Here is a 144,179-nt window from a genome sequence, read left to right as displayed (position 1 = left end):
GCATGAAAGGACCAAAGTGTGAAGGGCAGGGGTTGGGAGTCATCATTAAGTGAGGACAAGATACAAGGTGGGTATCCACCAGCACATTCCTGCAACAGGGGCTAGAGACTTAGATCCCCCTCACAGGTGGGGCCGAGTCTGATCCTTCCTTGAGGCCCAACCTCTGTTGTGACTGCCTGTGAAACATTGGGGAGCTGGCTCGTGGCTGCATGGCAGGGCTCCTGCCCTCTTTAGATCAGCGCTGCCCACTACAGACGCCATGCAAGCTTCCTACGTGATTTTAAATTTTCTCGGAGCCACATTAAAAACTAAAAAGAAGCAGGTGAAATTAATTTTATAGCTCTATTTACCCCAATCTATCCAAAATACAGTCCAATATGTAATCTATATAAAAGTTATTAGTAAAATGTTTGCATTTGTTTTCCGGCCGAGTCTTCGTGTGTTTACATGCAGCACATCTCAATTCAGAGAAGGCATATTTCAAGTGCTTGAGAGGCACACGGGGCCCTATATTGGCCAGGGAAGCTTCAGGGGATCTGATTTGGTGGCCTGTCTTGCAGATGGGAAAGAGACCAATGTCTTTGCCTCTTCCATGCCAGAGTGGAAACAGCTGGAATGGTGTCCCCTTCTGTCTTCAGTGCCCCTCCATGTCTCTCCTGAACTTACACACTTGACAAAGACGCCCTTGCAGACAGAGAATGGGGCCAAATGTGGTGTGTTCCCCTCCAGACTGCCCGAACCTGCCCTTGACACCCATCTGTGGGGGAGGACGAGGCAGGTCCTCAGACTTGCGTGGTATTAAAAAAAGGAAAGCCTTCTTGCAAAGACTGCCCAAGGGGATGTATTAGTCAGCTCCAGCTGCCGTAACAGAGCACCACAGGCTGGGTGACTCATACGACAGAAATTTGTTTTCTCACTAATCTGGAGGCTGGAAGCCCAAGACGAGGGGTCGGCAGGATTGCTTCCTTCTGTGGCCTCTCTCCTTGGCTTGTAGATGGCTGTCCTCACCCTGGGTCTTTACATAGTCTTCCCTCGGTGCCTGTCTGTGTCCTAATCTCCTCTTTCCATAAGGACACCAGTCATATGGGGTTAGGCACCACCCTCCTTACCTCATTTTAACGTAATCACTTCTTTAAAGACCCCACCTATCTTCAAATACAGTCACATTCCGAGGTATTGGGAACTGGGGCTTCAATACATGAATCTGGGAGAAAGCAATTCAACTCATAACAGTGGGGAAACAGAAGACACTGAGATTAAACGCTGACCCTAAATTTCCAACATCCTTGAGACCTCAATGGGAGAGTCAGATGCTAGCAGTGGGAAGAAGCCTACCCTTTCAAAGCTTCAAGCAGGTCTATCTGGAGAAGATAGCCTTTTATTTTAGGACAAATTCACTCCATGTGTCTCATGTTTTGAGGATGTAAAGCAAATGCTGCATGGATATGGAGACAGTCGGGACAGCTGTGGCCCCCAGGAGCCAGATGAGTCTGTGGGATGCCCTGGAAAGCAGAGAAGTACCCTGCACACTGCGACACTCATAGGAGGTGAGAAACTGAGGTAGGCCCGATCTCCACTGAGAGCTGGAGAAGAGACGACAGAAAGGACCCGGCTGGCCTGCTAACACCCCCCTCATTATGCCATTCGAGACTGACGCTGCCTGTCTGAGGCTGGATCACTGGCTAGTGAGGTACAGTCGTGTGCTGCTCTCTGTGCAGAAACGCTCTTCCCCTACAAGGAGTGGACGTCCCCACTGTCAGTCATCCTGCAGTATAAAGACTCGGGGCTGCGGACACTCACCTAAAAGGGAAAGAAACTCATCCCCATAAATCTGCCCGCATATAGGACAGACCAGCTGAGCCAAGGATCCCCAGGCTCCGTGACATGTCCACTGAGCCTGGGATGGCAGGATGACTGGGGTGGTGACAACCAGGACAGAACAGCTGAACACAGAAGCACCCCCCACACAGAGAGCTGAGAAAAGTCAAGAGGAGAGAGAAGATGAGGCTTAAGTGACAATAACATGGAGAGTAAATGACAAACTATTGCAGCAGCTACTGCTTGAGGCTTGGACCTGTTTGCTCACTTCTACCGGGCTGTGAGTTCCTAAGGCCTAACCTCTTACACATCCTTGTTTCTCCAGAATGATCCTGGCACAGAGAAGGGCCTCAAAAATCATGGAATGCAGGGCATGGGAAGCCAAGTCCAATCCTCCAGAGAGGAAAGCTGAGGCGCCTGGGTGTCCAGTCATCACAAGTCCAACAGGAATCCTGGGGAATCTTGGATGATGGTTTCTCTTGGACTTCGTAACAGAAAGAGGTGGACTGCCTCCCATCATCAATGATGCTCTCAATAGAATCTGCCTCCCAGAGAAACAATGCTGAAAAGCCAGCAGAAAAATTTAGCAGAAAAGAAAGGAGAATGATTAGTAGTAAGCTTGGGTCCAGGCAAATATATTGTGATGAAGAAGAAAAATAATCAAGAGCAAACCCCTGGACAGGGCCAAACCACCAGGGTCTTCCTTTGCTGGCAGTGACCAGTCGCTGAAATGATTTCTCTCCCAGGGACCCTAACAGTAAGAAGGAGCTAGTGCAACCCAGACCCCTCCCTGCCTGGACTGAAGTCAAGGAGAGACAAGGGAGGAGCTGGGGGCTGACGCACTCACCGGAAGGGAGCCCAAGAGCAAGGCTGCTTTCCCAACAGCATCCGGGCAAGCAAAACAATCAGGGCAACCTCAGTCTCACCACTCTCTGCAGGCTTTCTGATGAAAAGGACTTGGTTCTAGTGCCCAGCTGGAAAGAAAGAGAGAGGAAGGAAGGAAGGAAGGCAGGCAGGCAGGCAGGCGAGAGGGAAGGAGGAAGGGAGGAAGGAAGAAGGAGAAAGAAAGAAAAGAAAGAAAAAGGAAAGAGAGAAAGAAAGAAAGACAAAGGAAAAGAAAAGAAAAAAAAGAAAAGATTGATTTATTCAACAATTCAAAAGTAGACTTGAGATGAAGCATCCAGAAGTAACACCCCAGATCATGGCCTGATAAGGAAGGTATCACTGGTACGACCCAATCGCTGTCACTGCTACAGCCAGTGCTGTTTCATTCCTGCATCAGGAACCTGACCTTGCTACTTCTGGGAACGGCCGCCGCGCCACCACCCAAAGCTAGACGCCTCTGCTGCCACTCCCGCCCGCAAACATGGCAGCTTCCCCCGCAGCCTGCTGCTTCCGGCGGCTCCCCTCTGAGTGCAGGTCTGTGCTATGCATCTGATTGATGGAGCCTGGTCACAGGCCTGTGTCCCAGTCCCAAGACAGGCGGGAACGTGAGTTCTGACTTCCTCATCTGGAAGACCGAAGAGGCCCTTCTCCAGACACAGAAAGACGATTCGAAAAGACGATGCGCGTTGCCAGATGAAGAAAGTTCTGTGGACGGATGGCGGTGCCGGCTGCTCCGCGATGTGAATGTACTCAATGCTGCGGAGCCATGGTTACAAAGGGTGAAGAGGGTAAATTTTATGTTATGGGTGTGTTACCGCAGTTTAAAAAAAAAAAAATTATGTTAACCAAAAAAAAAAAAAAGTTGAGAATTAAAAAAATTAATTAAGACACCAGGCAGCTGCGAATAGGTCAAACGGCCACCGCTGATGTCCTGAATGTTGGGTGAATAAGTAAATAATGAATTAGGCGGGATGCTGGGCTCCCAGACACAGTTGTAGTTGTAACCAGTCACTCTAACACTTCTCAGTCTGCCGGGCGTGGTTAGCATACTCTGTACTTCCTGCTAGCATAGCTCGTGCTACACAGGGTGACTGTTCACCTCGTTAGAGCTCATGTGCAGCGGTATATGCTTCCACTCGTTATCTCAGTTACCCTCACAGTGGCCTGTGGGCGGGGTGTTGGGGACGTATCACTCAGAGGGAGTACTTCATTGTACTGGAGGGGGAGGGTATCAGGATAAGTCACCAGAGACAGGGTAAGTACCCAGAGAATTCAGGGTAAGGGAACGATCCAGAAGAAGTGGTGGAAAAAACAGAGGAAATGAGAGGAATTTCTGTATGTTTCCGCTTTTGTGACCATGACGGGGAGAAGCCTAGAAAAGTCTGGAACACAGGGGAAATTTAACTAAATAGGGTCAGGTGAGTCAACACGAAAACAGCATATGCCCTACATCCAGCATCCCTGGCAACAGCCCCCCCCCACCATACGGTATGAAATTATCATGAGGAGAGAGTCACATGCAAATAAACAATTGCTCCTGAGGAAGCCACAGAAAGTCCAGCTGGCTCCACCGCTGGGAAGGTTCTGGGGGAGGAGCTGAGAGGATTAGTCAAGGTCGTGGGAGAGATCATCTGATTAATTAAGGGTTAATTTGAACCTGAACACTCAAGGGAACAGGTGGGTTCAGTCCCTACCTGTTGCTCCTGCCACTGAGGCTGATCGAAGTCTACGCGCCTAGTCCAGTGCACGCTCGCTCATGAAATGGTCTCAAGAGCTCTCCTCCCTGGCATCTCTGCCTGCAGGAAGCCCCAAACCGGAAAATGGTCAAAGTTCTCCCCCAGTTTGGGAGTGGGCAGCCGCCACGGCCTGCTGCTTACACTGCTCCCCCAACCCCTACTTCTGCCCCACCAGAGTCTGCCTGTAAGAGGTTTAGGGAGTAAAACAGAGAATTCTTCGGGTTATCATTGAAATTGAAGACTGGAGAGGGTAAATACCATGCCCAAGTTGCCTAGCTAGCAAGAGGTGGCCCGGGGATTTGAACCTAGTCTATTTTCAAAGTCCAGCCCCTTAATCACCAAGAGCAGAGGCAGAACCCTGTTCAGACAGAAACTCACCTATGTGATCCTAGCAAGTGAGTTCAGTTCAGTGAGTATATTTTCCCATCAGCAAAAAGTTAACAAAAAGATCTACCTAGCAGGGCTGATGAGAGGATTGGAAGTGAGTCCTCACTTGGCACAAGGCTCCCAACCAAGGAAGATCAATGAACAAGAGTAGTAGTCCCATTTTCAGACGGAGAATAGCATCACTGGAGTTACGGAACACGGCCAGGCTTATGCGTCCGTTTGCTATCAGAACAGATCTCAGGGGTGCCTGGGTGGCGCAGTCGGTTGAACATCTGACTCTTGGTTTTGGCTCAGGTCATGAGCTCATGGTCATGAGTTCAAGCCCTGCATCGGGTTTGGTGCTCAGCTGGAGTCTGCTTGGGACTCTTTCTCTCTCTCCCTCTGCCCCTCCCCAAGGCTCACTCGCTCTCTCTCAAAAATATTAAAAACAAAACAAAACAAAACCAACAGATCTTGATCCTGGGATTTTCATTCCAAATTCCGTGCATCTGGCTCACTTGAGCATTAGATGAGAATGTGGGGAGACTAAAAATCTAAGGGCCCATCCTAAGAAATTCCATTTTATTTCGCTGAGGACAAGACTATTCATCTATTCCATGTAACGGACTATGGGGGGCACTGCAGAATAGGACACAGTGCGGATGACCCAGCTCTGTCCTCAAGGGCAGCAATGTGGCTGGTGAAATGGACCTGGTGCAAAATTTGTACCAAGAGCACCTTTCCTTTCTCCTTCCATCAGGGAAATGGGTTTAGCTAAGCCAGTGATCCTCAGCCTTGGCTGCCCATTGTCATCCCCTGGGAAGCTTTGGAAAAGTTGCTCCCTGGTCCCACCCCTGGGGGTGCTACAGCCTCGATATTAGTGAACCGGCAGCCAGGTTGGGAACCCCCGAGGTGGCAAAGAGGAAGTTCTAGGGCCAGCTGGAGTGCGGGGGGAGGGGGAGGGAGCATGAGTGGGGAAGTGGGGGATTTTGCATGGTGGAAGTGAATGACCAACAAGGCGATTACTCAGGACTGTGGTCTTTATGGTCCTAGATGCAAGACCTGGGCACTCATGACAGGGTCGGGACGGAGTCCCTGCCTCCCCACAGGCAGCCGCAGAAGCCCCAGGCAAGACCTCAGACATGCAGTCAGGAGGGACTGCATCCATCAGCCTGAGACATCGACTTCATGGCAAGAGCTGCCCACTAGGCTGCATGGAAGGGAAGGTCTGACAACAGCCGAGAACTGGCCTTCCTGACCGTGGGAGGTGAGACACATGGCCGCCTGGAAACAGTCTGTTGCATTTCCAAACGCGAAGTCAGATAAATAAAATGCGTTATTGTTTTATTAGTGCCCCTTAAAAGCTCCTGCAGTGCTGTGAGTTACAGCAGACACACCTAGATTCATATATTTATTTTATGTGTTTAGCACTTAATTCACTGTAGCTTGCCTTGCGAGACACCCTGCCGTAACACATTTTTACTGTTATGTCCCTCCACATTAATCAGCCTTCGTTGCTTACGCACAACCAGTACTTTTAGAGAGCAGGCGTCTCATTTCCAATGATTCACCTCTGTGTTCGGTGTTATCTGTCCAGCGTTGCTGCTGTGGGGTTTGGCTTCCACATTGCATTCTGAGCTGTCTCCAGTCTTGCGTTCGTTTTTCTTCTATGGCTTCTCAGAGTTCTTATAAGCTATCCTACCATTTTGTACTTTTTAAAATGTTAAGACAGAAGGTTATTTGTTTTGGGAAAATACTCAGAAAACACAATTCTTTTTTTAAGATTTTATGTATTTATTTGAGAGAGAGAGCAAGCACTCGAGGGCGGGGGAGGAGCAGAGGGAGAGGTAGAGGGAGAGCGAGAAGCAGACTCCCCACTGAGCAGGGAGCCTGATACGGAACTCTATCCCAGGAGCCCAGGATCTTGCCCTGAGCTGAAGGCAGACGCTTAACCGACTGAGCCACCCAGGTGCCCCCAAAAATGCAATTCTTATACTTTAATGTTCTGTACTAGCTCCGAGATTTGGTGGGATGTTGAACCTTTCTCGCTAGAGAAATTCTAAGCTTAGCTTTTCAAGGACTAAATAAAGGCTGAGAAACATGCACAGAGATTCCCCTCAATGGTCACCACCTGCACTGGTCTGGGTCCTCCAGGAAGGAGTGAGGGGTGATAGACTGTGGGAGAGAAATAGCTATGGAGGGGGAGGAGGTGGGACTGGGCAGGAAAAGCCTTCAGAGTGCCATGCAGACCCGATCTTGTGAAAGGAAAGAGAGGAGAGAGAAAAAGAGGACAAGGAGAATCTCAGGCCACTGTGCAGATCATGGGAAGTCTTGGCAATTGGTGAGCAGGGGAGCAAAACTGCCCATTAGAGGACTCTCCTGCTGGGGAATAGTGGGTGTTGCTGCCTCTGCCCTGCTGTCATTGGCTTGGGAGCGGCCTCAAAGGCTGCTGCTGGAGGCTATCTGCTAATCCTATTCTTCTTGGCAAATTTTTTCTTGATTCGGGGGATGGGATCAATGATCCTCCATGGCTGCCATGCCCCCTCCCAGCTCCTGATGATGTATAACCTTTTTTTTTTTAAGATTTTATTTATGTATTTATTTATTTTTAGAGGGAGAGAGAATCCCAAGCAGTCTCCACGTCCAGGGAGCAGCTCGACGCAGGGCTCCATCTCACAACCCCGAGATCGTGACCTGAGCTGAAATCAAGAGTCAGACGCTTAACCGACTGAGCCACCCAGGGGCCCCTAAAGATTTTATTTTTAAGTAATCTTTACACCCAACATGGGGCCAGAACTCACAACCCCGAGATCAAGAGTCGCAAGACTGAGCCAGCCAGGTGCCCCCGATGTAAACCTTTCTAAATGAAAAAGATACAGCCTCTTTAAGAGACTGCTAGTCTCTTCTTGGCCCAGGGTGATCAAGTGAACACCATGCCCAGCTGAACCGTAGGGGAATTGCAATTAAACACGTAATAGGGAGACACAATTTATTGACAATCAGTGGTAGAGCCATAGACAAGCTTTTTCTTTCTGTTTTTCTCTACATTCCAACTATTAGTGATAATTGATTGTGTTTTTGATTGGAAAATGTTTATAATAAATATTTTTAAATCAATTTCATGATGACACCTTTTTGATCCAAAATGCTATTCCCCAATTTGGTAACCCAACAATAGCTTCAAAGTCAGAGAATGTGATAAGAGACCAAGTTCAGGCTTTGAGTTCAGACAGATCTGAGTCTGACCCCTGGCCCTGTGACTACTACTCTTCACCCTGGGCAGGCCCTGGTCCCCTCTCTGTTCCAGCTTTGTGATCCAGAAAGGAAGACATGCGTCCTTACTTCTCAGCATCGCTTTATTAGATGATGTAACATAGGTAAGCCCTCTAGCACCGTGCCTACATAGACCAAGAAACCAATCGATTCTGATGCCTCCCCAAAACTGCTGGAAGTTTCTAAAAATCCACAAAGGACAAAGATTGGCTACAGCTGAGGAAATTCCAAATCATGTCCTAGGAAAGTCCCAAAAATGAGTTCTGAAAACCTCCTTGACAGCAAGTAAGTCCACTTCTCGGCGTATACCCAAGAGGAGTGAAAGTAGAGACTCAAACAGTTATCTCACATCGATGCTCAGAACAGCACTATTCACAGTACCCAAAAGTGGACATGCCCACATGTCCCTCAACAGATGAATGAATAAACAAAATGTGGTACATACCTAGATGGAATATTACTCAGCATTAAAAAGGAAGGAAATTCCAACACACCACACCACAGAAGAACCTTGAGGACATTAAGCTAACTGAAATAAACCAGACACAAAAGGACACATGTTGTATGATTCCACTTATATGAAGTACCTAGAGTAGTCAAATCCATAGAGACAGAACATAGAACAAAGGTTACCAAGGGCAGGGGGAGGAAGGGAAGGGGACTTAGTGTTTAATGGGTATAGAACTTCCATTTGGGATAATAAATTCCTGAAGGTGGATGGTGAGGATAATTGCACAACAACGTGAACACTCTAAGTGCCACCAAAATGTATACTTAAAAATGTTAAAATGGTAAATTTTATATTTCGTATATTTCACCACAATAAAAAAAAATTAAATGATGGTTAAAAGCCTCCTTGGCACAAATGTATTACTACTTTGCTGGAAGCAAGGCTGAGCTACTGGCAGGTTATTTCTCAAATAGAGACGAAACATACAGCTTGTGCAATTCATTGCATTTTTTAATCACTTTTAATTATAGAAATAAGAAAACCACATTACAAATTTTGAAAATTAAAAAAAAAAATCTCGGGGACGGCTGGATGGCTCAGTCGGTGAAGCATCTGCCTTCGGCTCAGGTCATGATCCCAGGGTCCTGGGATCAAGTTTGGCATCGGGCTCCCAGCTCATCAGGGAGCCTGCTTCCTCCTCTCCTTCTGCCTACCACTGCCCCTGCTTGCGCCCTCTCTCTCTCTCTGTGTCAAATTAAAAAAAAAAAAAATTTAAAGCAAATAAAAAATCTCATACTTCCATTTCTCCTTTTTTACAGCATTTTTTAAAAACTTAATTGTAACCATAGTATTTGGACACCATGGGCTCTGAAGACAGGTCCCAAAAATGACTTGCAGAAACCCCCTTGGTAATACACAGGCTCAAGATGGACACTGTGAATTTTCTTGGGACACCCAGCCTTGCTTCCTCCAGGGTGGGAAGCATCCATACTTCTGATGTATGGGAAAGGTGGGGCCACGGGATGGTTGGTAGAGGGGAAGGGGAGCAGGAAGAAAGAAGACTCATGGCTGTGAATGTCTCATTTATGCCAGTACGGTCACTGGCACACACATGGGCACACAGGTCCTCCCCATGCTGAGTTCTCTCACTGATGGCTCTGTTTCAGGCCAAAGTCTGAAGGAAAAAAAAAAAAAAAGAGGAACTTGTTGTTGAGGCAGCCCAGGCCATGGACGTGAGAACAATCTGGCTGATGGTTGAGACCCATTGCAGGGAATCAGGACCAGTACTCTGGGGAAAATGAGTGGAACTAGGGCCTCCTATTCAGCTGGACTCCCGCCAGGACAGCAGAGTGCAAGTCTGGGGCTGGACACACCCAGAGCGGAGCCTTCATGCCGCCTTAAGCAAGTGACTGCCTTCCTCTGAGCTTCAATTCCCTTAGCTTTCAAATGGGAATGATATTCCCGACCTCGTGATGGTGTTTTGCGGACTGAGAAAGAATCCATGTAAAGTGGCTGGCGCACTAAACGGCAGCCGTATCAGACCCGCCCTCCTGATGCCCCACAAGCAACTCCACTGATCTGCCCCACGAGCAAATACTGCAAACCCTTCCGCTGGCGGACCTGGTTGTGCACTCTGGCAAAAAACTCACCAAATTACCTCACCGTTAGGAAGAAACACTTGAAAGACTGCATAAAAAGGTTGACGTAAGTATTTTCCCAAGCCAGATTATCTGTCGTTCCTTAACAAATAAACGGACCTAGTGAAAAGAACAGATTCTGGAAATAGCTTCGGATGGCCTCTTCACACAAAAAAAATTGTTGAAGAGAAGTCTCCTATGTCATTCCGATAACAAGTTCCTTTTTAGTCTCCAACCAATTCCAAAGAAGGCAGGTGTATCCTATGAGTGAGGGGAACACCACTTACGTTACATATGAACTTCAGAATGTCAGTGGCTAAACAGGATAGAAAGTTATTTCTCACTACAGTTCACTGCAATGTTCTAGTGGACAGGCAGCGTCTTCTCCATGTGGTGACTCAGGGACCCAAGCTTCTTCCACCTTGTGGCTCTACCGTCCCCTGCGGTCTCTTTACAGCCAACAGAAAGATAACGGAAAACGAGAGAAGTTCCGCTGCTTCTTAAAAGTTGACCCACGAGCAGCACACATCATTTCCACTCACATGGCATTGATGAGAACTAGTCACATCGCCACAATGGCAGCAAGGCTGGCAGAAAATATTTGCAAAAAAAATGTATTTGAGGGGCGCCTGGGTGGCACAGCGGTTAAGCGTCTGCCTTCGGCTCAGGGCGTGATCCCGGCGTTCTGGGATCGAGCCCCACATCAGGCTCCTCCGCTATGAGCCTGCTTCTTCCTCTCCCACTCCCCCTGCTCATGTTCCCTCTCTCGCTGGCTGTCTCTATCTCTGTCGAATAAATAAATAAAATCTTTAAAAAAAAATGTATTTGAGGGGCACCTGGCTGGCTCAGTCAGTGGAGTGTTTGACTCTTGATCTCAGGGTTATGGGTTCGGGCCCCAGTTGGGTGTGGAGATTACTTAAAAATAAAATCTTTTTTAAAAAAAATTTTTTAATAAAAAAAATATATATATATTTGACAAAGTTTGACAAAGTTCTTGTGTCCAGAATATATAAGTAATGTACATATAAGAATATATTATATGCAGAATATTATCTACAGCTTATATACAGAATATATAAAGAACTCTTAAACTCAATAATAAGGACACAAAAAATTCAGTTGGAAGATTGGCAAAAGATTTGAAGATACCTCACGACAGAAAATATATAGATGGCAAATGAATACACCAAAAGATACTAAACATCATTGGTCATTAGGGAAGTTCAAATTACAACCACAATTAGATGCCACTACACAGCCCTAGAATGGCTAAGATTAAAGTGTCCCAAGTGTTAACAGTGATGTGGGGTAACTGAGACTCGCACACAATGGAGGTGAGAATGTAAAATGGTAACCTCCTTAGAAAACAGTTTGGAAATCTTTTATATAAGATGTTTATGGGGTTTTTTTTAAGATTTTATTTATTTATTTATTTATTTCAGAGAGAGAGAGAGCACAAGCAGGGGGCAGGGAGCAGCAGAGGGAGAGGGAGAAGCAGACTCCCCACTGAGCAGGGAGCCTGACCCGGGGCTCAATCCCAGGACCCCAAGATCATGACCTGAGCCGAAGGCAGACACTTAACTGACTAAGCCACCCAAGTGTCCTATAGACCACTTTTTCTGGTCACAATACGATTAAATTTGAAGTCAATTACAAATAGAAAACTAGGGGGGAAATGTGTTTGGAAATAAATCACATTCTTTAAAGTCATAGGTTAAATAATAAATCAGTGGACATTTTATAATGTTTATTATATTTTTAAATAACAACGGTCCTATATGTTAAAACATATGAGTTTACCTAAATCATTACTGTGCTAGTGGGAAATGTATACTTTTATATGCTTTTATTACATATTAAGGAAAAAACACACTAGAAAAACTAATAGAACAAACCCAAAGAAAATTGTAAAGAAGAAAATAATAAAAATAAGAGCACAAAATAATGAAATAGAAAAGAAATGCACATACATGAAACCAATATTTGATTCTTTTAACACATTAATAATACTAACAAACCTTTGGCAATATTGACCAAGAAAAAAATAACAGAAGGCATAATATAGATTGAAAAAATAGAGAATATTATAAACCACTTTATGTTAATAAATTTGAAAACTTAGAAAACAAGGATAAATTCCTAGAAAAATAAGCTGGCTCAGGAAGAAATTAAAAACTGAGTAGTCCTATAATCATTAAAGAAATTGAACAGTTAAAAATTTTGCCACAAGGAAAACACCAGTTTACTAGTAACTTCTACCAATCATTCAAGGAACAAATAACTCCAATATCACACAGATCCTTTCAAATTATAGCAAAGGAAGAAACACTCCCCAATTCATGTTATGAGGTTAGCATAAAATTAATACCAAAACTGACAAGGACAGAGCACAAAAGAAAAATTATGAGACAATTTCACTGATGAACATAGATCCAAAACACTTTTTTAAAAATTAGCAGGACCCACAACTCTATGGTCAACTAATCTTCAACAGAGTGGGAAAGAATAGCCAATGGAAAAAAGACATTCTCTTCAATAAACAATGTTGGGAAAACTGGACAGCAACGTGCAAAAGAATGAAACTGGACCACTTTCTTACACCATACACAAAAATAAATTCAAAATGTATGAAAGACCTAAACGTGAGACAGGAAATCAAAATCCTAGAAGAGAACACAGGCAGTAACCTCTTTGACATCGTCCATGGCAACTTCTTACTAGATATGTCTCCTGGGGCAAGGGAAACAAAGCCAAAAACAAACTATTGGGACTATATCAAGACAAAAAGCCTCTGCACAGCAAAAGCAACAATCAACAAAACTAAAAGGCAACCTTCGGAATGGGAAAAGATATTTGCAGATGACATATCTGATAAAGGGTTAGTATCCAAAATACATAAAGAACTTATAAAACAACACCCAGGGGTACCTAGATGGCTCAGTCAGTTAAGCGTCCAACTCTTGATTTTGGCTCAGGTCATGCTCTCAGGGTCCTGAGGTCAAGCTCCACATCAGGCTCCACGCTGAGTGGGGAGTCTGCTTGAGATTGTTTCTCTCCCTCTCCTTCTGCCCCTTCCCCTCTTCATGCACTCTTCCTCTCCCTAAATAAATCAATAAAATTCTTAAAATAAAAACTCAATGCCCAAAAACCAAATAATCCAGTTAAAAAATGGACAGAAGACATGAATAGACATATTTCCGAAAAAGACATCCAGATGGCCAACAGACACGTGAAAAGATGCTCAACATCACCCATCATCAGGGAAATGCAAATCAAAACTACAATGAGATACCAGCTCACACCTGTCAGAATGGCTAAAATTAACAACACAGGAGACAACAGGTGTTGGTGAGGGTGCAGAGAAAGGGGAACCCTTGTGCACTGTTGGTGGAAATGCAAACTTGTGTAGCCACCGAGGAAAACAGTATGGAAGTTCCTCAAAAAGTTAAAAATAGAACTATTCTACAAGCCAGCAATCGCACTCTAGGTATTTACCCAGAGGATACAAAAATACAGATTCAAAGGGATACGTGCACCCTGATGTTTATAGCAGTGTTATCAACAATAGCCAAATTATGAAAAGAGCCCAAATGTCCACAGATCGATGAATGGATAAAGATGTGGTTTATATAACCAATATTACTCAGCCAAAAGAAAGAATGAAATCTTGCCATTGGTAAGGACGTGGATGGAGCTAGAGTGTATCATGTTAAGCGAAATAAGTCAGAAAAAGACAAATACCATATGATTTCACTCATACATGAAATTTAAGAAACAAAACAGATGAACTTGGGGGGAGGGAAGGGACAAACCATGAAACAGACTCTTAACTCTAGAGAACAAACTGGGGGTTGCTGCAGGGGAGGTGGGTGGGGGATGGGCTAGCGGGGTGATGGGGATTATGAGGGCACTTGTTGTGATAAGCACCGGGCGCGACATGTAAGCCATAAATCACTAAATCCTACAACTGAAACTAATATTACACTGTATGTCAACTAACTAGAATTTAAATAAAAGCTTGAAAGAAAAAGTAAATAAATAATAAACATAAAAATTAGCAAACTAATTCCAGCAATGCATAAAACAATGGTGACCAAGTTGTACTTGTTGCAGGAATACAAAATTGTTTTAATCTTAGAAAACCAAATTCTTGGGGAGCCTGGGTGGCTCAGGCGTTAAGCATCTGCCTTCTGCTCAGGTCATGATCCCAGGGTCCTGGGATCGAGCCCCGCATCAGGCTCCTTGCTCAGCGGGGAGCCTGCTTCTCCCTCTCCCACTTCCCCTGCTTGTGCTCCCTCTCTCACTGTGTCTTTCTCTGTCAAATAAATAAATAAAATCTTTAAAAAGAAAAGAAAATTCCTATAATTCACACAGATTAAAGTAGAAAAATCACATGATCATCTCAGTAAATTAAGACACCTTTGATAAATTTAAATATCCATTCGTGACAAAATAAATGTAAAAATAAATCCTTACAAAGCTAGAAGCAGAATTTCCTTAGCCTCCTACCATGTATCTACAGAAAACTGACAGCAAAAATTCCATGTAAGTGAAACATTGAATGTTTTCCCTTTGAGACCAAAAATAGAGTAACTGCTTATATTTTCATTCAACATTGTATTGGAGGACGAGAAGAGAAATAAAGGCATAAGAGTATAAAAAAGAAATAAAACATTATTTGTATATATTATCTGCTACGTAGAAAACACAAAATCTATCGAGAAATTACTAGCTTCAGTAAGAGAGTTTAGCAAGGTTGCTGAATTAAAAAATCAATATAGATGGGGCGCCTGGGTAGCGCAGTCGTTAAAGCGTCTGCCTTCGGCTCAGGGCGTGATCCTGGCGATCCGGGATCGAGTCCCACATCAGGCTCCTCCGCTGGGAGCCTGCTTCTTCCTCTCCCACTCCCCCTGCTGTGTTCCCTCTCTCGCTGGCTGTCTCTCTGTCACATAAATAAATAAAATCTTTAAAAAAAAAAAAAAAAAATCAATATAGAAAGTCAATGAGTTTCTACAATCAGCAACAAATAAAAAAAGTAATTTTTGAAAAGACAATCATGCCAAAAATATAAACTGAAATGAATAAATCTAACAAAAACTATGTAAGTGCTTTATGAAGAAAATTATAAACGCTTTTAAAACACATTAAAGAAAATCTTAAAAATGGGGAGTTTCATGAATATCTTTTTTTTAAAGATTTATTTATTTTAGAGAGAGAGTGCGCATACAGTGTGGGGAGGGACAGAGGGTGAGAGAGATAGAATCTCAAGCAGACTCCCTGCTGAGCGCACAGCTTGACATGGGGCCAACCCCAGGACCCTGAGATCACGACCTGAGCCGAAAACCAAGAGTTGGAGGCTTAACTGACTGCACCACCCAAGCGCCCCATGGATATCTTTTAATTTTAATATATTTTTCCTCTAAAATGTTCAAAATTGACTCTTTGAAAACATACATAATAACAATTTTCATGTTTCATGTTTTTATTATATTCATTCAAACATTGCTGGCCCATCTACAGAGCACCCAGACAGAAACAATTATGGTTAAATTCGGTCACAGTCACTGTTATACCACTTTCAGTAATGGAATGACATAGTTGTACACATATTTTTACACATATTTACACATATTTTTTAATCTTATCATTGTAAGGGTACATTTGTCAAGGTAGGAGGATGGAACACATTTAACACTTTGTTCATTTGATGCATAACTTCTAAATATTCGGACGGATTACCATCTGTGGGCCCCCTTCCGTGTCCTCATCGTGAGCCCCTCGGACATTAGGGGCAGGCCTGATCAGAGGCGCTGCAGGGGTCCTGGCTGTGGGCAGGGAACCCATCTCGGGCTCCTGCAAACTCTCATGGAGGGCACCAGCCCAGGTGAGTCGGGGTGTCCTACTTGGAAAGGTCAGTCAAACCCCATGAAGCTGGTTCCTGAGAAGAAGCTGGGGGGCCTTGAAGGCAAACCAACTCAAGCTGCCAGGAGAGGATCCTTAGCATTTGGGGCTTCTTGCTCTGCTGAGTCAGGGCTGGATGATGGGCACATTTGCCAGGAGGTTCTAGAGAGGAGGTCAGGGATCGCGAGAAAGAGAAGAGATGGCTCCTCTCTGTCTGTGCAAGAGCCAAGTCTGAAATTCATTCAACAAACATTTCCAGAGTGCTAATCAGCATTAGCATGAAAACCAGTAAGATTTATTAAGCATTGCTGTCCTGGGTCCCTGGGAAGTAACTTTTTTCTTTTTAAAGATTTTATTTATTTGATGGAGAGAGACAGATAGAGAGGGCACACAAGCAGGGGGAGTGGGAGAGGGAGAAGCAGGCTTCCCGCTGAGCAGGGAGCCCGATGAGGGGCTCGATCCCAGGACCCTGGGATCATGACCCGAGCTGAAGGCAGATGCTTAACGACTGAGCCACCCAGGTGCCCCTGGGAGGTAACTTTTATATATAACCACACACAATGCATGTTATACATAATAGCTGTATGAATTAGGTGCTGTTATGCTCCCAGTTTTAAAGATGAGGAAACTGATGCTTGATTTTAAGTGATTTGTCCAGGGTCATACAGTTTGTACATGACAGAGCGAGGATTTGAGTCTGGGCGGTGTGCCAGCACCTAAATTATAGAAATGAGTCAGTCATAGTCCTTACCTGCAAGTATGTCATGGTCTAGTGGGAAAGTCAAATATGCAGGTAGATATGTTTTGATAAACCAACCTGAATAGAGCTAGACAAACAAGGACAGCTAGATAAAACAGAGTGAATGAGCCAGGAACGACAGGATATGTTGGACCGACAGTCAGGGGACTATCTGACTCTAGAAAAGGTTCATACAGAAACAGAGAGGGTGAGCGGTAACCAAGTTAGGTTAATATTAGATGGTACAAGACTTCTAATGGCTAGCGAAAGAGTTTGGGCTTTATCATCCAGTTAACGTTAAGGTAGAGGAGGGACGTGAAACACATAGCGTGAAGATTCGTTTGTGTCCTCTGTGTTGGGTGGGTGCAGTGGGCACAATGAAGGACAGAATGAGCCCTGGACCAGTGAGGAAGCCCCTGGTACCAATGATCCACCCTTAAGGCAGGGTATTGGCCATCAGGGAGAAAGCAATGGAGACAAGGAGCTTGATAAAGGAAGAAGAGACAGGGCTTGCCGTTGGCTGGCTAGCCAAGGAAAACTAGTTAAGATAAAGACGAGGAACAGGGTACCACCAGGAATGCAATGTAGCCTTCAAAAACGACGGTCATGAACACTGCACAGCAATACCAGAAAATGCTTATGATATTATGATAAGTGAAAAGAACAGAATTTTTTTAAAGATTTATTTATTTATTTGAGAGAAAGAGAGAATGCAGGCAGGGGGAGGGGCAGAGGGAGAGAGAGTGCTCAGGCGGGCTCCCTACTGAGCACAGAGCCTGATGCGGGCTCCATCCCAGGACCCTGAGATCATGACCTGAGCTGAAATCAATTGTCGGCCACTTCACCAACTGAGCCATCCAGGTGCCCCAAGAACAGAATTTTTAAAATCACATGTACCTGTGATTACAAATATCTTTTCAAAGCACAAGAAAGAATAAACCAAATGAATCACTCATCCTGCTCCAAAAACTTATTTCTACTTTGTTAGTGCCTTGCACTGAGTTGCGCCCCCCTCAAATTCATATGTTGAAGCCCCAACCCCCAGGGTAACTGTATTTGGAGACAGGAGCTTTACGGAGGTCAAGTTAACAAGGGTGGGGTCCTGATCTGATAGGACTGGTGCCCTTCTGAGAAGAAGAAGAGGCACCAGGGCTCTCTTTCCCTTTCTCCACATATGTCCAAAGAAAAGGTCAAGGGAGCACATAGCAAGAAGGCGCCATCTTCAAGCTGAGGAGAGAGGCCTCACCAGGAGCCACCACAGCTGGCTCCTTGAGCTTGGACTTCCGCCATTGGGTTTCTGTTGTGTAAGCAGCCCCGTCTGTGGTATTTTGTTACGGCAGCCCAAGCTGACTAATACAGGCTGCCAATCAGTCACCCAGTCCTGCGGATTCTTTCTTTGCAATTCTCCTTACCATCTCAGCTTCCTTCCTCGTCATTCCCACTGCAGACATGGCTCAAGGTCGTCTTGTGCCCAGATGAATGCAACCGACTCTTTCACCTTTCTGGCTTTGTACTTCCTGACTTGCTTCTCAGACTCCTGGCCACCCATTCTTACCTTGCCCCCTCCCGACTATCATCTCACACAGCTGAGATGTTTGAATCTGACAACTGATATCTTCCTCGAGTACCAACCCTCGGCTCCCTCTTCTAGAACTCTCTGCTCACCTCTCCGATGCAGGTTCTCTGGCCTCTGCAGGTGAACTGCAGTTTTTCCACGGTGTGTGGGGAATGAAATCCAGTTCAGACATGCACTCAAATAGCAGGTGTGAGGACGGTCTCTTTCCGCCCCTCGCCCTCACCTCTGCGTGTCTTTCCTTAGCTCTGTACTCCCAGGCTTCGGCCGCAGACGGCATTTTCCACATGGAGGGGAAGAGGACCATCAGCAGCAGCCTTAAGCCTAAAGCGTCCCAGATTACCAAACTTCATGGGAAAACAAAGTTTCTTTCTCCTCGCATCCATTCGTGTCAAAATCCCAGAGGGGCTGTGACTGGTCCTTCTTGGGTCCAGGGCAAGAGGAAGGGGGATTCTAACAGGCCAGGGCCAGTTTGCAAGAGTGAGAGAAGCCCCTGTTACCAAAAGAGGGAAAAGATGTTGAGCAGATGAGAGCAAACGTCTATTCTTCCCAGCGACACCTGCTTTGATGCAGCCCAGCACACAGGACACCTGGCCCCGGGTCACCCTCACTGGCTCTGCCACACCCAGCAAGAGGGGGAATCAAACAGCACCTCCCTGGGCAGAGCCCGACGGCCTGCGCCGCCCCCACGCCTCCTGGGCCATAGGCAATCTATTCCAATTGGTAAGCCAGTACAGAAGCATTTGAGCACGTCTTGGAACAATGGCAATGTTTTTCTTCCACAGTGATTCATACGAGCCTGGCCGTGGGGTTTCACATTAAGGAAAATAGACACTGACATCTCTGATGCAGAACTCTGAGTTCTTCCAGAACAAAGCTGGGCCCCGGTTTGACAAGGAAGGATTTGGTTTGTGATACAAAGGGGGAAAAAGCCTCCTGGCTTTAAAGTTAGGCTAACACTGGGTTAGAGCACAAAATACGTCTTCAGAAGCTGTGTCCTGAGAGATCCTTTAAATATGGTAAGCCAATGCTGCCGATGGGAAAGTGAGTTGGCACACGTGTCCACTGTTTGGGGGGGGGGGGGTGCAAACTAGCAAGAGCCTTTCCAGGAGCAATGTCTTTAAATGCCAATACCCTTTGACCCACAAATTTCATTTCCAGGAATTCATCCTAAGAAAACAATACAGAATGCTAAAGAAACTTCATGCAAGAAAAGCTGTTCACCATGGTATTATTTATAACTGAAAATTTAGGAACATGAAGGAATGGTTAGATGCATGACAATGAATCCTCTCCATGGGATATTTTTCAGCAACTAAAAACGGTGTCTAGTCAGTTCAGAAAACAAAAGATAAGCAGCTTCGAAAGGTGATTCAGCCTTTCTTATAAGAAAAAATGTATATTAAAGTAAAATTGGCATACTGTTTATGACTTTCAGTTTGTCGAAGATCAAAGGCATTGTTAATACTGGGTTGGCGCCGGTATGGGGAAACACGTACTTTTATATGTTATTGGGTGGAATTTAAATCAGTACAACTCCTATGAGAGGTAACCTGATGGTATCTATCAAAAATTAAAGTGTATGGGGCGCCTGGGTGGCTCAGTCATTAAGCATCTGCCTTCGGCTCAGGGTGCAATCCCAGGGTCCTGGGATGGAGCCCCGCATCGGGCTCCCTGCTCCACTGGGAGCCTGCTTCTTCTTCTCCCACTCCCCCTGCTTGTGTTCCCTCTCTCGCTGGCTGTCTCTCTCTCTCTGTCAAATAAATAAATAAAATCTTTAAAAAAATTAAAGAGTACATTTTATTTTTTTTTAAGACTTTATCTTTCCGTAATCTCTACACCCAACATGGGGCTTGAACTCACAACCCCGACATCAAGAGTGGCATGCTCCGGGGTGCCTGAGTGGCTCAGTTGGTTCAGCGACTGCTTTTGGCTCAGGTCATGATCCTGAAGTCCCAGGATCGAGTCCCACATCAGGCTCCCTGCTGAGCAGGGAGTCTGCTTCTCCTTCTAACCCTCCCCCATCTCGTGCTCTCTCTCTCTCATTCTTTCTCTCTCAAATAAATAAAATCTTTAAAAAAAAATGAGTGGCGTGCTCCAACCAACTAAGACAGCCAAGAGCCCCTAAATTATACATTTTAAGACAAATCCGCTGACCTAGCAAAATTTCACTGCCAGGAATTCACCCTACAGATATTACTGACACACGTGCATGAAGAGTAAGTCTGTTGCTTGAAACATTGTCTATAAGAACAAAAGAAAGGACTAATTCTCAGTGGGAGACTGGATAATACATTATGGTACATCCACACACTCTGTACCAGTAGCTGTTAAGCAGAAAGACCATGTCAAAACCATGTGTTTTTGTGGGATGATTGCCAAGATTCGGTGGAAAAAATCAAGAAAGCAAGCTGCAAAACAATATGTCTGGTATTCTACTATTTGTGTAGGAAAAAAAGCTCATTTTTTTGAATATGCATAGACTTTCTCAGGATACACAAGCAAGCAAAGACAATGATTACTCTGGGAAGGGTGACTGAGGTCAAGGTGGCAAAGGGACTTTTCATTGTACACCTGGCACCGTGCAAATTTTTAAAAACGTGAGTATGTATTTCCTTTAAAAAAAAAAAAAAAAGACAAGGGGCACCTGGGCGGTCCAGTCAGGTAAGCTTCTGACTCTTGGTTACGGTGGTGAGATCGAGTCCCACGTGAGGCTCCATGCTCTGCACGAAGTCTGCTGGAAACTGGCTCCCTCTCCCTTTCCCTCTGCTACTTCCTCTGCTCATGCTCTCTCTCTCTCTCCCTCTCTCTCTCTCAAATAAATAAAATCTTTTAAAAAATAAAAATAATTAAAAATAAAGACAAAAATAGGGGCGCCTGGGTGGCACAGCGGTTAAGCATCTGCCTTCGGCTCAGGGCGCGATCCTGGCGTTATGGGATCGAGCCCCACATCAGGCTCCTCTGCTATGAGCCTGCTTCTTCCTCTCCCACTCCCCCTGCTTGTGTTCCCTCTCTCGCTGGCTGTCTCTATCTCTGTCAAATAAATACATAAAATCTTTTAAAAAAAATAAAAATAAAAATAAAATAAAGACAAAAATAAAATACATGAGCTAAAAAAGGATGTCTATATATGTTTATAGTTACATAGATAAATACCATATTATACTGTTAAGTGAGAACGGTAAGTTTAAAAATTGTACATATAGTATATTCAGTTATGTAAAAGGAAAAAAAATGGAGAAAAAAGACTGGAAGAAAATGTTAACCTTGGGACTAAGAATGATTTATCTTTCAACTTTTCCTGTAGTCCCTGAAGTGTCTTTAATAATCATGTTTTACTCCGGGTGCCTGGGTGGCTCAGCTGGTTAAGCATCCAGCTCTTGATTTCAGCTCGGGTCTTGATCTCAGGGTCGTGAGATCGAGCCCCGTGTCGGGCTCCACACTTAGTGCGGAGTCTGCTTGAGATTCTCTCCCTCTCCCTCTGCCCCTCCTGCTCATGCTCTTGCTCTCTCTCTCTCTAATAAATTTTTTTTAAAATCACATTTTACTCTTACAATAGAAAAAATAAACTTTAAAAAAGTGTTAAGTTAAAATATGTTATCCATCTATCTCTGTAGTCTAAATGCAGAGGGTAAAATCAGAGAGACAAGAAGTTAATATACCACTCAAGCTCTTTTTGACTCCATGATTCTGCATTAATGAAGTCTGCTGTGATTTCTTAAGTCCTTTTTACTTTCTCCAGCTTGGCAACTGCTGCCAATAAGGACAAGACATAGTTCATAAATCAGCCAAAAGAAAACTGGGTTTATAATGCCCAATACCAGTGACTCTGAAGTTGGATGAGCTCTACCAGACATGACTGCACTGCAAATTGATACCACCTTTTTGGAAAGCAATTTGGCGATATGAGTCTGAAGCCATAAAAGGTGACCCAGGGATTTTGACTTCTGGAGTCCTTAGGAAAAAACCTGAAACACCGGAGAAGTTTATGCTAAAAGATCTTAAGAGTGGCATGCAACCATAAAAAAAAATTATGATTACGAATAGCATGTAGCAACACGGGAAAATGTTTATGATACAGTATTTGCACGTGAAAGGAAAAAGGAGATACAGACGTGCATACATGTGACAATTACAACCACTTCAATGCACAGGAAAAAGCCCTGGAAAGAAGGACACCACATGCTCACAATACTCACGTTCAAGTAGTGGGATCTTGGGGGCGTTCTTGGGGGGGGGGGGTTTCTCCTTCTCTCTCTTCCAAAATGTTTATATTCTTTTTTCAATAATATATTTATAAATATTTAAGAATCTGACGTCTGGGGCACTGCACAGGAAATGATAATCTCTGTGTCACTGAGTCTCTAGGTCCCGTTAGTGAAAACAAAGGGCCTCCATCTCAGGTAATGACGCCACTGATAGTTACTAAGCCATTGCCTTCTGCCAAGTGGTGGTTACATATTTTAGTTCAATTAATCCAATGAAGTAGAAATTCTTATTACCATTTTGCAGATGGGGAAAACTGAGGCTCAGACAGGCTAAATGATACAACACAGAGGTGACAGCATCAGGACCGAACCCAGGTCCTTCTAGCTTCAAACCCAGTTCTTCCCACCATGTCACAATAACTACCCAAAACAGCTCTTAGGGTCCAGAGTGTGCCAGGGAGAATACTGATGCTTAATGTACTCTTTCTCATTTAATGACCCTGTAGACACGGATGGTGTTCTCAGTTTAGAAACGAGGAAAGAGCAGCTAAGGGAGGTTAAGTCACCAGCACACGATACCACAGCTGGTAAGAGGTAGAACCAGGATCCTAACCCAAGTTGGCCTATGTCGGTAACCATGAGGCACCTGTTGTGCCTTTCCCACGACAAGGAACTCTCAGGCACTCTGAGCCTGGCACAGCCACTGTCAAAAAGAAGAATCTGGTGGGAAGGTGAATGCCGCGGGAGGCGGCCCTCGGGGCTGTGCGGGCCGGGCGGGGCCAGCTCTGTGCACACTCACCCACCTTAGGCCCAAGGCTGGAGGAGCTGGTGCAGGGCACGGAGACATCCGTGTGGCCAGGCCTGGGGCCAGCACAGACGTCACTTCCTCCTCCCAGTGCTGATACTGCTCTCGCTCCCGTGCCAAAAAGGCCTCCAGAAAAGCCGTTAGAGCTCTCTTTCAAGATTCTTGGTTCCCGGGTGTGTGGAGGGACAACACTGGTGGAAAATTCCAGTGCCACCTGGCTTGGCAAGAGAAAGTCAGGTCTCACCTCCTTGACCCCCCCACCCCGGCCAGGAGCCATAGGGCTCTGCTGGGACCCAGAATCCAGGGGCTCTGTGCCTGGACCCAGAGGCCGAACAAACAAAATGTGAAAGGACTCGAACTCTTAGGGGAAACAGGAAGTCCAGGTCAGCCTTGGGGTGACCAAACCAGAGGGAGGCCTGACTATGGTCAAAGGGCATCTGAGTTGGGGGCATAGCTGAGGAGACAGACCAGCAGCAAAGAGAACTCCGAGGATATAGGATACGGGGAACCGTCATACGCTGCTGGTAGGAGGGACGATGGACCCAAGCCTTTGGAAGACAGTTTGCCGTGATCTGGTACATATTTATGACACAGTAACTCCGCTCATCATAATATACCTAGAGAAACTCTCCCACCACATGGGCCCCAGAATGTTCATAGCAGCACTGTTCATAAAAACAAAAACTGCCGGGGGCGCCTGGGTAGCGCAGTCGTTAAAGCGTCTGCCTTCGGCTCAGGGCGTGATCCTGGCGATCTGGGATCGAGTCCCACATCGGGCTCCTCCGCTGGGAGCCTGCTTCTTCCTCTCCCACTCCCCCTGCTGTGTTCCCTCTCTCACTGGCTGTCTCTCTGTCACATAAATAAATTTAAAAAAAATCTTTAAAAAAAAAACAAAAACAAAAACTGCCGGGGCGCCTGGGTGGCACAGCGGTAAAGCGTCTGCCTTCGGCTCAGGGCGTGATCCCGGCGCTATGGGATTGAGCCCCACATCAGGCTCTTCCGCTATGAGCCTGCTTCTTCCTCTCCCACTCCCCCTGCTTGTGTTCCCTCTTTCACTGGCTGTCTCTATCTCTGTCGAATAAATAAATAAAATCTTTAAAAAACAAACAAACAAACAAAAACTGCCAAGGGCCCAAACCCCCACGGACATGAGAATATATTAAAAATATATATACTCTATTAGTATACTGAAATAGTACACAGCCATGAAAATGCATAAGCCACAACTTCGTGATTGCCATAAACACAATGTTAAACATCACACTGTAAACACATCGGGGGTTTTTTAAGATTCATTTATCTATTGAGAGAGAGAGAATTCGTGTGCACACACCCCCGGGGGAGGGGCAGAGGGAGAAGGAAAGAGAGAATCTCAAGCAGACCCCCTGTGGGGGTGGAGTCGGATGTGGGGTTCCATCCCATGCCCCCCAAGACCATGACCCAAGCCAAAATCAAGAGTCAGTCGCCCAACCTGAGTCGGCCAAGACTGAGCTGTCCAGGCACCCCATACATAATTTTAAAAAAACACTGTACAATAAAGCAAATATAATATAATATATCCAGTGTGATTTCATTTAATACAAGTCCAAAAACTCTCCAAACTAAACAACATATTGATTAGGGACACAGGCTCATGTGGCAAAGTCAGACAAGTGAGAGAGTGACAAACACAAAATTCAGGGTGGTGATCACCTGCCAGGGGTACTGAGTAGAAAGGGTGGAATTTGGAGCACACAGGGCATTTAGAAAGTACTGGAACTACTTTGCTAAGTTAGGTGCTGGGCACCTGGGTATTTATTTTTTATTATTTTCCTTTAAACTGACCCCATGTGTTATATACACTCATGTGTTTATAAAGTATTTCAAATTTAAAAAGAAATCTCCAGAAAAATCTCATTGGTGAGCTGCTGTTGGTTAAGTGGAGGTGCCCCCCCCACACACCTGGCAGCCTGCCCAGCTCTGAACCGCCCTGTCCCCCCTGTCCCGCTGCTTGTGAATGCCCCAAGAAGGAGGGAGGGGCGCAGGCACTGGCCGGCCTAGGGAAAGCGAGTGTGGGGGAGGAAGTGCAGCTCTGAAGTCAGAAGGATGAGTTCAAATGCCATCCTGGCCATTGATGGACTGCGCGACTCTGACAAGTAAGTAAAATTCTCTGAGAGTCGGTGTCACTTGTAAAAGGAGCATAAGCTAAGACCCGAGGCTTTTGTCTCTGAATCTTTGGTACAATAGCATCTTGTGTGACATAGAGTGATAAACATGCTTCAAACACCCAGACTCATCATGAGAAAATCATCCGACCAATCCCAAGAGTGGGCCATCCTGAAAAATACCTGACCAGTTCTCCGTGAAAACCGTCAAGGTCAACAAAAACAGGAAGTCGCAGGACAAGTGCTGTAGGCTGCTGCTTATGTGAGGTACTTAGAATAGTCAGATTCATAGAGAAAATAGTGCAGGGGGTGCCTGGCTGGCTGAGCTGGAAGACCCTGTGTTGCTTGAACTTGGGGTCGTGAGTTCAAGCCCCACGTCAGGTGTAAAGATTACTGGAAAAATAAATAAGTAAACTTCTTTAAAATAGAAGGACAGAAAGTAGTATAGAGGTTACCAAGGGCTGGGAGGAGGGGAAAGGGGCAGTTGTTTAATGGGTACGGAGTTTCATCAGCGGCGATGACAAAGTTCTGAAGCTGGACAGTCATCCAGCTTGATGACTGTTCGACAGTGCGAATGGACTTAAGCTGTATGCTGAAAAAGGGTTAAATTGTATGTTTTGTGTGTTTCGCCGTAATTTAAAAAAAAAATAAGTAGACCAAATAAAAAAATGAGACACTGCCACGACAGCGGCCAGGCTGAGCCTAAAAAGACCTGACAAGTAAATGTAATGTGGTTTCCCAGATCGATCCTGGAACAGAAGACGACATTAGGCAAAAACTAGGAAAACCTAATATAAATACTGAATATAAAACCTAAATAAACTATAGACTTTAGTTAATCACAATGCGTCGACATCGCTTCATTCATTGTAACAAAGATATCACATTAACATAAGATGTTAGTGAAGGGGGAAACCAGGCGTGGGGTATAGGGGAACTCTGAACTGTCTTCTCAGTTTTTCCGAAAATCTAAAAATAAAGTCTATTAATTGAAGTTATATGTAAATAAGGGTATTTATGTAAATCCATATAATTACATATAAAATTACAAAATATAAAATTTTATAGATATACACATATATTTAAGACAAAGGATAAGAGGGACTCCGGGATTGAGGGAAGGAAGTTTCCTGTATCGGAAGGGAAGGGGGAAGGAGGGGATGTGGGCCAGGTCCTAAGCGTCTGTTTTCAGGACCTTCCTGTCAGTGGGGGGCCAAGTTACCAGCACAACGGCAGATCCTCACCCACTGACTTCCTGAGTCCATACGCTTGCCGCCCCTGTCCCGCCCACCTGCCCAGAGATGGTGGCCCTATCAGCTGATCTCCCCCTGCTCTCCCAAATCCTCCTCCCCTGATCTGTGAGGAATTGATTATCACTCTTCGTTTCATGTTTCTTACCACCAACACTCTACGTTCATCATCTCTTCTTCGAAACCAGACCCAGGGCCTGGCGGACCACTGAGAGGACACAGAGAGGCTAGCTGATCCCTCAGTCATGCACTCCCTCAAAACAGAGACAGTCTCTCGGTGTCCCAGAGTCAGAGAATCTAGAAGGCCACCCACCCCTCAACCCTTATGTTTCTGAGGAAGGAGCTGAGGCCCAGAGGGTCCATGTGACTTGTCTAAAATCACAGCCAGTTGAAGGCGGGGGTGGGGCTGGGCTCGGGACCAAGGATTCCCAAACCCTGGTCTTTTCCCCTAGAACGTGCTGCCTTCCTGAATCTGACATTTAATGCACTTCTGGTTCTGGCAACAGCGCAGACTAGACTCTCTGAACTACTTCCTGCAGAAACATTAAAAGTGCTGGGTGAAACGTTTCTCTCCTTTAAAGGCACCAAGTGAGCTGGCAAAAAGGGTCAGAGGCCAAAAAAAGAAGGGAAGGCAGGAACCCGGACAGGATGTGGAAACTGGCTTTCTCCCCAAGGAAACATGCTAAAGCCAAGCAACCTTGAGCTTCGCTTTTCAAGGCCCCGGGAAAGCGGGAGAGCGCAGGAAAGGGGAGACAGAGCCTCGCGCCCAGTCAAGGTGGAGAATCTGACCGAGAGCCTCCTGTCAAGCTGGGCCACATCTCCAGGACAGGAGTCGGCTCGTGAAATAAAACTCCCCACAGAGCAGCAAGGAAAACCGCCCATGTTAAATAAACATTGGAAGTGGCTGGAAAGAAAAAGAAAAAAAAAAAAAAAAACTTTTACCCGGAGAATTCTCGAACCACAAGCCAGCCCTCATATTTAAATTCACATAGTGGGCAAAAGTCCTCGAGTCAAGTGAGCAAAGCTTTAAGGGGGCAGGAGAGTCGGTCGTAGGAATATCTAGGGGGCAGAGCGTTCCGGGCAGGCAGAGGCAGTCCCCAACTCAAAGGTCCTAAGGCAGGCCCATGCCCGGCTTGTTCCAGGAACGCCAGTAGGCCTCAGGGCCTGGCGTGGAGAGAGCCAAGGAGAGCGAGATGAAGGCACAGAAGAAACAGGAGACCAGGATGGCCAAGGCCTGGGGGCCACTGTAAAACTGTCCAACCGTGGACTTTCTCTGCCGTGCGGAGCCCCGGAACAGCTGGAGCAGAGGAGTAAGGTGATCTAACTTACAGAATAAAAGGATCGCCGTGCGGTGGTGGCCATGCAGCATTGCAAGTGTATTTAATCCCACTGCACCACGTGCGTTTCAAATGGTAAATTTTTTTTTTAAAGATTTTATTTATTTATTTGACAGAGACAGCCAGCGAGAGAGGGAACACAAGCAGGGGGAGTGGGAGAGGAAGAAGCAGGCTCATAGCGGAGGAGCCTGATGTGGGGCTTGATCCCAGAATGCTGGGATCACGCCCTGAGCCAAAGGCAGCCGCTTAACAACTGCGCCACCCAGGCGCCCCTCAAATGGTAAATTTTATGCTCTGTGTAGTTTACCACGATTTTGAAAAATAATGATCACCCTGGCTGCTGTGCTCAGAATATGTGGCACAGAAGCCTGGAGACCCACATGGAAAGGTATTCCCAGTAATCTAGATGAAAAATGGTGGTGGCTCCACCAGGGCCGATAGCAAGATGGGAGATAAGGTCATAGTTCAAATGTGTCTGGAAGCCAAAATAGGTCCCTGACATTGGACGTAAGGTATCAAAAATAGGAAAGATCACAATGACTCCAAGCTTTCCAGAAGGACAACATTGCCGTCAGCTGATTAGACGGCAGGTTTATAGGACACAATAAAAAGTTACATTTGGGACTTGCTGGATTTGACATAGCCACCAAAAATTCAAGTGGAAATATCAAGTGTTGGTGAAAATGTCAGAGCAAGTGCAACTTTCAAACACTCCTAGGGAAGGGGAGGAACACCTGGGTGGCTCAGTCGATGAAGCGTCTGTCTTGGGCTCAGGTCATGATCGCAGGGTCCTGGGATCGAGCCCCGCATCGGGCTCCCCGCTCAGCAGGGAGTCTGCTTCTCCCTCTGCCTCTGCCCCTCCCCCTGCTTGTGCTCTCTCTCTCTCTCTCTCTCTCTCCCTCTCTCAAATAAATAAAATCTTTGAAAAATAAAAAAATAATTTAAGAAATTGGAGCCACCCTGGAAAACCCTTTGTCAGGTATCTACCGGAGCTCACACATGCGCTGTGACGCAGCCCCTCCATCCCTGCGCACGTCTGACAGCAACCGGCACACGACCGAGAACGCTCACAGCCACAGTCCTCAGAACAACCCCAAACTGGACAAAATCCATCAGCGGTAGCTTCGATAAACAGAGGACAGATATCTTCACATAATGATATATTACCCAGGAATACAAATAAGCAAGCCACTGCTTTGCAAAAATGTGGATGAATCTCGGGTCACAGAACACCATCTTTGCAGAGTACAAAGTCAGAAAGCGAAGATAAAGCATGTGGCCAATTTATTCAACAACAGAGAAACGTGTTCACACAAAAACTTGCACACGAATGCTCGTGGCGGCACTACTCGTGATGGCCGACAGGTAGAAATGACCCAAAGGGCCATCCACTGATGAGTGGATGAAGAAATGTGGTACAGTGATATCACAGAATAATATTTAGCCGTAATAAAGGATTACATTCTGGCACCTGCTACTAGCTGGATTAACCCTGACAACATCATGCTAAGTAAATAAGCCAGATACAGAAGGCCATATACATATGATCCCAGCTATATGAAATGTCCACAACAGCCAAGTCCACAGAGACAGGAAGCAGATTCGTGGTTGCCAGGGGCTGAGGAAAACGGAGAATGGGGGATGGGGAGTGACGACTGATGGCTGTGGGGTTTCCTTCTGAAGTGATAAAGATGTTCTGGACCTAGGTAATGGGGATGGTTGTACCACACTGTGAGTGTACCGAATGCCACTGAATTGTATGCTTTAAAATGGTTAAAATGGGGAGGGAGGGCACCTGGCTGGCTGGCTCGGTCAGAAGATCTTGATCTTGATCTTGATCTCAGGGTCATGAGTTCAAGCCCCATGTGGGGCATATAGAGATGACTTTTTTTTTTTAATGGTTAAAATGGTAAATTGTATATGTACTTTACCACAAAAAACTAAAAAAGATAAAAGTAATCTATGGGGTTATAAATCCAGATAGTGGTTTCCTTAGAGTGTAGAGAGGGCTGAGTAACTGGGAGGAGGACAGGGGGCTTGGGGTGCTGGTAATATTCCTTTTCTTTAAACTTTATGGTAGTTACATGAGTGTATCCATCTTGCAAAGATTCCTTGAGCAAAAGAGACAAGTATAGACAAGTCTCCCAAGGAGTTTTGCTGCCAAGCGGGGCTGACAAAGTGGGCAGGAGCTCGAGGGGAAGTGGGATGGAGGGACGGTTGTTTTCAGATGGGAGAGACAATCAGGGTTTTTGTGCACGCAGGAATAATCTAGGAAGGAAGGGGGAAACAGACAACGAGGGAAGGTGGAAGAGAACCGTGTAGGTGGCCCCTGAGCGAAGCAGAGGAGCTGAGGTCTCACGCGTGCATGGGGGGTCTGCAGTCAGGCCACCTGCGGGAACAAGCAGGAAGCTGATGGCACGTGTGTCAGAGCTGGAGAGCTGTAAAACAGCGGTTAGTGCCCCAGCTTACCAGTGAGCAATCTGAGACTCGGGGAGAAAAGCAGCGTGCTCACACACACACCGCTGGAGCCGGGAGTGGAAGCCAGGCCTGCCTGACTGCAGGGGCACTGCACCAGGCTGCCAGAGGGCCTCAAGTTCACCTCCTTCCGTGAAAAGGAGCACTTTCTCTCGTCTGCCCTGAAACAGCTTCTCAAACTGTTAGGAGTGACGCCCTTGGCTGCTAAGGATTCTGGGACGTAATGAACAAGTCTGTTCCACCTTGTCCATGAGCCTTACCATCTAGAGGACTGGGATTACGCCTCCCCCTCAGCCTCCATCTTCCCAGGCTGAAGAATTCTAACCGTGCAGCATGCAATGATGGGAAAAGCCCTTCGTCACTCCATTGTCTGGCCCCTTTCCAGTTCTAGTACGTCCTCCTTGGAATGCAGAAGCCGTAACAACAGAAACCACAGTGGCTTCCATTTTGAAGGGCCTTTTCCAGGGACAAGGGCCCCATTGATATATTCAAACCAGGGGTCCGTGGGGCTGCAGCTTGCCTGAGGTCACACAGAGTCAATGATAGAGCCCGGCAGAAAATTCCAATCACTGTGATGTCTCCCTCACAACTGTCCAACTGCCCATACGCGGGACACCAGGGGGGCCCATTCAGCAACAAGTGACGGGGGACAAGGTCCATCGGATTGGCTTAGAGCAGTAAGGAGGTTTTATTGAATAACATAACCACAGGTCCTTAAGTAGGCAGGCTGCTGGGCTGCTTGATAGGGGCCCGAAGACGTCATCATGGTCCCAATTTCATTCTGTCTTGCCATCCACAGAGGCTGAATTGGCTTGAATGGCAGCCCCCCAAAAAAGATATTTCCTCTCTTCTAACCCCTGGAACCTGTGAATGTGACCCTATTTGGAAAAAGGGTCTTTGTAGTTGCAATGAAGCGAAGGATCTTACGAGGAGGTCATCCTGGACTAGCGGGTGGGCCCTAAATCCAACGACAAATATCCTTCTACGAGACAGAAGAGGAGACAGACCTGGAGAGGACGGCCACGTGAAGACGAGGCCATAACTGCAGTGAGCAGCCACAAGCCAAGGAACTCGGGCAGCCACCAAAAGCTGAGTCAAACAACATCATCTACCCTAGAGCCTCTACAGGGAGCACAGCCCTGTTGATAACTTGATGCTGAACCTCTGGACTCCGTAACTCTGAGAAAATAAATCTCTTTTGCCTTAAGCCACCAGGTTCATGGTAATTTGTTCGGCAGCCTAGGAAACGAATACAGAGGATGAGAGATTCAATTATGTGGGTTAACTTGGGCCTGAACCCCGTGCCCCGCTCCCACATCCAGGGGTGGGGTTTGCTTTCCCCAAGGTCCACGGGCTGCACGAGAAAGAGGTGGTCTTCCAGAGGAGAGGAATGGATGCAGGAGAGGCAACCACAATGTCCACCCCAGTACCATCTCCTGAGCATCTGAGGGATGCTCTCTGAGAGAGAGAAAAGCATAGGAAAGACGGAGGGTACCCTAAGGCATGACCGTCCCACGTTCAAGGTGCAGGGCTGCACAGCCCAGAGGCATTCTCCAAGCCCTGGGAACAAAGGTGAACACCTGGAACACAGGGCACCTTCCTCCAAAAACACTGGCTGGGAAAGTCCTCATGAACTGCCAAGATCATTCACGCGGAAGAGCCCACCGCATCCACCTGGTTGCCTAAGCCAGGACCCCAGGGTCCTTCCAGACTCCTTCCCGTCCCCTGCCCTACCCTCACTCTGTCCCCACTCCTGCCAGCTCTACCTTCCCTAACTAGTTCCAATCTGTTAGTGTTCCTCCAGCTCCACGGCCATCACTTTACCTGAGGTCACCAACCTCTCTTACCAGCTTATGGCCCCCAGACACCTCCCTGCCGTCCATCTTGGTCCCTACCGCCATGCTCTCCACCAGGAACTAGAGGGATCTTATGAAAATGAAGGTTTGCCCGTGTCTCATCCCTGCTGAAAACCTCTTAAGCCCCCTGGCCTAGGTTTCAGGGCCCATGGCTCATCCACCGTCACCCTCACCATGTCCCTCATCAGTTCCCCAAATACACAAGTCCTCTCCCAGCTGGGGCCTGTGCACACACAGCGTCTCTGCCTGGACGACCCCCGCCACCACTTGCCTGGCCAAGTCCTCAAGGACTCAGCCCTAGGGCCCTCTCCTCGGAGGGCTCACCTGGAATGCCCTGCCCTTCTACTGGGTTCCCATGGCATGCTGGGCTGGCGCAGTCCTCCTGGGCTGCCATAATGGGATATTCGTGTGCCGCCACCCTCCCCCAGGCTCTGAGCCCCCTGAGAGCAGGAACCGGGTCCCCCACCCCTCCGGCCTCAGCACACAGCATACAGCAGGTTCAGAAATAAACTGATGAGTAAAATCAAACCTGCGTTGCATTCCCTTGCTTCTTCTGAAACAAAATTTGTCCTAGACATTTGCTAAACCTCAGTGTTTCCCACCTTGGGAGAGCAAGCACGGAAGCCCAGATGAGGGGTCAGATCCTATCTTTGTGACCTCTGGCCAATTATTCCACTTCCCTGAGCTTCAACTTCTCCTTCTGTAAAATGAGATTTATAAGCCTGACTTCATAAGGAAAACCACCTAATGTATCATCTGGCAGAGGGAGGATGCATTTTACTTTCCTTCACACATATGCACACTTTGGCTGCAGTTAGCAAGCATATACTAAGCACTTACCATGAGCCAGCCTCTGGGGTAGGTGTTAGGGGGCAGATAACAGTGACCCTTACCCTAGATTTCACAGTAACCTTTTCTGAGAAACGTCACATCTAAAATCAAGAGTAAATCCTGCCCCTGGATTCACAGGTAAGTTTGCCAACCCTCGGGAGCACCCCCCCCCAACAGGAAGGTAACCCTGAGCCAGCTCGTCACCCAGCAGGTCTCGCGGAAGACAGCGCGTCAATGGGTCTTTACTGCCACCTGCTGGAGAAATGAAATAGGGCCACAGGCTGCAGTCGGGAGAAATTCCGGCGTTACCAAACACAAACAGTATCTGCCACATTTGTTGAACAGCTAAGAAGGGGTCAGAGGAAATTGCTCTTGAAATCAAAATTATCTCACCAGAAATTTAAAAAAAAAAAAAAAAAAAAAAAGGAAAGCCAACCGCACCTTGCAATGGTCAGAAATGGAAGTGTTCCTCCTGGGGAAATTTCTCTGACTCAAAGTGGAGGACCAGAAAATCCTGTAAGGTGGAGACAAACAGCTTCTTCAGAAAACATGCCTATGTTTGACTTCACAGGCCACTATCAAGTACAAATCCTGGTGGAATTCTGCAAACCCTGGTGCCCTGGAACCCAAGGAACGGTCCTCTTGCCCATAAACACCTGCAAGATCTAGCTCAGGCCTGGAACCAGCTCAGTAGAAACTGCCAGAAGCAGGGAGGCCTTTCTTTCCAAAGACCTTCGCTTTGCAGCCAGACTCACTAAGTCAACAAAGTGGGAGCCAGCCCGGCCGCTCGCCTTCCTGTTACACCCTCCAACTTCTCCCTGGCCTGCCACGCTCACACACACGTGTACGCGCACACAGACACAGTCCTCCAGATCCCGCGTTCTTAGTTATTTGGGAGGTGAGTCTGCATGGGGAGAACTGGGAGGCAGAATCCAGATAGGCTATTGCCAGCGTTTAGGGGTTTTTTCTCTTTCTCCGTATTCCAACCAGCTTATGAAAAGTTGGGTCCAAGAATGCAAACTCTGGAAAACCAAGGGTAGTGCAGCGCCAAGGTATTTACTTAGCTTATGAGAGTGTTTCCGTCTCCCTGGAAGGCAGTCTCAGATTTCCTCAGGGCAGGGGAGCTTTGCTAAGTCCCGCCAGTTACTTTTCTATATAGAGTGGTCGCCGGCAGCTTCTACAGTCAACCTACCCAGCCACTCAGGCATTTAAGAGCAAAGCTTGGGGGCGCCTGGCTGGCTCAGTCGGTGGAGCGTGCAACTCTTGATCTCGGGGTTGTGAGTTCGAGCCCCATGCTGGGTGTAGAGATTACTTAAAGATAAAATCTTTAAAAAAGGGGGAAAAAAAAAAGGCAAAGCTGGGGGAAGCTCCACACACCATCATACCCTCCAGGGGTCTCTGGATGACCAAACTGTCCCCACCTGAAACCAAACTAATTTACGGGTGGAGTGAAAGGGTACATTCCCCCCAGAATTTCCCAAAGGGAAGAAAGTCGTAACAGAAATACACTGGAGTCATCAAAAACACACAAATTTGCTTACACAAATTGTGAACGGCATGGCTCTGTTTGTTCTGCTACAGTACAAAAACTGAAAGGTTTTCATCCAGGTAGAAAAATAAAAACAAAGAGGGGTGCCTGGGTGGCTCAGTCGGTCAAGCATCTGCGTTCGGCTCAGGTCATGATCCCAGCATCCTAGGATTGAGCCCCGCGTCCGGCTTCCCCCCTTAGTGGGGAGTCTGCTTCTCCCTGTGCCCTTCCCCCCACTCACGCTCATGCGTGTGCTCTCTAATAAATAAATAAAATCTTTAAAAGAAAAAACAAAGAAAGAATTATCAGCACTCTGGTATTAATCAACCCATAATGATACTTTAAATACACCATCTCTGCCTAGCTGATGACCTGTCCCCCAGCCCAAGCAGTAACTTTTTCTCATCTGTTACGTTTCTGTTAATTTTGCATCTCTTGCATTTGGGGGTTCAAGAAGCAAAACTGCCATTCTGACCATCTTACTTTCCGACCCTGCGCTTCCTTCCAAGGCCTCTGCGGTCCTCCTTACTTCCTCATGCAGTGCCAAGGCAAATGAGGGCGGTGGGCATCAGGTCATCCCATGTCCATCTTCAACGGTTCTCCCAGTCCCGTGGCTCCTCTGGGGTCCATTGGTTTCTCTGCCTGTTCAAGGCCTGGGCATCCTTTGCAAGATGGTCCTGACTGCCTACAAGCACCAACGTCGGGGCGCCTGGGTGGCTCAGTTGGTTAAGCATCTGCCTTCGGCTCAGGTCATGACCCCAGGCTCCTGGGATTGAGCCCCACATCAGGCTCCCTGCTTAGCGGGGAGTCTTCTCCCTCTCCCTCTGCCACTGGCCCATTGTGCTCTCACTCTCTGTCAAATAAATAAATAAAATCTTAAAAAATAAAAAAAACAGGGGCGCCTGGGTGGCACAGTGGTTAAGCGTCTGCCTTCGGCTCAGGGCATGATCCCGGCATTATGGGATCGAGCCCCACATCAGGCTCTTCCGCTAGGAGCCTGCTTCTTCCTCTCCCACTCCCCCTGCTTGTGTTCCCTCTCTCGCTGGCTGTCTCTATCTCTGTCGAATGAATAAAATCTTTAATAATAATAATAATAATAATAATAAATAAATAAATAAACAAACAAACAAACAAACAGAAGCACCAACATCTATCACTGAGGACCTAACTCCCAGGGACACACCAGGAAGCAGGGCTCCTGCTCCATCTGCTCTTAGCATCCCCAGATCTCTGTGTCTTCTCCCATCTTTCTTCCTACAACCCAGGGGATTTGGGGGAGGAAGGCTGAAGTTTATTCTTTCCCTCCAAATTTCTTCGAGACACATAGTCTTTTGGTCCAAAATCCCCTTGCCTCTTTACAAGGAAAAAAAGAAAAAAGAAAGGAAAGGAAAGAAAAGAAAAAAAAAGAAACATTTAAAAAGAAAATAAGCGCCTTTTTGTAAAAGACAGAAAAATGTCTCGGTTGTCTTCGACCCTGTCACATGCCTCCAGAAAGGCAATGAACAGCAGGCCTGCGTGGAGAGAAGGCGGGAGAGAAACAAAGGCATATCACAAAGGTCATCTGGTCACTTGAAAAACATGTATTTACTCTCCTTTCCCTCACTTAAAACTTTTGCTGCGGTCAGTTGTGATTCTTTCTTGGCAAATGATACTGCTTGAAAGAACTGCGGAATAAAAGCTTCTCTTTTGTTCCTAACAGTCCTTTAGCACCTACATTTCTCCAGCGGCCCCTGCGCACTTCTGTGGACCCTTCCCACGCTGGCTCACACATCCTGAGAGAAGCTGACGGAGGGCGCTGCTGCCCAACCCCCAACCCACCCCCCAGTCAAAAAAAACCAAGACTGCCAAAAGCAGAAGCTCAAGCGGCCCCGTGCATCTTCCAAAATGTTTAAGCCTGAAATGCCCAAGCCCCACCCCCCGCACCTGCCCCAAGTCAGTACATTACATGAACACTTTCTAATTCCCACAACCCAAAGTGCCCTTTTGAGCCTTCATCTTCCTTGGTCTCTCTAGATAAAAGATGACCTGCCCCCCTCCTTACAACTCTCTTCTTCTTAAATTTGGCTCATGTGGCGCCTATGCTCCCCTGGTTTCCCTCCTCCTCCTCCCTGGCTATAGCCTGGCTCGTGGATCTGACCTTTCCATCTATCCTTTCCTTGCTAATGTGCCATGAGGTCCTGTCCTCGGTCCTCTCCTTACTACATGACTTCACAGAACGATCTCAACTTCTGTCAGTGCTATACCACCTACCAAAACCTCGAACATCCCCACCACATTCCCTCCCATTCCTCCCTCCCTCTTCCTCTCCCTTTCTGACTCCAGACACGTATATGCAATTGTTGTTGACTATTTAGCTAGAAAACAAAAAGCCAGAGAGAGGGAGGATAAGATTGCTAATTTCCTATATTTGAAAGACAGGACCACAGAGCAGACCAGAACCAAATGGGTAGATTTCAACTCAAAAGCAAAAGAGAATTTTCTAACAGAGCACTAGCCAGCAGTGGACAGGCCCCTTCTGAGGTAATGAGCTCCCACGACTAGAAGTGGGCAGAGAGGATTCCTTCGCATAGTACAAGGCCAAACTAAGCAACATCCAAGTTCACATCTGCCCGTGAGATTGACACTTCTCTGCTCAGCGTTCAGAGATTTGAAAAGAAGTTTTGTTGGTGTTTTTTGTTTTTCATTCTTCATTATAGGACACTGGCTAGAAATCATTGCAGTATTTCCCTTTATTCAATTATTTTTTAAATAGCCGCAATTTTGTCTATCCAATAACGTATCCTACGAACTTATTTGTCATACACACTCTGGTTTTGAGAGAACAAAATTTACTTGGTCATTGATTGAAGGCTTCCAGATTAAAGCACAGTTGGAGGGGCGCCTGGGTGGCTCAGTTGTTAAGCATCTGCCTTCGGCTCAGGGCGTGATCCCGGCGTTATGGGATCGAGCCCTGCATCGGGCTCCTCCGCGATGAGCCTGCTTCTTCCTCTCCCACTCCCCCTGCTTGTGTTCCCTCTCTTGCTGTCTCTCTCTCTGTTAAATAAATAAATAAAATCTTAAAAAAAAAAAAAAGTTTCTCTTTTTAAAAGTTCTCCAAGGGGCGCCTGGGTGGTGCAGTCGGTTACGCATCTGACTCTGGGTTTCGGCTCAGGTGGTGATCTCAGGGTTGTGAGACTGAGCCCCACACAGGGCCCTGCGCTCAGCATGGAGTCTACCTGAGACTCTCCCTTTCCTTCTGCTCCTTCCCGCCACTCTCTCCCCGTCTCTTCCTGAAATAAAATGCTCTAAAAAAAAAAAAAAAATTTCGAAAGCAAACTGCCTGTAACTCCGTCACATGATCATTGTTTCCATTGGCTCGTGTTAACCCTTATCACTTGCGTATGCAACTTCATCTTTATAGTATTATCAGAGCAGTTTTTTTTTTTTTAAAGATTTTATTTATTTATTTGACAGAGACAGCCAGCGAGAGAGGGAACACAGCAGGGGGAGTGGGAGAGGAAGAAGCAGGCTCCCAGTGGAGGAGCCCGATGTGGGACTCGATCCCAGAACGCCAGGATCACGCCCTGAGCCGAAGGCAGACGCTTAACCGCTGTGCCACCCAGGCGCCCCTATCAGAGCAGTTTTATAGTATGTATTTTCACGGACTATGTCATTAGTATTTTATCATTTCATCACTTTTTCCTTCCACCTCATCCCCTCAAGATAACCGATGTTCACGGCCTGGAGGGTTACCTTCTACATCCTTCCCGGTCCTTGGATCATTCAACAGGCCTTGGATCATTCAACGGGGGGGGGGGCACCAGAGCCTTATTTAAATCAGAACAATTGACTCAACTCCCTCTTCCTCTTGTTCTCCCGACATACCCAACTTTCTACATCCTTCCTCCAGTAGACCCTATTGCCCTCCTACCCAATTTGCTGGAAACAACCAGGAGGAGGAGCCACAAAGATTAACTCCTAAAACACAAGAGTGTCCTGATTCTCAGCTGCTCCTCGGATCGCAGCAGCAGCACCTGGTGAATTTCCTTTGCTCCGCCTCTAACGCACATGGGCTTTTCATACGTGTTTTCTTCCCTCCCTCCAACATCCGTACACTCGCCCACCTCACGGCTTGTGCTTTCATTCGCTTTTATTCAGTTTCACTGCTCCAGCTTACACACGGGCCAACACAACCTGTCAACAGGACAGCCTTGCCGTTCTGCCATTCTCCTCAAGCCCCCGACGTTGCCTGGCTCAGTTTCCCAAGTTCACCTTTTCACACCAGAAATGCTCATTTTCACACTGGTCTAATCAGATCCGGCACCGGGAGGAAGAGGAAAGACAGAGCAGTGTGGTGAGATGGTCTACGACTGTCTCTTTAGCAAAGATAGTGGAGGGGACATTTTTTTCTCCCTAGGATAGTTTTGGTCATGAGGCCCCTCACAGCAAAAGCCACCGCTTTCCCTCATAAGGTTCTGCCCTGCTCACACACTTTGTGGGGCTTCTGAAAAATCATTTAAATGGTTAAATGTTCACTTGACGGCTATGGAGTTGACTCCGATTTCAGACCTGAAACTTGTTCTTGATTCAGCTTCAAGAGGGAGGCAGGGAGGTAAGAAGACTCCCTGAGCCGGCCAGAGAGGCAAAGGCGACTTAGTCTGGCACCTCACAGACCTGCCAAGGCATGGCCCCCAGAACCCACCTCTAGGCTTGTACCCACAAGGGGGTGGGCAGCCAAGGAAAGCAGACCGCAGAGTCACACGTGGGGTTCGGGCATGGCTCTGCCATTTCCTGGCCCTGGGATCTTACAGAAGTCAAAACATTTTGAGTCTTTTTTCCCTTATCTTGAAAATGACACAACTTAAGGGTGTCTGGCTGGCTCAGTCAGGGGGAGCATGCAACTCTTGATCTCGGGGTTGTGAGTTCAAGCTCCACATTGGGTATAGAGATTACTTACAAATAAAATCTTTTAAAAATAAAATAAGGCAATTAAAAAAATAGTGACTTCATATCATTGTAAAGAGTAAATGATTAAATGGAAAATAAAGGTTTAAAATCCTTTCATACCAACAGAGGGCTATATAATTGCTGGTTTAACTCATTTGCCATTTCGTGTTCCTTCTTACCAAAAGCCCTTGTTAACCAAGTAAATGGTGACTTGTTCATCAACAGGAATAGAAATCAGCCACACGGGGCGCCTGGGTGGCACAGCGGTTAAGCGTCTGCCTTCGGCTCGGGGCGTGATCCCGGCGTTGTGGGATCGAGCCCCACATCAGGCTCCTCCGCTATGAGCCTGCTTCTTCCTCTCCCACTCCCCCTGCTTGTGTTCCCTCTCTCGCTGGCTGTCTCTATCTCTGTCGAATAAATAAATAAAATCTTTAAAAAAAAAAAAAAAAGAAATCAGCCACAAAGTCGCCAACATTTCTTGGATTCTAATCTCTGCCCAAAACATTATTTTCTTTCCTAGAGTAGTTTTAAGCATCCGAGTACCTCCAATCCTTAAAATGTAAGCCAGGGACTTGCACTGAAGGAGTAAAGCTTTGCTGGTAAGTATCCAATTAAGGGGGGGGGGGGGGAGTAAACAAAAGCATATCAAATTTTTTCTACCTTTATTTATAAAGAACACAACTCCTCCTGACACAGACACAAACACTCACATGTCCCAAGGAGGAGCTCATTAAAAACAACAACAACGACAACAACAACAACAGAACTGGAGGACATCGGGACCTCTGTTAACACCAGTCTGTGTGCCCAACTCGGGGATCGCTGGGAATGTGTCCTCAAACGTGACCGCTCACCTCAATGAAAGGAAGAGAGACCTCCATCTGGAGGGTACGCCCACCCACCAGGCAAAAAGCTGCAGACTCAATCTTCAGCATCATCAAACTGTCCTGTTTCGAAGACCATCTTGGAATAATGGGGTATCAGCGGAGGTGGATGGTGCCAACTGGGGTCATAGATCATGTCTCCTTGCGGGGCACAGCACACCCAAGGTTTGACCTCTTGAGAAATGCAACCCTGGATGTCATCGGCATCTGCAAGCAGTTTAAAAAACAAACAACAACAACAAAAAAATTAAAGGTAGGAGGGGAGGAGAGACAGATAGCCAAAAAGTGTCTAGGGGACAGGCACCTGCAGCTCAAAAGCACACACACAGAGCCCTCCTTGGCTTTTGAACGCGTGCGTTCTGAGGCACCCCCCAAGCGGTGCTTCTCGGAGGAGGGCCCTTAGCAGTGCAGAGGCTGCAACAGCACTTTTGCCTGCAGCTGCCAGAGTCACACAGATATTTTAAGAGAGTCAACTACAAAATTTGCATTTTTTCCAATATGAAAGAGAAGCTGTCACAGGCACTTCAGCCCTGTAACAGGTATCAGGCTAAGCTCACGGACTGGGTCCGTCTTCCAGAATGTCTGCCTTTGGGGTAATCCGGGAGGAGGGCCTCCGAACCTTGGTCTAGGACCAGAGAAATGCCACACCTACCATATGGATTCCCTTGATCTGCCTTCAACTCCAAGTCCCAGTCCTCGTTAAAAAGATCAGCAGCCTGTTCCTTGGGTGGACAGTCGGACACCCCTTCTGACAGCTCCCAGGTATTCAGGTCCCCATCAGAATCCTCATCATCCACAACAAAGCCTTCCTCTTCCGAGTGGGTACCCTCGCCATGGGTAGGACTACCATTAGGGACACTCTGTGCTCCACTGGCTGAGAAATCAACAGAAGGAAGAAGGTCTTAAAACCACTAGCAACGACACAGGACCTACTCCTGTGCGTGGAAAATGTCTGGCAACCTTACTGAGAGGGCAAGAGTAAAACAAGGGTACAGAGTTCTTTAGCCACCTGCGCACTTAAAAAAAAAAAATGTTGTTCTGTTTACCTTTTTCGAAGAAGGTTGATCATTTTTTTCAATAAAACGTTTGCCTTAAATGAGGCCATTAATTGCGAGGTCTTGTAATTCACACAGGGAATCAAGCAAATCAAGCAGAGTTTATATGTTTAGGTAGTTTACAGGTAACTAAGGCAAAAGGCATCTGGAAAATGACAAGCTTTCACAATACACACTTGAATTGAATTTTTACTCTTCTATTCCTCTCTTCATCCTCAAGGAGCACAGGACAAGGGGTGGCGGGAGGAAAGCAGGCAGAAGAGCAGAACCCATCCAATCACAACAGACAGCCACCACGTCTCCTCCTCCCAATACCGGGGAGGGCTGGAAGGTATATCTTCAAAAGGTCTCAAAATAATGGAGGAAAGTCTGGGGGAGGATAATGGACCTCCCAGCACATCGTGCTATGGTGATGCCAGGTCGGAGCTGGGGAAAGAATCAGCCTCAACACAGCCATGCTACTAACACTGTATAATAAAGGCAGTTATAAGCGAAAAAGCCATAGTTGAGGGCACGGGCTCTGGAGCTGGACAATCCCAGTCCGTATGCCAGTTGTGCCAATTAGTCACTGCGTGACTGAGCGGAAATGGACTCGACCAAGTCCTCAAGAACTTAAACACAGAGCTAGCACGCAGCCCAGCAATTCCCCTCCGAAACAGATAGCCCAAAGAATTGAAAACAGGTATTTAAGCGAGACGTGTACAATAATGTTCGTGACAGCACTGTTCACAATCACCAGAAGGTGGAAACAAACATTCACGGGATGAATAAGCAAGCAAGATGCAGCGTATCCAGATGATGGAAGGGTTCAGCCATAAAAAGGAATGGACTGATTCATGCTACATGAACGAAACTTGGACATACTATGCTGAGTGGAAGAAGCCAGACATAAAAGGCCACATGGGCTATCATTCCACTGACGCGCAACTCACATTTGCCTGTCCAGTACTGGGAAATCCACGGAGACAGAAAGCTGATCAGTGGTCACCAGGGGCTCGAGGAAGGGGGCAGGGGGTGTGGCTACTTATCGGGTACAGGGTGGTGGGGTGCTAAAAATGCTCGGGAACTAAACAGCCACAGTGGTTACACGGCGCTGTGACTCTACTAAATGCCACTGAACTGGATGCTTTGAAACTGGTAAATGGCACACTTTAGGTGCCTGACCATATTTTTAAAAAATTTTTACTCTGTGCCTCAGTTTTCTCATCTGTAAAGAGGAAGATAGGATTGTTGTGAGAGCTGTTTGTTTGTTTGTTTGAAGAAGGCGGGAATGGGAAAAGAAACACTTGGAACTGTACCTGGCCCTTACTCAGCACGTGTCAGCTGTTGTAACTACGTCTACGTGCGGGCACAGTGCTTCCTCCAGACCAGCACTATCCAACACAAGTTTCTGTGATGATGGTAATACTCTCTCATCTGCGCTCCAACAGGCTGGCTGGCAGGAGCCACATGTGACAGCCGAGCACTTGAAATGCGGCTAATGTGAACAGGGAACTGAGGTTTTCATTGTATTTAACTATAATTCGCTTAGATTAAAGAGCCCTAGTAGCTGCTGGCTAGTACAGCTGGAGATCCTCCCACCCGAGCCTCAGAACTGCCCTGTGACGTAAGCATCATTATCCCCATTTTAAAGAGGAAGAAAGGGTAAGTGACTTATCTAAGGCCACAAAACCCGAGCCCACGCGAGAGCTGAAGGTGGATGGCTCCAAAGCCCATACTCTTGCCACTGCCTGAAGCTGTCTTTCTCTGGAGAAGGGTAAGGTTTGAACACAAGGCCAGGAGTACCACACGAGGGCACCGTGGAAACACCGGGAAGAAAACGCAACTCAGCAGCCAAGAGAACTGGCTGGAAAGAGGAGACCAACAAGACGTAGGGACGGTCCCTCTCCTCGCTCCCTTGGTCCCTCCCCACATCCACCCCCCATCTCCACCGTCTACTTGCCTAGCCGATCCATGGCCTTCTCGGTCTCTCTCTCTTGCCCGGAGGGGTCAGTGGGGGCAAAGCTGGCCTGCAGGAAGAAGAGACGGTTACCCAGCACCTGGATGTGTGGGGTATCCCCGGTATTAAGCTACCAGCTCACAGCCCCAAACCCACCCTTCCATCCTCACCTTCGTGAGAGTGGGTCCGGGGCTTTGCAACCCCCATTTCTGTTTTGCCCTATGAGATGCAGCAAGGCCTGAGGGAGAAGGGCCTCGCTCCGTCCTATTCCTGCAGACACCGCCCCAGCGACACTTCGCCCCCAGCGGCAGCAGCGCCCCCCTACAGCAGCCTCGCAATCCAGTTTACGGTTTGCCAACACTGGTGGAGCCAACCTCCTCGCTGGGCCCTCTCGTCAGGGGTCTGAGTCCCAGGCCCTCAGGCCCCCCTCCTCCAAGCTCGGAGACCCCAGCAGTAGCTGTGGGCAGCGCCTCGTCCTCAGAAGTTGGAATTTCAGCTCTGCAAAGCCTCTCCTCTGAGCCTGTAAATTTTAATCATTCCAGCCTCATTCCTTCCTCCCCTCAGCCCTAGGGTTGGTAGCTGTTTCCTGCAGTTGCTACCGCCATGTTCATTTTTACCTTTTCAGTGACTTCACTTTCTAGCAAATTCTGTCTCCTGATATTTATGGGGGCAACAAAGCTGTAGTCCCTAAGTGATGATGAAGGGAAGTCTTCTTCCCCTACCGCCAACCATATGCTTCTCTGCTCCCATCACTCAAAAGTTCCTGAAATCCTATCACCTCCAAGACTGCTTTGTAAATGGAACAAGAAATGTCCACAGCCTGCATAAGAAAGACCTGGTTTCAATCTCAGCTCTGCCATTCATTCAGAGTGTGACCTTGGATAGATCACTTCAACCACCATGCCTGGGATTCCTTCTCTGGAAATTGGAGATGACTGCTCTGACCTTACAGGGGGCTTATGATGAGATAACATTATGAAAACACCTGGCACGTAGCAGGTATGTAATATTTGTTGATTTAAATCCGCCTTCTTTTCTCCTACACCTAAAGTGCACTTGGCACCTGCCCCAATCAGCTCATGACCTAGTCCTCCCTAAATTTAATGAATAAACACCACCTCCTGTAGTCAGTGACAACCCTCGGTCACCACTGCAGGTCAGCTAGTGGCATCTCTTAGATGGATCACTGCCATAGTTCCCGCCCCTCCCACTCACCCACCCTGTCCAAACTTAACAGTATCAATCACCACTTTGCTCAAAAATCTTCAACAGCCCTCCATATGGGAGCATAAAATTGGCCATGGCATTCACACCACCCATCACGGCCCCTCAACCTGTTGAGCAGAGCTCTCTCCCTTGGCCCTGAGGCTCTGCCACCCAAGCTCCCAGCCATGTGCCCTGTCCTTCCTCACCTCCACGCCTCTGCAGGCACCACCACCCTGTCACCTTGGAGAGGAAGCGCACATCCCTTCCTGCTACGTCCTGACACAATTAGTCTCATCCCATCTGCATTCCAAGGCAATTCTAAGTCTATCACTTCATTTTTCCTGTCTTACTCGGGTTTAGTACCATCTTTGATGCTTAAACAAGCTTTCCATTCCTCCCTTCCGTTAAGAGCCGTGCCTACAGCGGCAGGCACGAGGCCAGGCGCCGGGTTAACAGCTCTCAACAGAGGTTCCTACCCTCTCCGAGCTCACCATCCAGAACTTACTAACTGTAAACAAGGGCAGGTGATGACTGTAATAACGGTCTTTGAAAAACCAGGAGCTGTCTGGCGCGCAAATGAAAACAAGTTTCTGGAAACCCTGCGTCAAGCCGGGCCTTTGGTTTCAGTAAACAGAAAGGGAGAGAGCGCATCAGACATCATGTGGTGCTCAGGGTGAGCCGTGCATCCCCCACCCGTGGTCACAGGTCCCTCGGGGACAGCGCGCTCCTCGCCGCCCTCACCTGGCCCCGGCCCAGGCCCCCGGCAGTGTCCCCCAACTCTCGGTCGTCAGCATCGCCTCCCATTCGGCAAGTACGCAGAGGCGCCCCCGACGAGGCCAGCCCGCCTTCCCGCCCCGCTCGCACCCCCACGCCCTCGGCCGCCGCGGCCCGGCGGTTTCCAGCGCGAGCGCGCGCCCAACCGGCGCTCCCCCGGCCCCGCGGCCCCCGCCCCGCCCCGCCTCGCCTCGCCCCGCCCGGCCCGCGAGCCCCGCAACTTCCCGCCCCGGGCCGCTGCGGGCGGCCGCGCTCACCTCCGGGCTGAGGGGCGCCTCCCGCGCGCTCGGCAGCAGCGGCCCCCGAGGCGGCTCGGCGGCCCCCAGCGCCCGGGCTCCGGCGGCCTGACGGTCCATGCCTGGTGGCCCGCGGCTCGGCGCCCTGGACGCTGCTCGGCCACGTGACGCACCCGCCTGGCGGCCAGCCGGAGGATACGCCGCGGAGGGGCCAATCAGCCGGGGGTGCTCCCGGCCGAGGGGGGCGGGACACGGGTCACGAGGAAGCCAGGGGCGGGGCGGCGCGGCGCGAGAGGGGCGGGGCGCGCGCGGTTGCCCAAGCCCCCTACCTACGGGTCCCTGGATCGGATTTTTGTCGCTCCTGCCCGTGCCCATCCCAGCGCGACAACTAGCTCGGTCTGCAGTGCCAACCGTTATCCCTGCCCCACCACGCTGGTTGTGCTTCGGCCCCCAAGCCTCGAATTCCTGCTAGAATATTCAATTACCCGACTCTACCTGACAAAGCTCAGCTCTCAAAAGTTTGAATGCAATGGAGCTCCAACCACATTTCACGCTCTCCTCACGGGTGTTCGTAGAACGCAGGCTGGAATGGGACTATAACCCACCCACAAATGGACATAGCCAGTGATTCTCCACCCTAAGTTAATGATGGTTCTTAAAGTTAATGGGTTAGAAACCAGGACAGATGATGATAACAATGTGCAGACACCATGACACAGTAACCCTAAACATTCTGTGCTGTCGCAGTAGTCTGGCCTGGGCTATTTTTTTAATGCTCAGAGTCTGGCCCTCTACAGCCTGAGGGCAGCAGCAGGCAGGGCCTGAGTTGGGGATAAACCCAACTCTAAAGTCACCCTTCCCTGCCTTTCCCCACGCTGCCCAAACTCTTCCTAACAGACCTGCTCGGGGTGTGATAATCATTTTAACAATGAAGTAGCAGAAAAGCTAGAAACTGGGATTCCTGCTCACGAGGCCACCTTATGACAGTCTTTGGGACACTGGAGAGCTTATTCCTTCATCTCCCTCAAAAATGCAAACCAAAAGACATTTGAAAAAAATTAGTGTAAGGGGGGATGGACAAAACAGGTGAAGGGGAGTGGGAGACACAGGCTTCCAGTCATAGAATGAGTAAGTCACGGGGATAAAAGGTACAGTATAGGAAATACAGTCAATGATATTGTAGTGGACTTGTTCAGTGACAGATGGGAGCTACACTTGTGGGGAGCACAGCATAACATATGGAGTTGTTGAATCGGCTATGTTGTACACCTGAAACTGATGTTTATATTGTGTCAACTACACTCAAATTTAAAATTTCACATAAAAGGGGCGCCTGGGTGGCGCAGTCCTTAAGCGTCTGCCTTCGGCTCAGGGCGTGATCCCGGCGTTCCGGGATCGAGCCCCACATCAGGCTCCTCCGCTGGGAGCCTGCTTCTTCCTCTCCCACTCCCCCTGCGTTCCCTCTCTCGCTGGCTGTCTCTCTCTGTCAAAAATAAATAAATAAAAATAAAAAATAAAATTTCACATAAAAACTTTTCCTACTATTAAAAAATTTGAGCCTAACCGTTGATACACAGTACCTTTTCTTTCCTCTATGTAGACTTTCCTGCAGAGAAAAGAATGTGACCAATTAATGCCTGCTCTGTTCTGACCCATGAGTCGTTTCCCAAATCTGGACCGAGGTCAACACTCCACTAGAACTTTTAACGGTGGAAATAAAAGCTCTATTAACTGTAATGTCCAGTATGATAGACTTGTGGCTGTTGAGAACTTGAAATGTGGTCGTTTAAATGAGAAAATATTTAATTTCAAAAGATTTAAATTGACACACATGGCCAGAAGCTACCACATCTAACAGTGAAGCTGTAGGTGCACCAGCTATAAATGTATCTTCACAGCCTGCAATGGTGAGCCCAGATACAGGGTTGTGACGACGCCAGGGTGAGCCACCTTCACAGCCTTGCTTTAAGGAGCCAACCACCAGGGGGCGCCCGGGTGGCTCACTCAGTTAAGCGCCAGACTGATTTCGGCTCAGATCTCAGGGTGAGGACTTGGGAGCCCCCACAATGGGCTCTCCGCTCAGCGGGTAATCTACTTGAAATCCGCCTCCCTCTGCCCCCCCCCCCACTTTTCTCTCTCTCTTTCTCTCTAATAAATAAATCTTAAAAAAAAAGAGAGAGCACCAACCATGACCCTCTTTGCTCTCATCTCTTATAATCATGTATCTATCTCCTTCCTAAAACAAAAATGCCATATTCAGGATTTAGTATGTTAAACTTCCTTCATGGAAACGAGAAAGAGGAAATTTTTCTTATTTTAAAACAAGTGACAAGCAAACAACATTTGGAGTACAAAAGCTCAAAGTAAAAATGTCCTAAAACAGATTCTAATATCATAGGAACTTAGTATGTAATAAAAGTAGTACCACAGGGGCACCAGGGGTGGCACAGTCAGTAAGCATCTGACTCAACTTCAGCTTGACTTCCGCTCAGGTCATGATCTCGGGTTGTGAGACTGAGCCCCGAGTCGGGCTCCCCACTCAGCAGGGAGTCTGCTTGAGATTCTCTCTCCTCTCCCTCTGCCCCTCCCACTCATGCTCTCCCTAAAAATAAATCAATCTTTTTTTAAGAAGAGGGGGAGCCTTGGGGTGCCTGGGTGGCGCAGTCGTTGGGCATCTGCCTTTGGCTCAGGGCGTGATCCTGGCGTTATGGGATCAAGCCCCACATCAGGCTCCTCCGCTATGAGCCTGCTTCTTCCTCTCCCACTCCCCCTGCTTGTGTTCCCTCTCTCGCTATCTCTGTCAAATAAATAAATAAAATCTTAAAAAAAAAAAAAAAAAAGAAGAGGAGGGGGAGCCTTGGTGGCTCAGTCAGTTGGGCATCTGCCTTCGGCTCAGGTCATGATCCCACGGTCCAGGGATGGAGCCCCCCAACAGTCTCCCCACTTGGTAGGCAGTCTGTTTCTCTCTCTCCCTCTGCCGCTCTCCTTGCTCATGTGCACTCGCTCTCTCTCTCAAATAAATAAAATCTTTAAAAAAAAAAAAAAAGTACCACAAATAAATAGAGAGAAAAATGACTTGGCACAGTGTTATAGAAAATTTAGTTAACTGCTTGGGGGGGGAAATGAGTTGTCTTCAGCCACAGGAAGAGTTTTCAACAACAAAAATCATACACATACCAAAATATCCTCTAGGAATCAAAACACACACACACACACACACACACACACACACACACACACAAAAGCTACAGGCAAATTATTTGCAATAAAGGGGAGAGAAACTAAAAATTACTATTTAAAAATTCTTTCAAATTAGTAAGAAAAAAGTTTAAAAAACAGTCAACATGAAAAAACAAGAGAACCAGGAAAAGCACATTACCTTCATTAATAAAAAAATGCACATTAAAACAATGACATACCACTTCTCACCTATTCAAATGGCAAAAAATTTTAAATATAATACCCACTGCAGGTAAAGGTGTTGACTTTCCTACACTGCTTCAAAATATTCTCATACATTGCAAACTGGCAATTCTTTAAAATAGTTATATCCTTTAATTCAGTAATTCTACCATCAAATGTCAATCTCCTAAAGAAATAACCAGGAATGTTAAAAAGATTTATAAGAATCTTCATCAACAGCATTTATAAGAAAAAAATTAGAAATGACAAGGTCCAACCACAAGAGATTAGTAAAATAAGTCATGGCTCATCTGTACAATGGAATGTTAAAAATTCATTAAATGTTTTTTAAGGCTTTTTAATGACATGGAAAAATAACAGAAGTGAAACAATATTAAGTAAAACTACACTGAATGCTTCTTCCAGTGACATCAATGTTAAAGGATGTAAAATTCGAACAGTTCCCTCCCCTGCTCCCCGAATGCCCTCTCTGCTCCCAGCCATCCTCCACCCTTGCCTCTGAAGGCCTTCTCTGCAGCTTTGACTCCCTACCCATTGCCCTCCTTTTGTTGCTGGACCTCCCCACTGTAGACACTTCTCTAAAGATCAGTCCCAGAGATAGAAGACACTTTTATAATGTCTTTATCCTCTTAAAGGTCAGCTTTTGCCCCCAATACCCAGAATCCTCTTCTGTGGTGTCAACAAGCTCTCTCAGGATGTCCAGCTCTGTTCCTCCAACCCTACCTCCAGCCCAAAAAGCTTCTCTTCTTTCCGGCTAATAATGAACACTAAATCAATGAATGAATGAATGAGTAAATGATCTAACAGTATATATCCAATTCTCATAAAGGAAATAAAGTTTAACTCCAGCAGATGAGGTTATGGGATGCTTTTATTTTCTTCTCCACATTATTCTGTTCCCTCTGTATTTCCTACAGCAGATGCACACCATGTATACTTTTTTAGTAAGGAGAAAATAAAAATGCAATTTTACTTTCTCCTCCACTTTCACTGACTGGCCCCTAGGTCCAGATGAGAGATACCCATTCTTGACCAGGGGTAACAAAAGAAACTCAAATTTATGATTTCTATTTATTTTGGAAAACATTTAGGACCTACAGTTAAGTCCAGTCTTAACAAGTAGCCTCTGGCCACTAAACAGCAATTCTCTCTTCTGGAATGAAAGAGTCACGTGTTAACAAAACTAAAGCCATGTCCCAAAAATCACACAGCCACCTTGTCTGTCATCTCTCAGCAAACTGCAGATGAGCTCACAACAGCTATCTGGCCAGAGCGCTTACAGTACTATTTCACAAAGGTGGCTGGGTTCCTCCTCTTCTCACGAATGGCTGCTGGCTTGGTGCAGGGCATGTTTAGCTACGAAAACCTCTGCCGACTCTCCCTGTAACATTTTCATGGCTCGCCAGTAGATCTGTCCGCAGTTCTCAGGTCTACCATGGGGGTGGCCCAATTCTTCTTTGATGTAATCCATCCAAAGATCTTTAAAGGGAATGAAAAATTACTGTAGACATACAATCAGATCACTGACAAGGCTTTATTATGTAAACTTAACTATTTCATATTGACTCGATGTAAGATTTCTAAGAAACTTAACTTGCTGCTATTTCCCTAGAGCCCTGTGTGAAATAACACCTCTCTCAGCTTCTTTACACTAAGGCGTAGCAAACTTTTTTTAAGTGGAAAACTTCACTTTAAATCATGACAATCTACGTACATATTTCATAAACAGAAACTACTAAATATTTTAGAGCGAGGATTTTGCGGAGTCTCTTTCAAGGTGAAGCTGAGTTTCAGTGAGTTCACCGTAACTTTGTTACCATGCCTAATAAAACTTGCTTGGGTTATTAAAAATGCCATTTTTATTCATTTCACCAGAAGGTCTGCTAAAACCTTGTAAAAGCTAATGTTTTTTTTTGGGTTTTTTTTGTTTTTTTTTTTAAGATTTTATTTATTTAACAGAGATAGAGACAGCCAGCGAGAGAGGGAACACAAGCAGGGGAAGTGGGAGAGGAAGAAGCAGGCTCATAGTGGAACAGCCTGATGTGGGGCTCGATCCCACAACGCTGGGATCATGCCCTGAGCCGAAGGCAGACGCTTAACCGCTGCACCACCCAGGCACCCCAGCTAATGTATTTTTTTTAATCTAAGTTTAACTACTAAACATTTTTTTTGAGTTAACAAGTAAACAGATTTTATATGATACCTATACCAAGAAATATGTTTCACAAATCCTATAAAAATGAGGACAGTGTGGCAACAATGACAACTAGTGTCAATTAGCATCCTACTACCCCATCACTCCCACTTTTACTCTGACCTACATTAACCTTTCCCTTAACAAGTATCACTTTTTAAAGACCAAACTAAGCAAACTGTGCTCTATTCCAGAGTTCTTAATAGAAGACCTATGAACTCTTGACCTTGTGAACTTGAAATTATAAGCCAAATCATGTCTGCAAGTATTTATGCACAAAGTAAGGGAGGAGGCAGGGAAAGGAGGCAAGTTTTATTCTCAAAGAGGGCCATGACCTAGAAGAGTTAAGGACTGTTCCAACCATACTGCTGGGTTATAGACCACACCTGCAAACAGATGTATCTATTAACTCAAGTTTACTTACCAGCATCTACAGATCCAAACTCTCTCAAAGCCCTCTCATAATATTCTCTTAAGTTCGCCATCTTGCAGGATTCCTAATAAAAATAATCAGACAATCTTGCCTCAAAAGCCTAATCCATGTCACAAATTCCTTTCAACCATATTGCTCAAACAGCTACCACCTATTAGGTATCTGAAGGGGAGAAGGCTCAGGGTTTAGGACAAACACAGCCTGGCTCTCACCTTATCCAGAGAAAAGTCAAATGCAGCAGTCCCCAGAGTGAAGTCAAAGTCAAACAGTGATAAAAGCACTCTGCTCTGGTAGCATGGAAAAAAGCCTAATTGATTCTCAGCTGGGGGGGGGGGGGGGCATGGGCAGCTTCACAGGAAAATACATTTGAAAGCCCTGAGGGAAAACTAGGATTTAAATAAATAAATGGGGAAGGTTTGTTCCCTGTGGCTAAGGATTTCTTTCTCTTGTGTGTCTGGGCTCTGGCACATATTAGCTATGTCCATCTTGAAACTTTTTATATGAAGGCAAAGCATATATAAATACTAATTATATAACCTTCCCCAAGTGTTTTAAACCCTCTGACCTTAAAAGTTTCCTCACCCATAAAACAAGGATAATGATACCTCTTACAGCAACTACAAGGATTCAATTAAAATGCTAATTATGCACCTAGCAGAGTGGCTGGTACTAACTTTACAATCAATAAATGTTCATTCTTTACCTCTATTTCCTTTTTTTTTTAAAGATTTTATTTATTTATTTATTTATTTATTTATTTATTTGAGAGAGAGAGAGAGCATGTGCACAGAGGTAGAGTGGGAGGGAAAAGCAGACTCCCTGCTGAGCAGACAGTCTGATGTGGGACTCAATCCCAGGACCCCAAGATCATGACCTGAGCTAAAGGCAGACGTTAAACCGACTGAGCCACCCAGGCACCCCTTTACCTCTACTTCCATTTAAATGTATTCTCCTTTGTTTCATTTTCAAAGGAGAGTAATACCTACGGTTTAAACATACTCTTGTATAGTCAAGTAACTATTTCCTCATTCAAATTTCTCTTCCCTAAGACTGTATTATTTTATAGAAAGTCAATTTCACCCCATATCATACACATGCATGAGGAACAGAATCACGGTTTGCTAAGGGCTCATAACGTGCACAGGACTATGCACAGTACCCCCTCCTGCCTTGTAACCTGCACACCCCTGAAACAGGTAGTATGACCTCCTGGATGGAGGAGGATGTCAAGGCTGAGAACTGCCCAAGACACATTATGTCAGTAATCCAAAGCCTGGTTGTTATTATGCTGAACTACCTCTTGTACTACAAGGATAAGAACAGATAAATGACCCACTCAATGATTAAAACTGTAAGAATTTAACCTCACTAGTAATTTTTCAAAAATTCAAGTAAAAATAATAAACACCAATCAAAATACCAAAATAAAGGAGAAAAAGCAAAACTGCAGATTTAGAGAGGGTGAGAGGAAATATACCTGCTGATTATCGCTACAAAGAAGTACACTTCTTCTGGAAGACCATCTTACAATATATAAAGAACCATAGAAAGAACTGTTCTCTCCAGTCCCAGAATTTTATCCCGAGGGAAGAACTCCAAAGAAGAAAAAAATGCTGTATAAACAAAATGCTTATGGCACTCTTGTTTTCGGTATCAAAAATCTGGAAACAAGCTGTATGTAATGGACTAGTTAAGAAAACTGTGGGTTTAAGAATAACACCACAACCGTTCAAGATGCCAACCGTGGAAAAACACAAGAGTATGTTCACAAATTAACATTAAGTAAAAAAAAAGTAAGAGAGAACCTCCACATGGCACATAAGCCAGAAATAGAACTTGCGTGTATACATGTAAACAAAAACTTAAAGTAAACAATGAAAATTGAAATAAATATGGTTGGCTGCATTAATGCGATGGGATTACAGACACCTTCAGATTTTCATGTATTATATTTTATACTATCTTTTTCTTTTTTGTCTTGAGAGGGAGAGAGTGGTGGGGAGACACAGAGAGGGAGAGAAGGAATCTTAAGCAGGCTCCACACCCAGCACGGAGCTCAATCTCACAACTCTGAGACAATAACCTGAGCTGAAATCAACAGTCGGACACTCAAAACGACTGAGCCACTCAAGTGCCCCTTGTGTATTATTTTTTAAACAGAGACCTTCTTGTATTTTCCCTCAATCATTAGTTCAGTTAAAAACACCAGAAACATGGGTCACCTGGGTGGCTCAGTTGGTTGAGTGTCCGACTCTTGGTTTCGGCTCAGGTCATGATCTCATGGGTCATGAGATCAAGCCCTGCATCAGGCTCTATGATCAGCGGGGAGTCTGCTTGGGGGTTCTCTCCCTCTGTCCCTCCCTCAACTCGTGCACACATGCTCACTCGCTTTCTCTCCCTAAAATAAATAAATAAATCTTACAAAAAAAAACAAAACACCACAAACAGTTACCGCCTACTCTCTACCTCATAACCCAATACAAAAGACAAAAGACAAAGAGGGTGCTCCAGAGGCAGAGAAGCAGCACCTCGCCCAACCTGGCAGGCAGGGTTTCCACTATGAGGGGAGATCTGAGCTTTCTATTTTCCAGACATGGACTTTCTCTTCTTTGCTTGATTACCATTTCTTAACCATCTCTATGAAAAAATGGTGAGATGAAGGGACCGGAAATGTATACTATATATATGAAGAGCTTTTTAAATGACAAAAGTGCTGCCATATAGGAGAATAACCACTCATTTATTTTCCCCGACAAGAAATGCACAGACAGAACACTTACTTGCTCCTTTTCAAACTGGATTATTTTCCTGAAAAAGTCAACTGAAAACGGACGGCTTTCCTGTAAACTAGAGAAAAGGAGAAAACAGTTATCTTCCACAGAGACAGAAAGCCTCTTACATTGCATGGATCTAAACTCCTATGCCAGCGCCTCCACAACGCATGGCTTACTAAAGACCTGGCCACAACGCTGTGCAAGCACTGGACTTGGCCACCCGTCCCTCTCAATGCTGTCAGCGTCCAGTGACTTACTCTTCACCCCCACCAAACTCCTTCCTATCCAGTCTTCTCCCTGTTCTCTTCTTCCTCCCTTTTACAGTTTAAAGTTCCCTCTACTACCTCTCAAGGTCTTTCTGAAAGAGACCAATAATTTCACTTCAAAGAATATATTCTAAGGAAGTAATTTCCAATATGGACAACTACTATTTGTGCAGAAATGTTCACCAAGGCAGTATTACTATGAGCATCTAAATTATGGCACATCCCCAGAGCTGTGTACCACACAGCTATTTCTAATAGCTATTTCTAATAGTTCATGAAGAACGGATACTGACACGGAAAAGGCCAGTGCAATATTCACCCACATAAGCAGTATACAAAATGTGATTACAGTATAAGCTCAAATATTCAAAAACAAAGTTTTTAAATGATACATTAAGCATGTTTTTTTCTCCTGATTACAGTGAGTTAATAGTTATCACCCTCTTTTTTAAAATGTTCCACCAATGGGTATGAACTGCTTTTACTCTTGGATTACTTCCTCGGATACCATTTGCCATACACATGACCTGGGTATGAGGGGCTGAGTCTGAGGCGGGGAGACGAGTACCAGTGATGAAAGTCTGCGAGCACCTTTTAAACACAGCTCTGGCCTTTTTGTAGCCACCACTTCGGTAAGCCCAGTCCAAGTACTTATCCTTCAGAGTGACGGAGTCGGCACCTTTGACAGCCAAGAGAGCTTTCTACAATTTAAAAAAAAAAGACACAAGCTACATGAGGAAATTTATAAATACCAAAACAAATTTTTCCAGAACCATCCCAGGGTGCTCAATTAACAGTGCTTTAGGAACATTTGCTATAAAAATAACCCTAAAACTAGCCAACTAGTGAACCTATTTGCTCACTCCCCACCCACCACAAGACTCGGAACATGGGGCCTACACCTTAAAAATGGTTTCCGTGTCTTCTTGGCTTTTGGCACCTTCACTCCACTCTGCCCAAGAAATCCACAATGGCAGACAGACCTGGTGACGGTGAGAAAGAAAAAAATAAAATAAAAAAAAGTTAGAAAATAACAGCTTAGCTCTATGCTCTGAAAACTAGTCACTATAAAGACAGGCTCCTACTAAGATACTCAATATGTAAAATACGGATTCACTCCCAGTCTGTCCTCACCATGACCAAATTCTCAGTGCCCAGTAGGGATGGCATGTCAGGGCACAGACAGACTTGTGACCAAGACCCCCAAAGCAGCACTCTCCTGTCAAAACTAGCTCCCTTCTGTTGGGAGTACTGCCTACAGTTATTACCATCAGGTATCTGTGAATTAAGCAATGAAGGGTCCATAGCTGGTCAGACCCACAGCTACCCAGGTCACATCTCTGCTGTCTAGGACCCACCACACAAGTACTACCTAATCCAAACTCAACTATCTGATCTTCACTCATGCCCCAGAGGTACATACAAATGAGAATAATTAAGATTTTTTTTCCCACTTTAACTTCCAGAATACTTTTTTCCTACTAATATAAAAGGGGGTGCCTGGCTGGCTCAGTCGGTGGAGCATGTGACTTAATCTTGGGGTTGAGTTGAAGCCCCACGTTGTGTGTAAAGGTTATTTAAAAATAAAATCTTTAAACAAAACAAAAAAAAAGATTCTGGAAGGCATCTGGATGGCTCAGTCAGTTTTGTGACCACTCTTGATTTTGGCTCAGGTCATAAGCTGAGGGCAGTGGGACCAAGCCCCAAGTCAGGCCTGCACTGAGGAAGGAGTCTGCTGGAGATTCTCTCCGCCCCGCCCCGCTCTCTAAATGAAATGAATGAATGAACGAATGAGTATCTTTTTTAAAAAAAGATTCGCTGCAAAGCTTTAAGATTTAGAAATATATGTGTGTTTAAAACTCGGGCTTAAGAGGGGCCTGGGTGACTCAGTCAGTTAAGTGTCTGACTCTTGCTTTCAGCTCAGGTCATGATCTCAGGGTTGTGAGATCAAGCCCTGCATTGGGCTCTGTGCTCAGCACGGAGTCTGGTAGTCCCTTCCCCTCTGCTCCTTCCCCTGCGCACGCGCTCTCTGTCTCAAACAAACAAACAAAATCTTTTAAAAATAAAATATATAACTCAGGCTTAAGTACAGCTTTGGAAGCAAGGGAGAATAATACTCTTAATATTTCTCACTTACAAGATATCAAAATAAAATAGAGAATTTCACTTAAATTTAGTCATTTTTCAAATAACAAATTAGAAATCGGCTATTAAATGGAAGGAAATTCTTCCACTCCTGACCCTTGACCTATAGGCACAAATGCAGTCTGGGGCCAGCCCTCATCAGACAAGCACACTTCAAACGAGTTTTGGCTCAGTCTCAAAAGATTTCCCAAACAGAATGAAATACAAAAGACTCAACTCACAGACCTGGGCTTTCAGGTGCACAAAAGCTTCTTCAAAAAGCCCGGCTATGTCAGGACTCTTGGAGTCAATCAGCACCCGCAGCTTCATCTGCCACATCATCACAGAGTCTCTGAACAATTCAGTCCCCGCTACTGCCACCTCCAGAGCTTCCTTTAAGAAGTCACGATGCAGCAACAACTCAATCTGGATAAGACAAAGGATCACTGGAAAATTAACTACGGAAGACTGGATCATCTACGCTGAGGGAACCAAAAAAGACCTCACTGAAGGCAGTCATTTCAACAGCACCTCCACTTAACGTCTGACAACGGCTGCCAAACAGCAGCAAAGTGAACAATCTGAAATTCTCTTCCATTGCCTGCTCTTATTCCTAAAGGCTACCAAAAAACAGGGAAGACATACAAAGTAGAAGACTTAAATAATTTAGATTGAAAGTTAAGTTTTTAATAAAATAGTTCACTATAATAAAACCCACACCCACCGAACAGAATATAAAAATCAGACAAAACCAGTATTTGTGGGTTGATAATGAACCATGTTTATTCATTCAAATGGAGTTGGGCACACAATAAACTGGTACAATTTTTCTGAAATGTATTTGACACTATGTAACAAGAGTCACGCAAGTGTTCGTACCTTAAACTTGGAAATTTTATTTTAACAAATATGACCTGACAAGTAAATAAACAGAAGGAAATCGTATTTGTTTAAAATGCTTATATCCACACTACTGTAACAGAAGAGGGAAAAAAAAAAAACCAACCCTAAAATTCAATTTTACAAAACCGTGGAAGAGCGAATAAATGGCAATATGCAATCTGCTCATTTGGCAAGCACTTTTATTGCCTACTATATACGCTAGATTCAATAATGAGGAAATTAGGTACGTTCTCCGCTGCCCAAAGGCCTCTAGTCTAGAAGTAGAGACAGTCTGATACTTGCCATAACAGAAAAAGAATCATATGCTGTAAGAGTACAAAGCAGGAGCACCCAATGGGGTCTATGGCAGCGATGAGACAGGAAGCACCATGTATACTAGGCTTAAGGAAGAGTAGGCATTAGTTAGAAAAGGCTCTCCCAACCAGCATGTGCAAGAGGCTGAACTGAAGATAAGAGACGGCTTGCATACAAAAGGAAATCCAAGTTCAACATGGCTGAAGGGACAGAATGTATACCAGAATACTGGCAGGTGAGGCCAAGACCATATTAGGGAGAACGACCAGCTTTATCCAAGGGACAGTGGGAAGCCACAGAATAATCTGATCATCAATTTTAAAAGATCATTCTGTGGAGAATAATCTGGAAAAATGACGGATGTAGGAATCAGCTAAGTGCTTTAAGTTTAGAGGCAGTACACTGATGAGCTCTCATTAAAGGCAAAGGTGCCAGAGTGATGAGGTAGTAGGCTCAGGAAGGGCAGCATCAGAGATTTGGGGAGCAGAGGATGTCTGAATAGCCAGAGTGGTGAATGACCAAACAGTCATGACAGAAAGAGAGCAGGGCTGCCAAAGCAATACTCAAAGCAAAGTCCACCTAAATGTATAGGGTGTGACTGTCTTGCCAGTATTCAATAGCTACTGGGAGCAGCTGAACTCATCCAAGCCTGGGATTCTTCCCAGATAGATGCCATAATGGGAAAAGGGTACCTCAGTCGTGGTATAATACAGCAGACTAGTATACAGCATATGCATTACCTAGCTGCATGTTTTAAAAAGTATTTTTTAGGGGCGCCTGGGTGGCACAGCGGTTAGGCATCTGCCTTCAGCTCAGGGCGTGATCCCGGCGTTATGGGATCGAGCCCCACATCAGGCTCTTCTGCTATGAGCCTGCTTCTTCCTCTCCCACTCCCCGCTTGTGTTCCCTCTCTCGCTGGCTGTCTCTATCTCTGTCGAATAAATAAATAAAATCTTTAAAAAAAAAAAAAAGTATTTTTTAATGTTAAATCATGAACATTTTTGTACATGTCAAGAACTTTGTGAGCTGGCAAAAACAAAGATCACTATCACTATTTTAAAATCAAGCAAACAAACTCAGAAAGGTTAAGTGGCCTGCCCAAGTTACCTAGCTCTTAAGTGACAAAACTCGATCTAGACTACGTAGTCCCTCAGCACATTATCCTGGTCTCCGTAATAATCCTTACCCACCCCAGAGAGTACAGATGGGTCAATAAGCTTCTTACTAGAATGTCAGCTTCTGAAACATAGGAACACATCTAATTTGTCTTTATTGTTACCATACCGATGGTCAATCTGGGTCAGGCATACATTCAGGAAAAGGATGTTCAGGAAAAGATAAATGGGTAGATAAACAAAATAAACCCAACTTGTGACTCCTTGTTTTGAGTGTTTTCCACTATATAACATTCCTCCCTTTACACATTTCATTTTTGGCATACACCAAATACTGAGAGACAAACATAATGTCTCTACATCTTCCACTCTAAACTTCCAAACGGGCTTAGTGATATAACTATATATTAAAACACATGACACCAGCACGAACCAACTGGAATTAAGTATGTGTTACTGGCAGTGAATGTGTACTCACCCACTGCTTGTACTGGAATTCTGGTAGAAGTTTGAGTTCATGTGCCTTCCTGAATGCCATCATGGTTCTTTCCAGCCTCTGAAATCAGAAAAACCCTTCAGTTATTACAAACATCCCAGTAGGGGTCTTTGGCCTCTGACAGGAAAAGTGCAGTTTTGCACATTTCTGAAAACTGAGAGAAGGAACTTGAGGTGGTTTCACTTATGATTAGACCAGCCAAAAAGCCACACCAAGCACAGCCCAGTAAGAGAGATCCTCCTAACCAGGTGGCCTGAATAAGGATGCAGCAGACTCAGACCTTCACAACGACTAGGTCACCCACAAAGAGAAAGAGCTTAGGTTAAGCGTGAAGTTCCTGGAAGCTCTCCCAGGCCCCCAAAGGAGCCATGTCTGCTCTTCTTCCAGAAAACAATCACTTTCTAGTCAGCCACTGTAAGCGTGGAACTTAAGTCCCTTACCCCCTCTCTGAGGAACTGACTGCTGGTCTTCTTAGCAAACCTTTCCAAGCAGAAGTTGATGTAACACTTCCACATGGCCTCTGGAAAAGTCAGAGAGATTACACACTGATCAGATCGCCAGTCTGTTTAAAGGTCATCATACATCTTTTCTATGAGGGGAAAATTCCCCGGAAGAAGGGTTTAAACTAGTCTGGTGGAAAAAAAAAAAAAACTAGTTATTCCCATTACGGCCAATCAAACATATCAAATACGGGGCGGGGGGCGGGAGGGGGGGAGGGAGAACAACTGAGTAACCGTTTAAGTATAAAAAGTAAAAACCTCATCCGTGTCATATATCCTCTCTACCTTAATACTCAAATATTACAAAATTTGAAAGTAAACCTGTGTCAAAAGATAATTAGGACACTCTTCTGAATTACCATTTCCTAAGTATCATCTCCCTCAAAGAGATGAACATAAACATCACTACTGGCGAGGAAGGTCCTAAAATCTCCATCTTTCACCACCAAAGAACAAGTTGGAAAGCCAGGCACACTGTCAACTACCGCAGAGATTCCTGAAAATTGATTTCGGTTAATGGGCACAGAAGCTTCAGTTTCCCATTTGTGAATACTACCACCACTTCTGTAGCACACTGCGGTCTGGCGAAGTTCACCTGTAGGGAGAGTCTTCACTGCCTCTTCATACACCGCACAGCACCTCTCCTCCTTCCGGCCCGCCTCCACTGCTCTGGCTTGCTTTGTGGCAGGCTGCTCCCCGGCGGGCTTCGACTCCATCTCTAATTCTCGCCGTGCCACGTAATCCCAAGTGAGAGGGTCATCTGTGTGCAGAGCCTGAAGGCTGAAAAGTAGTTTCCCGGCATCAGCCCTGTGACATGAGACTAACTTAGAGTATCAAAGACAGACAGTTCCCTATGCTCTAAAAACGTACCCAGGACACCCCTTTAACAATTCCATTACCATGAGACAATTCCCCAGTAGGCTCTCCAGATATCTTCACACTCACTGTATAAATTTTGTCAATCAATCAGGGTTGTGGCACATTTATTAGGTTTCAGAATGTTTCAGGTATCATTCTCAAATGTTAATTTTCAAGTTATCTCTCAAAGTCAAATCAACAGGTACGTGTGACAAGACAATTCTCTTCGAGCCCTGGAGAACCTTATTATACCCAGGCTCTTGATTTTCTGTAATAGGGGCAAAGAAAAAGCACAACCTAATCCCCTACCAAAGCCCTGGAAAATCCAAAGAGCAAACTGATCCAAGCTCTGTATTATCTCCTATGAAAGTTGGGGTGCCACCTAAGAGTGAGGTACCCACAAGGTAGGCTGCAAATAATTCTCAAACCATATGCTTGAACATTAAAGAATAAAATTACCAGCAGCAATCAACTGTAAACATTCACAAGGACCACTCTCATTTTATGGACAAAAGACATGCCAGCAAAGCAGGAATATACACTTTGATATAAGCTGTAGGATATTTGTTATTGAATAAAGGCAAACTATTTCCCTAAGGAAGCCCATAAGTGAGTCAAACAACTTCTCCAGAAACCTTTTTTTTTTTTTTATAACTTAGTATGATACAACAATCCTAAAACTTTGCTTTCTTCCAAGGATTTAACGTGGCATTTTCTCTTCCTCTTTCTCAACCCCCAAACTCAAACTTTTACCACAAGACTAGAAATAGACATATTCACCTTTCCATGACTTTACTTACTCATCATAAATTTCTTTTTGCAGATCTGTGGCAAAGTCGAATAGCTGTGCAATTGAAAGCAGTGACACATGAAATTCTGCACCTAAAATTCAAAAAGCGGGGGAGGGGAGTAAGACTCTCAAGTATCATTTTACTCTAAAGTATCACTTTCTTCTACAGAAAGTACCACTTTCTTGGTGTGCTGGAGTTCTTTTGTTTGGGTTTTGTTTTTGTGGGTTTTTTTTTTTAATTGAGAAACAGGACAAAACAGAAAAACAAATCATCCGCTACACAAGCAAAACCATTACTGATATTCTGGAGTATTCATAAGTACTTCCTTTCTTCTAAACTTCTTCCTGGCATAAAGAAATGTTCTAAATTACCTGTTTCTTTTCAACTCCCCACACGAATAAAGTACTCAATAAACTTACTAAAATGTTCAAGTACATCCTAAGGGGCAATCAACCTTATCTTAAAGAAACAGGACACTATTCATACAGAATTTTTATGCACATTCTAACAGAATTTCTAATAGAAATTTTCCAAATCAGCTAACAGTCTTATACACAGAATGTTTCACTCTCCCATCATAAATAAATTTTCATAACACGCATACCTTTAATCATGCTTACAGAATTTTTGTAGATGATCCGTGCCAACTCGCCCTTAAGGATTTCTTCAGGATAATCAAGATTCCCCTGAAGAGTAGTATATTAAACATAACTTAACAGATACGGCCAGTAACTAGAAAAAGCACTAGGATGAAAATTAACAGTCCTAGACTACCTGTGCCATATGTATGACCTCTGGCAAATCACGTCTCTCTCTGGGCCAGTTCCCTCACCTGTAAAATGTGCAGCTGGAACCAGACCACTGATCTTGCAACTGTGTTCTCTCAGGCTCCTAGAGTGATAGCAAGATCACACGGCTTAAGGCCTGACTCTCTACTTAGACCCAAACAGGTCAGGTTTTAAACGCCTTGTTTACCCTTCTGTGTCAACTTTTATTTGAATAAAAAAGTTCACAGCTGGAACCACAACAGATAATATAGCAAAGTTCCTTTTTCAGTTCTAACATTCTAAAACTTCTTTCTTTAAAATATTGTCACCAAAAAAACTGTACAAAACAAAAAAGGCTAGGAACTACACATTTCACAACCCTCCTCCAGCTCCTTCAACCCATTAGTATATCATTTAATGAAACCATAAAGTATTAAAGAAAACCATTTACCATTCCATCAGTAATAAATAATTTTGAGGACTACTTCAATTAGTCCAAATGTCTATTTTTAAAGCACAAAATTCCATTTTTATTACTAAGCCCATTTAATTACAACTCTAGACTCATCTTAAAATTTCAAAATAAGACATTAAATTGGGAACAAAAATACATTCCAAAAATTTTCTCTTACTCCTAAGCAGGCTCGAAAACACTATAAATTGTTAACAGGTGACAACACATTCGGATCTTACCACATCCATTTTGGCTTTTTCAAATTCTTGTTTTTCTTTCCTCAGTTTCTCAGCATGCATCAACTCCATCCTAAAGTACTACACAAGGGAAATAATAAACTAAAAATCTTTGGAAATAATTATTTCTTAATTAGAAATACATAAGAAGCCATTTTTCACCCGTAAATATCAGATCTGGGAAAGTCTGGGGGTAGTGTAATATTTTGTTATGAAACAAGCAGACACTGACAAGGAAGGAGATCTTTGTGGTGGCAGGACAGCTCTGTATATTGATTGTGGTAGTGGTTATACAAATCTGCACATGTAAAAAAAAAAAAATGACATAGAACCATATAGACACATTATACCAACACTGATTTCCTGATTTTCATATTATGTAATTTTATAAAATGGAACCATCACGAGAAATTGATTAGTGGTATTCAGGACCTCTTTGTAGTATCTTTGTAATATCTTTGTAATTTCCTGTGAATCTATAATTATTTCAAAATAAAAAATCAACAGCAAACACATACTGTCAAGCTATATGAAGAAAAACTAATGCACAACTAATGTTTTACGTAAACTCAGACTTCTCCAGAATTTTTAGTACTTTGTTTTTTGTTTCTTTCTTTTTTAAAGATTTTATTTATTTGACAGAGATAGAGACAGTCAGCGAGAGAGGGAACACAAGCAGGGGGAGTGGGAGAGGAAGAATCAGGCTTCCAGCAGAGGAGCCTGATGTGGGGCTCGATCCCATAATGCCGGGATCACGCCCTGAGCCGAAGGCAGACGCTTAACGACTGCGCCACCCAGGCGCCCCTTTAGTACTTTGAATTTGATGTTACAAGACATATGAAAGTGACAAGTTCTTTCTTTTCTTTTTTTTTTTTTAAGATTTTATTTATTTATTTGACAGAGAGAGAGACAGCGAGAGAGGGAACACAAGCAACGGGAGTGGGAGAGGAAGAAGCAGGCCTCCCACTGAGCAGGGAGCCCCATGTGGGGGGATCATGACCCGATGATTGGTCATGACTGAGCCACCCAGGTTCCCCATGAAAATGACAAGTTCTTAAAAAATGTTTATACCCTGGGGCACCTGGGTGGCTCAGTCTGCTGGGCGTCCAACTATTGGTTTCGGCTCAGGTCATAGAAAGGAACTTTGCTCAGATCATGACCTCAGGGTCATGAGATCAAGGCCCGCATATGGCTCTGCCCTCAGCAGAGTCAGCTTGAGATTCTCCCCTCTCCCTCTGCCCCTCCTCCCACTCACATGCTCACATGCATGCTCTCTCTAAAATAAATAAAATCTTAAAAACAAATAAAACAAAACAAAAAGATTCGGGGTGCCTGGGTGTCTCAGTCAGTTGAGCATCTGCCTTTGGCTCAGGTCATGATCCCAGGGTGCTGGGATCAAGCCCCGCATTGGGCACCTTGCTCAGCAGGGAACCTGCTTCTCTCTCCCTCTCTGCCTCTCTCCCCAGCTTGTGCTCTTTCTGTCAAATTAATTAAATTTTTTTTTTAATTTTTTTAAAGATTTTATTTATTTGACAGAGATAGAGACAGCCAGCGAGAGAGGGAACACAAGCAGGGGGAGTGGGAGAGGAAGAAGCAGGCTCCCAGCGGAGGAGCCTGACGTGGGGCTCGATCCCATAACGCCGGGATCACGCCCTGAGCCGAAGGCAGACGCTTAACCGCTGTGCCACCCAGGCGCCCCAAAAATTTTTTAAATTTTTAAAAAGATTCTCTCTCTCCCTCTGCCCCTCCCCCCATTCTTCTCCCAAAAAAGAAAAAAAATGCAGTACAAAACCAAAAGTCACTGTAGTTGGGACAGCTAGAAAACTTATGAGCATAAAGACCCGTATCTTTTTCCCCTCATCAAATTAGGCTTAATTTTCAACTTAAGACGAAATTCCCTTATCCTGACAAACACCTCAGAAAAGGTAATACACCACAATACACTATGTCTAATAACATACCATTCTAATAAGTAACAATGCACCATTTCTAGCACTTGTTTTTTCCTTAATTGGAAGTCTGGCCATCACTATTCTAGGGCCTCACGCCAAGAAAGATTAAGTCCAGCAAGAGGGAAAGGAAGTATCTACCTCAAGAAAGAGACAATAAAAATGAGAAGTGGAAAAAAAGAGAAAGAGAAGCCAAAAACAAACAGGAAGAAAAAAAGAGAGGGAGAGAGAGGGAGGAAGGAAGGAAGGAAAGAAGGAAGGAAGATAGGTATTTGCAAGGGGAAAAAAGGACAAAAGTATAAAGATGGCAGGGATGCCTGGGTGGCTCAGTTGGTTAAGCATCTGCCTTAGGTTGCTCAGGTCATGATCCCAGAGTCCTGGGACTGAGTCCTGCATCAGGCTCCCTGCTCAGTGGGGAGCCTGTTTCTCCTTTGCCTGCTGCTCCCTGCTTAGGTGCGCTCTCACAATTGCTGACAAATAAATAAATAAAATCTTCATTAAAAAAAACAGTATAAATATGGCTGAACCCTGGCCCCACAACTAAAAAAGGTTAAGTAAGGTCTAGTTCCCTACCCCTCCCAACCATAATGGGCAAGTCAGAGTTCCCATTTCTCACTAACAAGATGGAAGTTACACATGGTCAACACCTATTACTCGCCAAAAATATCTTTGTTACCCTTTTTCTCCAGCAGCAATCCCTAGTTATCCCTAGCCTCCATAAATCGAAGTCTTGTTTAACTTATTAAAGAATGTATGTCCAAAGAGGACCAAAACTGAGACATCACACTCTCATCTTACAGGTACACAACTCACTTCTTGATAAAGTTTCGGGCACTCTGGATGAAAGCGCAGAGCTCGAAGAAATAGCTGTCTTGCACATTCTGAAGACAAGCGGTCTTCCATTTCCCATTTGGCTGCCATGATCCACAAAGCTATAAATGGAAAACATGAGACTTCATTTCAGGAAGTTGACCGAATCAGACCAAAAAAGATCAATGTTCCAACTTTAATACTTAAAGAATTTTTTTTAATTTTACCAAAAGAGAAAGGGAACGAAGAGAGGGTATTTCTAATGGTTACCTGTAAAGTATTATTGCTTTATTTAGAGTATTCTGAGGCAAAGACATAAGTGATAACATCTGTAGATAAACTTATGTGCCTCATCCAATCTGAGGTCAACATCACTGTAAGTCACATACAAATTTTAAGTGCTAAAATGCAGGGAAAAAATATGCATTTTAGAATCAAGGACAAAAAAATATTTCGCTCTTTTGCTTTATTTAAATAGTTCATGATTTTTTTTGAATGGCTCAATTTTAAAAATAAATTTTTTATCACACCTGTTGGGAATAAAGGCTTTAAAAAACAAAAACCTTTGCCTTAACGTTCTAGAACTATTTCCCAACGAAATAAACTTAATAAAAGTCAGCTATGTCACCAGACAAGATTGCTTTTCGTAAAAACGATTCATGGTTGGTAACCACATCTGGACTAGAAGGGTTGTGAATGGGAAAGAACCATTGCTCTGGGCTTTCTTAAGTATGTGACTCCTGAAATTGACAGTGCTTTCTAGGATCCCTGGAAGCTATGCCCATCCATAGGTCTTCCAAGTCAGAGTGGCTCCTCTATCCATGCATGTGCTCTCATTCCCTCACCCCCTGAGCTGTCATCCTGGGGACCAGAGACCAGCCTCCCAATTGCTAACAGTACTCTACTAAAGATACACACCGAATGCTGTCCTGCTGTATCCTTCTCAATTAACTGGTGCCAAATGTAGCCTATTTTAGCCCGTGCTGTGTGAACCTGGTTGAGCCTAATACTCGAGAATAGGCATTGGAGCACCTTCACTATAAAAGTATGAACCATTTCACACAGTATCACAAGAGAAAGAAGTCTTTCTCTTAGAAAACATGAGTATCTACCCTATGCCAGTCACTCCTGCAAAATCTGTATTAACGCATTCCCCTTTTTTAAGTTTTCCCCTTTAAATTCTCCTTAATCGTGACTGCATCCAAAAGAATGTCCCTCAAAGGACCAAAGAGTTTACTTTATCATCATCTAAAAAGAAACTTAGTGGGGTGCCTGGCTGGCTCAGTCAACAGAGCATGCAATTCTTGATCTCTGGGTTGTGAGTTCAAGCCACACGCTGGGCGTAGAGCTTACTTTATTTATTTATTTATTCATTCATTCATTCATTCATTCATTCATTTATTCTTAAGTAGGTTCACTCATTCATTCATTCATTCATTCATTTATTCTTAAGTAGGTTCCACACACAGTGTGCAACTCAACACGGGGCTCAAACTCATAACCCTGAGATCAAGACCTGAGCTAAGATCAAGAGTCAGATGCCTAACTGGCTGAGCCTTCCAGGTGCCCTGGGTATAGAGCTTCCCTTAAAAAATAACAAAAAATAAAATAAAAGATACTTTAAAAAAATAATAAATAAAATACTTCTAAAAACAAACAAATAAGTAAGAAAAAACTTAGTCCTTCTTACCCACAAATATAATACCTGACACAATAAGTGGTACAGAACATGCAGGGATGAACTAAGAGGCAGCTATTTGAAAACCGAAAGTGTTAAAGCCCAAATACCTATGCTCAGGTTCTCAAAATAATTTTTTAGATTTATTAAGCAAAATAAATTCCAAAATAGCTTGAGTCTACATAAAAGGAAGAAGAAAAATTGACAAGTTTCTCATCATACCTGGTTTGTTTGAATGTATGGCCAACATGGCAGAAAATACCTTGCTAAGTTGAGCTTTGGTAGCCTGTAAAAGAGAAAAAGCAATTCTACTACCTATACAGTGAAATCATTGTTACTAATCTCTAAGTGATCTGGTACTGTTTCCTTACCGACTTAAAATCCAGTGGGGCAAGATCTGCTGTTGTAGGGACATATAAACAAATATAGATACATTCATGGTTTTCTTCTAACTACATGTAAACATTCTAAGTATCTAAAAATGTTCAACTTTACTGACCAAATACACACATAAAAATCACTTTCTGGCTTAGAAGCCATTTATATATACAAATGTTACACCGAAGTTCAGACTTGAATTTTTTTCCCACTTGCTAACCCTACAACTTTGGAGAAAACACGGAGTTCAGTAACCAAGTACGGGGCTTAAAAGGCAGACTAACTGAAAGAAGGAATAAGGAAGCAAGACACAGCTGCCCAATACTCACCCATTTCTTACAAAACACTATATAGGATAGCCAAAGTTGGACATCATCCTGCAAGAAAAGCAATGTAGTAAGCTGCCTTACTTTTAACTTACAATACAACTTTGCACTTTCTTTTCTTTTCTTTTTTTTTTTTTTAGAAACAGAGATAGAGGGGCGCCTGGGTGGCACAGCGGTTAAGCGTCTGCCTTCGGCTCAGGGCGTGATCCCGGCGATCCGGGATCGAGCCCCACATCAGGCTCTTCCGCTATGAGCCTGCTTCTTCCTCTCCCACTCCCCCTGCTTGTGTTCCCTCTCTCGCTGGCTGTCTCTATCTCTGTCAAATAAATAAATAAAATCTTTAAAAAAAAAAAAAAGAAACAGAGATAGATTTCAGAGAGGTCAATGTGGTAACACATTGCTCAGCATATTAGGCTCTTGTTCACTGAGGCCTTAGATCTCTTAAACATGGTAACTTCCTCTGGCCACCACTCCCACCTACCATGCTCCAAGGCAAAATGTCTTATCTACCCAATGTGTTCAATGCAGCTCTTAAATGGTCTCAGTCAGGGATAGCAACCCAAAATTTGTCCTTCTCAAGATCCAAAGTACTCCCCATATACTATATCCCAGTCCCAGAGCCCGACTTGAAGACTATCAGGTGAGTGAGGTGCTGCCCCACTCTAACCATTCATCTTCTACCTCCAAGTCTCTGGTGTACTTCACTTAGAGATTTATCCAAACAAATCCCAAATTTCTAGTCCTTAATTATGTATCAAATCTATCATTTTCAGCACCATCCTCAAAGAATAATTATAAGGTAATGAGATCAATTTTCTTAATGGTTTGATAAGTGGTTTCAAATAATGATATCATAATTAGGTTAAATATTGACACACACTCAAGAATAAACAATACATTTGAATATTGTAATTACAGTACATACAATATGTATCTTCACATCTCTTATAATTCAAGATGTTCTGATCACTTACTTTCCATTTTGCTGAAGCTCGTCGGAAGACTCCTTGTACCCGGTGTACAATAGAATTCTCAATCTCATCCTTCTTAAATGAATAGCCAATGCGCTAAACAGGGACATACACGAAGCCTCAATTTAATCACATTTATCCACAGCAACATTCCTACTTGATCTTAAACAGTACTGATAAAGAAAACAAATAATTACAACTATCCATTAGGAGCACATCACCACACAATTTATCAGTGCCACTGCTTCCCAAACCCAAGTTCTAGCTATAGAGCCACACTACTTAATTCTAAATTTTTCTAACTTCCAGAATATCTACTTACAGTTCTTCTTCTCTGAATCAACTCCAAAAGATTAATTTCATACTATGGAAGAAAAACATACAAAAAAAGAGAAAACAATGACATTTATAATCTTTTAAATACAGGAAATACATTTAGTTAAAATCATAAAATAAATAAAAATCAAGGCTATAAAACAAGATTGGGGGTGGCGGTGCCGGGGTGGCTTAGTCAATTAAACGTCTGACCCTTGATTTCAGCTCTGGTCATGATCTCAGGATTGTGAGATGGAGCCCCACATGAGGCTCTGCACTGGGTTATGGAGCCTGCTTAAGATTCTGTTTCCTTCTCCCCCTACCCTCCCGCCCCCTACTATCATGCTCTCCCTCCCTTGTTCTCTCTCTAAAAAACAAATAAATAAACAAACAAAACAAGATTGGGCAGCTAGCTGCCTCAGTCAGCAGAGCCCTCAATTCTTGATCTCCAGGTCATGAGTTCAAGCCCTACAGTGGGCAGAGAGCTCAATTTAAAAAAGAAAAAAAAAAAAAAAAAAGAATATAAAACAAGATAATTTGCTATCAAGCCTAATTTGTACTAAATGTCTTAACAGTAACCAAAAATTGACATTACATCAGCAAAACTCACAAATCCATGCATTAGCAAAGTTATAAACATTTTAGATACAAAGAAAGCTGTTATCAAAAATCAACACTTATAAGATTTGGGGCACCTGGCTGGTTCAGTTGGAAGAGCGTGCGACTCTTGATCTCGGGGTCATGAGTTCCAGCCCCAGGCTGGGTGTAGAGATTATTTAAATAAACAAACTTAAAAAAAAGAAAAGAAGAGGGGCACCTGGGTAGCACAGTGGGTTAAAGCATTCACCTCTTAGTTTCAGGTCAGGTCATGATCCCGGGGTTGTGGGATCGAGCCCCACATTGGGCTCAGCAGAGTCTCCTTGGGACTCCCTCCCTCTCCCTCTGCCCCTCCCTATAACCCCCATACTCTCTATCTCTTTCAAATAAATAAATCAATCTTAAAAAAAAAAAAAAGTTCTTGGGGCGCCTGGCTGGCTCAGTTGTTAAGCATCTGCCTATGGCTCAGGGCATGATCCCGGCGTTCTGGGATCGAGCCCCGCATCAGGCTCCTCTGCTGGGAGCCTGCTTCTTCCTCTCCCACTCCCCCTGCTTGTGTCTGCTCTCTCACTGGCTCTCTCTCTGTCAAATAAATAAATAAAATCTTAAAAAAAAAAAAAGTTCTTAAAACGTAGTCTCAGGACCCATGGGTGGCTCAGTCAGTTAAGCGTCTGACTCTTGATTTCGGCTCAGGTCATGATCTCGGGGTATGAGATTGTGCCCCGTGTTGGGCTCCACACTCAGGGGTAGTCTGCTTAAGATTCTCTCTCTCGGGGCGCCTGGGTGGCACAGCAGTCGGGCGTCTGCCTTCGGCTCAGGGCGTGATCCCGGCGTTACAGGATCGAGCCCCACATCAGGCTCCTCTGCTGTGAGCCTGCTTCTTCCTCTCCCGCTCCCCCTGCTTGTGTTCCCTCTCTCACTGGCTGTCTCTATCTCTGTCAAATAAATAAATAAAATCTTTAAAAAAAAAAAAAAAAGATTCTCTCTCTCTCCCTCTGGCCTTCCCCAGACTTGTGCTCTCTCTCTCTCTCAAATAAATAAATCTTTAAAAAAAAAAAAAAATGTAGCTTTAAGCCTAACACAATGCTCCAGACATGGTCTGATGAGTGCAAAACACTTTTTTTCTACTTGTGTTAATAGAGTCAATTTTTTTTTCCTTTTTCCTTTTTAAAACTTATTACTGAAGTATAGTTGACACAGAGATTACATTTTTTGATGTAATATGCTCTTGGCTCATTTTCAGTTATCGATCTACTATGAGCTCTCAAGCCTCTTCCAAACATAAGATTCAAAGTCAGGTCTCACTTGTTCACCTGTAGTTTTTTTAAACCTAAGGTCAGAACCTTCAGTCTTGTAACATTTCATGTTACTACTGGGTTCTGAAGCTAGATTTTGTTATCCAACATATTAGCTATTCTCCTCCATCTCAAAATTGGTACAACATGTCTACTTTATATTCACTCAAATCTTCCATCCATTTATATACTGAAGAATTCGCAGTATATCTCTTTCTTAGGTAGCAGACTTACAGACACATAAATATTAACTTTCCAACCACCTACTGTCATCAAACCCACTCTCCTTTCCACCCCCCAACAAGAAATAGGATGTCAATTCTCTTGTTGACATCCTGATACACAGTATCTTTGGCACTGCCTGATCTACATTATAGAAGGAAAAAAGAAAAGTTCAGTTTGCCAAGGACTAAACCCTTAGTGGAGCAATGCTACTCCTAAATCACCTCTATTCCTGTTCAAATATTACCATTTAATCATCAATTCTAGAATTTTATAGAAAACGGAATCAAGCTCACCATTCTAGAACTGATTTAAAATTTGTGAGGGGATTAAAATTATTCACTTACTTGAACATAATTGATAAAATCTTCCTTAAAAAGAGCTCTTCGCTGTATTCTGTATTCCAGATCTGAAGCCTTCTTAATGATAGCCCTGAGGAGAAAGCCATTTAAGATGTAACACTTGAAAAAAGCATAAGTTAAATAACTTTGGGCATTTTTAAAGTTTATTTTTAATATATTTAAAACACATTTTCCAAAACCTGAAATTCCCAAATAATTATCCTTCGTAAGCAAGTATTCTTCTACATGATTACTTCTATGTGCTTAGAGGCATTGAGATGTATTTTAAAACTTTCTTGAAAATCATCTTAATAGACTGCCAGGACCACTGACATTCCCATCACCAAAGCAAATAACGTTAAGTACTTTACATTATTTAATGTGATACTAGTAAAGATTTATTTTCTTCCAAATTCAGGTCACTTAGGTTTTAATAATAATCAAGTTACCTTTTCTAAATTCCTCTTACTTTTGAGTTTTCAACATGCAGACTTCGAAAAACAAAAACAAACAAAAAAACCGCACCTAGATTGTCCCTACTGTTTCTACCCAGGAAGGTTTACTAACACTACAAAGGACTCACAGGAAAAGGTTCACTGTATTTAGCTAGAGACAACACAACATGTGTATATTAGGAGAATTTAATGCAAGATGTGCAAGACCAATAACTGTCTCTAGTTAACAGTAACAGTTATTGAACTATTGTTATGTTCCATTTCACTAAAAAATGTTCAAGGATCCCATAGTCACATTACTACATTCACAGCCATTTTAAAATGCAGAAACAATCACAGAAAACCATTAAAAAACGTTAAACTTAATTCTAACAAATTACTGAATGCCAACTCTGTGCCAGACGTTGCTGGCCAAGCCCTGGGGTAGAACACGAAAATGAATTAAATGGTCCCCATCTTCAAGTCTTATTAGAAAGATTTATCCACTCCTCCTGGGCTCCCACGGCACTCTTTGCATGTCTGGAGCACTACACTTTCGGACAATCAACTTACAGTACGCCACACTGTAAGCAAAATGTTTAATTCGTCTCCCCCCCGCACACGCAAGGCAGGTAGGTCCTGATGGGTAGGGATCCAGGTTTATCACCTTGATAACCCTAAGAATTGGCTCCACGTAGAGCTGCCAGACGTTTGGTGGGTGAGTGGACAGACCACCTTGCATCAAATGAGAAATTCTGGGCATCAACAAAATATGAAAATGGGCTTCTGCCAGGTTCAGAAAAATAAGCCCAATTAAGTGCCCCCCGCATCCCTGACCCCGCCACAGACTCCCTCCCCTCCCCTCAGCCCGCCCCAGCCCCTCCACTTCCTCAGCTCTCTCTCACTTAATCTCTGCATGACTGAAAAGTCCAATGCGCTCCAGCTGTTCCAATTCGGGGAGTCGATCTTCTATGCGTTCCTGAATTATTTCCGCCATGAGGTCACAACTCTACAGCCCACCGGCGAGCATCTGAACCGCCAACACGCGCAGAAAGAGCCCACCTTCTATTCCGGAGACTCGGCCCCAGCGCTCGCACGTGCTGACGTAACGTGCGCCCTAGGTCCCGCCTTTTCCGCTTCCGCCGCCTTCGTCGTTGGAGAAGGCCCTCTGGCCCTCGCGGCGGCTGTCACCTCTCTGTGGCCGAATGTGGGGTTGCCGCGAGGACCCCACAGACGCTGGAGGACTCACGTGGACGGGAGTGGAGGGGCGGAGCCGGCGTGGAGGCGGGGCTAAACGCGCGCTAGGCTAACCGTGGGCGGGGATCCGAGAAAGCACCTCTTGGGGTCTAGAGGGGTTACCTGAGAGAGACGTGCTATGCGTTTTCTGCGGAATATTGTCTCCTTTTTTTGTGCTGCCGTCCTATATCCTCGCTTTCCAATAGCAAACATTTGAAAATGTCAGTAATGGAAATCGTAAAGGACGCTGAAACTGGCCAGACTGTCCATAATACTATGGCTTTGCTTTCGACTAGACTTAGTAAAGCAGTGTGACAACACTGTGGTTTTTCACGTGCCAATTAGAATCTGTAATTGGCCGATTAATTTTTAAATGGGAAGGCCTTTTCATTATTTAAATAATTATTCTGCCTTTGTAGACAAGGTCTTTTAAAACATGTGGCCCTGGGTAGGTATCAGAAAGTATATTTTTTTAAGAAGAGGGGAGCTTGGTATTGAAAAGTTTGGGAGTTACCGAAATAAATCAATAAGGTATAGACTCTCCATAAAACAATTCCCGAGCCAGTTAGCATTTCTAAGGAAACCATCAGACAATTCAGCTTGGAAGCTACATTGTTGGTATAATTACTAAACCTAAAATAATAACTACATGGCTGAATTCTTTTTAAGTTCTGGAAGATGATAAAAAACCAAAGCAGGAGTTCTTGCTAGACCTGTTTATTTCAACATTGGCATTAGCACCTTATGATTTATGAAAGAGGAATAGGTTTAGCAATTAACCATGTTCCACCTCTGTGCCTTTCCTTTTTTTTTCCCCCTTTCACATTTTATCCCACTGGTCTCAGAATTGAGACACAGGTTGGCTTCAGCTTCATTTCTTGATCCCTCAGCTGTAAGAGAGGAGAGAGGGGAAGAAACTCATGGATGTAAAGCAAAGATGAAATTTCTTTGTAAAGAAAATTCCCAGCCTGTGTTAACAGTAAAAGTAGGGATGCCACTAGATAGTAAGTCCAAATATGTAGGGAATATTTTTGTTCACTAGATATCTGGGAGCTTAGAACAATGCGTAGAAAATAATAAGCACTCAGTAAATAAATGCATGACAGAATAACAAAAGGCACTTGCTAAATTTCTTTAGATCCAAGGGGCTCAGCAAGCTGAGAGATTTTAATATTTTCATTTCAAGGCAAATCTGATAGATAACTATGATTTTTAAATCAACCCAACTATAAATACTCTCCTCACTTATTTTCAAATTTTGCATCTATGTTTATCTTGCTCTAAGAATTATTATAATATTAATGGCAGGGGTGCCTGGGTGGCTCAGTCAGTTATGCCTGTGCCTTCATCTCAGGTCATGATTTCTAGATCCTGAGATGGAGCCTCGCATTAGGCTTCCTGTTCAGTGGGGAGTGTGCTTCTCTCTCTCCCCCTCTCTCTTGTGCACCCCCCTGCACCACCACCACCCCCCGCCATGTGTGTGAGCACACACATGTGCACTCTCTCTCAAAGAAATAAAATCTTTAAATAAATAAATACAATAATGGCAAAGGCTTCTTTTGTTTCCTCTGCATCTTAGTATAACACTTATCTCTTATCTAGGCTTCTAGATACGCAGCTACTATGTGCACTGTTCTAAGTTCCTTACATATTAACTCACCTACTCTGATCACAAATATTTTAAAATATCAACTCAAGGAGCTCTTGAAGAGGTAAAAAACACACACACACACACACACACACACACACACACACACCCCTGCTAGAGAAAGCCCCATAAAGCAGAAGATTGTATTTGAGTAATGCCCACTGAGTCTCAGGATCCTTAGATGAGCACACCTAGTTAAGGAACTGTAGGGCCAGAGAAAAAGTGCTCTTGAGTCTGGAGCTCTAAGATGCACCTAAGAAAACTTGATATTTCTTTTAGTCTTTTTTTTTTTTTAAGATTTTATTTATTTATTTGACAGTGAGAGACAGTGAGAGAAGGAACACAAGCAGGGGGAGTTGGAGAGGGAGAAGCAGGCTCCCTGCCGAGCAGGAAGCCCAATGCGGCTCGATCCCAGGACCCTGGGATCAGGCCCTGAGCCGAAGGCAGATGCTTTACGACTGAGCCACCCAGGCGCCCCTTCTTTTAGTCTTTTATTTGATCTTCAAAACTCGCCATGGATGTCAGATTGGTAAACAGGTGCTACCTGGGAGGGGGTACCAGGGAGCCCTCTAGATGTTGGAAATGTTCTATACCTAGTTGATCTGGGTGGTCATTATATGTATGTATGGGTGTATGCATATATAGAAATCCATCCATTGAGGTAGGCACTTAAGATTTGTGCACTTTATGGGGGCACCTGGGTGGCTCAGTAGGTTAAGCGGTTAAGCATCTGCCTTTGGCTCAGGTCATTATCCCAGAGTTCTGGGATCGAGTCTCACGTTGGGCTCCCTGCTCAGCAGGGAGTCTGCATATCTCCCTCTCTCTCTCTCCCTCTGCCTTTCCCCCAGTTTGTGCTCTTTCTTTCTAGTAGATAAAATCTTTTTAAAAAAAAGAAAAGATTTGTGCACTTTATGAAAATTATACTTTAAAAGAAAACATTAATGACCAGACCCTCTTATTGAGAATATCATTCTCTTCAAGAGCTCCAGCTATCATTTTTATATGTGGCAGTGACAAAATATTGAAACACAAATGACCAAAGCTCTCTCCCTCCGCAAAAGATTTCATATGAATTTTACATTCTAGCCCATAATATATTAGATTTCATTTTAATTTTTTTAATTTTTTTGTTTACAATTTCTTTTTTTCAAGATTTTATTTTTTTAAGTAATCTCCATACCCAATGTGGGGCTCGAACAACGCTGAGATCAATAGTCCTATGCTCTACTGACTGAGCCAGCCAGGTGCCCCTTGTATTCATTTTAATATACATTTTTGTAATTTTTTTCCAGATTGTCAATTAAGAGTAATCCCAGAAAGGTGTGTGCTGCTCACTCTATGTTGGAGAAACACTTGGTGCTGTTACAGTGCTTACGAGCCAGTTTGAAAAACAGAAAAGAGGGGGGTCTCAGGGTTCCAAGACAATCTCTTAAGGACTCTGACAGACGAACAGTAGTCAGATATTTGCAAATCAAGTTAAAACATCTATTCTTGTCCCCAAAGTACTTACATGTAAACTTCATAATAAACTTGAACATTTCTTTAGGACATTCATTGTCACATCTAAAGATTAAGTTCACGGATAGCTCAGTGTTTAAAAACAACAAAGAAACACTCTCTTTTTTCTATTATTATTGTTGTTGTTCTTGTTGTTATTAGGTAAAGAGAAGTACCTAATTTCAGTGATAATGAGAGGTGAGACACCTGGAATCCCCTCCCCCTACCTTGTTCCAAGTCCCCTGCCCGCTTCTCCCACACAGAGCTCGGGGAGACTTCAAAGTCAAACAGAAGTGATAGACCCAGACTGCTCTTTGATGCCTAAGAACATCGGAGCCCGCAGTTTGATGTAAATGCAAAGCATCTGTACTTTTCAAACCTTTCATGGTATCTCACATTGCTAACAACAAAAGCTGAAAAGTTTGAGGTGACACAGATTACACACATTAAAATATTTGGAACCAGGAACTTTTCATTTCTTTTTCTATTATATATAGCTTCTTTTACTTTGCAAACCACACTGGATAGTAAATTACTTCTGGCACGCAGCCTTGTCAGCTTGCCAAATTTCAACTGGAGCAAGTTTTTACAGCCGGGCTAATAAGCCCTGAAAATTAGGAGGTAAGTATAATGGAGATAACGACATAGTCTTTAGCTGCAGGAGCATAGAATGACAACGTGAGATTCTAATAGATTCTACTTTTAAAAGTTTTTTTATTCTAATGAAGTCTTTTAAAAAAATTTTAGGTTATTCTAGTTCAAAACACATGTAAATGGAAAGAGTTTCTTTTAATTGGTGAAAAGCATTTTTGTGGGTTTTTTCTTGTGGCTTAAGTTATTGCTTTTTGCAAACTTGAAGAAAGGAAAAACAAAAAGAAAAACCAAGAATATGGTAGTTTGGGGATAGCAACCTACTATTAAAACAAACTGACATCCTGAAAAAACATGTTCTGCAATGATTGGCTTCCAGGATGGGGCTTGGCGATTGTGTGTGAATATGTTTCATCAAAGCTGGTTAGGTACATCAACTTTGTTGCAGTTTGCCCCTAATCCGGATAGAAACCCAGTCCCTGCTGAAGTAACTTTCAGGTCTTTATCAAACAAAGCTTCAAAAAATTGGAAGTGAATATCACGTTTAATTTTTATCACTGACAGAAACAGGAGGTATCTGCTATGTGGTAAATATCCATTTCCCTAAATTTCATTCTTGCATCCATTTGTATTCACAATTTTCAAGCTGATGAGGAAAATTTTTTCCCCTTCTCATTTTGTCCTCCAATTAGACCTGGACTGATTAGCCTCCACACCACATGCTTGCTCAGTCCCAAATTATTTAAGCAAAGAAGAGGTTCAGAGTTTGTGTGTGTGTGTGTATGTGTGTGTGTGTGTGTGTAACTATACTAAAATAAAATGGCCTTGCTCCAGAAATGCCAACTTTCTTATAGTTCCCCACCACACCATGCATGTTATTTTATACTTCTATTAACACACGCTATTCCCTTAAGCCTAGAATGTCTCGTGTCCTCGTATCCATTTAGTTCATGAAAAAAAATTTTTTTAAAAAGGAAGCCTGCCTTAACACCCCACCAACCCAACATCAACACCAATTTGTGTACGTATATACATTTATATAAAGGGCTCAGTCTTTGTATCTTTTTCCCCCCTCTCACTAATGCTTCGGTGATCTTATCCAGGCCCATAATATTAAATGTCATCTTCAGTGCTGTCCAAGAGAACTTCCTGTAATGATGGAAATATTCTATATCTTCACTGTCCAATAAAGTAGCAATGAGACCCATGTAGTTATTGAGTACTTGAAATGTGGCTAGAGCAACTGAAAAACTGAATTTTTTATTTCATTTAATTAATATAAATTTAAATTGCCGCATGTAGCTAGTGGCTGCCACATTGGACAGCCAATTTTTTTTTTAAGATTTTATTTATTTGAGAGAGAGAGAGAGAGAGAGCACAAGCAGGGGGAGCAGCAGAGGGAGAGGGAGAAGCAGGCTCTCCGCTGAACAGGGAGCCCAACGTGGAGCTCGATCCCAGAACCCTGGGATCATGACCTGAGCCCAAGGCAGATGCTTAACTGACTGAGCCACCCAGGCGCCCCTGGACAGCCAATTTTTTTTTTTTAAGATTTTATTGATTTATTTGTCAGAGAGAGAGAGAGTACAAGCAGGGGGAGTAGCAGGCAGAGGGAGAAGCAGGCTTCCCACTGAGCAGGGAACTGGACGTGGACTCGATCCCAGGACCCTGGGATCACGACCTGAGCTGAAGGCAGACGCTTAAGGACTGAGCCACCCAGGTGTCCCTGGACAGCCAACTTTATAGCACCAATCTATAAATCTTTTTTAAATAAATAAATAAATAGGGGGCACCTGGGTGGCTCAATTGGTTAACATCTGCCTTCAGCTCAGGTCATGATCCCAGGGTCCTGGGATCGAGCCCCGAATCAGGCTGTCTGCTCAGTGGGGAGTCTGCTTCTCCATCTCCCTCTGCCCCTACCCCCCCTCGTGTTTGCTCGTGCTCTCTCTCTCAAATAAATGAATAAAATCCTAAATAAATAAATAAATAAATAAATAAATAAATAAATAAATAACTGTCCCCTGAACTCCAGACTCACGTCAGTATATCCAGCTGCCTACTCAACATCTCCACTTGGAGATCTTACAGGCATTTCAAAATTAGTATGTCCAAAACCAAGCTGCTGATGCTCTCCCCCCAAACCTGCTCTTACTACTATCTTCTCCATCTTGGCAAATCCATTACTCTGGTTTCTCAGGCCAAAGCCTGGGAGTTGTCCTTGACTCCACATCTAATTTGTCAACGATCCTCTCTGTTGTAGAAAATATAGCCAGATTCTGACTTCTCCCCATCATTGCTACCGCTGTCATCCTAGTGCAAGCCACCATTACTTTTCACCTGGATTATTGCTATAGCCTTCAACTGGCCTCCCTGCATCCACCCTGGCCCTCTTGAGCTTATTCTTAACAGGAATTCATTCTTTTTTTTTTTTTAAGATTTTATTTATTTATTTGACAGAGAGAGAGAGACAGCCAGCGAGAGAGGTAACACAAGCAGGGGGAGTGGGAGAGGAAGAAGCAGGCTCCCAGCGGAGGAGCCTGATGCTGGGCTCGATCCCATAACACTGGGATTATGCCCTGAGCCAAAGGCAGTCGCCTAATCACTGAGCCCCCCAGGCACCCCCAGGAATCCATTCTTAACAGCAGCCAACTTAAAATATAAGTTAGACCATTTCACTGATCTGCTCAAAGCCCTTCAGCGGCTTCTTGACTCAGAGTAAAAACTAAAATCCTTGCACTGCCTACAAAGTGCCATATGGTCTGGTGCCCTGCCCTTCCCTTTCCTCTCTGACCTATTTTCCACTCCTCTCTAGTTTCCTCCACTCCAGGTATATTAGCCTTCTTGGTATCCCTTCAACGTGGCAATGCAGAGCCTTTACGCTGGCTGGAATTCTCTCGGCCTGGAACCCTCTTCCCCAGATAAATTAAATTCATGGCCCATTCCCTCACCTCCTTCAGATCTTTCTCAAAGGTCACTCTCTCCAGGACACCATTCATATTTTTAAACTGCTCTTCATGGGGCAGCTGGATGGCTCAGTCAGTTGAGCCTTGTCGGACTTTTGATTTTGGCTCAGGTCATGATCCCGGGATCCTGGAATCGAGCCCTTTACTGGGCTTCACGATGAGTGCAGAGTCTGCTGGAGGTTCTTTCTCTCCCTCTCCTTCTGGCCCCCCCATTCTCTCTAAGTAAATAAATATTTTTTTTTTAAATTGCACTTCCTACCCTCAACAACTCTTATTCCACATGCTTTTTTTCTCCCTCTGTATCACTGATCACCATCTTAAATATAGTAGTGTTTATTATTTATCTCTCCTCACACATACACTGAAACACAAACTCCATGCAGCTGAAATTGTTTACTCCTGAAGCTCCAGTTAGGCATGTAGTAAGGGCTCATTACATATTTGTTGAAAAAATGAATGAATATTTGTATAGTGGCCCTACTTAGTTTGTGTTGTACCTCATGTCTTTATATGCCTATGCTTCATGACACTGTGACTTCCGTGGGAGGGAGGACTAGTATTTTATTTATGTTTGAAGGCCCTAGAATCTGGCAATGGAAAACATTAGATACTCAATAAACATTCACTGAAAAGAAACAACTCTCCATTACGCATAACACCTGTTATAAAAGTCACTCACAGTGTTTAATACGCCCAAAACCCTTCCTAAAGGAAACTGATCTACCCACAGCTCCTTTTTTTTTTTTACCACCTTATCCCGGGCAATTTGCCACTACTGAGCAGACCACAAGGAAGGTCCTGATTCGAGGATAACCGATCTATTGACTGGTCAAAAACCTGGCAGGAAAAGATGAACTGGGCTAACTTAAATCTCCCCCTCTTTGGACTCTGGATAAGAAGAAAAAGAAAAGTAAGTGATGCGAACATTGGAGTTAAAAACAAAGATAATCCATGAGTCAGAGATAGAATCTTGAGGAGCTTGGTAAGGCAAAGTAAGGAAGCAGAAACTATGAGTAAGTGGCAACTAGGAAATATGGGAAAGGTACATGGAGTGAAAAGGGGGTGGGACGAGGAGGAACACAGCACCTAAAAGAAAATGGAGAGTCACCAAATTGTATTAATAAAAGCACCCTGGAGGGACGAACTCATGCAATTGAGGTCCCATTTTGAAAATTTTTTTTTTTAAACATCTTATTTATTTATTCTAGAGAGACGGAGACAGCCAGCGAGAGAGGGAACACAAGCAGGGGGAGTGGGAGAGGAAGAAGTAGGCTTATAGCAGAAGAGCCTGATGTGGGGCTTGATCCCATAACACCGGGATCACGCCCTGAGCTGAAGGCAGACACTTAACCGCTGTGCCACCCAGGCGCCCCCCATTTTGAAATGTCTTGATTACAGTTGTCTCAAAGCTCCTTCCTGCTCTCTGTGTCAACTTAGCAATAAAACCCCATCCGTCGAGGTGCCTTAAGGGATTGTCTCTGTTCTTCACAACCCTTGTCCCTACTAGAACCCATACGGGGTTCAGACAGTTGCTGTCACGGGTAGAAGTGCGAGGGGATTGTGTTTTCATATTTTCTACCAAATGATAGATTTGAGATGTTCTTCAAAGCCTTTGGCAATTGGCCCTCGAAGCTTTGAGCATTTATTAAGAAACACGGTGGGGGGGGGGAATGTTCTCTTTGGAGCCATTTGGTTTCCCTTAAAGTCACACTCTATTGGCAAGCTAGAATCCACTTAGAGTGTGACTGTACCTTGCTTTAAACGAATTTGAAACTCTGGATTTACACCAATAGATTATTACTTGGTCACTTTTAACAGTCTTTTATTTATCAGTTTTTATTACAAAAGTAATATACTGTTAGAAATTCAAATGCCAGATTCTTTTAAATGGTGAGAATTTATGAACCAAAAGAGAGCCACAAATCTGAAGCCCCCCCCCCCCGCCCCCGCTAAGTTTCACACACAAAGCACCTGAGGAAAAGGGCTTTCTGCTTCAAAGACTTGGTCACAATCTTTCTCTCTTTCCGTCTCCATTAGTAGCCCTCCCCTATGGGTCCACACAGCTGCCACTCCCACAGAGAGAGCCAGCTATTTCAAAATGCACTCGCTGCTTTTCCTCGAGGGGCAGTGGGGCATAACGGTTAAGACCATCACCTTTATTTTGAGTACATTTTGGCAAGTTCTAGCAACATTTTAAGCATACATGTCTTACGGCTCAGCATTTCTGACATCTACAAATCTATCCTACAGAAATACTAACAAAAGCACACAAACATACGTATAAGGAAGGTAACTGAAGCAATATTTGTAACAGCAAAACATTGGAAAAATCCTAAACTGTCTATCAGGCACGTGGTTAAATAAATTATAGTACATCCATACGCAGGTATACTATGGAATTATTAAAGCAAATGAGGAGTGTGTGCATGAAAAAAGATGAATTATACATTGTTAAATCTAAAATGGCAAGTGGCAGGACAGTAGTTATTGTATAATCCATTTTATATGTGTCTATATGCGTGTTAGGAGCAAAAAAAAGTTTGGAGCATTGCCCATCAAACCGTTCACACACTGGTTACCTTTGAGAAGTGGAATGGGGAATTTATACCTTGGGATATTATTGGGTAATATAATAAAGGAATGTTATTTTTGTAATTTCTATTTAAATAAAATAGTTTAACAGAAAAGAAAAATGAAAGAGGCTCCAGAATCAAATTCTGGTTCAAATCCCAGTTCCACCATCTTTTTAGAATTACTTGGGATATTAAAATGAAAATTTGCTTTATCTTAATTTCAGATTCACAGTTCGCAGCAATTGCTTGAAATATCTCAGCTTTTGTTCATACATTATTGTTTTTAAATACCAGAGAAGATTCTGCCTTAAAGGACTTGTGATCTGTTTTACATGTAAGGAACATATTTTCTAAGGTGAGTAATTTCACTCCCTCACTTATCTGTTTGCTAATAAGATACTCGTAATAAATAGGGCATATTCTGTCTCTTTCGCAAATCCTGCTCCCTTTTCTCCCCAACTCACCCAGAGCCTCCACAACCTGGGAGCTGTCCAGGTACAAATTAACATTTAAAAAGACCTCAAGTTGTTCACACAAGCAGCTCTATTATTGCTCTCTCTTTTACAGCCTTGGTCTGCTCAAAAACCCACATTCAAATTGGATCACATCCACTCCAGCCCTTCAGCACCCAGGTATTGTGGGCGAGAGGCCGCTTTTGGCTACAAACTCCTTTATTCATTCTAAAATAACTTCATTCATAAGGTTCATTGAACAACTAGTTCGTGCCCATCACAGGCTCTGACAAAGCACTTTTGCCTACCTTGTCACTAATCCTCAGGGCAACTCTGTGGGTGGGTGGTTTCATTTAACAGATAAGCAAACTTCGAAAGGTAAAGTGACTTGCCCAAGATCACACAGCTAGTAGAAGGGGGAGCCTGCTGGGAAAGCTAGGTTTGGGGGTTACTAAAGGTCACCAACGGTTCTTTTTTTCTCTTTTTGATTAACTAGTTTTAAAAGAAAAAATAGTGCTCTTAACTTGTGAAGAAAAACAGCGTTCTCCCACCCCGCTGGTCCTCTCCCTCCTACTACAACTCTCCTGTGCAACGACGTGGAACGTTTTAAGCTATGTCTCCTGGTCCACCGCCCTGTATTTCTAATCAGAAGACCCGTGTGTTGCATGGTATCACCCAAACTTAACCATGATATCACCAAAACACCACTCCACCATCAACTCCCTCGGTCCCTTTATACTTCATTCACCCTCCCTGCTCAGATTGCAAACTCGGTCGGTTCCCCTGGCTTCGCTCACTCTGGGTCTCCAGCACGAGCGCCGCTGGAACTCGCCTGGCGGGGCCTGAGAAGCCACCCTCCCCCGGCTCAGCCGGGCCTCGGTTCCCGGCCCTGGCCCAGACCCTTCTCGGGCTGCGGGTCGGGGGCCGGGCGGCAGTGAGGGTCTGAGAGCGAGGATAGGGCGATGGCGACACTGGGGGTCAGGAGGCAAGGGCCGCAGTCCAGAGGCGAGGGCTGGGATCGCGGGGTGAGGGCCGTGGCGCACGCAAGAATCGGAGTCCAGGGGCTGACAGCCGGGTTTGGGGGGACAAGGGTCGGGGTTCGGGTTCGAGGGAGGGTCTGAGGCGAGGGCCCTTATTGCAGGCAAGGGCTTGGGTCGGAGGGCGAGGGTCAGGGTCTGGGTTGGAGGGTCAGGGGTCAGATCGGTGGCAAGGACCGGGAAGGAGGGGACGAAGGTCAAAGTTGGGGGCCAGTGGGGGTCGGGGCGAGGGGGCGAGGGCCGAGGGGGCGAGGGCCGAGGCGGGGTCTGAGATGAGGGGCGGGGGGAGAGGTCTGGGATCAGGAGGGCGAAGGTCAGACTTGGGAGAGAGGGCCAGGGCCCCGGGCAGGGTTCGCAGTGGTGGGGCGAGGGACTAGGGGCGAGCGTCCGCGCGCCAGGGGCGGGGTCCCCGGGCGGAGCGGGGGTCGTGAGGCGAGAAGTGGGGTCCCGGCGATAGCGCGGGTGCCGGTCGGGGCTCGCGGATCGAGGGCCGGGGTCGCGGCGGCAGTTGGGGCGGGTCGGGGGTTGGGGGTGTCAGGCCGTCCGGGTTTGGCGGAGCGTGGGGGGCGCTTTGCAGCCGTGGCCGCCGGGGCCCTTTGCTGCGGGCCCTCGACAGGGCGGCCGCACTCGCGGGCAGAGGGCGCCCACCTCCGCTCCGGCCTCGTCGCCGCGGCCCCTCGGCGCCGGCAGCCCCCGCCGAACTCGACAGCCTCTGCCCCAGGCAAGCGGCGGGCCTCTCCCGGCGACCGGTGCCCTGCGGGGGGCGGGCCAGGTCGCAGGCGCCTCGGGCCTTCGGCGCGGGGCCGGCACCGCGGCTCGGTCCGGGAGCCCCTCCTGCCCCTTCCTCCAGGGTCGGGGGCCGGGTGCGCAGTACCGCAGCCTCGCTCCAAAGAAACCGCCCCACCAGTCCCCTCCAACTTTCCCTCTCACCCCCTTTTTAAGTCCTTTATCGGGCCGAGGGCGGGGGCGGGGGTCCAAGACTTGAGCAGTTTTGGAGGAAGATTTCCTTTGTTTCTGGCGGGGGTGGGGTAATGTCTGTTTCGACCCAGTGTGGTATCCTTTATTGGTCTTTCGTGAACTGTGCCCTCTCCTGCACACACACTCATCTTCCTTCGTCCTCCCCAAACCGTCATCACGAATGTGGGTTCAATAATTTTTAAATTTACGTTAGTATGAATTTGAAAATATTTTTCACAGTGGATCTGAGTAAGATACTACGATTATATCTCTTTCCCTCCTCAGGCTTTTTTTCTTTTCCGTGCAGTTAATCGTTGTCTCCATTCTTTGTTTTCTATGTATGTATCATTAATTTTTTCCCAGTGGTCTACCGAAACTGTAAATTTCCATTCATTCAATCTCACCAGGTAATACGTCTGTGATTTTTTTTTTTTTCTCGGAACTTTTCCTCCCATTCCAATCTTAAGTGTTGCTCACGAGGCCAACTGCACAGCTGTTGTTCTAGGATTTCCCTTCATCATGGTCCTGGGAATATTCCTTGCTTCATTTTGGGACTCCCTGTGTCCTTGGATTCCGTGTTTTGTTGTCTGTCATTTCAGTACAGCATATCTACCAGTAGCTTCCTGAGAAAGGGTGTAAAGGAGGTAATTTTATTCTGAGACCTTGCAAATCTGAAAATATCTTTTTTTTAAGTTAATTTTTTAAAGTAATCTCTATGCCCAACATGGGGCTCGGACTCACAACCTGGAGATCAAGAGGCACTTGCTCTTCTTCCTGAGCCAGCCAGGTGCCCCTGAATATATCTTTATTAGACCTCCTCCCTTGACTGATGTGATAATTTGTTTGGGTATATTATTCTTGGTTGGAATTCATTTCTTTTTCTTAGAACTGTGAATGTTCTATTCTATCTTCCAATCTTGCTGCTGAGAATTCTAATGAAATTCTTACATTTGTACTTGACCCATATACCTATGTGTATTCCCTATTGTTGTTACTGTTTTTGGAAGCTTTGATCATCTTCTATCTTTGATGTTTTGAAAATGCACAATGATATGCCTTGATATGCATATTGTCATTCATTGTGCTAGATACTCAAGGGCCCTTTTAATTCAGAAACTCTTGCCCTTCAGTTCTGGAAAATTTCTTACATCACTTTATTTTTCCTTTGCATTGCTCATTAGATCTCTCCCCTCTACAAGCCTATACTCTGCCCCATTCTATCCCCACCCATCTTCTCTGTTCTTACTTTCTCGAATTCCTATTATTTGCATATTGGAATCTGCAGTTAATTCTAATCCTCTCACCTTTTTTCTTCCATTTCTCTTTCCTTTTTTTCTTGTTGTCGGCAAATTTCCTCAACTGTATTTTTCAAACTTTTCATTTTCCATTTTCCGCTTTGCCTTCTACATAATGGTGTGCTAGTAAATGTCTAACAACCAGCTCTTCAAAGGGGGGGGGAGCCTTGATTGGTACTGTTTGCCCATTTCTATAGTGTAAATGTTTCTACCATGGCTGATTTCAAGCTACCAAATGACATCACTGAATGCAGAGTTGGAAGAGATGCACAGTAGTATATGTATATATATGTATATATGTATATATCTTAATGTTTCTACCATATAGACGCAATAGATAAATAATCTCAAGAACACAGATAATATATGTAGGGGGGCACCTGGGTGGCGTAGTTGTTAAGCATCTGCCTTCGGCTCATAGCGTGATCCCAGCATTATGGGATCGAGCCCCACATCAGGCTCCTCCGCTCGGAGCCTGCTTCTTCCTCTCCCACTCCCCCTGCTTGTGTTCCCTCTCTTGCTGGCTGTCTCTCTCTGTCAAATGAATAAATAAAATCTTTAAAAATAATAATAATAATATATGTAGGAAAGTAATTTGGAAGTGATGAATTTTGAGTATTTATTACTTTTGTTTTTAATATATTTAATTGTAGTTTTATATAATCTGATTTTTATTTATTTTTTTTCAAATATTTTATTTATTTATTTATTCAACAGAGATAGAGACAGCCAGTGAGAGAGGGAACACAAGCAGGGGAAGTGGGAGAGGAAGAAGCAGGCTCACAGCAGAGGAGCCTGATGTGGGGCTCGATCCCAGAACCCTGGGATCACGCCCTGAGCCGAAGGCAGATGCTCAACCGCTGTGCCACCCAGGCGCCCCAATATATAATCTGATTTTTAATAATGACTGTTTAACAAATGGCTTGCAAGATTCCTGAAAATTCAACACTTGGTTCTTGTAAGCTGGTATGAGCCAGTTCCTACAAACGATTGCTTCAAAAGAAAAAATCACGGTCTCTAACATAATAAAATTAAATCAGAGTGATCTAAACACAGTTCTGATCACATTACTCCCCTGAGTGAAACTTTTTATTGCTTCTCAGCTTACTGAAACCCTCAACAGTCAAGCTGCAATTCACATTCCACCTTTCTTGTCCATTGAACAAATATTTTTTTAAAGATTTTATTTATTTGTTTATTTGAGAGAGAGAGAGACAAAGATAGGGAAAGAGAGCACGAGAGGAGAGGAGAAGGAGAAGCAGCCTCCTTGCTGAGCAGGGAAGCCAATGTGGGGCTCAATCCCAGGACCCTGGGATCATAACCTGAGCAGAAGGCAGACATTTAACTGACTGAGCCACTCAGGGATCCCCCATTGAACAAATATTGATCAGGCATCTGCTATAAGCAAGGTCTTAAGCAAGAGACTGAGGATACAAAGATGAATAAGATACATTTCCTTTCTTTGAGATATTCCCAGGGTAAGAGAAGAAAAACTTAAATACTATTGAAAGTGATAAGTACCGTAAGAAACAGTATGCACAGGTACTGCTATGGGAATGCCTAGCAAATGACTAATTCAGCCTGGGGGATATGCCAAGGAAAAACTCAGCTTGTCTTTCCTTGTCTTTTAGGTCTACTAGTGGGTTGAAATTTTTGTTTCATTAAGCATTATAGGCTTTCTCATCACAAGCCCTAAAGGGAAAGTGTAGTTTTCATTTTGAAGACTGCTGATCTCTCTCTCTCTCTCTCTCTCTCTCTTTTTAAAGTGACAGATGCCCTCAGAATAAACTGCTTATTCAGTTAAGCTCAAAAATTTTAGACTGAACTAACAAAGGATTTCTTTAAGTTATCAATGTATGGGAAAGTTAGGAATATTAAAGTATGTACTGCTAAGTTTCTGGAGTATTGACAAGTATGAATAGAAGTGTCATAGAAATCATGTAAAAAATAAATGGAAGTGGGGCACCTGGGTGGCTCTGTCGGTTGAGAATCTGCCTTCGGCTCAGGTTATGATCCCAGGGTCCTGGGATCTAGCCCTGTGTCAGTCTCCCTGCTCAGCGGGGAACCTGATTCTCCCTCTCCTCCCCACTCTTGATCTCTCTTGCTATGTCTGTTTCTCTCTCTCAAATAAATAAAATCTTAATAAATAAATAAATAGAAGTATTAGGGTATATGGCAGTGGAAAAATATAATTGAAGGATGTAACTGAGAGGTGTCAGGGTAGCTTGGTCAGTTGAGCATCTGCCTTTGGCTTAGGTCATGATCCCAGGATCCTGGCATCGAGCCCTGCATTGGGCTCCCTGCTCAGTGGGGAGCCTGCTTCTCCCTCTCCCTCTGTCCCTCCCCCTGCTTGTGAGCGCGGGCGCGCTCTCTCTGTGTCTCTCTCTCAAATAAAATCTTAAAAAAAAAAAAGATGTAACTGAACTCTAAGCTTCCCAAAAATCATATATATAGGATATCATAGGATTGGTAATCATCAGACGATCACAAAGAGTTTTCTGACCCAAAATATTTTAGGCTATGATCCCATTCCAGAGTGAGAAGAAAGGATCTAGTAGGATCTTTGAGCTGTGTAGAGAAGCAGGCCCAAAAAGTTGAATTGACTCTTCTAAGGCTGCATAAATGTTGGCTGAGCTAGGATTAAAGGACCTAGGTGTCCTGGCTCGCAGGTCAGTATGTCTTTTCCTCAAAATACTTCAAGTATTTACCTAGGGGCAAGCTCTGTTGTCAGCCAAGCAGTAGAGATACAACTTCATGTCCATGTGTTCATTCTTTTGTTGACTAGTTCAACAAATATTTATTGGGTGCCTGTCCTATAATAGGCCATAGAGATGCACAGATGAATTGGATATTAGCTCATAGAGTAGACAAGCACATATGTGGTGTGGGTAATTTATTCTATCACGGAATATTGGGGGATATTTTCATGCCAGAAATGACATCTGAGTTAAAGTGATGAATGTATAGAATTTTGGCGAGGGAATGGAGGAAGGCATTCCAAGCATATTAAGAAGGTGTAGAAATAAACGTTCATGGAATAATGCTGAACCCAGTCTGACAGTGTGGCCAGGAAGAGAGAGAAATGAGGTAAGAGGGTAGGAAGGACTCTGATTTGCAAGGCCTTTATCTGAGAAATTAAGGGTATTGATTAACTTTGCAAAAGGCTCTATCATGGTATTATTTGAGATAGGAATCAGTAGCTTAGGTATTCAAAAAAGTCTTTAAGACTCATGGCTTTCTAAACTACTTGTTATATGCTATACTTCCCTCTGAAATACTTCCGAATTCACAGTGTCAGGAAACATTTAGCCCAGAATAAAACAAGTTCCCCAACTCTGGGAGTTTCATGGTGAACTCATTCACTCTGTTCATGTTATATTCTGTTATTCCTTCTTCTGCTCAGACACTTCAGTAAAATTTTAAGATTTCTAAGCAATGGAAAGTAGCTTCGAAGGAGAAAAAAAAGGAACTCTGCTTTAATCGCGTATATAAGCAACATAATTACAATCATACAAATATAGTTAATAATACAGTTTTCCAGGGGCCTTAAAGTGAGAAACCTGAAATTGCCCCTTACAGTGGGGACTCATGTTTAAGTAAAAAGGAAGTTCCCAGTCTAGAAAGTGAACTCTGCCAGTGAGGAGGAGGCATCACTTTTAAGTAGACCTTCCACTCATTTTTTACCCCCATTTCCTCTCCCTCACCAGCGATTGCTGGGAAGGGCCAGGAGCAGTGCTGTGTATGCTTTAACTCAAGAATCCGGTTGTCATATACCTCCTCCCTGACATTTCAAGGTTCCTGGGAAAATGAAATCAGTTCTTTCTCACTAAAATATGGTGATGCTTGTTAAACACATTGTGATTGTATTAACACCACCAACTGGGACCCCTCAGAGTAAGTGCTCAGGAAAGAGAGAGAAAAAACAATAGGACTCTTCTCATTAAAAACAAAAAAACAAAAAAGGATTAGAGTCAGAGACACCAGTATGAACTCATATTTAGCTTAAGATAGATAGATATGGATAGAGAAATAATTATAGATTTGTATGCATATATGTGTTAATGTACATAGACACACATATTTCCTAGCTCTGTCCATTGAGAGGGCCTAGAAACAAGGACACCCCAGAGCCAATGAGCACACTTAGTACCCACATCTTGGTTTCTGTATCGTATTATCATAATAAAAGGAACCAGGGCTCCTTGGAGAAATGGCTGATCTAGAACTGGGGTAGGGAATATACAAGATGAGACTAGTACTTCTCATAGTACAAGAAAGTAAGGAATTGCTAAACGAAAAAAAAAAAAACACACAGTGATGGGGCCATGTCAAAGGGACAGAGGAACCAACTAAAAGATCTCCCAATGGCCAAAGAAGGAACAATTTGAACCACAAAATAAATAATGCAGTATTAGATATAGCCAAAAGTATCAAAAAAAATCCAAGAACTCATACTGATACAAATAAATGATTGAATAAATACAGAAATGAGGGGAAAAGAGAAAAATCTCCTGTACAAAAGAATTGGAAATAATTTACATTAAATACTCCCCGATTAAGAAGATGGAACTTCGGGGCGCCTGGGTGGCACAGCGGTTAAGTATCTGCCTTTGGCTTAGGGCGTGATCCCGGCGTTATGGGATCGAGCCCCACATCAGGCTCCTCAGCTGTGAGCCTGCTTCTTCCTCTCCCACTCCCCCTACTTGTGTTCCCTCTCTCGCTGGCTGTCTCTATCTCTGTCGAATAAATAAATAAAATCTTTAAAATAAAAAAATTAAAAAAAAAGAAGATGGAACTTAATTCACCACCACAATCATTAGCACCACACTTGAGTGTGGGCTACACCTGGACTTGCTTCCAGAATACAGTACAATAAGGAGAGGAAAAGTAACTTTACAGTGGAGGAACCTGTCAAATACTAAGTTGGTCTAGTGATAAGGTTAACATCATTAATGACAATCATGTTGGTAGGATATACCCTGGATACGATGTGAGGAGAATGGTACTTCACATCTGTGATCTTCCTCCCCAGAATCTAAAGCCCCACTCTAGCTATTAGAAAAATGTCAGACAAACCCAAATTGAGGAACATTCTACAATATACCTGACCAGGACTCTTTAAACTGTCAAGGTCATAGGGGCACCTGGGTAGCTCAGGCAGTTAAGTGTCTGCCTTCAGCTCAGGTCATAATCCCAGGGTCCTGGGATCGAGCCCTACATCGGGCTCCCTGCTCTGCTGGGAGCCTGCTTTTTCCTCTCCCACTCCCCCTGCTTGTGTTCCCTCTCTCTCTGGCTGTCTCTCTCCGTCAAATAAATAAATACAATCTAAAAAAAAATCACTGATCTAAATAAATCATACCTTCATTTTATATTTGAGAAAACGGAGATCAGAGATGCTAAGTAACTTTCTCAAATTCACTGTGAATTAGTGATTAAGTCAACTCTTAATTTATAGTACAATATAATATTCTTTCTCCTAAGTTTGTGGCAAAGTGGAACTTGAGGAAAAAATAGATTTTAAAAATAGAAATAGAGCCAGAAGCATTTCTCTCCTATTAAGAGAACTCTCTTCGAAGAGAACTCTTTCTCTCTGAAGAAAGCCCAACCAAATAAAAATTCCTTGGCCTCTGTGTGTGAATTTGATCCTGATCCGCTGAAAGTTACTTTAAAAACTTAATTTATCTTGATATAAAGTAGAAGTGCTACTCCTCCAATCGTTCTCTTTACAGTGCCTCTGTGATAGAAAATGGTTACAGAATTCTGAGTTCTATTGTTGAATGCTTTTGTAATCTCAAGGAATTTCTTCCAGGCACATAGAGTACAAACTATCCTAGTGACAACATATAAGCCCTTGTCCTTCTATCAAAAACAGCTGCTAAGGGACGCCTGAGTGGCACAGCGGTTAAGCGGCTGCCTTCGGCTCAGGGCGTGATCCCGGCGTTCCGGGATCGAGCCCCACGTCAGGCTCCTCCGCTATGAGCCTGCTTCTTCCTCTCCCACTCCCCCTGCTTGTGTTCCCTCTCTCGCTGGCTGTCTCTATATCTGTCAAATAAATAAATAAAATCTTGAAAAAAAAAAAACAGCTGCTAAATCATTCTGTGGTCTCTTCAGGACACCTCTTATTCAGCTCAATCATGAAGGTGGCAACTTTCTAAAACTACTCACATGAACAAGTTGTCAGAATCTTCGGTGCTAAAAATTAAGTTTGAGTGCTTATAAGTTCAGGCAATATGGAATGACAATGCTTTTCAATGGATTCACAACAAATTTCAATTGCTACAGGGTCCAAGGAAAAATTTTCCTACGGATTAAAATTAAGAGATAGGAAGCCATGAGTATGAAGAAAAAACAGTTCGACCAGGAATAGCAGCGACATTTCCCCAGGAACTAGTTCCACTGAGTAGGGTGTAAGCAGAAATAAAATCCTGAGTAGAGTAAGGTGGGTGAAGGTATATTTCTGAATGAAGTACATGAAACATCTTAAAGAACACTGAATTTCTAAGCTAGGACACAACTCTTCCACAAACAGATTCTCTCTCAACATGTACTTAACCTCTGGTGTGATTTTGGCAAACTACTTTAAATTCTGGGATTCCGTTTCTTCAAGTGTATGAAGAGGCTTAAACTAGATATTATCTAAGTTTCCTCTAGCTATAAATGTGTCTCCATATATCACATTAATTTCTAAACAGTAATTGCTAAATATATCCTTCCAACAAAAATCACATCATGGAAATAAGAACTTTTTTTAAAAGATTTTATTTATTTATTTGAGAGAGAGAGAGCATAAGCTGGGGAGAGAGGGTTAGCGGGAGGGAGAAGCAGACTCCCCGCTGAGCAGCAAGCCTGATGCGGGACTTGATCTCAGGACCCTGGGATCATGACCTGAGCCGAAAGAAGACACCCAACTGACTGAGCCACTCAGGAGTCCCTAAGAACAGTATCTGTAATAATAACTAGCTAAAAATAAAGGTCCCTCTCATCTCTGAAGTTGTTCTGGTTAAGAGCAGTAATTAGTAATAGTGAAATGAAGATGAATTTATACTTTAAATGGAAATGTAGACTACAGTAGTATTACGGAAGTAGTTATAATATCTAGTTATACTGACATGATTTATGGAGGACATCTACATAGTAAGGCTCTTTTTTCCTCAGAAAATTTAAAAAACACATTTATTTTGGAAACAATAAGCTTACACACAGATTAGAGGCAACAACAGCAAGACTCAATTTTTTCCCCCTGGGCAGAGCATGTATAAAATATACAGACTGATGTTTTTCATCTCTATTTCATTACCATGAAATGAAGTTATCTTCCTTATTCTTATCACAGGTTTGTTTTAATGCCATTAATTTTTGAGGTGAGTATAGCCCAGAATACATTAGTGTCACTTTAACTCATTCTTTCTCATGACCAGACTTGGAAAGGCAGCATTTTTTAAAAACAATGTGGTGTTTTTAAAAAAAAAATTTTTTTTAGCAACTATAACCACTATCTTCAAACAAATTATAAAACAGATAAAAGCAGAGTAGCAGACTGGGGGTGCAGAGCCCACCATATTGCAGGCTTGCCTTTTCCCCAGGGTAGCTTCTTGAAGCTCTGGGGCTTTTGAGATCACAGCCTGGTCACCTTTGTTGTAACTGGAAAACACATGGGGTTTTGAGTCCCCTGTAACTGCGTTCAAATCTCAGCTGAGCCCCTTACAAGCTATGGGATGATAAGGTAATCTCTTTAAGATTCAGTTACACATATGTGTGGTCAGAGATAGCAACTAACATTACTGCTTATTGTTGTTGCATGGATAGGATGCCCAATAAATATCAGTTCGCTTCTGCTTTTGTTTGAAATTAAACCAAAAACAACTTATCCCACAGTTTAAAAAAAAAAATGGGCATAATATCTGTCTTCAGATGTAGGCCTCCCAAAATTCAGGTTTAGATATTCCAATTTGTCTCAGGTGGATTTTCCTCCCTCAGGTTATTAGTGTCAAGTTTCTTCTTGTCCCAGGGGTTCTAACTACGGCCTACGACCATCCTTATTATATCTAGTTAACGCCAGATAAACACACACATACAAATCAGCGGTTTGTTACAAAAACTTCATAGTACACAGTGAACGTCCCACGGTTCTCATGTTTTTCTTTTCTAGATAAAGGAAACAAAAACAAATTTACTTTTGACTTTAAATTTCAAATAGAACTGTTAAAATTATCCCTTTACACTAGCTTTTATTAGGAAGGCTTTTGCTCCATTTGAAAAAACATATATGGAACTAGCGTATGTTATGCTAAGCAAAATAAGTCAGAGAAAGACAGATACATGATTTCACTTACATGTGGAATTTAAGAAACAAAACAGATGAACATAGGGGAAAGGAAGGAAAAATAAAATAAGATAAAAATGGAGAGGGAGGCAAACCATTAAGAGACTCTCAAATATAGAGAACAAACTGAGAGTTGCTGGAGGGGAGGTCGGTGGGGGGGATGGGCTAAATGGGTGGTGGGGATTGAGGACACTCTTTGGGAGGAGCACTGGGTGTTAATATATGTAAGTGATGAATCAGTAAATTCTACTTCTGAAACCAGGACTACACTATATGTTAACTAACTTGAATTTTAATTAAAAAAAAAAATAGGGGCACCTGGGTGGCTCAGACAGTTAAGCATCTGCCTTCAGCTCAGGTCCTGATCTCAGGGGCCTGGGATCGAGCGCCAAGTCGGGCTCCCGGCTCAGCAGGGAGTCTGCTTCTCACTTCTCCTCGCTTTCCCTCTGCCTCTCCCCCCACCTTCCACCCGCCCACTTGTGCTCTCTCTCTTTCAAATGAATAAATAAAATATTTATAAATAAATAAATAAACAAATAAGTAAATAAAATTATTCTCAAAGAGTAAAAAAAAAAAAGGAAGGCTATAGCTATTTTTACTGGGGAGACCATTCCTTTATTAAAGTCAAATTTGTAATATTTCTCTAAGAACTTTTTTAAAAAGATTATTTATTTGAGAGAGCACAAGCAGGGGGAGCGGCAGATGGAGAAGCAACCTCTGCGCTGAGCAGGGAGCCATTGCGGGCCTCGATCCCAGGACCCTGGAATCACACCCTGAGGGGGAGGCAGACACTTAACCAACTGAGCCACCCAGGTGCCCCTTTCTCTAAGAACTTATCAGCAAATATAACTTTTTAGTTTCCTAGAGATTTATACATATTTGTTTTTCTGATATAGCATTTATCGCTTATTTTAATAGTCTCAGGACTCAATCTTAAAGTGTTGGGCGTGGATAGAGGATAGAAAGACACTGTACAATTTAAAAAGGAAAACTGACATCTAGGTTATTTTTCAGCAAATGCATTCAATACTGATGATTATCTCAGCAGATCAGAGGTAATATTTACTGATCTTTCTTGACCTAGAAATGACATGTGCAGTATCTTATATCTCTAAAACTCTAGTTTCGTGGCGTGATAGTCAAGCGTGAGGGCTCTGGAGACAGGCTGTCGAGGTTAGAATACTAGCTCCATTACTTATCTTGGGCAAGTTATTCAACAAATCTTGCCATTGTTTCCTCATCTATGAAATGGAGATAATAATTGCCTACCTCAGAGAGTTGGTGTGAGGATTGAATGTGTTAAAAATGTTAAAAACTTAAAATACTGGGATGCCTGGCTGATTCAGTTGGAAGAGCATGTGACTCTTAATCTTGGGGTTGTGAGTTCAAGCCCTACGTTGGGTATAGAGATTACTTAAAAATAAAATCTTTTTTTTTTAAGGCTTTTTATTTATTTGATAGAGAGAGAGAGAGAGCACGCACAAGCGGGGGGAGCTGCAGAGGGAAAGGGAGAAGCAGGCTCCCTTTCCGAGCAGGGAGCCACCCAGGCGGCGCAAAAATCTTAAAAAAAAACACAAAAAACAAATTTAAAATACTTCCTGGCACATAGTAAACATGCATTCATTATTATTATTGTTATTTATATTGGTGCACAGTCTATATTTATGCATTTGTCTATCCTTATTCATCAAAACTCATTGGATGAGCCCCTATTCAATGCCAGGCACAGTGATAGACACCTCAGTTATTAAGACAAATTGCCCATCATTCCTGCACCTAAGAGCTTACAGCATAGTAGAAAAAGATTTGGTGCTGGGGCGCCTGGGTGGCACAGCGGTTGAGCGTCTGCCTTTGGCTCAGGGCGTGATCCTGGCGTTCTGGGATCAAGCCCCACATCGGGCTCCTCTGCTGTGAGCCTGCTTCTTCCTCTCCCACTCCCCCTGCTTGTGTTCCCTCTCTCACTGGCTGTCTCTCTCTCTGTCAAATAAATAAATAAAATCTTAAAAAAAAAAAAAAAAAGAAAAAGATTTGGTGCTAAAACACAGGGTTTGGGGGGCCTGGGTGGCTCAGTTGGTTAAGTGTCTGCCTTTGGCTCAGGTCATGATCCCAAGGTCCTGGGATCAAGCCCCAAGTTGGGGGGGGGTGTCCCTGCTCAGCGGGGAGTCTGCTTCTCCCTCTCCCTCTGCCCCCCCACCACTCGCATGCACTCTCTCTCTAATATAAATAAATAAAATATTTAAAACATGCATAAATATCTCTCAAGTTATAAAGAAAATCAATTACAAACAAACCAAAATAGTAAAAAAATCAAGTTGTGATGCAGGTGCTTCTTTTTTTTCTTTTAAGTAAGCATTATGGCCAATGTGGGGCTGCAACCCACAACCCTGAGATCAAGAATTGCATGCTCCGCTGACTTGAGCCAGCCAGGTCCCCCTGTAGGTGCTTCTTTTTGAAGGCACTAAATAGAATCTAGCAGCAGATCCAATCTAATAACTATCATTATTCAAAGTAATGATGAGAGCAAATAATATTTTGAGATACCTGCAAGAACTGTAATTTGATATGGAAATATCTGTAATTTCTCCTGGAAACAAAGCCGCAGGCACTGCTAACACTACTGTGATTTATCACTGACATTAGTAGTTGAAGGAAATACTAATTTCAGTTAGAGACTCCTTGAATCTGATTCAAGTTAACTCCGTGTTTTATTTTTTTTAAGATTTTATGTATTTATTTGAGAGAGAGCGAGTGAGCCATTCAGGCATCCCATATTTGTGCATTTTTAAAAGAAGGGGTCCATAGGCTTCATCAGACTGCCAAAGGGGTCCATGGCATAAGAAAGTTTAAAAATCCCATCACAGAAAGTCTGTGTAAGGAAAAGTGGGGGCACTAAAGAAAGAGTGCACAATAGGGAGGAGTACAAAAGGATTCTATTTTACAAGAGAAATTAGGTGGCCCTCATTTTAAAAACACACTTAAAAAAACAAAAACATAACAGTCAACTTTTGAGGTACCAAGAATAATTTTCTTCTTCTTCTCCTCCTCCTCCTCCTCCTTCTTTTTTTTAAGATTTTATTTATTTATTTGACAGAGAGAGAGGCCAGCGAGAGAGGGAACACAAGCAGGGGGAGTGGGAGAGGAAGAAGCAGGCTTCCAGCGGAGGAGCCTGATGTGGGGCTCGATCCCATAACGCCGGGATAACGCTGGGATCATGCCCTGAGCCGAAGGCAGATGCTTAAGGACTGAGCCACCCAGGCACCCCTAGAATAACTTTCTTCTGATTGCGAAGGTGCATAGGAATTGGGAGTTTAAAAATGTTCAAGTCACAGCTCTGCCACTAAATGAACGTGTAATTTCTCTGAGCCTATTTTCTCATCTGTAAAGTGAAAATAATGCTGGTTTCATTGGATCATTACGAAAAAGTGAGATAATATATATAAAAGCATACTGATAACTATAAAGGTTCAAACAGTTGCTATTCTTCTTTCCTTGTGCATATATCTAATCCTGTGCTAGGAAATATATATATATATATATATATATATATATATATATATATATCACATATATTAAAGGACAATGGCCTTTGGTTTTTTAGGAGTTTACAGTTCAATTCCAGGTATGGCATGAAGGCTAAAACAAAAGAAACTCTGGAAAGTGATTCAAACTCCATACGAAGTAGGGGACTAAACATATATATGTCATTGATGGTAAATTGGCTTGAGAAGTTTAAAAAACAGTTGCCACCCCAAACTTAAGAAATAACAACACAAACTAAATTAGCTGGCCACGGAAACAACCGTGTGATGACCTCTAAATCTTTTACCTATGGAACAAAAAGATAACTCACCAATTAACTCTACCTTGTAATCTACCAGGTAATATGATATTTTCAGCATTCTATATACATTCAAGACGAAGAATATAAACGTGAGAATTTGTTACTATGCCTCTTCCACAGCATGATTGGCTTGGATTCTCATGACCAGTACTGGTTAACTGCTGTACATCAAAACCAGGCCCAGGCCGAAGCCAAGAATGCTAACATGGAGTTCTTATAGGAAATACCGTTTAAGAACATCCCAACTCCCTTAGATCCATTTCTCTGTTCTTCAAAGACTGCTGATAACCTGGATTGTACCTGTAGCCCACACTCCCCCGCAAAGGGAAAACCCTGTATAAATGATGGATCATTTGCTGGTTATATTTACTGTTAATAAATAAGCATTCTAGTTTATAACTTGATATTTTGTGATTTGTCTAGTGTGATTTAATTCTCCAGAACCCGACCGAATGATGAAACCTCGTTTTCTAACCCTGCAAAGCTAACGGTGAGCAGTTTACCAAGATCTAAAACCTCGCAAACCTCTGTGGGGTGGCATTAATCAGAAAAGGCTTATTTCAGAAATCTAAAAAAGAAAAAAAACCCTCTTTTTGGGGAAGTAGGAAGTACAGAATAGAACAAATGAGAGTATTCTGAACTTTTTATTTCACTGAAAATATAGGCTGTACTTAAAAATCAGCAACAGGTATACCTTATTTCAGATGTGTTTCTGAAATGCCAAATTTTATATTAAACGCATCATTTGCAGAGCTCATTTTCATAAGTAGCAAATGTTTGATTGAAAGCAGTACTTCAGATGTCTGAATAACTGTTCCAAAGACACTAGCTTTGGAAACAGCTTGAATAACCCTTCCAAAGATACTTGTTTTGTAAACAGTGTTTGCAGTTAACTTTATAAAGGTCCCAAAGCAGACATTTGAAAAATGTTACTGAAAGTATGAAATGGTTCTGTGTTTATAGATTGGGATTTTGGAAGATGTTTCATTTTGATGTCATATAAGATCACAGTATTTGATTGGCTAGACCATCTTGGAGATCACCTTGTCCATCCTGAATTTCAAATCTTTAAGAGTTATTAGCTCAACTCCAAACCTGTCTGTACGAGGAGACTAAGTTGGGCCTAAGCATCTATCTTTTTAAGCAGGACCGGCAAGACAACGGATTCCCTCTGAAGTTTTTGAGCGCAAAGTGAATAGGTTCTCAAGGTTATACGTACTTTTAGGAAATCTTTTCAGTTTACCCTCTGACCACTCCTATGCTGCCTGGCGGGCTGAGGGGGGAATCAAGTATCTAGGTTTTGCTTCCAGCATGTTGAGAAGCCACGACTTTCTCAGTGACGATCCTGAAGCTTCAAATCACCTACCAAAAATAGTTTTCGTCATTTTATAGGTGATTCCCGTTACATATAAACCGCCCCCTTTGGTGGAGCCCGGTCGCGTCCGACAGCGGCAGCCGCAAGCCCGGGCAATCCCCCATCCTCTCTAAGGCTTTGCGGGGTCGGATTCGGCCAGGGGTGGCTTGGGGCACGTGGTGGCGAGGGGACAGGGGACGCGATCCCCGCCCCGGGAGCCCCTCTACCAAGAAACGACCCACCCAACTCCCAGCCAGGCCCCTTTCTGCGAAGTTAGAGACTCGCTGATCCGTAATGGATCTCAGTTCATTTAACAGGCCCCGCGCCCCCAGTTCCTCAGAGGCCCGCTTCTCTTCAGGGGTCTTGTACCCCCCTGGGGGCGGTGACTGACGACGCTCAGAAGGCGAGAAACGGCTCCCTAAGCCGCTCGCCGGGTACCTCTCTCCCCACAATGCACCGGGGCCAGCAGGAAGGCCGCTCCGACCCCTAATTTTCCCGCGAATTCAGTTCAAAGAGGCGGCCGGGCCCGCGATCGGCAGCGCGCACGGGCCAACCAAGCCGCGCCTCCGCGAGAAGCGCCTCCGCGTGACTGACGGGAGAATCCGCGGGCCAACGGGCTGGGCGGCCGGGCGGCGCGCGCTCCCGCCGGCCAATCAGGACGCCGGGCGGGGGAAGTGGGCGGAGCGAGGCCAGGCTAGGGTGAGCGGCCTCCGGAGCGGAGCGGGGCTCTCAGGAGGAGACACTTTTTTTTTCCTCCCTCCTTCCCTCCTCTCCTCCTCCCTTCCCTTCCCCTCTCCTCCCCTCTCTCCTCCTTCCCCCCTCGGTCCGCCGGAGCCTGCTGGGGCGAGCGGTTGGTATTGCAGGCGCTTACTCTCCGGGGCCGCCCGGCGGGTAGCTGGCGGGGGGAGGAGGCAGGAACCGCGATGGCGCCTCAGAAGCACGGCGGTGGGGGAGGGGGCGGCTCGGGGCCCAGCGCGGGGTCCGGGGGAGGCGGCTTCGGGGGTTCGGCGGCGGTGGCGGCGGCGACGGCGTCGGGCGGCAAATCCGGCGGCGGGGGCTGTGGAGGCGGCGGCAGTTACTCGGCCTCCTCCTCCTCCTCCGCGGCGGCAGCGGCGGGGGCCGCGGTGTTACCGGTGAAGAAGCCGAAAATGGAGCACGTCCAGGCTGACCACGAGCTTTTCCTCCAGGCCTTTGAGAGTGAGTGTGTTTGAGGCTTTGAGGGCAGGAATACCCCCTCTTCCAGCATTAGGGGGCCGGGACACTCGTGCTGGGCCCCCCTTCCTCGCCGGGACTCGATTGGGGAGTGGAGGGAGAAATTGAGGGGGCTGTTCCCACTTAAGGGATTACGGTCAAGGGGGCCCTAAGACTAGGTAGGGCCTTGGAGGGGGTGGAACTGGGGGTGCAGGTGAGGTTCTTGAATCCCCGAAGATATACACGAGAGGTTGGGCAGGGGGCCCCACGTTAAGAGCAGGCTTTTAGATGAGGTTACAGTTGGACTGAGGATGCAGTCAGATCCCAAGACTAGTTCTTGCTTTCTTTCATGTCTTTTCTTACTCTAGAAGTACAAGGGTTTCGGTTGTAGGTTTTGAGGAGCAAAATTAATAAGTCCGTGAAGAGATGAGTGCAGTAAAATGGACCAAATTGTCATTTGTCTGAAATGCTTTCGCACTAACTTGGTGCTGCATGGTAACATGGCACCTTCCGATGCTTTAAACCTTTCAAATCTATCCACCCATTCCTTGGGTACGTAAACTGAGGTAGTGCTTAAGCATCTTATCTTTAGACGAGCTGGGAATTTTGCCCGTTGTACTTGTCTTCATTCCAGAACATTTTCTTATGTCAGTTTCGGCTTTTAAGGTCTCATTTAAGGGGCAAAACTGTGACTTGATTTGGAAAGGAAGGCAAGGTGTCTGGAAACAAACAATAGAATTTATTAAAAACATCATGACTGTAAATAATCTCAACTGCCCATTAATGGATATTATATCGCGATTGTTTTCCTTTTTGCTTTTGTGTACATTTTATAATTTGGATGATCGCTAATAGCTAAATAACAGAAACTTGAATAAACGCGGCTTTACCGCCGAATGTCTTTATTTACAATTTTACCGTGGCATATGTTAAAGGCATGGTATCAGCTGTGCTTGAAAAGACGTATTACATTGTTTAATACCCTTCTTTCATTCTGATTAGTGCTTCATGAAATTCTAATTGGAATTTAGTACAAGGAATTTCAGTTTTTATTGAAACGAATATTGAACCGGCTTGAGAGATTCACCGTCTTACTTTTGCTTAATCTACTTTGAAAAATCTGGAGTGCTTTTAATTGGAAAAATGGTGGAGAACTGAAGGGCAGTGATGACAATAAACATACGTGTTTGTAGCCCTTCTAAATTATCTTCTCTCCTTTTCGTTTATTTGACACTAAAACTAAACTAAACTGAAGATTAAGTGGAAATTTAAACATTTCTTTCTAAATGTTATGAGAAGACAAATCTGCCAAGAAAGTTTAAGCTATTTTGCTTTCTAATGAGTTTACTTTGGAGGAGTAAACTGTCATTAAGTGCTAGATTTTTGTCACAAAACAACTTGATTGTTCTTTAATATCGATCTGAGAAGTTAAAATGCTTTGATGTATTTACTGATACAGTCATTTATCTTTAGTTCATTTTGATACTCTTTTATTTAAAGAAATGTGATACTACTAAATCGTTAAGGGAACTGGTATTGTTGTATTGGTATATAAAATATATTTTTTATCTATAGAGGCAAACGCATTTTAACTAAAGAGAATTAAAAAGACTAGGAATCTGTTGATTAAAATATGTGTTGAGGTAGTATTTACATATTGGGATAATATTTACATTGAACAAAGAAATAGATAAAAACTTCAATTATAACAATATTCATTGGAAATTTTAGCTATAGTTTGTGTCTCATTTCAGTATTGACTGACTTTCATCGTATCTGCATCAGGACATCTAGGAAACCGTTTTATTCTGTTTTGGCTTACTACAGATTTTTTAAAAGACCTGTTAAAAAGTGAAAATTTATTTTGTTATTTAGCATCTCTAAGTTCTTTTGCTGAATCCAGCTACCTCATTTCAGCTACTTTTCGGGAGGAGATGGGTTATAGTTTAAATTAGCTAAATTAAATCAGTGTAATTACTCTTCAGTTCTGCATACAGACTAGTTTTAAAAGTAGCTACCTTAGAAATGCAAGGCTTAAGCACAAGCTTGTAGAGAACCTTAAATTTAAAATAAATGTAGATGAGTTTTGTGGATATATGCCATAGATTGAATGTCTTTTGATCTTATTGTGCCTACTAATTTTCTTGATGTCAGTATGTAGTACATGGTTTTCGTGTAAGTGATTGGTTTACATTAGTTATAATATTGGCTGGGCTGGTTATTTTCTTGAGAATTTAAATAATCCTTTTGTTTCCTGTTACCTAGAACCAACGCAGATCTATAGATTTCTTCGAACTCGAAATCTTATAGCTGTAAGTAGTCAATAAAATTAATGAATATTATTTTTTTCTTAGAATTTTACCTATTTAATTTTAATATTTTTAAAACTTTTTTTATAGCCAATATTTTTGCACAGGACTCTTACTTACATGTCTCATCGAAACTCCAGAACAAACATCAAAAGGTACATTTTATGAATCTTATTTTGAGTTGATCAAAAATATTAAAGTTTTATTTTAAAGTACTATTTCTAATTAAAGATTAAATATGAAAACTGAGGTGAAAAAAGTGACCAGTTGAACTGGTTGCCTGGTGACTTTTTGTTAGTATCATTTTTATAAATCCCAGTTTATTACCAGTTTTTTTTCTTGGTAGAAGTGATTTAGTAGTGGAGTGAAACAAGTGATTTTACTGAATAATATTTTTACTTTGTGCTGAGTTATTTTCAAGTTTAGTAGAAGCTGAGGATTTAAATATGAAAGCGCTCAGGGGAGCTATCTTCAATACATAAATTTAGGTTAATTTTTAAATCTTTCTTACATGTTCTAACAATAAAGAATTTGCTTCCATAATCATAGGTTCAGCAAGTTTCATTTTATATCTTTGGTGGTGGTCTTTCTAGAAGAGGAAATATTTTTGAAGTCCATAGATTGAATATCCTTAAAAAACAAGAAGACTTAATTATCTAGTTCAAGTGGAGTCTGGAGGTGTCCATCAGAACTTATTTTTGTTTATAACATGTAATATTTAACCATATGTAATTATAGAATGCTAGTTTCTTATCCTACATGCAAGGTTATTGAGTACATCAAGTGAACAATTTTAAGTTTAAAGGAGAGGACTTGTATTAGGCATTTGGTATTGTTAATCTTGACTCACTAAAACCATTAAGCTATCCCAATAGACTTTGAAACCAAACTCTTTTGGAGGCTCCTACTGATTACTAAGTAAGCATCATGTTTCTATAGCAGGACTTGGTTCAGCTTTGTAGATACACGTAGGTGTACTTTGAAGGATTGAAATGTTAAAACTATCTTCTGGTAATCGTTCTGAACAGAGAGAGTATGCGAGCAATTGCGTGCTTGTGTGCATTACATTTAATAGGTGAAGCTTGCCAAGAGCCTAAATAACTAGGAAGAAGGTGATGGATTAGGCAACAGAATTAAATTTGTCAGCTCTTTGCCTGTCTGTGCCATTATTTGATCTATGCCAGGGTTCAGCAGACTTCTTCTGTGGAGGACCAGATAGTAAATATTTTAGGCTTTGTGGTCCAGGAGGCAGAATTAAGATTAGTAAGCATGTATGTAGATACTTACACAAAAAGAGAGAAAACAAATATCCACAAATTTTTTATTGATGAAGTTTAAAATATAATAATTGAGTATAGTGTTTTGTAAAATATGCCTACTGGTGAGAAGTGTGAGACTCTTATTTTTGTGGGGTGGGAGGAAATGACATTCACCTTAATTGGGGTTTAGAGTTAGTATTCTTTTTTTTTTTTTAAGATTTTATTTATTTATTTGACAGAGAGAAACAGCCAGCCAGATAGGGAACACAAACAGGGGGAGTGGGAGAGGAAGAAGCAGGCTGGCAGCGGAGGAGCCTGATGTCGGGCTCTATCCCGTAATGCCGGGATCACGCCCTGAGCTGAAGGCAGATGCTTAACGACTGTGCTACCCAGGCGCCCCTAGAGTTAGTATTCTTTATCAAATCAATCGCAGATATTTATCCATAAAAATCATCCTTAGCTTGTGGTATGTGCACAGGCAGTAGGCTGGATTTGGCCTGTGGTTCTTAGTGTGCTGATTTATTCTATAAAACCTAGGAGATTTTGATTAAGTAGTAGTAAACTTTTTCCTCTAGTATTTTTAATACGGAGAATCAGTTGAGTTATCATTTAGGATTCTGCCTGATTTTAATTTAAAACTGATTAAGTTTTTGGGGGGAGTACCTGGCTGTCGGTAGAGGATGAGACTCTTGATCTTGGGGTTGTAAGTTTGAGCCCAATGTGGGTGTAGTCACTTAAACATTTTTTAAAAAAGTGATTAAGTTTTTTCAAAATAATGAGTTAATCCATAAATAGATAAAAAAAATATGTTTAAATTCTAAGTTCATTATTTTCTTGTCATGTTTGTTTATTGGACTATTTGTCTCATTGTGGGATATGTTTCTGTTGTCTGCTAATAGGTGGAGACAGCTTTAAAAACTTGGTAGAAGAAATTACTTTTCTTAATTTATTGCTCTTTAGGCAAAAAATTGTCTTTTGGGGGAGTTTTACAGCAGTTTACCAGGCAAGAAACCTATAAATCCCATAGTTTATTCCATGTAAAAATGCATTAGGATTCACTTAATGCTTTTGTTATATGCTTGGCTTATAAAAGACATTAAAACTAATTTTTAACACATCATACAACTTACATCCTCAAATGAGTGCTGTTCTTTTCAAAGTAGTTGGTGACTTTGGAAGGTGGTGAATTTAGCCTAGTGATTGTGGTCTTTGTTAAACATGTTTTTGGGACTCCTTTTATAAAATTGCTTTTAAATGTTTTTGGAACGCCTTTTTTACTATCATAACAGCATAATATCCATTGTTAGAATAAATGTATCACTCCTTTTGAATTCATACGCTCAGTTGTGATATTAATTCTGGTATGTTTGTTAAACTCGCCCTGTACTTCGGTTTTACTTCATAGAGGTATTCAAATTCCATAGACTAACGCAACACTCATACAGTGGGAGTATTTGTGAGGAGAAGGGCATCTTTTATTGAACCCATTTTACTAGATTTCATGTAAGCTGTTTCTGAATCCTCCTAAGAAAATTTCCTGGAATTTCTTGAATTTTAAAAATATTCTCTTTTTGATGATCTTTTGATAACTATTTCCCTTGTTAAACCTGAGCTGTTGTAGCAGTACCTTTCTCAAGAACAGACTTACTTGGTGCTGGGAGTGAGGCTGCTTTTGTATAGTGGCTTATGTGGTTTGGTTTGTTTTTTTCCAAAAGAAGGCTGGCTTGCCTTTATGATCTTACCTATTTCACATGGTTGTTAATATTCAACTTTCCTATGCACTTCTATGCACACCTCCATAATGTTGGAAGAGATGAACCTTTTGACTTACAGTCTTAACTTTTCTTTCTACAGACAGGATTTCTTCTTAATCATTGCATAAAGATAAACTTACTATTCTTAAAAGTTTCCAGTAACTTTACAACCTTCCTCAGTAGTACATTTCAGTATTTGTACTGGAAAGTTCTTTGTAACTAGCCTAAAATAATCCTACATTTTTCTTCTTTCTTCTCTCTTATCTGTGGAGATTGAAAATGTATTGCCATCCTTCCTAAAGTACTTCCTTTTATGCTCTATTGGATGAAACATTAATATTGAAGTTTTCAGTAACTCTAAAGGTAAAGAGAGAAGCTTTTTTTTTTTTAAATCTTTTGTTAATGGAGGCTGTTTTTTCAACTGAACTATAGATTGCATCAATACTGCTCTTCCTTATTAGTATTTTACTGTAATATATTTGTGTTTATGTTAACATTTCTCTACTGATAATTTTTTATTATACTAGTTGAGTACAATAGCTGTTTTTGAGGAATGAGCATATTAGTAATTTCTAGTATCTGAATTCAAGCTTTACAAAGTAATATATGTGGAATACATTAAGTTTTTCATGTCTTAAGTTTGAAGAAAATATATGAGTATAAAAAATATTCATTTCCAGTTAACATATGTGGGTCTAGATTTTTAGCTTCTGTCTGTAGGACAAATATAATAGACCACCTTAAGAATTAAGATAAGGCTTGTTTTAGGAGTCCATTCTTAAATTGCTTGGGAATGTGTCGGGGTTATTCTTAATTTAGGTTTCTATTTTGTGGAAAAAAGTACTTTTTTCTCTTAAACCTCTAGAGTTAAAAGCTAATACTTTTATTATGATTTGATGGGTATGTCCCCTAAACTTCAAAATTTTTCCATGATGGTTGATAACCATTTCTTTAATATGACATGTCATTTTACTTTAGCCATTGCTAATAATCTTTGAGGATGTTTTGTTACCTTCAGATACTTTTTATAAAATATTTATTTTTATGTAATAGTGCAACCACATATTTGTCAGGTTACTTAATAGAAATAGATGAATGTTTCAAAATATATATGATTTGCATTTGTTTGGTTCAGTCCAACAGATGCTTGAATACCTTTCAAATATAAGGTACCATGATGTGGCTTTCCTTGAAGAAAAGCAGTCTCTGCCCTTCAGGAGCTTATAGTCTAGGAGAAGAAATAAAATATTTATGCAAGTTCACATTTATGAGACTAAATGTCAAAATAAATATAAGCCGAGTGTCATAGGTAAGAGGAAATCACTCTGGTTTGGGAATAATTACAAAATGTTTCATGGAAAAGATAGCATTTGAGATGCGACTTGAAGGGTTGTCTGCTGTATTATAACATACACTGTTTCAATGTAGTATTCCTTGTTACGGCTAACCATCCACAATTTATCTTATTAAAAATAATCAAAATCAGATTTCCAACTTGCCTATTATAGTGACAATAAAGTATAATCTGTTTTTTTTTCCCAGTTGAGAAGTGATTATTTTGTTTATCTGTTTCTTTCAGGAAAACATTTAAAGTTGATGATATGTTATCAAAAGTAGAGAAAATGAAAGGAGAGCAAGAATCTCATAGGTAAGATAACCTATCAGTTTACATTAAGTGACATACTTGAGGAAAGAGGAAAGAATTATAGTGATCATTTCTGTAGTGATCACCCCAACATTGTAAGGAGTTAGAAGGAACTTTAGAGGTCAGTTGGTCCAAACTCATACATAAATCAGGAATTACTAATTCTATAGCATTTGTGGCAGAGAACCCTTAAGCCTCATCTTGAATACCTCCAATCTGGGGACTCACTGTTTTTGAAGGCAGTTGTGTTCACTATTGTTTATCGCTATTACCAGTTTCTTGCATTTTGACTCAAAGTTTCTATAACTTCTGCAGTTGGTATTAATCCTACTACCTCATGTAAGGAGGGTTGGAGACTCATGGCATACTTACTCTATACTAGATGGTATGCCAGGTGCTTCACAATATCACATTTCTTCTAAATAATTGTCTTCAAATCTTAAAGAGGCTCTTTTTCCATCTTGTCCTTCCCCCTATTTACACCTTTCAATCAAAGTATTCCTAACTTTATATTTGAAATATGTTTATCACATAAGAGTTTCAGAAACTTGACCCTTTAGTCAGAATCTATTTGTTGTATGTTTTCAAATGTAATACCTAGAACTAACCCCTAAAAGTTCTGACGAGCCTAATATTTGCCTAAGCTAGACAGTGTGCTTCCATTTTTTCTTGATAACGTAAACTAAAGAAAGTTGAGTATCATTCTAAAGAGACACAGGAACTTGGGTGGTAGTTGTTTATTCGTTGACTACTTTCAGGGAGAATACAAAACTAAAAATGTTAGATTTTTAAAAAATGAAACTGGTTGGGGCGCCTGGGTGGCACAGCGGTTAAGCGTCTGCCTTCGGCTCAGGGCGTGATCCCAGTGATCTGGGATCGAGCCCCACATCAGGCTCTTCTGCTATGAGCCTGCTTCTTCCTCTCCCACTCCCCCTGCTTGTGTTCCCTCTCTCGCTGGCTGTCTCTATCTCTGTCAAATAAATAAATAAAATCTTTAAAAAAAAAAAAAATGAAACTGGTAAAATTGCCACAATAGATTGTTGTGTCTTGAAATTTTAAATCAGATCTTACCGGTTTAGTTAGGATTGTAGACGGGCTTCATGATACTTCACTTATGATTTCTCATTTTAGTAACTGGTATAAGATGTCATTTTTGCAGTTGCTTATATTTTAAGTTTGACCTTTGAATTAGGTTATTTTGTTACTTGAATTGTAAAATCACATTTTTAATTATATGTCTTGCACTTTCGTAGGACTGAACTATAATTTATATTTCCATATCTAGGCAATCTTGACTTAAATAAATTGCGACAGTCCATTCTAGAAGCTGAGATCCCAAATCTTTACCTAATCTGTTACTGTTCAGGGAGTACCTTATAACATAAGACTGAGAATATTCTCAGTATGTGTACACTCCTTTGCTTGAATTTCTATTCTAGATCGTTGTCTGGTCACCTACCCTAGACAGAGCTCTTAGGATCCTCAGGGCCTTTTTTACTTAAAGTATAAGTTGTAGTCAGAGCCTCATCTTTGAGCTTTCCTGGTTCTTTTCTCTTGAACATTTTAATAGTTTGCCCTCCAGGTCTTCCATGGTTTGTGTGGAAAGGAAGAATGAACCAAGAAGAAAATTTGACCCTTTTCTTTATCTTTCCCATCAAGGTTCTATCTTTATTGCTGCTGAACCTACTACTATCTCATTGTGACATTGGCTTTGATAAATACTACTGAGCTTCCCTTAGAATGTGTGTTGTGAGGAAGATAGGTAATACTAGTCGATTCTCTCTGAATAATCACCCAGTAATTTTGTTCCTTTTGACCCAGTGGTTTCAACAGCTAGGCCAGTACTGTAACAGAGGTGTTTTTACGTCACTCACAAAAGCATCAGAGGGTTGCAAGAATTCCTTCCTGTAATTTTGAAAAACAACTTTTTCAGTCTTCAGGATGCAGATGGGACTAGTGAATTGGCCATTTCAACCCCCCAAGATCAAGCTCTCTCCCTTTCTGTCTCTGTCTCTCTCTCTCTCTCTTTTTTTTTTTTTTTTTAAATAACAGACCTAGGGGCACCTGGGTGGCTCAGTTGGTTGGGCATCTGCCTTCGGCTCAGGTCTTGATCCCAGGGCCCTGGGACTGAGCCCCACGTCGGGCTCCCTGCTCAGCAGGGAGCCTGCTTTTCCCTCTCCCTCTGCTGCTCCCCCTCCTTGTATGCACACGGAGTCTCTCTCTCTGTCAAATAAATGAATAAATTAAAAAAAAAACACAAAAAAAACAGAAACAAAAACAGACCTAACTATGTTGGAGCTTACTGCCCAACAAGGCACTTTAGGCCCCAGATGTGTTGAGTTACTGTGCTAAGTGCTAGCATCCCCCCCCCCCCCCGCCCAAGATCTTTATGAATGTCTGTATCACTGCCAGAGACACTAAAATAAATTGGGAGATTGCTTCGCTTTAAGTTGACCCCCAAGGCTCCATATTATTAAATTACTTCAATGTATTTCTCATCTCAAATTAGGCATGATCCTGTTGTTCCATTAAACTTATCACATAGCATTGTAAGAAGTTCCCTAGACACCAATATGTCATGCCAGCACTATAAAACTTTGTAAAATCTGTGGTCAAGTTCTCTTAGAACAAAATTAGTCTTTGTTTTTCCTTGACATTAATTAGTACAAGTTAAATCATATACAAAAACGTATCTGTCTTCCATTTCTATTTTTTATTCTGTACCATCTCAGACAGATCTTAGTTTAGTTGGATCCTGGATTTGTTCAACAGTGGTAGTCTGGGAGTCTTCCATTGGAACTCACGTTCTTACAGCACTTCCAAAGTTGTAATATCTCTACTCGCAAATCCCATGTATTTCATTCTCCAAAGTTTAGGGGAATATCAAGATACACAAATACTGTAGTACTACAGCTGCAAAGTTAGAACAATGAACTGCCTGACTTATTTATGTCATTTGTGGTAACTTAGAAACCAAACCAAATTCCCAGCATTATCTGTGCAAGATGAAGTTGGTGTTGAGGATCTTTTATTATTTATATTCTAGATCTGCAGTTGTCTTTAGTAGTCACAGATACTGGCAGAACATAGGGGAAGCAGCTGATGGGGAGAAAAATCTTTAAGATGTCAGTCAATTCATGGCAATAGGCCATATTTGATATTTGTAACCCTCCCTCAGTAATAAATCCTACTGTCCTTGAAGATTGTTTCTTTTCTTGGGATTCCTGGGTGGCTCAGTCTGTTAAGCATCTGCCTTCAGCTCAGGTCATGATCCCAGAGTCCCGGGATTGAGTCCCACATTGGGCTTCTTATCAGGGAGCCTGCTGCTCCCCCTGCTTGTGCTTGCACGCTCTCTCTCTCACTTTCTCTGACAAATAAATACATCTTTAAAAAAAAATTGTTTTCATAAAGAATGGCTTCTGGGATTCTCCATACCTATTAGCGGATGTTAGAAATTCATAGTGGTTGTACCTTTAGTCTAAAGTTTTTCTTGCTGTTTCTCCTTGCTTTTTTGGTATGATGGAGTATATTTAAAATATCTTTATTTTCTTTTTAGAATGTCTGACATAATTCCTTATATTCTGTCCTCTTTAGTTCTTATTTCTGGCACTCCAATTTATTGTGGGTTTTGAATTTATTTTGGGTTTTGACCAAGTACTATGGCTTACTGGAATAAATCTCTGGTCTTTAGTTTTCTATAAGAGCAGGATCCCAGGCGTCTTTTGTGCTGTTAGTACTACCAGTTTTGGAATTCTGTAGTCCAAACTCCTTTGACTTCTAAGTGCACGTCCACTGGCTGAAAGGAGCATGAAGGGATTTCCAAATTGGAGTTGCTTGCAAAAGTATTTGGGTCAAATGAAAAGCAAAATGTTTCCTTTCTCTTCCCCTTAATCATCATCCATTCCTGGTCCTCTGTTAGCAGCTGGAGAAATCCCCTCAAAAGATACCAGAACTAGTACTTTACTAGGGACGTTTTCAAGCCAGTGTTTTAGTAGATTGATAACATAAATTGCTTTTCATCGCTTCTTATTGTTGTTACTACCTAAACTTTTTTTTTTTTAAGAGTTTTTATTTATTTGACAGAGATAGAGACAGCCAGCGAGAGAGGGGACACAGGCAGGGGGAGTGGGAGAGGAAGAAGCAGGCTTCCAGCAGAGGAGCCTGATGCGGGGCTCGATCCCAGAACGCCAGGATCACACCCCGAGCCGAAGGCAGACGCTTAACGACTGAGCCACCCAGGCGCCCCGACCACCTAAGCTTTTGAATTAGTAATCTTTCTTTTCTAAGCATCTTTGTATAAAGAAATCCAGATCTATTTTTTTTTTCCTGAGGTTCCAGTTTTCTTAGTGTACCAGGTCTAAAACTATCCTCGTCCCAGGGGATATAATGGTAAGCAAAACAGATGAAGACCTTGCCTTTATGGAGGAAAAAGATATAAATGTATAGTATGTACAGTTGTAAAATAATTGCTAAGAAAGAAAAATATAGGGAAACTGAATGTATGAAGCAGGTGATCCAGCTCTTGTTTGAGATGTTGGATTTGGGAATAGTGGTGGATGGTCAGGTAGGGCTTCCTTAGAAAAATGAGCTGAGATACAAAAGATGGATATAGAAGTAAAATGGGGACTGAGAGGGTGAACAGATAGGTGATTCTAAGTAAAGGGAGTATCATAGATATGTCATTTGAGGCCAACAGAAAAAGTAAGGAGAGTGGCTAAGGCTAGAACAGATGACCATGGCCAGATAATGCAGAGCCTTATAGGCTGTTTAAGGATGTTGGTCTTTATCCCAAGAAAGCCATAAAATACTTTTTTTTTTTTAAGATTTTATTTAATTATTTGACAGAGAGAGACAGCGAGAGAGGGAACACAAGCAAGGGGAGTGGGAGAGGGGGAAGCAGGCTTCCCGCCGAGCAAGGAGCCTGATGTGGGGCTCGATCCCAGGACCCTGGGATCATGACCTGAGCCGAAGGCAGACGCTTAACGGCTGAGCCACCCAGGTGTCCCAGCCATAAAATACTTTAAATAGATATATTGAATTAATGGCGTTTCCCTACCTTTCTCTTTTGTAGATTTAGCTGCATTTTTAAAACTTAAGTTGGCTTCTTAACTCAATTGTATGTCTTTTCCACCATTAATAAATCTGATGTGTTTCTCCCCTTTCTCTTAACAGTCTTGTATTGGCTACAGGTTTTGAAGTTATTTTCAAATCAGCATCTTTTCATGTTTGAGTTTTAGTTCCTCTTTCAGTACCTGGGCCATAGATTCTTTTCACATACTTAACTCCTGAAGGTGCCTTATCAGTTGCTACTGAGCATATCTGAGTCTTAAAATCTAAGTGTTTAAGAACAAATTTTTAAGATGTTTCTCCTTGTATACTCTTTGGGTTTACTTTATGTTTTGTCTGCTATACTTCTAGAAGGGAATTTATTTATTTTGTAAAGGACTCCCTCCCCTCATTCAACTTTATCTTCTCATTATAAAGTGTTCCCATCCTTGTGTCTGAACCTCAGAAGAGACCCTGGATTCCCAGAATAATGGGCTTGATGTAGTCACCAATTTCACAGTTTTATACATGATAGCATTAAATGTGTAAGAAAAGTTGGGTAACTAACTTCTAACAGTGTAGATGCCAAATAGCTTATCATTTTATTATGAGGCCATAACTCTAGAAATGAAGCCTTACATCTGCCACTATTAGATTAATGTGCACAAATTAGAGGCACTAATCTTAGTCTCTTTCCAGCATAAAATCTCTGTCCTTCAGTGAGATCTGGCTATTCTTAAAATTTGAGTTTCCTACATGAATGTCATCTCAATGTTAGTCCGTTATGAGTTTAAATTAACTTCATTCTGCGGACAGCTTTTGAATCGTTAGATGTTTATGCTTGAAATCTTACCTCAAAATTTCAAATTCCTCATCTAGTTTCCTCTTGCCCCATTGCTTGCTTCCTCAGGAGTTATGGATGGGGAGCATATCATAAAGATGAACCAAATCCTTATTCAGGTATCTGATCCTGATTAAGTTAGGTCACGTGCAGCCTCAAACCAAATAGACCTGACCCATCCTACATGTTTCTTTGCCTTCCATTCTGATTTAGCTTAACAATCAAGATGTGGATACAGCCACTAAGAGAGGGAAGAGGGTAAACCAGGGAGGGAAAGAAAATTGCCTTTTTTCTTGAATAAAGCCACCTATGGAAGAGAGAAACTGGGCGTCATTGTTATATTTTATTCTAGGTGCATATTAGAATGTTTACTTTTAGGAGGGGGAGTTAGAGGGGAAATTGTGCGTAGCAAATCACATTCACAAAGTTATTTTTTAAGTTGGTTAATTGAAATTTGGAATTCCTTTTCTTAAAGGAACGATGTTAGAATGATAGCTGAATGTGCTTCATATCTCATTTAACTTAAAATGTACCATTTAAAACTGCCTCAAACCACCTGTGGTGAAGAACCTTTTTGTATTTAATTTTCAATCTTTCATAGATCGATGTTTTTGTAAATATACTTACTGATCACAAGCTTGGAGGATATTATGGCAATGTTAAATTTCCGTAAGTGATTAAGTCTTACTCCCAGTTTCTTGCCTTGTTGTGGAATTGGTAACAAGTTTCCCTGATGACCTCAGTTTGCAGACCACATGTTGAGTAACACTAATTTAAAATATTTTCTGGGGTAGATCAGTGCAAGATGCTTCTGGCATTTCAGAGTTGGAACTTAGAACCACATTTTCTATAAAAACAATGTAAATAATACCATAAGCACTACAGTGTAATGGGTCATGATCCCTGACCTTAAAAATCTGTTACTCTAGGGGAGCCTGGCTGCCTCAGTTGGTAGAGCATGTGACTCTGATCTCAGGGTCATGAGTTCGATCCCCATGTTGGACATAGAGTTTAATATAAAAACAAAAAAATCTTACTCGGGAAGGACATTGCTCTTCTTCTGAAAAGTATTTGTTGAGTGCCTTTCTGTAAGACACTGATAGGTGCTAGGGACACTGATGTAATAAAAAGATTGTCTCAAAAGATAATGTATGTGTGACAAAAAAGTGGTAAATACAAATACTTGAGATTAAGCTGTGATCATTAAGCTCTGGGATGGTTGGGGATGGGGCCATTGTAGAAGAGGGAGAGAGTACTTTATGCAAGCCTCACAATCTTAAGAGAGGTCATTTCCTCATTTTATAGATACCACGTCACATCTACTAACTGGAGCCAGAATTTAAATGTAGATTTTTCTGTCTGTTTTACCATTCTGACCTGTTTTCCTGTGTGGGACTTTAGTGGAGATGAAAAAGAAATGGGAACCATATTACAGACAGCAATTAGACAAAAGATTTGGCATTTAGGGGCCCATTGGAAAATTTGGAGAGAGGAATGATACATTCAGAATGGGGTTTTAAGAAAATTAACCTGGCCTTGGTATGTAGGTTTAACTCAAGCAATTAAGAATTGGAAAGATTGGTTGTGACTAATGGATTATCTTCTAACATGTGGAAGGAAATTATAGGATATTCCTCTTTGTGTTCGGCTATGTTTTGGAGTTTTGCTAATTCTGCTTTGTAAGGTGACATTTATGGAGCTATTTTTATAGGAGAACACTAGTTATCTTTTAGTAAAATGGCATGTAGATTTTGTAGATGGCAGATACACTTTTTAAAATCAGCTTTGGGTATAACTAACATTCAGTAAAATGCACACACCTTAAGTATATAGTTAAGAGTTTTGACATATGTATACACTTACATAACCATAACTATGATCAAAATATAGAATGCTTCCATAATCTTGAAAAATTCCTTTGGGCTTCTACTCTGTCCCTTTAATGTACTTTTTTTTGAGGTATGAATTATATACCATCAGATTCAGTCTCTTTGGTGTATAGTTCTAAATTTGCACAACTGCACATAGGCAACAACCACCACAATCAAGATAAAGATTCCTAAAAATTTCCTCGTGCCCCTTTTATGGTCAGCCCTCCTCTTCCCCACTCTTATGTGTTTTAAAAATATATCCGATACATGTCAGAAAGTACTATACATGAATTACCTGTTTTCAAGAATCCCATTGTGTACTGTTTTTATTTTGTTGCTGCTTAAGTTATAGTTGTTCTTCGTTTTCTCTCATATTTATGCTTTCGAAACTGCTTGGATCCTTCCATTTCTACTCTTCCATAGTCATTTTGTCCTCTACTGATACCCTAGCATAGTTTTCTTAGTACTGTTCTGGAAATGCCCTTTGAGATCCCCACCCTGTAGTTTTTTAGCATACAGTTTCATGGCTTACCTCAGTAAGAAGATAGAGGCATCCTCACATCTTCTGTTGAAGGATCACTGTCCTCTTCTCTAAGAAAGGGAGGAATCCTGGGCAGAGTTATAGAGCTAACTTCTTTATAATATGTCCTTGTTTTCAATCATTATTCGCTCCTTAAAACTCTCTTGCCTCACTCTTTCCGATTATAAGAATCACTAGATTGTCACCTTATTGCCTTTTACACTAGTACATTTTTTGAGTAAGGAATCAGTATTGCTTCCATTCCCCCAACATCCGTTCTGTCTAGCCCTCTATAATCTGGTGTCTGTCTGTATCACACGACAAAAACTGTGTTCTAGAAAGTTGCGAATGGTTTCTAATTAACTGATTGCTCTCTTTTGCAGTTTAAAGGTACTACAAAAGTCTATGAATGTTTCTGTTTATTCTATCTCCTCGTAGTAGTTTTTCCGTTGTTGATAATTTTCAAAACAAAAGGATCAGTATAATTTATGTTTCCTTTTCCACTGCTTCTAAAACTAAATGAAAATGACATGTTGAAACAATAAATTACCAATCTATAGCAGATCTGTAATTGTATATTTCACCCCTAATGGAAGAAGAAAGTGATGGTTCCGTATCATTTGTTAGGAGATTGAATTTCCATAGCTTTAAAATAGTCAGACACTTTTGCATGAACTCAGTTATTCTTATCAAAATTTTCTTTTGACTAAATGTGTCCGCATTTTATAGGTAGAGTACTAAAGCACAGTAAATAATCTTGTCCCTCATTTGGTAATTTGGTTTTTTCTGACTTACTGCTTTGGTGTTTTTGTGTGTTGTGTTGTTCTGTTTTGTTTTTATGTATATAGACAATGTGTAGAGTCATGGGCTTGTACAGAGTTAAGAATAAGATCAGAAATTATAAATTAGCTGAAGTAACTTTGATTTCGTTGTTATTTTTTTTAAAGTTTAGGGCTATTTTTACTATAGAGCATTAAAGTGATACATTTTTTGTTTTTTTTGTGTGTGTTTTTTTTAGCTTGTCAGCCCATCTGCAGCTTACATTTACTGGTTTCTTCCACAAAAATGGTATGTACTTAAAAGTAAATATATTGGCCTTCTAACAACAAAATGCTTTGTAAATTTAAAAAAAAAATTATTTTTGTGTGTGTGTATGTGCTAATTTATAAGATTATACTTAGTGGAAAAAATGTCAATTCTAATAATTCAATTTCTCTTTAGTTGACTTCTCCAGCTATTTCAGTTATTGCTTTATGTGGTCGATAATGGGATGTGGAAGATGTAACTTGTACCTGTTTAAACTTTAAAAGCAGTGGTTCTTAAATTTTGTGTATGTAGAAATGTTTTGGCAGTTTGTTTAAAATATATATACCTGGACAAAGAGTTGGATCTAGTAGGTTTTTGATACAGCTTAGGCATCTGCATTTTAATAAAGCACCAAGATAATTCAGAAATAGGTTGTTTGAGGAACAAATTTTGAGAAACTGGCTTAAATGCTTTTGTAGGTGGACTGTGTACATAAAACCTTACTGCTTTCCTGCTAGCCATTTAAATTTTTTTTTTTTAAAGATTTTATTTTTATTTATTCGACAGAGATAGAGACAGCCAGCAAGAGAGGGAACACAGCAGGGGGAGTGGGAGAGGAAGAAGCAGGCTCATAGCAGAAGAGCCTGATGTGGGGCTCGATCCCACAACGCAGGGATCACGCCCTGAGCCGAAGGCAGACGCTTAACCGCTGTGCCACCCAGGCGCCCCTAGCCATTTAAATTTTAAGTAGATTTTGAAATTGTTAAAATCATTCAGTGTCTTGAAGGTAAATGTTTGCTGCATGTGGCTTATATCTAAAATGAAATTCCAACTCTTACTCTAATAAACCATACTTTTTAGGACACTGTTGATATTAAAAAAAAAAAAAAAAGCTATATAACATTATCTTACCCAACTCAGAGCCATCATCTTTCCAGAGATTATAACTAGAAAATAATGAGAAAATCTTTTCAATACAATTAAATTTCTTAGATTTTGCTATTTTTTATTTCCAATATTTTTTGGACTTTAAATTGTCTTAGAACTGAAATAGGGGAAGAGTCCCCTGAGTAGAATTCTTTCTGCATGAACATTTTTGGTTGATGGTATTGCATCGTATTTTTCTTTTTAAATACGGTAATAAAACAATAGAAACAACCACTGCTACCAATGATATATATCAATATGTTAGATATTTTACAAAGAAAAGTATATAGTCTTAAATGTTACTTCATTAAAAGAGGTAAAAGCATGCTAGGTAAACTTTCAGTTGGTTTCAAAATGGATAAAATGCTACTTCATCCATCTTTAATTATTGTGTAATGGAATGAAATCTTTTTAAGAAACTTGTCAAGATCACCATCCTTGGTATTGTTTAGTAAGAAACAAAGTTTATTAATAATATGGTTATATTAGAACAGTTTGATAACTAGTCAGGTTTTTTATGTAAGAAGTTTGAAATCTGGTCATATCTCTATTAGCTAATGTAACTTTACTTCTGGTTTTGCCTTAGATCTGATCCATTTTTATATAGAAGTAAACTGAGTAGCATTTTTATGTTTTTTTCCTAAATTAGTTTTACAATCATCTTATAGAGTCCTTATTTCTAATCATGCCTTATTCTTGGTTTTCTTTCGTACTTTTAAAAGAACAATGGACTCTAATACTTTAAAGCTTATAGTTTGAATTTTATAGGTTCGTTAGCCCTTTGTTCCCAGGGACTTACGTAAAACCCATGTAAGTTATCCATAACTGAAATTGATGATGGATATTAATTGACTATTGTTACTTGATTAATATTTAAGTTGGATTAATTTTACTTGAATTAGTTGAAATTAATTGGAGAGTAGTCTGATTAAACTTTTTTCCTGTCTACATGACAAAATACATAGAGTTCAGAATTGCTCAACTTCACTTGCAGTTTTTATTTTTTCTTGATGTTACTGAAGTATATGAGAAAGTAAACTCTGTTGATACTTCTGTTTCCAGAAAATAATTTCCCATTATAACTTTGAAAATTAGTGGAAGTTGGGAAGAAGCAGCTATATTGCCTCTCTTGTCTAATCAAGGTATATTTGTAGTTTTTTTTTTTTTTTAAGAAATAATATTTTTAAGAAATCAAGATAGAAAACCAACATCAAGATCCCTAAAATCTGATTATTTTTTCCTTTTGTTTTTAAATGAAGACTTTTGTTTAGCTATTACTACTTGAAACTGCTTAGAATGAATACACAAAGATTATTAGGGTACTATTTTCATGGTGAGTATGGTTTGGAAAGCATTTTTGTTACTGCATTTTAAATACTGGATTTTTTTTCATGTATTACTTTTTTATCCTGAATACAGCATTCAGAGAGACTGACTGAAATGTATTTTATGTGCACACCCTACATAAGAATGTTTATGCTTTGTTTTGTTTTAAAGATTTTATTTATTTGACACAGAGAGAGCGAGCACAAGTAGGGGGATCGTCAGGCAGGAGAGGGTGAAGCAGTCTCCCCGCCCATTGGGGAGCCCAATGTGGGGCTTGATCCCAGGGTCCTGGGATCATGACCTGAGCCAAAGACAGACGCTTAACGACTGAGCCACCTAGGCGCCCCAAGAAGAATGTTTTTAAGTAGAAAAAAAGCATTGTCCAAAATCTCAGAAGGAAAATTATTTTATTTTTGTTTACGTTTGTGGATGCATCTGTTGTAGTTTTATATATTATTGAAACCTAGTGATGATTGATTAAATAGTTTGAACTATTAATAATGCCTTTGGGATGAAAGACAAGTAAGTTACAGAGAAGTACTCTAGAACCTTAATTTGCAAAAGCCTTTGTTAGGTAATTGATACAAAGAATGTAGACTATTATTTAAAATTAAAATCCCTAAACTTTGTAAACCAAGAGAGACTCCCCTGGGTGGGTAGTAAATAATATTCTAAATTTAGCTATCCTGTTCAGGCTTTAGAGAAATTCTAGGGAAAAGGTAAAAAACTAGCTGTCTTTCTTGTGAAATAATAATATAGTTGTATATGTAACTTTTATATCGGAAATCCATTATTTTAATCCCTTTGATCACAAATCCTAGTCAAAGAACTTTTTGGTTTGATAATGCCTTGCATTCAAAATAAAGCATATATAATAATGACTAGTTCAATTTTAAGAGTATCATAAGCTAAGTAATTTTTCTAATAGATTTCGAGAGAAGGAAAAAAATTTTAAATGTTTATTTTGTGTGTGGTTGTCTGTCTTGAATATTTCATTTGTGCTTTCTGCCAAGAAGCTTTAACTGTATTTGTCAGAAATACTTTTGACTAGAAGTTTATTATATTCTCTAATTATCATAAATGTTAAATCTTTATAGCCATATAATAACTTAATGTTTTTAACATTAATTAAAATAATTGAACGTCTTATTTGAATCAAAAGAAAAATCACAGTATTGTAGGAAGGTAATTGTATTGTGAAAGGTTTATTTAAATGACTTTTTAAAAGGCTTTTAAAGAGTTTGCTGCAAATTGGAACTGGTTTGGGGGAAAAATGAGTAAACTTCTGAGAAGTCTTTATTATAGGAAGTCTTTTTGTTGGAAATTCCCAGACTTCTTAGGAAAATGAGTACGATATTTATATTAAAAAATTTTTTAAAGTATTGATTTTCTATTTAGATAAGCCATCACAAAACTCAGAAAATGAACAAAATTCTGTTACCTTGGAAGTCCTGCTTGTGAAAGTTTGCCATAAAAAAAGAAAGGTAACATATAAACACAATATTGGTAGATTATGTGGAATAATTTTTTAATTGAGTATGTTCATGTATATATATTGTGCTTTTAAACTTTGAAAGCTTGCTTTCTTTCTTTTAAGATTTATTTATTTGAGAGAGAGAGAGTGTGCGTGTGCGCATGTGGGGGAGAAGGGCAGAGGGGAGGGGGTGAGAGAGTCCCAAACTGACTCTGCAGCAAGCATAGAGCATGGAGCCCAAGGCAGGGCTCGATCCCACAGCCCCTAGATCACAACTTGAGCCGAAACCAAAAGTTGGATGCCCAACCGACTGTGCCACTGAGGTACCCCAAACCTTGAAAGCTTTTAGATATGTTGATGGCTGAATTATAAAATTGATAACCTATTTTGCCAACCTCCCAGATCTTCCTGTTTTTTTCGGGGCTGGCTGAGGTATCTGCATAAAACCTTCTGCTATTATAGGAGTTTGACGATGAAGGTTAGAAACTATCTTTTAGCATCTTAGCACATACATTCAGATGCTTCCCTACCACTCTGGTCTCTTAGCTTACTTTTTAGCGGTTTGTACCAATTGAAATTTAAATAAGGGCTGTGAGAATTTTTCCCAGAAGGATTACCTTATGTAACACTACTCTCAGGCAAAGAAATTCTGTTGCCAGTGTTATTAGCCATTGACGTATTAATACATTGCCTCAAATTTTTATTTATAAGGTGAAATCATTTCACCACAGAAACACATGTTATGATAGTTAAATTTTCTCAGCAGCCCACTAAAGCCAATAGATATACTTTTAGTAGCCTCAGGACCTTGGGTATTTTAAGATTAGGAATGATCTGTATAGAGGTTCCTGTTGTTGATGTTCTTCCAAAATCATCGTAAGATGACACAGGGCTTAAGCGCTACTAAAGCACTCATACAGAGTGGACTAAGGTGATAGGAGACGACAATATAAGTTTATATTCAAAACTTCAAAGTTAAGAAATACCATTCCCCACTCCAGTGCAATCCTATGCATGATAAGTAGTGATGTGAACATTCTTGAAGATTCAAGCAAAAAAAAAAAAGTGAATACAATTAATAGTGTCCTTTTTGTGTTTCAAAAAAATAATAGGTGTAAACATTGGCTTAGAAGGATATACACAACCAGTTGCTAATATTAGTCATCTCTGTAGTATAGGACCGGGGGGGGATGGGGGAAACTTAAATATTTCTCATTTTATACTCTTTTGTAGAGTAGAATTTTTTTTTAATATAATAAGAATGTATTCTGTTTTCAAAGAGAAGCTAGTATCTTGTTACAAGGTCTTCCACATCTTCCAGGTTTTCAACTATTTAAGCATAACTCCAGTTATATAACTACAGAATATTATTCATAAGAAGAACAATATTGCTCCTATTAAGCAGCGTTTAAATACATAGATTTACTATTTTATAACGTTGAGAGTGGTGTTTTTATTATCGTCTATTTTCATTTCTAATGGTCCTATCAATTATTTTGTTAAAATAGAAAATTTAAGGGAAAAGATTATTAATTTACATAAGCTTAACATTTTAAGCATGGTTTTAATCCCATATTTGTAATTTAAAACTATTTCAGATGATCATCAGCTAAATATTAGATATACTGTATCATTTTTTCCTTATATTGGAGAAATCCTTATATTGGAGAAATATTTGGGATATAGCTGTTCCATATTTCCTTTTTGTTTCATCACAATTTTCAGAAGTATGGTTAGAATTTTAGCATGCCATTTGGTAATCATGTTTCCTCTATCTGTGATTGTAAGTTGTATTATAATTCTTATCATAATTGCATATGCATAAATAAGTATAATTTCATAATCTTTGCCTTTGCAGGATGTAAGTTGTCCAATAAGGCAAGTTCCTACAGGTAAAAAGCAGGTGCCTTTGAATCCTGATCTCAATCAAACAAAACCTGGAAATTTCCCGTCCCTTGCAGTTTCCAGTAATGAATTTGAACCTAGTAACAGCCATATGGTGAAGTCTTACTCATTGCTATTTAGAGTGACTCGTCCGGGAAGAAGAGAGTTTAATGGAATGATTAATGGAGAAACCAATGAAAATATTGGTAATTTTTATTTTAATAGTTTTATTTTAAACTTTGCTTTTCCAAGGAAGAAAATGGTACAGAACTAGAAGTAAATTGCATGCATTCTGAAGGCATGAGATGACCTTTATTTGCAGATATTTTACAGTATGATGAGATAATTTTATGGTAGATTACCCTGGATCTTAAATGGTTGGCTGTTGTGCTGTACTAGGTATTTAATCTGTAAAGTTCTCATTTTTACATGAGGAAACGTATTTCATGTGGTAAAAAAAATATATATTGAACACTGGATGGAGAAGACTGGTATTTCAGATTAGTCTCTTGGCAAACAAAACAATGAATTCATTCCTCCCCCCCCACACAACATTTTATTGTGAAAAATTTCATATGTATATGACCGTCGAAAGACTTTTATATAGTAAACATCTGTCTACCCACTGCTTAGATTCTGTAAGATTTTATTATATTTGCTTATCACGTATCTATCCCTCTGTCTTCCCAAAAGTTCTGAATCTACCCTTGAGGTAATCATTCAGCCTACATATAAGTGCTGGGAATACAAAGATCATTAAAACGTTAGTTGTATCCACCAGAAGCTCACAAAAGCTGACCTGGAGTGCAGAGATAGATATAAATCATTGTAGCACCATGATGAACGGTATAGTAGAGGTGTACGTGAAGTTCAGTGGAGAGGCACCTTTGGGGAAATAATCTTTGAGTCTTTGAAGTACCTTTGAAGTTTTTGAAAAGTAACCATAAGTGAGGATTTTTTTCTCCTTTCCTAGTAAGGACATACACATATGGTAAAACACAAACTTGAGGAGCCTAAGTCTGGACATGATACCACAACTTAATTATAATTTGTACCTAATTTGGGATAAGGGACCATATTGTAAAAAAGACCTTTGTGTTTGAATATTTGACTCATAAGAAATGTTTGTGAAATTCAGATGTCAATGAAGAACTTCCAGCTAGAAGAAAACGAAATCGTGAAGATGGGGAAAAGACATTTGTTGCACAAATGACAGTATTTGATAAAAACAGGTAATGTTGTTGGACAATGTTGTTGGACAATGGGGACATTCTAGAACCCATAATGTTCTAGAAATGTTTTTATTCTGAAGTATAATATAGTGGTGATATTTCTTTGCCTTTGTTTCTCTTTATTCTTAAAAATGATAAAACAAGTTTGTAAATACTGAATTTTTCTCTTTGTCACATAGAAAGCAATAAACATGGACGAGTTGCTATTCAGATGGCTCAGTTAAGATTGTTTATTAGCCATGTCACTTCTGAGTGTCTGCTCTTTGTGAGACACTGTTCTAGGCAGTGAAAAGGCAACAAAATCCCTGCCTTTATGGGGCTTAACTTCTAGTGGAAGAAACAGACACCACCACCCAAAAAGTATATCAACTCACTATTGGTGAGTGCTGTGAAGAAAAAGAGAATAAATGCTTGTTTTGCAGAGAAAGGTCTAAGAGAAGGTAATATTTGAAAGAGACCTGAATGAAGTAGGCCCTGTGCAAATCTTGAGGTTATGTATTTACTTAAAAAATTAAGGAAGAAATCTGTGTGTCGTCATCATGTGGCTCTGTGCATTTGGCACAGGGTAGGGTAGCAGAGAACACCTGGATTTGTCATCATCTCTCTAGTCTTTTCACTGGGGAGTGAAGCATCTTTGTGCCAATAAAAGAACATCTAGGAGGCAAAGGCAGCATTCTTTTTTGACAGGATCGGAGAATGTGCCATGAGTTCTTATTTCTGGCTTCTTGCTGGCAGTTAACACAGTTCACTGTTAGGCATAGGAGGAAGAGGCAAGTAAAGCAATTAGTACTACTCTTTAAAAAGTAGTGTTGCTTATTAGCCACCAGGTAAAGAATGTTACAGGGCTTTTAATAGGAAAGCAAAGATGGTTAGGAATAATGCCGTAAATGCTGGCTACTGTATTGCTGTATTGTCTTAGGAGAAATCACTTAGTATTTCTATTAGACTGTATCAGTGTATATTAAACCAATACAGTGTCTTTTTGAAGTCGGAAATTTGTAGGTTAGAGATTTAAATGGGAAACAATAGAAACGTGTTTTAGGAGATGGTAGTTATGTATATGGGAGAAGCAACTAGGATGTGACACGGTGGGCTTCATTGATGTTGGTCAGTGTTCTATTTTAGGCAGCATGGGGGTGGATGTGTTCTTTTTAAAATTCTTTCTGCCTTATACATGTATTAACATATTCCTTACTGCTTTCTATTTAATGAATGAAAGTACCAAGTAGAAACCATGGGAGAATTTCCCCCTGATTATTTTGAAAAATTCTAAATTATAAAAAAAGTCAAACAATATAGATGGATCATTAATACCCACATATCCTTCACTTAGATTCATCAGTCATTAACATTTTATCACATTTGCTTATTTGTGAGTGTGTAGTTTATTCTTGTGCTTAACCATTTGAAAGTTAGATCGTGACACTCTACTTCATTCCTCACTCCTAAACATTTCAGTATGTATCTCCTAAAAACAAGGACAGTTTCCTTCATAACCACAATGCACCTGTCATACTCAGGACCTTCAACGTAACACAACACATACTATCCCCTGTCGACCACAATAACGCCCCTTGTAGCTGTCCCACCCCCACCCCAAGGGTTGTGATCTGTAGCAAATTGCCAGATCTATTCAGTCTCCTCCTGTTTGGGAAAGTTCTCCAACCCTTTGTTTTCTCTTTTTCTTTATGCCTTTTGTGACACTTTTTATTGTTGTTAATTATAATTTGTATATTGCTTTTTTTTTTTTTTACATTGAAGTATAGTTGACACATGATATTCCTTTCAGGTGTACAACATAGTGACTCCGACAATTCCGTACATTTTGCAGTGCTCACCACAATAAGTGTAGTCACCATAGAAAGTTATCACAGTATTATTGACTGTATTCCGTACGTCGTACTTCTCATCCTGTGACTTATTTATTTTATAACTGGAAGTTTTTTTGTTTTTTTTTTAAAGATTTTATTTATTTATTCGACAGAGATAAAGACAGCCAGCGAGAGAGGGAACACAAGCAGGGGGAGTGGGAGAGGAAGAAACAGGCTCATAGCAGAGGAGCCTGATGTGGGGCTCGATCCCAGAACGCCGGGATCACGCCCTGAGCCGAAGGCAGACGCTTAACTGCTGTGCCACCCAGGCGCCCCTATAACTGGAAGTTTTTACCTCCTAATCCCCTTCACCCATTTTGTTTGTCCCCCATACTCCTCCCCTCTGGCAACCACTAGTTTGTTTTCCATATTTATGAGTCTGTGTCTTTCTCTTTTCATTGTTATTTGTGACACTTTTTAAAAGTACAGGCCTGTAGTTTTGCAAAATGTCTCTCAGTTTAGGATTAGATTCAGATTGAACATTTGGGGTGGGGTACACTGAATGGTAATGTGTTCTTTATGTATATCACACACGCAGGTAAAAGTAGGTTTGATCACTTGGTTAAAGTTGTGGTCACAGTATTTCTCCATTGTAACGGTATCTTTTCCCTTTAATTAATTAATATGTAATCTCTGTGGTAATTTCAGTTTCAGCTGGGTAAATGTCCGTTTTCTCCCCAACAACCTTTCACCCAGTAGTTTAGCATCCATCAATGATTCTTGCTTGAAAAAATTATTATTCCTATGGCAGTTGCCAAAATGTTAACATTCTATCATTTCTTCCATGTTTATAGGCATGTCTTCTATAAATAGAAGAGCATTCCTCTTCTCAACTTACTTTTAATCAGTATTTAAGAAGAAACCCATTTTTATTCATTCTGCTTTAATCTACTCATGTTGTTACTCATTTTAATGCTCAAGTTGTCCCAAATTTAGTCAGGGGGAGCCCCTCTAAACAGGGTCCTATATGGCTTTTTTACTTACTTTTATTTATTTTTTGTTTTTCCTTATTTTCTGAATAGTAAGATACCCCAGACTTATATTCTCCCTCTCCTACTTCTGCTCTGGAATTGGCCATTTCTTCAGAGTCTTGATTCCTTTTTTTGTTTGTTTGTTTTAAAGATTTTATTTATTTGAGAGAGAGCAAGCATGTGCAAGTGTGAACTAGGGGAGTACCAGAGTGGGAGGGAGAAAATCTCAAGCGGGCTCTGCTCAGTGTGGAGCCCGACATGGGGGTTGGGCTCAATCTCATGACCCTGAGATCATGACCTGAGCTGAAACCAAGAGTTAGATGCTTAACTGACTGAGCCACCCAGGCGTCCCCCCACCCCTTGCCTTTTTTATTTTAAGTGGGCTCCACACTGTGGAACCCCATGAAAGATTTATTTTTTTAAGTAATCTCTACACCCAGCATGGGGCTTGAACTCACAACCTCAGGATCAAGAGTTGCATGTACTTCTGACTGAGCCAGACAGGCGCTTCTAGTCTTGATTCCTTTCAATGGAGGAAAAGTACTTACAAGCTGAGATCCGAGGAGTTAGATGTGTAAAGTTTTTTTTTTATAATCTCAGAGAAGTTAAAGTCTCCTTAAAGAATGACCACAATTCAAAAGTTGTATAGAAAAAGTATGAAATACCGAGCAAAATTAAAAATTTATTCTGATTGGGGGCGCCTGGGTGGCGCAGTCGTTAAGCATCTGCCTTCGGCTCAGGGCGTGATCCCAGCGTTCTGGGATCGAGCCCCACATCAGGCTCCTCTGCTAGGAGCCTGCTTCTTCCTCTCCCATTCCCCCTGCTTGTATTCTCTCTCTCGCTGGCTGTCTCTATCTCTGTCAAATAAAAAAATAAAATCTTTAAAAAAAAAATATTCTGAAAACGAAGTCCTCTTAAGCTAAATTAAAAAAATGACAAGGGAGAATTAATTTCAACTCCTATTAAAGATTGATGTCTCATTTTTTAAATATAAGATCATACCCATTAAGAAAAATCCCACAGCCCAATAGAAGCTTGAGCAAGAGATAAAATAAAAATGTTTACGAAAAAGGAAAATATATGTGTTTCTTAAACATTTAAAAGATAAGACATCTGAATATAAAAGTACACTGAGACGTCATTTTTTCACTTACCAGTTTGGCAGAGATCAAAAAACTGATAAAGCACTGTTGATGAGGCTGTGGGGAAAAAAGGGCCTCCTCATGCATTACAGGTAGGAGAGTAAATTGGGTTGTAGCTGTCAAACGTACAACTATAAAATAGAATATTATGTAGCCATATAAATGCATGAGGGAAGCTTCATTTCAGTTTAGAAGTATATGAATGTATTATTACCTATACACATACATAAAAATAGCTTTTTAAAATGTTAAGTTTGAATAGCTTTACTGCTATACTGTTGAAGTAGAATAAATTCAGGGCGCACAGCATAAAGATGAAAATTCTCAAGTCTCAAAATCATTTGGTATTAAGATCAGACTTAGAGATAGACTGCCCAGATTCAGTTGCTAGTGCTGGCTACTTACTGTGTCATCCTAAGGCAAGCTACTTAATCCCTCTGCCTCAGTTTCTTCTTCTGAAAAGTGGAGTAATCTACTTCATAGAGTTGGGAAGATTAAATGAAACATGTGAAGTCTTTCAAATAATGCCTGGCACATAGTAAGCACTCAATAAATGTTAGCTGTTACCACCTAACAGAACTATTCCAAGACTGAGGAAGAGAAGCCAGATTCTTGTGACATACAATTAATTATTGAGCATGGTTGAAGAATGGTGTTTAGGGTAGTAGTGTTACCAGTGTTTAAAGGTATGAAAAAAATAATACAAACTGTATGTACACACACATATATGTACACGTACATTAAAACTAAACTGTGAGTATGGGCATAATTCTTTCATTCAATTGGTATTTCATTCATTTATTCATCAATGAAATGTTTATTGAGCACCTATATGTGCCAGGTGCCCCCAGGATCTTATAGTTACCAGAGTCACAGTCATCAAGTTTACTGGTCATGAATGAAAGTCAAGAATTCTAGTTCAAATTTCTTCAGTAGTCAGAAATAACAGGCATAATTCTTAGTGGTTACCTAAGGCAAGTATTGTAACACTGTTGTTATCCCATTTTCTTAAAGTATAAAGCTTACACTCATGCTTTATACTTAATGTTTAAAATTTACCAAGTTTTGAGAATTTAGGCATATATTAAACGTTAGTATAAGAAGTTATGTCTGAGTAGCTACAGTAATGAAATAATTCTCTAGTAGTAATAGCTATTAGTGCAGATCATTAAAATTGCTTTTGTCAGGAATGGAGAGTAGGTATATTTCAAAATTTTGTTGGGTATGTAAGCTAGTTTATAAATTTAATAAATGCTTTTTAGTGTAAATCTAAAGATATAGAATTTGTGTACTTACAATAATACACAGGTTACTTTAAAGTGTATGTGTTTGTCTAACAGGCGCTTACAGCTTTTAGATGGGGAATATGAAGTAGCCATGCAGGAAATGGAAGAATGTCCAATAAGCAAGAAAAGAGCAACATGGGAGACTATTCTTGATGGGAAGGTATGGACTGCTTAGAAGGTGGAGCACGTTATAGTCATGAACTCCCATTTTTGATTGATGTTTTCTTTCCCAGATGCAAATTCATGTTGGAAGTAAAGAGTCCTTTGTTTTTATACTTTGAAATATACAAGTAAAGATTACCTAGTCAGAGTATTCAATGGAAAGCACCGTCCTTGGAGCCAGACTGCCAGGTTCAGATCTCCACTCCTAGCTGTGTGGCATGCTGGCAAGTTATTTAAGCTTTTGTGTCTCAGTTTGCTTATCTAGAAAACGAGGCATAGAATTGATGTATTAAATGAAATAAATATGCTTAGCACCGTGCCTGGCATAAAATAAGTGCTCAATAAATGTTAACTACAATTGTACCTGAAACCAGTAGTACACTATGTGTTAGCTAATTTGAATTAAGGACAACAACAACAGACTGTTGTAAATCCTGCTCATAGTTACAGCAGGCAACATACGATGACCAATAATACATTTGTCAAGAAATCTGCAGAACTTATATGAATCATACTTAAAGTAACTTTTCTAAGAGACTTAAAAGAATAAATACATTTCTTGGGTAGGCAGATGCAACAGAATAATGATGTCATTTATTTCCAAATACGTTAGGTCAGTGTGCCATCACAAGCAAAATCTTGGGATTTTTTTTTTTTAAGCCTTAAAATTAGTCTCAAGTTAACCTAAGACAGTGTGTAATAATAGTAAGGAGTATTGTGAAAGTTTTCTAAGAACATTTACTTAACGGATAGTAGAACATACTATACAAGTAAAAAAAAAAAAACAAAACCTTAAATTGTATGGTAAACATAGGAATTGTATTCCTAAACATAGGAATACATGAGTGGATCACTGAAGCATTGTTTTAAAATAGTTTCATGTACATTTGGACGTTAGTCTGTGATAAAATTGGTATTAGATCTGTGTGGGGAAGACCATTCATTGTGAAGAACTGGTGGCTAGCCATCTGGAAATAAACTTAGACCTCATAAATTCCAGAAGACTCATAAATGTAAAAATTAACATTACATATAACTTCAGAAAAAACTGTAGGTGAATATTAATATCTTAATATGAAGAAAACTCTTGTAAGTATGATGCAAAAGTTAGCATAAAATAACTGATAAAAGTGAATCATTTCTCCACTGTAAAAATCTAAAGTTAAAAACATGATAGGCCAGGGAAAAAAGTAACATACAAAAAGCTAAAGTGAATGTGTTATTTTATAAATCAACAAGAAAAATAAGCAATCTAATTAGAAAAATGGTTAAAGGACAATCAAGCAATTCTTAAGGCAACAAGTATAGATGAACTAGTAAGCTTTTAAAAAGACGTTCAGCCTTATTAGTATTCAAAGACATGTAAATAAAATCAGAGATAGTACTTTACTAATTTGACAAAAAGATTGACCGTTTCTGGTTGGAGATGTGAGGACACATATTCTCACATAATGCTTCAATGTGAGAATAACTGGGGACAGCCTTACTGGAGGGCAGGCTGGCAACATGGATGGCATTTTAAATTGTGTTTATAGGCATTAGCAATTGAGCCCAGTTCCTCAATTTTGTCACAAGGTGTTACTGGTTAACTGAAAAGATGTAGGTAACAGATCCTGTCAAAAATTTTTAAGTAGTGAGAAATGGAAATATCTCAAATCTAAAAAGATAGTCATTAAAAAGAACAGTACGTTGACAAGATTTCCATGGTATTTAGTTTTTACTTACTAGTATACACATTCCTACTTTTTCTAAAATTAATGGTTACCTCTAGGTGATGTGATTTAAAATTTATTTTCTTATGCTTATCTGTAGTGTTTGAATTTCATGCAGGTGTTCATTATGTTTTAAATTTCTTATTTAAGTTTTTATTCACAAGAAAATAAGAATTATATGAGCTGTTGGTTTTTCCCAAGAAATTGAAACAATATGATATGGGCATCCCTTTAAAGTCAGAGCATTTAGATATGGTTCTTTTTAAAAGCTTTGTGGTATTCTTTTAAAAATAAATGTTCCGTAATTTACTAAACCAATGCTATTTTAATGGATAATACAGTTATATTAAATTTTTTTACCTTTTCACAAATGTGAATATACTAGTACATGTATCTTTATGCATTGCAGTTATTTTTATGCAGTAAATACCTAGATATGGAGAGACTTACTTTTTCAAAACTGGTTTATAAAAGCACACTTTTACTTCACTTCTGTCCAGAATCATAGTTTTAAGAGGATTATTTGTAATAAAGATGTAGGAGTTTAGGCTTGTATGGCAGTAAAATACAGGTTTCTTTTTTTTTTTCCCCTAAGATTTTGTCAGAGAGAGAGAGAAAGAGAGAGCACCAGCAGAGGGAGCTGCAGGCAGAGGGAGAAGCAGGCTCACTGAGCAAGGAGCCTGATATGGGACTCGATCCCAGGACCCTGGGATCATGACCTGAGCTGAAGGCAGGAGCTTAACTGACTGAGGCATCCAGGCGTCCCTCTTTTTTTTTTTTTTTTTTTTTAAGATTTTATTTATGTGAATGCGCACGAGTGGGGGTTGGGGAGGGGCAGAGGGAGAAGCAGACTCCCCGCTGAGCAGGGAGCCTGACTCAGGACTCGATCCCAGGACCCTGGGATCATGACCTGAGCCGAAGGCAGGCGCTTAACTGACTGAGCCACCCAGGTGCCCCAATAAACAGGTTTCTATGGAATAGCATGAAAGCAGTCTTTCAGAAGATTATTTGGTCTTCTATATATGAATTGAGAAGTAAAAATTAGAAGGAGGAGAGCAGCTGAGATACTGTAATAAGAAGGTAGTAGGGATCTATACTTGGTGATTATATAAGAGAAAAGAAAACTAGGAGTCAGATGTAATTCTGAAGTTTTTAGTTTAGGGTCACTAGTAGAATGATAATGCTAGGAACAAAACTAATTATACCTGGGAAGGAAAGAAAATAGATTCATGTCTAAACATATTTTTGTTTAGGGTGACATTGATGTCATCCAAGTGGCAATGTCCAAGAGGCAGTTCAGATTACACAGTTTCGGAGCGCAAGTATGAAGACTGGACAATCAATTTGGGATCATCAGCCTAATAAGTAAATCCTTAAGGATAGGTGAGAGATTAGGGCAGATGGCTAAATGTTAGCTAGGAATTAAGGAGACCCCGAGAAGAGTCATCTTATTAGTGATTAGAGGTGGAGGAGGAAAGTTAAGAGAGTTCAGAGTCCCAAAACCCAAACAGGAGAAACAAGGACAACTGTCGTTGAAGCTGAAGAAGTCAGGGAGAATTACTAATTGCTCTAAGTGTTCAATTTACAAAAAGAAAGTACTTGGTCATCTAACAGGTTGCAAACTGGCAGGCTTTGGTTACCACAGTTTCTTTGTTGTTTTTTTTAAAACCATTTTTCATTGATTACCAACGTGTAAGAATAGAAAGATTTCCCATGAGAACTTGGGTTTCTGACTTCTTTTGAAAAAATCTGAAAATCTGGCTGTGCTGGGGCTCTCTGCACATGGCAACAATTTATCCATTTAGGCAACCTGAGCTCTCTGGTACTTCAGTCTGTACTGCCCGTATATGTGCTTTACTTCCCTGGCCATCTTTGTAGGCATTTTAGGTTTTCAAATCTACGTTAATTTTATCATAATAGAGATCAGGAGGGATTGTTCCTATGATTTCTTTCAGTTCATTTTGTGGAACCTTCACTCTTTTCATACGTTTTCTGTTTTAGAGGCTGCCTCCATTTGAAACATTTTCTCAGGGACCTACATTGCAGTTCACTCTTCGTTGGACAGGAGAGACCAATGATAAATCGACAGCTCCTATTGCCAAGCCTCTTGCCACTAGAAATTCAGAGAGTCTTCATCAAGAAAACAAGCCTGGTTCAGTTAAACCTACTCAGACCATAGGTAAGAAACCATCGCTGTCAAAATAGTGCTTTGCAGGGGCGCTTGGCTGGCTCAGTTGGAAGAACAAGAGACTATTGGTCGCGGGATTGTGAGTTTGAGCCCCCACATTGGGTATAGAGGTTACCAGAAATAAATAAATAAACTTAAAATAATAATAAATTAATAATGTTCTGCAGAGTTAGGACTTGGCTTCAGATTAATTTGTTTGCCGTTTGCTCTAATAATTATTCTTTGGGAAATGTCAGCAGTTCTTTATGTTTTGTGACAGATGTATCTGGGAATTTTTAAAAAAAAACTTTAAAAGCATGATGAAACATATAGTATATATATAGCATATATGTATATATGTGCCATATGTTACATAATACCTTCAAATGAGGTCTATAGATAGCCTCATGTCAATTTAGGACAAGTTTTTCCACCAAATAAATTTCTCTGAAGCTCATGAGAAAAACAGTTGGTTTTCATACCTTTTTAGATTTTGCAACTGCAACTATATAAAGGGTTTTGGAACTGTATGCTTTTTATAATTCATGTAAAGATTTGTATATCTTGTAGGACTGAATTCAGTATTTCAGAGTGTTCTTACAGTTTTCGGGCTGGAAGAGGATCACCATAACTTGAATTTTACCAGGTTAAAATTTGCAGGAAATTTTTAGAGGAAAAACCCTTACAAATGGAGTTAACTCTGCTGGGTTAAGGCCCAGGTGCAGTGTAGTGTTCTTTCATCTTGTATCTGCCTGATGGGAACACTGCCCTCAATTGAGAGCATCTATGTGTTTTTATCTTTTTAAAGAAGACAGAAGGCTTAAGACAGCTGTCTTTGACATTGACCACTCATTGTAAATTACCTTAACAGTCAAAGAGATGTAAGAAATGGCCTGTGTCAGGGCAAAGATTTCCCAAGTAAATTGTGGTCTGGGCACTTCTTAAATTACTCTGTGGCCAGTCTAATAGGTAAGTGTTTCAAAGAAACTGAGAAAGAAAGTTTTATATAAAATTGTCCATATGAAATGGTTAGTTATGTCAGGGAAAATAAAAACATTTTATTTTTAAGTCTGTAAAGAAATATACCAAATTATTAATGGCCATTATCTTTTAGATTTGGAGTGATACTAATACAATCATTTTTAATTTAATTTTTGTTAAACCAACACTTAGTGGATGTCTGCTCACTGTTGTGTACTGAAAATACAAAGACCAGTCAAAACCACCTCTGACCTCAAAGTGCTTAAAATATTATAGTGACTACATATAATTATTTGGGGTTACTTTCATAATGGTTTAGAATATAAGAGATGGGGCTTTTTTTAATTACTTTTTTTTTTTTTTTTTGGAGGCTGGAGGAGAGAGAGATGGATTTTTTTTTTTTTTAAGATTTTATTTATTCAACAGAGATAGAGACAGCCAGCGAGAGAGGGAACACAAGCACGGGGAGTGGGAGAGGAAGAAGCAGGCTCACAGCGGAGGAGCCTGATGTGGGGCTTGATCCCATAATGCTGGGATCACGCCCTGAGCCGAAGGCAGACGCTTAACCGCTGTGCCACCCAGGCGCCCCGAGAGATGGATTTTTAAAAGGGAAAAAAAATGGCTCCTGCCAGTGTAGACCTTAATAACTTGAGAATGAGAACAAAAATTGTTTTAAGTGGGGCACCTAGGTGGCTCATTTCATTAAGTGTCCAACTCCTGGTTTCGGCTTCCGGTCATGACCTCAGGGTAGTGAGATCAAGGCCCACATAGGGCTACGCACTCAACGTGGAGTCTGCTTTGGATTCTCTCTCCGTCTCCTTCTGCCACTCCTGCTTGCGTGCTCGTGTGCGGGCACTCTCTCAATAAATAAATCTTTTTTTTTTTTTAAGATTTTATTTATTTGACAGAGAGACAGCCAGTGAGAGAGGGAACACAAGCAGGGGGAGTGGGAGAGGAGGAAGCAGGCTCCCAGCGGAAGAGCCTGATGTGGGGCTCCATCCCAGATCGCCGGGATCACGCCCTGAGCCGAAGGCAGACGCTTAAGGACTGCGCTACCCAGGCGCCCCTCAATAAATAAATCTTTAAAAAATAAAATTTAAAAAAATTGTGTTAAGTACCATAGGTAGAAGTCTTTGATAACTTTAATGTTTAATTAGTTTTGCAAGATACATTATTTCACTTTTTATAAGCACATATTTGCATTAAATATAAAAGTATATATTTTCAGCTGTTAAAGAATCATTGAATACAGACCTACAAACAAGAAAAGAAAAAGATACTTCAAATGAAAACCGACAAAAATTAAGAATATTTTATCAGGTAAACATAGCTGGCCCTTCTTTTTTAAGTTATCATGAAATGCCTTTGTTTTGCATGTTACATCCGGAATATTTTGGCATATTTAAATGAAAAGAATGTCTCTAAATTGGTTTTCTTTTTTGTTTTAACTATTTCTAAAGGTGATGTTGAAACAAAATATCTTGAGATGTTTAAGTTAGTGATTTTCTTTTTTGTTTTTTATTTTAAAGTTCCTTTATAACAATAATACAAGACAACAAACTGAAGCAAGAGATGACCTCCATTGCCCGTGGTGTACCCTGAACTGCCGCAAACTTTATAGCTTACTCAAGCATCTTAAACTCTGCCACAGCAGGTTTATCTTCAATTATGTTGTAAGTAACTTTTCTTGTTTCTCTTACCAATAAGATAAAAGACAATCTGACTTTGAAAAACTGTGCTTCTTGGGGCGCCTGGGTGGCTCAGTTTAGTGTCTGCCTTCAGCTCAGGTCATGAGCCCCATGGTGGGCTCTCTGCTCAGCAGGAAGCCTGCTTCTCCCCTCTCCCTTTGCAGCTCCCCCTGCTTGTGCTCTCTGTCAAATAAATAAAATCTTTAAAAACAATAAAAATAATAAATTGTGCTTCTGCACAAAATGCCAAAATCTTTGCATTTGATGGATTGCCGTACGTATGAATTACAGTGATTCAGTTTACATATATTTGCATAGCGCACCTATGCTGACTTACTAGTCCTCACATCAGCTCTTTGAATTAAGTGGTGATTTCTTTGTTCTTACTCAAACAAGAAGTAATTTGTACAAAGTTACCAAGCCAGTAAATGTCACAGCCAGGACTTCAACACAAATCTTGTTGACTCCAGGTCTTCTGACTCCCTGTCCCCATTCTCGGATTCGTGGCTCATTTTAGTGCTCAAAACATTAAGAGCCGCAAGTACTTCTTAATTAATTAGAGTGGTAGTTATTTAGGGTAGGGATAACTAATATTTCCTTATTCTAAGCATCTTGCCATTCTTGTTACAGTATCATCCAAAAGGTGCTAGGATAGATGTTTCTATCAACGAGTGTTATGACGGCTCCTATGCAGGAAATCCTCAGGATATTCATCGCCAACCTGGATTTGCTTTTAGTCGCAATGGACCAGTAAAGAGAACACCTATCACACATATTCTTGTGTGCAGGTAGGTAAAAAGGTCATGCAAGAAAACTTATTCTCTGGCTTTTATTGGTGATGATGGAGGCACAGAAGAGAGCCAGACAGAGCTACTGTTTAGGGTGGGAATCATTATTTCAGATTATTAGCTAAGTGTCTGGTGTTACGGTATACTGTTTTATAACCCTCCCCAGCTCCTGTAGTGATTTTCTCACTTCCTCCTTAGAACTTTTCCTATGTCTTACATGTTAATGTCACTACCTCTACAGTGGTTAGAGGGATTAAAGAATTCTCCCAGTGGAAGTTACTGCGTGCATGCCTAGGAAGGAACCTGTACCAGAGGAATGTACTCTATTTGAGAGGTGCGAAATAGAAAGAATCCTATCCCTGTCACTTAACGTTACATCAACATTTCTTTTCATCAGACCAAAACGAACAAAAGCAAGCATGTCTGAATTTCTTGAATCTGAAGATGGAGAAGTAGAACAGCAGCGAACGTATAGTAGTGGACACAACCGGCTGTATTTCCATAGTGATACTTGTTTACCTCTCCGTCCCCAAGAAATGGAAGTAGATAGTGAAGATGAAAAAGATCCTGAATGGCTAAGAGAAAAAACCATTACAGTGAGTATTACTGTTATCACCACTGATCGTGATTTTAGAATCTTAGATGAAGTGATTCATGTTTAAAGACTATTAGTTGTTTAATATGAATTAAACTCTTAGTGTAAAGGACCTCTTTCTAAATGAAGGAATTAATTACAAAAATTGTTTTTGATATTCTCATAATTTTTTCTTAGAAATACCAATTTTGTTTTTTCTGTATTTAATAGGTATTTTTTCTTTTTCTTTCTTTCTTTCTTTCTTTCTTTCTTTCTTTCTTTCTTTCTTTCTTTTTTTTTTTTTAGCAAATCGAGGAATTTTCTGATGTTAACGAAGGAGAGAAAGAAGTGATGAAACTGTGGAATCTCCATGTCATGAAGCATGGGTAGGGTATTTCTAAATTTAAACATTCCATTTCCTTTATGCTCTTCTTGCTGCTTCACATTCTGTAAATCTGTGTTTGAATCTTACTTAAAGTTCCGTTGGCTTAGGGTTGCCTGGGTGGCTCAGTTGGTTAAGTGTCCAACTCTTGATTTTGGCTAAGGTCATGATCTCAGGGTTGTGCAGTCAAGCCCTGCACAGTCAAGCTCTGCACTCAGTGCGAAGCCTGCTTAAGATTCTCCGTTTCCCCTCTCCCCCAAAAAATAATAAAATAAAATTCCATTAGCTTAGATACAGTGTGCCCTAAATCTTACCCTAATCCAAAGTATTATAACTGCAGAAAGAAAAATGGTTTTATGTAAGAAAGGTGTTAGCTCTAACAGCAGTTTTCACTTCCAGTATGTCCCTTTTTTTTAATAACCCAGTTTTCATTTATTTTTTTGCCAAGGATTAAATATTATGTCCCTTGCTACACACCTGGAAATCCTAAAAATTGCTTATCACACTATTATTATAGTTTTTTTAAATTGCTTAATTCTTGAGAATAAAATATAAGTAGATTTTCTGATTTCTTACTACCATGACATAGAGGTCAGGGTAGAACAGTACGTATTTCTTGTGCTACTGTGGCTCGAAGTATCTTCCAAAGTGTTTTTCATGCAGATCTGCCTCCTCCTCTGTGTGTGAACTATTTGCCTGTCAATAACATATATTTTTCTTCTATACCTTCATTATTATTGGGTCCTCATTTAAGGTTTTCTTCTATAGCACAAGCAGCCAAAGTTTTTTCATTTATAATGAAATAAATGGTAAGGGGCACTTTTATTTCTTTACTCTTAGGAAGTAAAGAGGAATTGGTGCATAAGTTCCAGCCCAGATGTCTGGCGTTGCATGGGCCATAGCCTTTTTTTATACACTGCCTTAAACTAAGAATAGTCTCCACATTTTTGGTGGGTTGGAAAAAAAAAAAAAAAGAAGACAACAGATCACATATGGCTTGCAAAGCCTATAATGTTTACTTATCTAGCCTTTTACAGAGAATGTTTGGTCCGTGGTGTAGTCATTAAAACTCAGGAGTAATTTCTGTATTTCAAAACTTAGGTTAAGTCTGTTTTTTCTTTTGTCTTACTGGGTCAGTTTCAAGATGTAATTTTAGTCCTACCATTACTTTACTGGGTTCTGTTTTCATTCCTTAATCTAACTCGGTTAGCATAACAACTGTTGGGGTTAATACTATGCTAGCATTATAAAGTGGCAGGTAGTTGGGTAAACTTTGGATTTCAGAATATCTGCAGGCAGGCCTTACAGACTTTGTTGGGACTCTCAGTTTCAGTGGGTAACTGAGCAGCCATTCTCCTGTTTGGTTTAATTTGATTTTTTCAAATTTAATCATTGTGGGTGCACCCTACTTGCTTTCTATCAACACAGCCATGCTGTACCACATTTGTTGTGACATCTTCAGTTTTTTTTTAATGTGGCTTTTTTCCCGTTTAATTGAAAAATAATTGGCATACATCGCTGTGTAAGTAAGTTTAAGACATACTGTATGATGGTTTGATTTACATTTATTGTGAAATGATTACAATAGATTCAGCTAACATCCTTTTATATAGATACAATAAAGTAACTGCAGAAAGAAAAATGGTTTTATGGGGCGCCTGGGTGGCTCAGTCGTTAAGCGTCTGCCTTCGGCTCAGGGCGTGATCCCAGCGTTCTGGGATCGAGCCCCACATTGGGCTCCTCCGCTGGGAGCCTGCTTCTTCCTCTCCCACTCCCCCTGCTTGTGTTCCCTCTCTCACTGGCTGTCTCTATCTCTGTTAAATAAATAAATAAAATCTTTAAAAAAAATGGTTTTATGTAAGAAAGGGTTAGCTCTAACAGCAGTTTCCACTTGAAATATGTCCCTTTTTTAAAATGGCCCGATTTTCACTTATTGCCAAGGATTAAAAAAATAGTATGTACCTTGCTACAATACCTCGAAATCCTGTTGTGATTTCTCCTTGTGTTGAGAACTCTTACTATTTATTTACTCTTTTAACAACTTTGCTGTATATCGTACAACAGTGTTAGCTGTTGTCATGATGTTGTACATTATATCCCAGTACTTTATCTGATAACTGGAAGTTTGTACCTTTTGGACACCTTCCTCCAGTCTTTCCTCCTCCCACTTTCTGCCTCTGGTACCCCACAAGTTTGATCTATGAGTTTTGTTACTGTTTTTCAAATTTATTTTTTTAAGTAATCTCTGCACCCATCATGGGGCTCAAACTCACGACCCAGAGATCAAGAGTCTCACGCTTGACCAACCGAGCCAGCCAGGCACCTCTGTTTTTTTAGATTCCACATATAAGTGAGATCATATGGTTTTTGTCCTTCTGTCTGGCTTAGGGTAATGCTTTCAAGATCCATCCATATTGTCACAAATGTGGCATATTCGTTTCTTTAAACATTTTCCATGAAGTGAAAATGCAGAGAAACACTGCTTCTGAAATAGGAAAGTATGTCAAGGTCAAGAGAGAGACTAAAGGAGGGTAGTGTATATGTAGAAAGTTCATGAAAGTGCTGTTGGCAAGCGAAAATGGTCTACACTTTTAATACTGCTGTATGCCATTTCATTAGGACAAACAGAAATGACATCTATTTAAGTCCTGGTTAAATTAAATCTCTTTAAATTTTTTAAATGCTAATAAGTCCGTTCAGGTCATTGAATCTCAGATTCACGGTAGTTTTACTAATTGTTAAATCATCATTTACTGGTCTATCATAGTTACCATGTTGCATTGACAAAACATGCTTTCTATCACTATTGATGTTTGTGTTATTTTTATTAAATAGGTTTATTGCTGACAATCAAATGAATCATGCGTGTATGCTGTTTGTAGAAAACTATGGACAGAAAATAATTAAGAAGAATTTATGTCGAAACTTCATGCTTCATCTAGTCAGCATGCATGACTTTAATCTTATTAGCATAATGTCAATAGATAAAGCTGTTACCAAGCTCCGTGAAATGCAGCAAAAATTAGAAAAAGGAGAATCTGCTTCCCCTGCAAATGAAGAAATCACTGAAGAACAAAATGGGACAGCGAATGGATTTAGTGAAATTAACTCAAAAGAGAAAGCTTTGGAAGCAGATGGTGTCTCAGGGGTTTCAAAACAGAGCAAAAAACAAAAACTCTGAAAAGAAAAAACCTTAACCCCATGTTATGGACAAACACTGAAATTGCATTCTAGGGAATTCAGCCTCTAGGAAGAGTTTGTTTTCGTTTGTAATCATAGGTTTCAAACAGGCACTGTTAGATGAAGTAAATGGTTTCAACAAGGGTATTTGTGTCCGGGCTCGACTTCAGTTCGTCATGCAGCATTACATGTGTGTCCGTTTCATTGATGTTATCACAACACTCTCTGGTTTGAGCATGAAAAGCAATAGTTCAAAGAAAGTATTTTTAACTTCAGCAATTGTCTTATGAAATATATTGAATTGATAATCTAGAAATTATTTCATATTTAAATTATAATGTTTTTTGCATTTATGACTGGCCATTTTTCTACTTTGTAATTGTGAAACCTTTTTTGGGGAGGGAAAATTGGAGTGAGATTCCTTTCAGAAATTGCAGATTTTTGGAAATTATGTTGCATTATTATTTGCAATCAAACCTTGATCCTTGATTTTGAAATCATTTATCAATTTGGAATGAAAAATTACAACGTAAGATTCTTTATAGAAGTTCATTTTACAATTTCAAAATAGCACTTCTTCATCTTATGCCTGTTTGAGAAAATGTCAGTTTTTCACATTGTTGACCGTGAAATGTCATGTTGCTCACAAGGTTACTGACCGTTTTGTTTTTATGTGGATACTTTTACTGCATTGCTCACCCAGTATATTTTTTTAAACTTGAACATTTGCTGTTTTGGGTTTGTTTTTTGTTTTTCAATATGGTAGTCACATTGAAAATTCAGCTGTCCACATCTTTTCATTACAAACCAAGGGAAGAATGAGTTTGGGATTTTTAAGATGCCACTTTCGAGGAAGGAAATGTTCTATAAAAATGAACCAGAAAATGTTATAACTTGTTTTTTTCTTTGCAAGGATGTCTTTGTAATGTATTTCATGATTAGAATATCCCATACAGATAAGCTGACTTGAATTGTTGTGAGCAGTTTTGCCCTGTGATATATGTGTTTCAGTGCACATATTTGCAGTTGGATTTTCTCCAACAGAAAGTGGTTTCACTACTGGCACATTAACAAGCACCAATAGATTTTTATTCCAACTCCAAGCACTGTGGTTGAGTAACATCACCTCAATTTTTTATTATCCTTAAAGATAATTGCATTTTCATATTCTTTATTTATAAAGGATCAATGCTGCTGTAAATACAGGTATTTTTAATTTTTTAATTTCATTCCACCACCATCAGATGCAGTTCCCTATTTTGTTTAATGAAGGGATATATAAGCTTTCTAATGGTGTCTTCAGAAATTTATAAAATGTAAATACTGATTTGATTGGTCTTTTAAGATGTGTTTAACTGTGAGGCTATTTAACTAATAGTGTGGATGTGATTTGTCATCCAGTATTAAGTTCTTAGTCATTGATTTTTGTGTTAAGAAAAATAGGAAAGAGGGAAACTGCAGCTTTCATTACAGACTCCTTGATTGGTAAGCTCTCTAAATATGAGTTACGGTAAACTCTGATCATGCCTCGGATAGTGAATCTCGAGCATTTCTCTCGGGCTTTAATTTGCTAAAGCTGTGCACATATGTAAAAAAAAAATAGATTATTTTAGGGGAGACGTAGGTGTAGAATTATTGCTTATGTCATTTCTTAAGCAGTTATGCTCTTAATGCTTAAAAGAAGGCTAGCATTGTTTGCACAAAAAGTTGGTGATTCCCTCCCCCAAATAGTAATGAAATTACTTCTGTTGAGTAAACTTTTTATGTCATCTTATAATAAAAGCTGAAAAAATCCCTTTGTTTCTATTTATAAAAAAAAATGCTTTTCTATATGTACCCTTGATAAGAGATTTTGAAGAAATCATGTAAGATGATAAAGCATTTGAATGGTACAGTAGATGTAAAAAAAAAAATTCAGTTTAAAAGAACGTTTGTTTTTACATTAAATGTTTATTTGAAATCAAATGATTTTGTACATAAAGTTCAATAATATAAAAGCTGTATTCTGTTTTGGTTTTGGTTTTTATTATTATGCATTGTTAACATGTGTACTAAAATTTTCATTTGGCTAGGGTAGTAAGGATCCAGAAAAATTACACCCATCGGTCGGCGTTAATAAGAAATTAAAAAAAAAAATCCACAAAATCCTACTTCCAGTTCTAGTAACATCAGGTGCACTGGCATGTTATTTATGGTAATACTTAAAAAAACATTTTTATAGTTCAGAGTAATGTCAATGTTAGTTAACCTAACAGCTATTCATCTTTGTGGATTTTTTTTCTTTTTAATGAAAAAGAATTTATCTTGGCCTTCAGAAAGCTCATAGAGTGGGATACAAATGAGAATTTTAAAGTAAAATGATATATTGTGTAATAAAGTTCTATACAACATTCTGTGAGGTTAGTAGTTGTCGAAGTCAACTTTGGAAG

General features: G+C 41.7%; 3 protein-coding genes across 4 annotated transcripts; 1 reads left to right on the top strand and 2 right to left on the bottom strand.

Moving 5' to 3' along the window:
• Positions 1 to 40,384: 40,384 nt before the first annotated feature.
• COPRS (coordinator of PRMT5 and differentiation stimulator) lies at positions 40,385 to 46,011 on the bottom strand. Its single transcript, XM_087854627.1, has 4 exons — positions 45,855 to 46,011; positions 43,617 to 43,687; positions 41,276 to 41,493; positions 40,385 to 40,830 (listed from the first exon to the last, which is right to left on the bottom strand). The coding sequence occupies exons 1-4, from the start codon at positions 45,951 to 45,953 to the stop codon at positions 40,661 to 40,663; spliced, it is 558 nt and encodes a 185-aa protein (XP_087710753.1). The 5' UTR covers positions 45,954 to 46,011; the 3' UTR covers positions 40,385 to 40,660.
• A 4,098-nt stretch (positions 46,012 to 50,109) lies between these two features.
• On the bottom strand, positions 50,110 to 73,893 carry UTP6 (UTP6 small subunit processome component). Its single transcript, XM_045773364.2, is given in 20 exon segments — positions 50,110 to 50,581; positions 50,584 to 50,735; positions 51,875 to 51,947; positions 54,664 to 54,730; positions 55,515 to 55,624; positions 55,826 to 55,906; positions 57,294 to 57,473; positions 59,838 to 59,915; positions 60,296 to 60,375; positions 60,951 to 61,135; positions 62,014 to 62,095; positions 62,609 to 62,690; positions 63,465 to 63,542; positions 66,224 to 66,342; positions 68,121 to 68,184; positions 68,606 to 68,653; positions 69,577 to 69,669; positions 69,896 to 69,937; positions 72,350 to 72,434; positions 73,683 to 73,893. Coding segments are annotated over 20 exon segments (1,827 nt in total). The 5' UTR covers positions 73,775 to 73,893; the 3' UTR covers positions 50,110 to 50,545.
• Positions 73,894 to 101,218: 27,325 nt separating this feature from the next.
• Positions 101,219 to 143,753, top strand: SUZ12 (SUZ12 polycomb repressive complex 2 subunit). Of its 2 annotated transcripts, XM_045773172.2 has the most exons (16): positions 101,219 to 101,738; positions 103,998 to 104,044; positions 104,132 to 104,196; positions 108,634 to 108,702; positions 117,996 to 118,045; positions 121,655 to 121,740; positions 123,589 to 123,820; positions 124,753 to 124,846; positions 130,171 to 130,276; positions 133,992 to 134,169; positions 136,367 to 136,458; positions 136,668 to 136,811; positions 137,457 to 137,614; positions 138,012 to 138,210; positions 138,495 to 138,574; positions 141,406 to 143,753. In XM_045773172.2, the coding sequence occupies exons 1-16, from the start codon at positions 101,465 to 101,467 to the stop codon at positions 141,749 to 141,751; spliced, it is 2,220 nt and encodes a 739-aa protein (XP_045629128.1). In that variant the 5' UTR covers positions 101,219 to 101,464; the 3' UTR covers positions 141,752 to 143,753. The 2 variants fall into 2 exon arrangements, with proteins under 2 accessions (XP_045629128.1, XP_045629129.1); XM_045773173.2 differs by lacking the exon at positions 108,634 to 108,702.
• The last annotated feature ends 426 nt before the right edge of the window (positions 143,754 to 144,179 follow it).

This window comes from Ursus americanus, chromosome 23 (assembly GCF_024610735.1).
Source record: "Ursus americanus isolate L20-20 chromosome 23, mUrsAme1.1.p, whole genome shotgun sequence".
Lineage (NCBI taxonomy): Eukaryota > Metazoa > Chordata > Mammalia > Carnivora > Ursidae > Ursus > Ursus americanus.
This window is presented reverse-complemented; position numbering and strand designations above follow the sequence as displayed.

What these genes read in the sequence shown, in the direction of transcription:
- COPRS (XM_087854627.1), bottom strand. Translation starts at nt 45,953, where the DNA reads ATGGACCGTCAGGCCGCCGGAGCCCGGGCGCTGGGGGCCGCCGAGCCG. An exon ending in AGGCGCCCCTCAGCCCGGAG is followed by an intron (nt 43,688 to 45,854) that starts GTGAGCGCGGCC and finishes TTCTTCCTGCAG; the next exon opens with GCCAGCTTTGCCCCCACTGA. An exon ending in AGATCAAGGGAATCCATATG is followed by an intron (nt 40,831 to 41,275) that starts GTAGGTGTGGCA and finishes AACTGCTTGCAG; the next exon opens with ATGCCGATGACATCCAGGGT.
- SUZ12 (XM_045773172.2), top strand. Translation starts at nt 101,465, where the DNA reads ATGGCGCCTCAGAAGCACGGCGGTGGGGGAGGGGGCGGCTCGGGGCCC. An exon ending in TTTGCCATAAAAAAAGAAAG is followed by an intron (nt 121,741 to 123,588) that starts GTAACATATAAA and finishes TTGCCTTTGCAG; the next exon opens with GATGTAAGTTGTCCAATAAG. An exon ending in CTCCATGTCATGAAGCATGG is followed by an intron (nt 138,575 to 141,405) that starts GTAGGGTATTTC and finishes TTTATTAAATAG; the next exon opens with GTTTATTGCTGACAATCAAA.